At 44.1% G+C, this 140,085-nt stretch overlaps 10 protein-coding genes and 2 long non-coding RNA genes across 21 annotated transcripts; 6 read left to right on the top strand and 6 right to left on the bottom strand.

Annotated features, from left to right (window-relative positions):
- Nucleotides 1-1,115: 1,115 nt before the first annotated feature.
- gnptab (N-acetylglucosamine-1-phosphate transferase subunits alpha and beta) lies at nucleotides 1,116-10,744 on the top strand. The gene is made up of 22 exons (XM_077593463.1): nucleotides 1,116-1,413; nucleotides 1,818-1,903; nucleotides 2,104-2,223; nucleotides 2,301-2,351; nucleotides 2,411-2,613; nucleotides 3,660-3,724; nucleotides 3,805-3,939; nucleotides 5,541-5,702; nucleotides 5,832-6,011; nucleotides 6,078-6,248; nucleotides 6,310-6,433; nucleotides 6,512-6,721; nucleotides 6,791-6,899; nucleotides 6,958-7,660; nucleotides 7,753-7,952; nucleotides 8,022-8,241; nucleotides 8,318-8,431; nucleotides 8,504-8,589; nucleotides 8,667-8,765; nucleotides 8,827-8,994; nucleotides 9,720-9,810; nucleotides 10,063-10,744. The coding sequence occupies exons 1-22, from the start codon at nucleotides 1,252-1,254 to the stop codon at nucleotides 10,132-10,134; spliced, it is 3,531 nt and encodes a 1,176-aa protein (XP_077449589.1). The 5' UTR covers nucleotides 1,116-1,251; the 3' UTR covers nucleotides 10,135-10,744.
- A 118-nt stretch (nucleotides 10,745-10,862) lies between these two features.
- Nucleotides 10,863-20,166, bottom strand: chpt1 (choline phosphotransferase 1). The gene is made up of 8 exons (XM_077593471.1): nucleotides 19,745-20,166; nucleotides 16,482-16,629; nucleotides 16,265-16,406; nucleotides 16,097-16,181; nucleotides 13,215-13,346; nucleotides 12,988-13,146; nucleotides 12,797-12,922; nucleotides 10,863-11,792 (listed from the first exon to the last, which is right to left on the bottom strand). Exons 1-8 carry the CDS (start codon nucleotides 19,982-19,984, stop codon nucleotides 11,676-11,678), a joined length of 1,149 nt encoding a protein of 382 aa, XP_077449597.1. The 5' UTR covers nucleotides 19,985-20,166; the 3' UTR covers nucleotides 10,863-11,675.
- Nucleotides 20,167-22,601: 2,435 nt separating this feature from the next.
- mybpc1 (myosin binding protein C1) lies at nucleotides 22,602-39,627 on the bottom strand. Of its 7 annotated transcripts, none has more exons than XR_013298278.1 (27): nucleotides 39,392-39,627; nucleotides 37,110-37,136; nucleotides 33,940-34,047; nucleotides 33,596-33,744; nucleotides 33,401-33,518; nucleotides 33,266-33,314; nucleotides 32,792-32,848; nucleotides 31,524-31,690; nucleotides 31,326-31,458; nucleotides 30,381-30,505; nucleotides 30,208-30,313; nucleotides 29,959-30,125; nucleotides 29,707-29,872; nucleotides 29,316-29,643; nucleotides 29,070-29,229; nucleotides 27,252-27,356; nucleotides 26,993-27,181; nucleotides 26,383-26,517; nucleotides 26,139-26,306; nucleotides 25,955-26,043; nucleotides 25,696-25,891; nucleotides 25,476-25,615; nucleotides 25,241-25,400; nucleotides 24,989-25,125; nucleotides 24,730-24,916; nucleotides 23,821-24,129; nucleotides 22,602-23,249 (listed from the first exon to the last, which is right to left on the bottom strand). XR_013298278.1 is itself a non-coding variant. In XM_077593468.1 (27 exons), the coding sequence occupies exons 1-26, from the start codon at nucleotides 39,411-39,413 to the stop codon at nucleotides 24,110-24,112; spliced, it is 3,408 nt and encodes a 1,135-aa protein (XP_077449594.1). In that variant the 5' UTR covers nucleotides 39,414-39,627; the 3' UTR covers nucleotides 22,602-23,249; nucleotides 24,091-24,109. The 7 variants fall into 7 exon arrangements, 6 of the variants coding, with proteins under 6 accessions (XP_077449594.1, XP_077449596.1, XP_077449590.1 ...); XM_077593468.1 differs by having other exon boundaries at nucleotides 24,091-24,129; XM_077593470.1 differs by lacking the exon at nucleotides 23,821-24,129 and having other exon boundaries at nucleotides 29,316-29,452; nucleotides 29,537-29,643.
- Nucleotides 39,628-41,546: 1,919 nt separating this feature from the next.
- spi2 (Spi-2 proto-oncogene) lies at nucleotides 41,547-44,047 on the bottom strand. Its single transcript, XM_077593475.1, has 5 exons — nucleotides 43,678-44,047; nucleotides 43,529-43,613; nucleotides 43,388-43,458; nucleotides 42,516-42,615; nucleotides 41,547-42,078 (listed from the first exon to the last, which is right to left on the bottom strand). The coding sequence occupies exons 1-5, from the start codon at nucleotides 43,678-43,680 to the stop codon at nucleotides 41,762-41,764; spliced, it is 576 nt and encodes a 191-aa protein (XP_077449601.1). The 5' UTR covers nucleotides 43,681-44,047; the 3' UTR covers nucleotides 41,547-41,761.
- Nucleotides 44,048-44,059: 12 nt separating this feature from the next.
- On the bottom strand, nucleotides 44,060-45,440 carry spic (Spi-C transcription factor (Spi-1/PU.1 related)). Of its 2 annotated transcripts, none has more exons than XM_077593472.1 (5): nucleotides 45,368-45,440; nucleotides 45,214-45,301; nucleotides 45,018-45,130; nucleotides 44,847-44,952; nucleotides 44,060-44,774 (listed from the first exon to the last, which is right to left on the bottom strand). In XM_077593472.1, exons 1-5 carry the CDS (start codon nucleotides 45,416-45,418, stop codon nucleotides 44,356-44,358), a joined length of 777 nt encoding a protein of 258 aa, XP_077449598.1. In that variant the 5' UTR covers nucleotides 45,419-45,440; the 3' UTR covers nucleotides 44,060-44,355. The 2 variants fall into 2 exon arrangements, with proteins under 2 accessions (XP_077449598.1, XP_077449599.1); XM_077593473.1 differs by having other exon boundaries at nucleotides 44,847-44,949.
- A 920-nt stretch (nucleotides 45,441-46,360) lies between these two features.
- LOC144069085 (uncharacterized) lies at nucleotides 46,361-48,813 on the top strand. Its single transcript, XR_013298382.1, has 4 exons — nucleotides 46,361-46,733; nucleotides 46,806-46,830; nucleotides 47,952-48,512; nucleotides 48,594-48,813. It is a non-coding gene; the product is annotated as an uncharacterized LOC144069085 (long non-coding RNA).
- Nucleotides 47,322-49,529, bottom strand: LOC144069084 (uncharacterized). The gene is made up of 2 exons (XM_077594173.1): nucleotides 49,295-49,529; nucleotides 47,322-48,481 (listed from the first exon to the last, which is right to left on the bottom strand). Exon 2 carries the CDS (start codon nucleotides 48,353-48,355, stop codon nucleotides 47,939-47,941), a length of 417 nt encoding a protein of 138 aa, XP_077450299.1. The 5' UTR covers nucleotides 48,356-48,481; nucleotides 49,295-49,529; the 3' UTR covers nucleotides 47,322-47,938.
- A 255-nt stretch (nucleotides 49,530-49,784) lies between these two features.
- atp6v1e1b (ATPase H+ transporting V1 subunit E1b) lies at nucleotides 49,785-53,904 on the top strand. Its single transcript, XM_077594172.1, has 10 exons — nucleotides 49,785-49,963; nucleotides 50,072-50,133; nucleotides 50,593-50,658; nucleotides 50,736-50,845; nucleotides 50,984-51,050; nucleotides 51,114-51,203; nucleotides 51,299-51,367; nucleotides 51,435-51,529; nucleotides 52,837-52,924; nucleotides 53,512-53,904. The coding sequence occupies exons 2-10, from the start codon at nucleotides 50,101-50,103 to the stop codon at nucleotides 53,572-53,574; spliced, it is 681 nt and encodes a 226-aa protein (XP_077450298.1). The 5' UTR covers nucleotides 49,785-49,963; nucleotides 50,072-50,100; the 3' UTR covers nucleotides 53,575-53,904.
- On the top strand, nucleotides 53,686-57,296 carry ada2b (adenosine deaminase 2b). Its single transcript, XM_077594496.1, has 10 exons — nucleotides 53,686-53,731; nucleotides 54,831-55,154; nucleotides 55,223-55,442; nucleotides 55,510-55,720; nucleotides 55,819-55,946; nucleotides 56,010-56,100; nucleotides 56,168-56,276; nucleotides 56,360-56,517; nucleotides 56,591-56,793; nucleotides 56,859-57,296. Exons 1-10 carry the CDS (start codon nucleotides 53,686-53,688, stop codon nucleotides 56,947-56,949), a joined length of 1,581 nt encoding a protein of 526 aa, XP_077450622.1. The 3' UTR covers nucleotides 56,950-57,296.
- Nucleotides 57,297-61,575: 4,279 nt separating this feature from the next.
- ptn (pleiotrophin) lies at nucleotides 61,576-78,401 on the top strand. The gene is made up of 6 exons (XM_077594266.1): nucleotides 61,576-61,665; nucleotides 61,742-61,868; nucleotides 70,255-70,340; nucleotides 70,413-70,586; nucleotides 71,795-71,956; nucleotides 78,059-78,401. The coding sequence occupies exons 3-6, from the start codon at nucleotides 70,256-70,258 to the stop codon at nucleotides 78,112-78,114; spliced, it is 477 nt and encodes a 158-aa protein (XP_077450392.1). The 5' UTR covers nucleotides 61,576-61,665; nucleotides 61,742-61,868; nucleotide 70,255; the 3' UTR covers nucleotides 78,115-78,401.
- A 2,556-nt stretch (nucleotides 78,402-80,957) lies between these two features.
- Nucleotides 80,958-118,858, bottom strand: chrm2a (cholinergic receptor, muscarinic 2a). Of its 3 annotated transcripts, none has more exons than XM_077594376.1 (4): nucleotides 118,622-118,858; nucleotides 105,478-105,600; nucleotides 105,013-105,061; nucleotides 80,958-84,228 (listed from the first exon to the last, which is right to left on the bottom strand). In XM_077594376.1, the coding sequence occupies exon 4, from the start codon at nucleotides 84,183-84,185 to the stop codon at nucleotides 82,656-82,658; it is 1,530 nt and encodes a 509-aa protein (XP_077450502.1). In that variant the 5' UTR covers nucleotides 84,186-84,228; nucleotides 105,013-105,061; nucleotides 105,478-105,600; nucleotides 118,622-118,858; the 3' UTR covers nucleotides 80,958-82,655. The 3 variants fall into 3 exon arrangements, with proteins under 3 accessions (XP_077450502.1, XP_077450504.1, XP_077450505.1); XM_077594378.1 differs by having other exon boundaries at nucleotides 118,685-118,848; XM_077594379.1 differs by lacking the exon at nucleotides 105,478-105,600.
- On the top strand, nucleotides 93,600-120,331 carry LOC144069199 (uncharacterized). The gene is made up of 4 exons (XR_013298413.1): nucleotides 93,600-93,701; nucleotides 98,066-98,107; nucleotides 108,592-108,648; nucleotides 120,231-120,331. It is a non-coding gene; the product is annotated as an uncharacterized LOC144069199 (long non-coding RNA).
- The last annotated feature ends 19,754 nt before the right edge of the window (nucleotides 120,332-140,085 follow it).

The raw sequence follows: 140,085 nt of genomic DNA, 5'->3' as shown, positions 1-140,085 counted from the left end.
AGGGATAGGGAACCTATGGCTCGGGAGCCACATGTGGCTCTTTTGATGGTTGCATATGGCTCTGAGCTAAAATATGGAAACCGGTGGTGAGAGAGCCGAGTCCCGAATGCACCAATAGGAACGTCGCGTCGGCACTGTGGCATTGACTTTTTTTCATTAGAGTCTTCTGCATCTATTCTCTCATTGATATTCATTGATTAGCAACAGCGTAACAATGTTGTCAAAAAATTCAAAGACTTTGTACTTTAGAAGTGGTAAAATGACTAAAAAACTGGCACATTTTCATGTATTTTGACTTTTAAATTGTGAGTACGGCTCTCAAGGAATAACATTTGAAAATAGTAATTGTTAATGGCTCTCTCTTTCAAAAAGGTTCCCGACCCCTGGTATAGATGTATATTACATTTCCTGATTTTCCCCCTTTTAAAACAATAATTGTAATTTTTAATCATTTTTTCTGTGTTTTTAGTTCAAAAATCATTTTGTAAAATCTAAAAATATATTTTAAAAAAAGCTAAAATAAACATTGTTTTAGATCTATAAAAAAATTAATATTCAGAGCTTTTAATCCAGTTCTTTTAATCCATTTATAAAAAGTATATCTAAGTTTATCTAAAATGGTCCGGCCCACATGAAATCGAGTTGACATTAATGCGGCCCGCGAACCAACCAGAGTCTGACACCCCTGCTCTATACTATGTATATACACTATATAAACTAAGATGTCAAACGTGTCATCTGTGGGCCCAAAGTGGCCCCTAGGGGGTCCGATCCGCCCCGCGGGGTGGGGGGTTGGTTTTGGGTGGGTTTGTGTGAGTGTGCGGGGGGAGTGGGGGGTTATTTTCATGAACATTTTAGTTTGTATGTAGAAGTAACAAGGACTGCCTGTACATTTTTCTGTTAGTTATCCTTTAATAATACAGTTGGGTGTCAAAATTATTCTAATTAAGGATTTATTTTAAGAAACGACCTTTTACAAACTATTTTCACTTGTGAAGTGGGTTCGATAATTGGCCTAATTTAAACGTCAACGTCATACTACTAAACTGCTAATTAACAGTGCGTTCCTCTTTCCCGTCGCTAGAGGGCGATAAACTGGTTAGGAGGTGAAGAAACTACCGCTTTTGTCCCCCAGAAGAAGCATTCACACGTATGGCTGTCATGTGCGCAGGAGGTCAGCTGACAAATCCCTCTTGCTTGTGATGCTCGTTGGGTCCCTTTCGCCACTTTTTACCCGCAAACGTCGAATGAATGCGGCGCTATGCTTGGCCCCGGAGAGCCATGGTAGTCATCAACTCGGTGTTGAAGCTCCTCCAGCGGCAGACGTACACCTGTCTGTCCCACCGCTATGGACTCTACCTCTGCTTCGGAGGCATCGTTCTGATGATCGTCTCTGCTTTTCAATTCGGGGAGGTGAATAACTCACGTTTTATTTGTTTACGTACGGGGAAATACGGTACGGTTATATATGACCACAATCGGCTCTGATTGTTGTCTCGCCCCAGCTGTTGCTCACCGCCTGCGGCCACATTGCAATCACCAGAACAACGATACGAATAGAAACCCCAAGATACGAACTGTCGCGTCTTTGGTGAAGGGTTTCTCGTACCGTTTGCTCCGAGGAGAGTTTCTCCAGAATTATGCATTGAAAAAAAATCACTTATGATATTGCCACTTATTTCCGGGTATGATCATTTGACAGATGTCACTCGTATGCACGAATATAACGAAGCCAACACATAACAGCTTCAAAGAGCAGCATTCTGTCTTCTAATATAAATCTAACCCAAGCAAAAAAATATGTGGGTTCTCTCCAGGTTGTGGTCGAGTGGAGCCGAGACCAGTACCATGTGCTCTTTGACTCCTACAGAGACAATTTGGCTGGCAAATCCTTTCAAAGCAGGTCTGACAGGTTCCTTACTTACATATTTGTATATTACTTATTCATGTTTTTACTGGGAAAACGCACTTTGTGGAGTAGCACCACCAATTTCGTTTTACGCAGCTGTGTATGATGACAATAAAGGCTTTTGATTGTTTTGAGAGCAATTTCATTTCTTGCTTCGCTCCTGACAAGCAAGCTTCCCATTTGTTCTCCTATAGACTCTGCCTGCCCATGCCCATCGATGTGGTCTACACGTGGGTCAACGGCACCGATGTGGCGCTACTGAAGGAGCTGAAGCTGGTGCGAGAGCAACTGGCGGAGGAGCAGAGAGCGCTTCGGTACGCCCACTTGGTGTCTTGACTTTGAGTTGAATCCAGCGAATGTATTCATTTTGGCTTTCCTCCGATCCACGTAGAGAACGTTTGGGAAAAAACGCAAGTGAGACGACCGAAGAGCCAAAAGCCAGGTATCGCTGAATCTGCTTTTATAAAAGTCGACCTTTCCTGACCGCCGTCACTTTGCCAGGGCCAAAGCGGAATGCTTGCTGTCCCATTGTGTGGTAGCGCCAATGCTCGCGTTGGATCCCGCCCTGCCCCCAAACACGACGCTCCAGGAGCTGCCCTCGTTCTCCGCCTCGTTGACTGGCGCCAAAGAGGTGCTGCAGCTCCGTAGGCCCGTCCCTCCAACCACCGCCGCCACTGTGCTGGTCTTTGCTTCTCAGGCTGATGGTAAAGGAAAACATTTAGCGAGAAGCTAACGTTGTCAGTAAACTCTACTTACAAAATGAATTGGTTCCAAAACTAATTTTGTAAGTAGAGCAGTACTTTATATGTAAATACTCTAATTCGTTCCACGGTCCCCACAAAACTACCTCCTACATAAACCCTTACAATTCATCAAAGTGTCCAAATTTTATAGGAAAAGTGTGAAGACACAAAAATGAGAGAACATGACCATACATTTATTTAATAAGCCATTCAAATGAATAAACATGCAAAATCTATTCGTGTTGTATTGCATGTGCACTAGTGTCAGGAAGCTAACATTAGGCAAGCATAAGTTTAAGAAGACAAAGGCGGTCAAAGAAACATGGAGGGTTGTTGTGAGACAGCCAATGAGAGCCCAGTAGAGTGTGGGGAAATTGTCAAGCAAGAGCAGTGCATCTGCGAAAATTCTGCGAAAAGGTTTCGTAACCTAAAAATGTTGTACCTAGAGGCATTCGTAAGTAGCGGTATGACCGTACTCTAAATATGTTGATGTTTATTTTGAGCACTCAATTATACATAAACACAATATCCTTCAAAATCATTATTTACACGTGACAGGGAGTGGGAAATCGCTTACCCCTATCCGTCCAATTTGAAGTACGTACACATAATACAACAAACAAAGACAAAAAAGGTAGCAAAGCAAGCAAAACCGAGTAACTCAAGAACAACCAACCAAACCAGTTCAGAGTTGGCTGATCATAGTCATATATTTTTGCTTATTATTTTTTTAACTAATGCACACCAATGACAACATGCATTACCATTGAGTGATTTATCATTGTACTGTGAGCATACCATATTTTTGTGCAAAGATTTAAATTTGTGGATGTTTTCACAGTGCTTGATATAAATATCCAAATTATCACTCCATATACTGACACACAGAAATGTTTGAAATCTGGGTGTTATAAATTTTCCACCGCGACCATAATGAGGATAAAGTGGTTTAGAAAATGAGATGAGAGATACATTTTCCACAAATGATGCTGATGCTCATCTTCTAGCTGAGAAAGCCTACGTGGACGCCTTCAAGGAAGACCGTCAATTCTCGGTTTCAAGATGCTACCTGGTAATTTTCACTCGCTCCATTTGTTGTTGCTTTTCCAAAAAATTGTGGCAGTTTAAAATTTGCCTACCGCTTTTCCCCAGACGACAGATAGAGAGGCTCCGGGTCTCATCCGCATGCCGATGCTGGCCTACCTCAGCGGCTTCCCGGGGTCCTTTAAGGAGACAGAGCAGCTGAGAGCCAAACTGCCCGCTTTCGTCACTGACAAGATCAAGCAGGTGGGTATTCTTGTTTAAAAAACATGTTTTGATTTTTGGACCAATAGAAACAAAGAACTGTTAGGACGGGCTTTACAAACTAGTGAAACTTGTTGGTCAAACACGACTTTTCACGGTTGAAAAAATAACTAGGAAATCATATTTTCACACCTGTCAGTATTTTATAGGTTTTTGATCATTTCAAATTGTGTACACCGTATAACAACTTTTGTAAGGGGAGAATTATTTTTTTTAAAGTTTTTTTTTTTGTAAAACCGATCTCGTTTTACCCATTTCGGCTCCAATCCGGATCGTCTCAGCCACTGGCAGCAGACGGAAACATCATCGTCGATAGCTAACGTTGTCATGCTTGGAGCTTGATATGCGCGTCAGTCACTTCCGCCCTTTTCACTAAATAAATATAGTGCGTCAAGAAAGCAATGTTCCCAGATAGTCAAGCTGTCAGCGTCATACAGCGTTCTCTACAGAATCTTGAATTTAGTGCATACAAAAGGCGCACCGACTGATTGGGCACTACGTCCACTTTGGGGGAAATTTGAGACTTTTAAGTGGCACCTATGTGAGTAAATATGTGCCGCGTTGCATTTGTATGGTTTATTATGACTTAATAAGGGGTATAGCAAACATTAATAAGGGGAGCAATTGCCCGAGGTTGACAGGTATGTGTTTTATACCAATGATGACAACGAAACAGTAATGAGATGTACGTAATTAAAAAAATAAAAACTTAAATACCCCTTTACAAGCAGCAGGTAGCGCCGTTGCACTCTCAAACACAAATACTCACGTTGCTGTTCCTCTGTTTGCCACAAGATACCGCCGTCCAAAGATGGCCCCTGGCAGTGAACGTTTGCATGCCTTTGACGGTAATAGATGTCTAATTCATTTGAACCAGAAACGCCTGGCAGTGAGTCTATTGCAGCAAATGTGTTCATCGTTATCAGAATTATTTGCGACCTCTGCATGTCAGCTGACTTGTTTGTTCTATTTGGCTGGGTAAATTGGGGTCCGTTTGTTGTTTCCTGGTGGTGTCGGGCCCGTTCTGCGAAAAGGGGGTGCGGTCGAGGCGCGCTGTTGAGAGATGGTCCGTATTTATAGCCGCTCTTGATGAAAGACCGCCGCCACGCTGCGTAGACGTCTTTGTCAGAGCGGGTTTTGTTTGTGTTTAGGTCAAGAGACCGTCAGTTCTTTTGACAATGACTAACAATAAAAGTTGGCTTTGCGTGGCAGCCGCGCCAGCATTATTGGTCCCCCACTGACGACCATATTAGAGAGGCAACTCGATCCGGGTGGCACTGGCGCCGTAAGACCCGAGTAATCCTCACCTAAAGGAGAAAAAGTCACCGAGAAGGTGGCAGCGGGCCAGATCATGTGAGACACTCGATGATGGAGTGAAGCGGCGAGCGAATGCTTTCCTGGGAAGCTTAAAGATGGAGGAAGGGTCGGCCCTTGTGGGATGACATCATAGAATTTTCCAAACTGAATACATTGGCCGGCTATATTTAGCCAAGGGGATCTCGGATGTCACCGTGGCGTCAACGAATGGCGCTGGGTGAGTTTGAAATGAAGCTGTAGCTCATCTCAAATGGTTTGTTCTGCAGTTTGAGTTGTACACGGAGGCCAGTATTGCTTTGCTCCACCTCAAAAGCCTGCAAGACTTCACCGACCTCATGCAAAAGTCAAAGAAGAACCTAACGCTAGAGGGGAAAGAGCTACGCGTTAGCCCCGCCTACCTCTTCTGGGACCTGACTGCCATCTCACAGGTCAATAAGAAAAGATTGGACTGAGGCAAAAGTCTAGTCCTTTGTTAAAGAAAAGTCATTTACGTCAGATAGTATTGTCTTTACCGTCGCATTACAAACGCCCTATCGATGCCCCTCTCTGTCGTCCAGTCCAAGCACGACGAAGACGTCTCGGCCAGTCGCTTCGAGGACAACGAGGAGCTGCGCTACTCTTTGCGCTCAGTGGAGAAACACGCCCCGTGGGTGCGACACGTCTTTGTGGTCACCAACGGGCAGATTCCCTCCTGGCTCAACCTGGACAGTCCTCGCGTTTCAGTCGTCAGCCATCAGGTAACGTCGGGACGCGCCGGAACCACAATGGGCTCCGTTTCCGAAAGGTCTCGCTTTGAACCGCAGGAGCTCTTCTTGAACCGCAGCCACCTCCCTACCTTCAGCTCGCCGGCCATCGAGAGCCACATCCACCGCATCCCGGGGCTCTCGCAGAAGTTCATCTACCTCAACGACGACGTGATGTTCGGCAAAGACGTCTGGCCGGACGACTTTTACAGCCATTCCAAGGGACAGAAGGTGCTTCTATTTAAGTTGTGCGATACCAGAACCGCCAGGTGACCATTCTCCGCTCCGCCAGGTGTATCTCACTTGGCCCGTTCCCAATTGCGCGGAAGGCTGCCCAGGATCTTGGATCAAAGATGGCTATTGCGACAAAGCGTGCAACAACTCAGCCTGTGACTGGGATGGAGGAGACTGCACGGGTAAAGACGGACTTAAGTTTAGGGAAGCGACTTGGACTCCAAAGTCGTTAGTGTTTTTTTCTTATTTTTTTTCTTCAGGAGCCGCCGGTAGCGGCAGATTCCCCGGTGTGATCGGCAGTCCCGGCGGAGGCGGCGGGCCGGGGTGGCAGTTTGCCGGCGGTCAAGGCGGCCTGGCCGGAACCTCCTACTGTAACCAAGGTTGCGCCACCTCCTGGCTGGCGGACAAGTTCTGCGACCAAGCCTGCAACGTGCTCGCTTGCGGCTTTGACGTGGGCGACTGCGGCACAGGTGAATTTCGGGGATATGGACGACTCCTCGAGTACTGGGCAAGTTCTTGACCAATGTTTTGTGCTCCAGACCGCTTTGGGGAGCTGCTGCGGGTCAATCTGCTGCGCAACGTGACTGCCTACAACCTCCCCGTCGGGGAGATTCGACCTTACTTCAGCTTTAAAGGGCTGGCTCAGAGGTAGCTATGCAGAGGAATGGGAAAATCTACAGTAGCGTCACTTGGATCTACTTTACAGGGTCTCGGAGGCTCACGTGGTCGACAACCCGGTGGTGCGCCACACCTCGGTGGCGAACAAATGGAAGACTATCCACCTTCTGCTCCACGCCGGCCACAATGCCACCGTCGTCCATTACAATCTCACCTTCCAAAAAGAGGACGGCGCGGGTTTCACCAAGATATTTACCGTGGCCGTCGACACGCGTCAACTTCCGCAGGTTAATGGTACACAAAAAGGCCAGGGAAAAAGTTCCAGCCAGAAGCTCCCAGCGACCACGGAACCTCCCTTTTTGTTCTCGGATGTGCCGGAGGACAAGAGGGGTCCCAAGATCCGGGAAAAGCCGGCGCACCAACTGGAAGTTGTGGTGGAAGTTCCCGCCATCAACGAATCGCTCTTGCCGGCTCCTTTGCACGGCGCGCTTCAGAAACTGGATGAGAAGCTATTGAGAGGCGATATCACCCTGAAGGGCTACAACCTAACCAAGGCTCAGCTGCTGATCACCAATCGGGAAGAACAGGACCGAGCGCGACTCGTTCCGACCGTGCCGCAGAGGCCAAAAAACACGAAGCTGCTGAGCCAAATTACCAAAATGAAGAGCACCGGAAGCCAAGCGGAGCTTCCCCTCATCGCCGGAGTCGGGAGGAGGCTTCAACACTTTGTTCTCGCTGACAGAGGCTTCTTGCCGTGGGAGAGGAGGAAGTACTTTCAAGACCTTCTCGAGGTGAACTAACTCATCGAGCGATGGGAAGGAAGTCTGGATGCCGTCGGGATCTCAAACCAAAGTGTCTGAGTGGTCTGTTTTTTTTTCAACAGGAAGGAGAACGGCTGCAAAGCAAGCTGACCTACGACGTCGATGGCCGGGCGGCCGGTCGCAAACTGCAAGACACCTTTGCAGACTCGCTACGTCACGTCAACAAGCTGCTCAACCGCCAGTTTGGCTTCGCCTCTCGCAAAGTCCCCGCACACATGCCGCATATGATTGACAGGCTGGTCATGCAGGAGCTGCAGGACACGTAAGTGACGGCAACTGGGCGGAGGGCAGTTCATACTTTGTACCTAAATTGCTTCGTAATTTGTCCAAGATTCCCAGAGGACTTTGACCAGACGTCCAGCCACCGTGTACGTCACCCAGATGACATGCAGTTCGCCTTCTCCTACTTCTACTTCCTGATGAGCACTCAGCAGCAGCTCAGCATCTCGGAGGTGTTCGACGAGGTGGACACTGACTCCTCCGGCGTTCTGTCCGATCGCGAGATACGGACTCTTGCCACGAGACTTCACGAGCTGCCCCTCAGCCTTCAGGTCCTTCTGCTAAAGCAACCTTTATTTGGTATTAGTTTCCTAAAAAACCACTCGTTAATATGCTATTTTCTTCTAGGACCTGACGAGTTTGGAACAGATGTTGATCAACTGCTCCAAGATGCTACCGAGGAACTTGAGCCAGCTCCACCTGGTGAACCCCACCCAGGAGTCGTACTACGACCACAGCATGGTGAAAGCCTTCGTTCAAACACATAAATTCCATCTTTGGCCTCAAAGTAATGTTGGAGATTCTCGTTTCTAGCCACCGGTCACCAAAGGTCTCATCACGCACTGCACGCCTATCACGGAGCGCATTCGCAAAGCCTTTGTGGACCAGAACAAGTACAAGTGAGACGTCTACTACTAGTGACGCTAGCTAGCGTCTTTCGAACACTCCTCTTTTAAAAAGTTGGCCACTTCTGCAGATTTGAGATCAAGGGGGAGGAAGACATAGCGTTCAAAATGGTCCGCACCAACGTCTCCCACGTCGTCGGCCAGTTGGACGACATCAGAAAAAATCCCAGGTGGCGCCCGTCCCCACCATTGGTTTTCGTTTATGGCATTTCCTAACGCCTTCTCCCGCAGGAAGTTCATCTGCTTAAACGACAACATCGACCACGCCCATAAGGACGCCGCCACGGTGAAGGCCGTTTTAAGGGACTTCTACGACTCCATGTTCCCGCTGCCGTCCCAGTTCGAGCTACCCAGAGAATACCGCAACCGCTTCTTGCACTTGGAGGAGCTTCAGGAATGGTGAGTTCAAAGAGTAAAGCCCGAACACAGAGACCCGTGATATACACAAGGCTAGCCGTCCGTCCAATCGTGTTCCTTCAAAAACTGAAGTAAAATAAGCACAGTCAAGTCAGGTTAGGCTATGACAGACTCCCTTATGGCATATTAAAATCAGTTTCATCTTGTAAAAACCCTCAGATAATAATTCTGCATACAAGAATCGGTAGGTGAATTGCACGTCAGGAATATTATCGATCTTTGTCCAAATATGGTTCCCGGGACAAAATGTCCAACACAAAAATAATAGAAACATTTCACCAAGCCAAAATGCGGGGAAGTCAAACGTAAACACCACGGCCGCGAACACGACCTCCCCGTTGAAGGTAAATAATACGTCTCTCGGCGCGGCAGTTGCTAATAATGGCCGCCTCCTAACATCACGAGCGCCGTCACCGCGCAGAGCCAAGTGTTGCCAGCTTGTCACCATGGGGATCCCGAGGGGAGCGGGGTCATGTCCAGACACCCCCGCTTTTTCTTCAGGGTCAGGCCTCACACAGACTTTAAAATTAGACGAGCCTCCTGAGATGGAGTGGTAAGCTGAGCGTTTCAGCACCTCCTTGAGTGTCTTCTGAGTGAACTACTGTCACCACTTGACCTTGCGTCATTCATTCGATCCCTTTTGTTCGTCCACTGACATGTCTGGATGCGTCCTCACCTAACGGAACGGCTCCACCTTCCCATTCTAGGAGAGAATATCGGGACAAGCTGAAGTTCTGGACCCACTGCGTCCTGGTGACACTGGTGACCTTCACCTTCTTGTCTTTCTTCGCCGAACAGGTCAGTGTCTCACGTGTCCTCCTCCGGTGCCAGGAGTGCTGACTCCGCCGAAACAAAAAAAAACCTTGTGACTCTCGGCGCGTTTTCCATCAATTTGCTCGGCCCCAAATTCAAGTGAAAGATCCAATCACTCGATTTGAACAGTTAGGCCAAACTTAATAATGCCGCCGCCAACTGTAACATTTGCTACCTTCATCAAAACACCTTCCGATATCACAGTGCTCTCTTGACGTCCTCCTGTTTTCCCCGCAGTTCATCCACTTGAAGCGCAAGCTTTTCTCCCGACGCAAAACAGCCCAGCAGGTCATGCCCGAGCGAGTTTAAATCGGGAAGTCCTCCACCTCCATCCTGCTCAGTGGAGGTTTCCCACGAGGATTTGTCCTTCCTTCCGTTGACGGACAATGACGGAAAGCCAGAGAAGAAGCCTATGAATGTCGCTTTCTCTCATCTTTCTATGCGCAACACTCCCGAAGACCCGTTCCATCAGTTATTTTCTGGGCCAAACGGACGATTAGATGGGTTTCTGAAGTGTCCTAATAGGGGAAATTTGGGACATTTTTTACTGTGTAGTATGTTTTAATGAAATTGTGGGTGAAGGAGTCATTAATTTAAGTCCTTGTCAGTTTTGTCTACCAATATGGGTTCGAGAAGTGCCTTATTTATTCCTGTAATATTTTTTACACGTGCTTATGTATAACTACCGGTACGTGTGGGTTTAGGAATCGGTCTTAATATTTTTTGGGGTGGACACAGCAGCTTATTCATTCGTCGTCTGCGCACACGTGTCCCCGTGGGACTCTGCAGATTCGTTATGTCTGAAATTCAGACACTTGGGCTCAACCTTTTTTTTTTTTAATTTGTGCTGCGCCACACTGTCGTCACCCTTTTAACTCCTTCACTGCCACTGACAGCCATAGACGTCAAACTGCTTAAACTGCTTGAGCGCCTTTGACGGCGACCAGTCCAATCACCATCAATCGTTGTAAACGTGTTGATTTGACAAAACACTAAAGCCGTTCAAACTGATTTTCTCTCAATTGCCACAGGAAGACTGCATGAAAAATATGATTTATTACAAACTTTCCTCCCTCCCACATATATTTGTTAGTAAAAATTTTCCGTATAGTCGTATTAGTGAACAGTGAAAACCGGTTAGATATTACAATGCATAGTTTGTCACAGAAACAAAGTCAGGTGTGACTTTTTAAGAGTACAACCCGGGAAACGCAACCTTAAGATAGTTGAGCAGTACCACAGAAGTATAGGAAATCCCTTTCATTCTCGTCAACCTGAAAAATAGGCGCAGGAGGAGAAAAAAATTAATTCGAGAGGAATTACAGACAGTTCTGCCGGCACATTCTCAAAAGAAAGGAAGCTTCTGTATACAATTCTCTGTTGAAAACACGTAGAAAATTGGTTTAGATTGATCGCAATTTTTTTAAGGACAACAAAATGAATTAAGGCGACTTCAGTTGAATTGGATACAATCACAACATTCAAAATTAGCCCTTAAGGGAGAAGTCAGAAAGCGGAACAATTCACGGTGAAATCGAAACGCTGTATCCCAAAACCTGCTGACCAAAACACCTCTTGGAAATCACGTATTCTACTCATTTTAACCACCTTGATTGAATTATCAATTTTAAAAAGATCGCTTACTTTTTGGATTAAAAATTCCCATAAAAAACTTTGGTATTTGATGTTTTTGTTTGTCTTTGGTGGAGAGTTTTACATTTTTCTTAGGCAGAGGTGGTCACTTGGCCGAGGCTCGGGGTGCAGGGTCTCATCTCGTCGTCGTCGTCCTCCGCTTTCAGGAGCGGGGAGAGATCCGCGTCTCCCCTAGTCTCCTCCCGCCGGGCAAGTTGTCAGTCGCGATGGGTGGGCTCTGACGGCGCGATGCTAAAGACGCGGATGCGCAGATGGCCGGCGATCTGTTGGCAAACATCTGTGCAGTAGCGTGCCAGGTCCACTACGGACAGCACCTGAAAAGCAGTCAAAGTATCGAAAGTTGATTTCCATTGCTTAGACCAGTGTCGTCTATGGCCAGTGCCAACGATAAATCCATAACTGTCCGCGTGGGTTGTACCTGGAATGCATCTCGTACAAAGTATGTTGTGTATGTTAGTATGTACAATGGCAATAAAGCTTTCAATTCAATAACATTGCAAGATTTGAATCATAATACAAAAATACCTTAACATACAAGTGTCCCAATTTGCGAAAAATTTGAGATACTAGCAAAATTCGAGCAATTTTTTTGCCTTGGTATACAATAACATCTTTGCCTCGGTTATCGCACAAAAATGTTTAAGTTTAATGTAACGTAAGATTAAAACGTGTGTATAGTAATCTAAGTTCATTTCAGTTAAATTTAAAGTTTGTTATGTTACAAACGCGTTGCCGTCAAGACTCTTCTGTCCTTTCTCTCTCTCTCTTGACCGCGTTAAGTCGCTACCGTCTGTCTGTACTGAATGTCACATTTTAGTATTAAAGATCAAAACCACTAGATAGGCATTTGTTACTTTGTGAGTAGGTGGTGAATTAAAACAAATAAAAATATGTTTTTCTATTGTAATATCCTGTTTTTGGTGGGGGGGGGGGGGGGGGGGGGGGGGGGGGGGGTTCAGAGGGTGGGAATGGAATAATTTGTAATTAGTTATTTTCTATGCGAAAAATTGATTTGAGATACGAGTAATTTGACATACGAGCTCACATACCTGTCAACCTCTGCCGATAACTGTCCTTATAAATGATTATTGATTCCCCTTACAAACCCCCAAAAAACCTTACAAACACCGTACGACTCGTACGGTGTTTGTAAGGTTTTTTGGGGGTTTGTAAGGGGAATCAATAATCATTTATAAGGGCAGTTATCGGCAAAGGTTGACAGGTATGAACTCAGTCCGGGTATGCATTAAGCGCTTAAAGTCTACCCACTTGAAACGGAGTGGACGTTTATTGCTATTAACTCGTAATGGGAACTTACCATGGCAATCCAGAGGACTATATGCTCGTCGATAAAGCTGTTAAAGTACTGGTTGAGGAAGAGGAGGCCCGGACCGATGAAGGCCGTGTCCGGGAGGTTGAGCTCGCTCTTTGTCATGTGCGCCACCTGTGCGGAAATCAAACTTAAAAATCTGCCGCTCTCTTTCTGAAGACAAACAACAGGGAGCGTACCACGAGCTTGTTGGAGATCTTGGCGATGACCATGCCGAAGGCGAGCAGGTAGAGGCAGGGGTGGTGCTCAAAGAGCTGGCTGGATGACTTCTTGAAGATGATGAAGGCCAGCGTGAGGATGAGGCCGATGTGCAAACCGGGACTCAGCACGCTGGTGTCCTACGTCGTACCGGTTGCGGATTAGCCAAGCCCGACGCGGCGGAAAATGTCACGCTTGGACGGCTTACTGCCACAGTGGAGCCGTTTTTGCCCACGCCGCCGTTGAGAATGACGTGGAAGTAGTTGTGGCAGGAGTAGAGGGCCCCGCCGATGATGCCGATGATGGGGAAGACGAACAGCTTCAGTCCAAAAACGGGCAACTTGAAAGCAACACAGATGGAAGAAAATGTCATTAGTCATCATTTTTAGAATATCTTTTTTAACAGCCCAATCTCAAAGAAGACGCTTTAAAGGGAGCCCTGAAGCAAATAGCCAAAATCTGTGAGTAATGGACTCAGGAAGAATTACCGGATTTTCTTGCATATTGACCGCCTCCGCGTATGAGCAGCACCCTTGAATTTTTTTAATTTGGCAATTTCTCTCGTTTAGACGCCCCCTGATTTACAATTTTCACCTCCATATTCAGGGTTTTAAAAGGGAGTACACATGTTACTTTGAAGGGAAAATCTTAAGAAAAATCATCGCACGTAGGATTTCTGAGATATTGCATGAATCGAAAGGATCGTATGCTGGATTGTACATTCCGAAAGGATGTTACCTGCACGTGGACAAATTGAAAAAAGAAGTCATGTACAGTACAACCAGGAAGTGTGTCCGAGTCTCTGATAAAAGGTAAGATGGCAGCGCCCTGACCAAGCGATGGCAGGTACAAGTAAGTGAGTTTTTATGTTTTCTTTAATTTAATTCCCAGACGTCAAAACAAATTGTTTAGCGTTTTATCTGTTTATCTTTTCTCTATTTTGAAATAAATGACAGTATCATCCGCATCGTCTTGCTTTATGCCGTATCGTCTGTCACTTTGCAGTAGTTCAAATTTGCCCTCTGTAGAGGATATTTGTAAACCTAAATATCTCCCACAGTGCATCTAATCGCATTAACTCCTTTTGTGCTCTACAGTTTCCCAACCTTTTTTGAGCAACGGCACATTTTTTTTTGCATTGAAAAAAATGTCAAGGGACAGACACCACCATCGGAAAATCTTTTCATTTAAAATGATGTCGCCTATATTAATAATAGTCATTGTCATCAAAGTTTTATCAGTAGGAATCACATATGATTCCAAAATGTAATTTTTTACATTGACCTTATGTCTGCGGACCCAGAATAACTTCCAGTTCGGGTTATGCAAAATTAAATAATGTTTTGAATCGCATAAGTTTGACTTTTCCCAAAATATTACTTAAATCTCCTAATATTACGCAAAAAAAAACGTTCTGCTCACACAGACTTTACGTCGCCAAAAGTTGAAACCAAACAACTTCCAGTTCATGTTAGAGAAAATTATGCAACAAAAGGACTGTTTCACAATTTGAATCTTGTAATAGTATAATCTATAATTTAACGTTCACCATATTTTGATTTTAACCTTGAAATAGTACAGTTTTAATCTCGTTATATTCATATTAATTTTCTCTCTGAATATTACATTGTATCACCAGTGTACTGCGGGACGGGAAACAGTGCTATAGAGCACATTCAAAACTTTTCAATGATACCAAATTTCTTTTGCAGTATTCTAATTACTTCACGTAGATTGCGGAATTTCAAAATAAATGTGATTGGACAACATTTTTTTTTTCCTGGTAGTCAGGAGGATACAAGCCTGTCATCATTTTTTCAGTTATAAATACGGCGTAAAATACAGTTCATAAGTTGCGCTTTCGATACGAGCAACCCGACTAATGAACAATTAGTTCATTAGAGAGAATATAGAAATATAGTACAGACGCTCCCCTACTTACGAACGAGTTAGGTTCCGAGCGATTGTTCATAAGTTGAATTTGTTTGTAAGTTGATTCAGTGCTATATTTTGAATTATAATTTATGTTTAAGGCCTATAGTATAAGTATATTGAAGGTTTATATAAGTGCATTTGTATGTTTAAGGCTTGTATAAGTAACACGCATTGGTTTGTACTAAAAAACATTTAATAAAATGGAGAGAATATGTACAGTACTGTATAGAGAGAGAGATTTATGTATTAGAAACTGGCCGAAAGAAGCGATCTAACGACGATTGCACAGTTTTCTTCTTTTTTTCATCATAAATGATGCGGTAGCACTGTGAGAAATAATGTGCAGGTGAGGAGATTTCATGTAACAGACAGGATAGTTCGTTCCATCCCTTCTAAAAGGGAACTTTTACAACAGTTGCGTTTGGGTTGGGGGCTCTTCATTTATTTTTGGTTGGAGTGTGTACACTCGCCGGCCTTGGAAAGTTCATGCATTCCAACTCATGTTTGTATCCCAGTGTAAATGGGTTGCGAGACCCACACAAACATACACATTCATACGCTTTGGTTACTTGTGCGAGCTCATCTGACGGGGTGCGGTGAGGTGGAGTTGGTGCCGCAGTCGATGTACCCAGAAAAGACCGATGCCTCCGACATATTCTTTTTTTTTTATGTTACTTGTATAGTATGATGTGACACCATTGAACTCAAGAGCCAACTTTTGTCGTTCAGCTATTTGGTCAAAGGACGTGTTGAAAAAGTGTTTTTTGGGGCTGACTTCTCTTTCATGGCGTGTTGACAGTAAATTATTTCACGCAACTTACACAATTTACGCAACTCACGCAACTTCCGCATTGCAACGAAGTGGGCAGAAGAAGGTAGATGCTGGGTGAGCTGAGCGCTCACAGCGCCAGGCGTCGGTTTTAGCGGCGGAAAGAAGTACTACTCGGAAAAAGGCGCAATACAAAATCGAACTTACCAACATTTTTCGACATAAACGCAATTTGCAGACATGTTCGTATGTACCGTTGTTCGTAAGTCGTATGTTCGTAAGTAGGGGAGCGTCTGTATAAGATATATATATAATAAGAAATATTCCGTTCATTTGAAGCGGCAGCAAACTTTCAAATCCAAATCCGGACTCCGAGGTTGAGTTACCGTGGTTTGCCAAAGGCTCACCCCGCCAAAGGCGGACATCAGGTACATGGCCATGATGGCGATCTGCACTTCGGTGACGTCGACCCTGCCAGGGAGAAAAAGAGGCGGATAAGAAGCCAGTGGGCGGGGCGGTCGCACGGCGAGCACCCGAGTGGGGGCGGAGCTCACAATCCAAAACGCAGCGTGCCGGAGACGTAGGTTTGCCAGTGTGCGCAGAAGAACATGAACATCCCGATGAAGCCGCAGAAAAATATCCAGTGAGGGTATCTGCCGATGCCGCAGGAAATGCACGTCCCCACGGCGACAAACACTGCGGGGAGACGAAAACATCTCTGTGAAAACCGTGGGAAGGGGAGGGGGGGACCCCAGAGCGGGTTTGAAGCACCTGTGGAGACGGCATCGCAGCCGTGGTCGAAGAGCTCGCCGAGAGCCGAGCTGCTATTGGTCCTGCGTGCCTGTTTGCCGTCAATGGCGTCCAGAGACTGGTACGCGAACAGGCCCACGGCGCTCAGGACGAAAACCCATGCTGGAGCCTGAAAAAGCCGTTGGATTTTAAAAAAAGCATCAGAGTATCATAAAACTTTTTTTTCGACCCAAGTAGAGCTGGGCGATATGAGAAAAAAAATATCACGATTGTGCAAGAAAGATAAAACTCCCACCTTACACTATGGAAAGTAAAGAATAAAACCTGCATACATATTGACATTTTTATAAATTTACCCTCAAACCAAAAGTTGCTGTCCAATATTGAATAAAATAATCAACTGAAGACATTGGCAAGCAGACTATTTTCAGCCTCACAAAAAGAAAGTAAATTTAGCTCACATATGGCCGTTTACAGGTGACCTCGCTCACTAGTCACCCACTCAAAATTATGCAATTTCACAGATTACATTTTGAGAAAATTGAAATTAAAGTTGCTAAATGGGTACTTTGTCATGGTTACATGTCCCATTTTTGTGGTACCGTAAATCAATCATTAATCAATCATTTCAATTTTCTCCATGTCTAATCTGTGAAATTGCATAATTTTGAGTAGGTGAGTAGTGAGAGGTCACCTTTTAGGATTGCCTGGGAACTATGGAAAAATCTTGATTTACAGTACTACAAAAATGGGAAGTGTTATCATGAACGAAGTATGCATGCAGTAACTTTAATTTCAATTTTTCCTCCAAATTTAATCTGTGAAATTGCATAATTTTGAGTATGTGTACTGCTAGGATTGACACCTTGTCTTGAAATGATGAAAAAATATTTATTTACAGTTACGGTATCATAAAAAAAGCATAATATTGTACTTGTGTTTTTTAATGCAGCTACTTTATTTCATTTTTAAATTATGAGCTATACGGTGCTGTTATTGTGACTGTTTAGAGCAGGGGTCCCCAAACTTTTTCCTGTGAGGGCCACATAACCTTTCCCTTCTCTGATGGGGGGCCGATATACATTACTCCCGATTTCTTCAGTTTGTAACAGAAAAAGTGTGACGATCGTAGGGGAGCTTAATTTTTTTTATTGTTTTCCAGAAAGCCACACATAACCAAATAACACTTTCCAGGTTCCTTACAGAAAAAAAGTCAGGAAACAAATAATAACCCTATTAATGAAATAAATAACTAAATAACCCTCTCTGAGTTCTTCACAGAAAAAAACAGGAAATAAATAACACTATTTATGAAATAAATAATAACTAAATAACTCTCTCTGGGTTCTTCATAGAAAAAAAAAGCCCTGGAACATTAACTTTCTGTTGTGCCATGCACAATCTTAACAGATAAAAGTTCAGCTCAGTTGTCAGTGCAGAATCTCTCTCACGTCAACACTTTGCAGCACAGTGCTTGCTGGTGAATTAGGCAGTGGACTCGTAGCGGGGCGGTGAGACCCCATTTTTTCCAACTCCCAGTTCATGCGTCCCATTAGACCGCGAGTTTCGCCCACCATGCTAGGAGCCCCGTCAGTCGTGATGCTAGCTAGCTTTGACTAGTCCAGGTCCAACTTCTCCATGGTTTGGCACACTTTGTCAAAAATATCCTCTCCCGTTGTAGTCCCTTTGAGACTTTGGAGGGCTGCCAGATCCTCGCATATCTCAAAGTTTGCGCTAACTCCACGAATAAAAATGAGCAGTTGCACTGTGTCTTGCACGTCCGTGCTTTCATCCAGTGCTAATGAAAAAAAGTCAAATTCTTTCGTCTTCTGCTGCAGCTGGGCATATACATTACTCCCGATTTCTTCAACGCGTCTGGTGATTGTACTCGCCGACAGACTTACGGCATTAAATGCATCTTTCTTCTCGGGACACACCTCCTCCGCGACAGCATCCATACATTTCTTAACAAACTCTCCGTCAGTGAAAGGCTTACCGCTGCTTGCTATCAGTTTAGCAACTCGAAAGCTGGCCCGAACGGATGCCTGGTTCAGCTGAGCTTGGCGTACAAATGTATTCTGCTGAGATAGTAGTTCACTTTTTCGCTTTGAGTTTGTCTGCTCGTATTTGGCCTTGCAAGCTATCGTACTTGTCTTTGTGACGGGATTCATAGTGTCGGCGAAGATTGTATTCTTTGAATACCGCCACCGTCTCTTGACAGATGAGACAAACAGCCTTTTCTTTGCATTGAACAAAAAAATAATCGTTTGTCCACTCCAGGTTAAATACCCTGCATTCTGAATCAATTTTTCTCTTACCTAACTTTTTCGCCATTATTCCGTTCTCTCTTTGACAGGGCGGGGCCTAGGTTTTTTTTGGGGCGAGGGGGGCGGGGGGATCAGGATTTGTATTTTTTTTTCCAAATAGGAAATAAATCCGATAGCATCTCTAGTATTGTTCAGAGGGCCGGGCTAAATGTGCTGACGGGCCGTATCCGGCCCGCGGGCCGTAGTTTGGTGACCCCTGGTTTAGAGTATTTTGAGGGTTTAAAAGCGCTACTAACACACGGTAGTGACCACTGCGTCGCCACTCTGGTGTTTTGAATGGAATTGTCGTAAAGCTTGGACTAAGCGGGCAGACTATTTTGAGTGTCCGCTCATTTGACCACGAAAACGCGAACGTCCGCTGGTTTGACCGCAGTCGTTGTAGAGACGAGGTAAAAAAAAAACGAACAACAGTTATATACTCCCAATGAAAATGTTCCTTAATGCAGCCTAATATACTGCCTGCAGTTTAATAAGTGAATAATCAATGCAGATAAGAATGCTGATAGATAAAATGTGGACTTTGGTTGAATTGTAAGCCACAAAGGCAATTGACACAACAAAAGGGCTCAACTAGTCCATTGCGTGTCCATAGGTGCTCGTAGATAAGTCATGACGTCAAATGAGAACCAGCGAGCAAGCGAAGGCTAAAAAAATGTTTAATTTCCGCATCGACAAACAAGGATAACTTTGTGTTCGGCTGTTGGTAAAAATCAAGCACTCGTTGAAGAAGAAAAAAAAACAAAGAATAGGCTCATTACGACACATTGTCCAGGAGTAATAACCTCGTCATCAAACACAAACGGGAGCGCTTTAAAGCTCCCCATACACATCTCGTTGCAAGTGTTTGATGGAAAAAGATAATACAAAAAGATTCCGATCAAAATAAGTTGAAATCGTCAGCCATATGCTAAGCACGTTTCCAAGTGGAAACGTGGTCCAAGGTCGCCCCCAACTCACCTCCTCGGTGGCCGTCGGGCAGTAAAACACGAGCAAAAGTGTGGAGACGATGTTGACGAACAGACCCACGATGGTGAGCGTATTCGGTGCGACCCATGTCGGGATTTGCTGGACGAGCCAGTTCCAATAGATCTGACACGGCGGTTCCAGAAGGGAGCGACCCGAAGCGCTGTACTTGTGCTCGTCCAGCCGCTTGAGTTGCGCGGTGGTCAGGGGTTCCGACCACAGGAAATGACCCATCTTTTCTCCTCCAAATAAACTGTCCCAAATCCCAGTGGGGCTCCCCGGGACAGAGGATTAAATTCGGCTACCTTATCGCGACCAAGGCCGAAACGTAACAGCGCATTTGGCCCGGAAAGAGATTGATTGTGTTTAGGCTATTTCCCAAACGGAACCATTAGCGTGCGATTGTGTTTCCGTCGGAGTTGAGTGAGACACGGGAAGAAGCAGTCACTTCCTGAACGGATCAACTTTATTACTACTATACTACATATACACTTTTCATGAAAAACAAATGCCATTTTGAAAGTTTTTGCCATTAAAAATCTTGACCTTCAGTTCTCCTAAATTATAAATCTTTAAAATCTATTCTATTATCTTAAATTTGGTTTTAGTGTTGGACTAGTCAAGTAATTAAAAACCAGTGGCGGGCCGTGCATTTCACACCTAGGCCTTCAGTAGTGCTAGGTCTGAATCAATCCAACCCTCAATTACTATTTTATGGCTATAAAAACTTTACTGCAGCTACAGCTGCGCACAAAAAACACTGGTGAATTGTAATATAACATAAACAAATTTAAATGAACTTGGATTACGATGCAGACACACTCAAAAATAAGTTTAATCTAACCTTACACTAAACTTAATTCTAATTTTGTTTTACATTTTTATACCTTCTGGCCGGGTTGGCTAGTTGCCCCACCTCCAACCTCACGTTCGCTATCGATGGGCTGTTTGCTGTTGTATTCCCTTCAAAATATTCCAAAAATGATGCACACAAATGTCCTCACAATAGGATAACGCACGACCACTTGCCAACGAGAAGTAGTCTTAAATTAGCGATCGCTCCGCCAACAGGAGCTAACAGGCTAAGGGGGCCAAAAAACACTGAAAAAAATGCAACGCTCCGCCCAGTGCTCGCAGAGACATTACAAAGAGGGAGTTGCGACCAGAGACATTACAAAGAGGGAGTTGCGACCAGAGGCATTACAAAGAGGGAGTTGCGAGCCAGTGCCCCTGATGTTCTTATGAGCAGCCAACAAGAAGTAATATATACTCGTAGCGATCGCTCCGCCATTTACGCTGAGTGACGGAAAAAAACACTGAAAAAAATGCAACGCTCCGCCCACGACAACGCACTCGTAAACGGAACAAACTAATTTAAATAAACTTGGATTAATATATACAGACACACTCAAACATATGTTTAATGTAACTTTACACAAAACTGAATTCTAATTTTGTTTTCTTTTTTTTTTTACCTTCGTTCTGGCCGTGTTAGTTGTTTGCCACGCCTCCACCCTCACGTTCGCTATCAATGGGCTGTTTGCTGTTGTATTCCCTTCAAAATATTCCGAAAATGATGCACACATCTCCTCACAATAGGATAACACACGATTAACATTTGGGCGTGTCCAAGTACTAAATGTGCTCGTCTCTAAACACATTACGCACGAAACGGTTCCTCGGGGGGCACTGAGTGACTCCGCTAAATTACTATTAACTGTTTGGTTTTTAATCGCGAATTGATGTGGCTACGATTCTGACTGGATGCTGATATTTGTTATGAAGTATGCCAAAAATACTGCATTTCTGACTTTGATTTAGACGCACACGTTTGATTTTAAATCAAGCAATCTATTGTCCTTTCAAAGAACAAATTCTATTGACTCTATTAATAGAGTGGGCCTGTTCTTAAAATGACCGACAAGCGACGACGTCTAGCTCCGTTGCCACACAACGCGCATCGGAAATCTAGTCTGTATTCATGATACCTATGGGAATACCAAGCAAACAAAAGAAGGAAGACGATGAAGAATATGTGAATTTCCTTTGTCTTCTTTTTAATAAAAAAATTAATAAAATAATTTTATTTATTGCCTTTTATTTTAAAAACAATCGTCCGGCGACGAAGTGTCCGTCGACGAAATGTCTGGTCACGGCTCGTAGATATCTGTTATACACGAAAGAGATGCGGCAAAAAAGACAGTGCGCTACAATGATAAACAGCCTCTCATGTCTTGGCCACCTGGCTTTCTCGTATCTCAAAAATTTTCTCATATCTAGAGATAATTATTTGCTCGAAATTTTACTCGTATCGCGAAATGCCCGTATGTCAGGGTGCTCGTATGTCGAGGTACCAATGTACTTATTTATTGATTATTTATTTGTTTGTCTGTTGTTACTTGTGCACTGTCTGGTGAAAGCTTTAAATCTCCTTATACTTGTATAATGACAATAAAAGCATTCAATTCAATGGTCTGGAATAAAGGTGAGTTGATGTAAAATAAGGCAAAATGTTAGTGTACTAACACATACTGTTTTATAGCATCAAGAGCACAGAAATCACGACTATTCCACGCCATCTTCAAAACGTGGACATTGAGTTGGGGGGACAAACCACCTCGTGGAGCGGGGTAAGCAAGCCACCATCTTTTCCACATTCAATACGGCGAGACAATATGGGCGTGGTTACGTCTATTGTCGGCGCAGCTGCGTAAATTAAGCACATTTCGAACAGCCTTTCCTATCCCGAGGGACGACTAGCACGAGGTAAATCGTAGAGCAATATCCTGGCCTAAGTACATTTTTATCACGCTACCGGGAGATTTTTTTTAGGAATCAATTGAGTCAGAAACCCCCACAAATCTGTTAGTTTAATGCCAGGTTGAACACAACGTCGACAATTTAAGTTTGGGCCATAATTACAAAGGTAAGGCATGCGCATGTTCACAGAGCTTCAATCCCAGTTCAGGTCACCAATACGAACCCCCAGATGACAATTTTTCACGCAGATTATAAACCACTTTCCCCCTCTCGATAAGATGCTAATGAGTCATCGACACGTACATGTATCCAACAACTTTCTTCAGACAAAGACCAAACAGTTGCTTTTACACCCCAAAAGTGTGCAAACCAAGCATTGCCCCACCAGGAACAGAGTGCTATTTTTAATGTTTTCACACGTAAGCAAAACAGAAACACTGCCGACATGCATCTGAGCTGGCGTAGACATACAAAAAAAAAAAAATTACAAAAAAGACCATCACGCCCGCCCTTTTAACTCTTCGCCCTCGAATCCCTGCATCTGCCTCCCGGTTGCTGGCCTCCGTAGTAGTTGGGTGTAGGTGAGAAAAAAAGGACATCGCTTGTAGCAGCGCGTTTAGAGGCTAAAGCTCAACAAGTCTCTACTTGTCTTGTTCAACAACCTTTGTCTCGGTCATGTACTTGTCAATCAGGTGGAGGGGCACGCCGCGTTGCAAGAGTTCGTAGAAGGTGAACCCTCCTAAGGTTTGGGGGAGGGCGAGAAGAAACACTCATCGTTAAAGGGGTATCTTAAAGGAAGGTGTAGTTTGTCCCGATTCAGTTCTGCTTCGTACTTGGGAACTGGAAGCGATAAAATGGCCAACTGGGGGGTAGCAAAACATTATACAGGGAGAAGATAAAGAATATATGCCTGTAAATATTGCTCTCTCAACATTTGTTGTTCCATTGTGTTTGTCTTCATCAATCGTTGACTCATCAAAAAGTGAGTAGTTTCACCTGATTTATTAAATATTTGACGTAGCGATGACCTTTATGCACTGGATGCTACGTGTTATGCGGGTTCCTTTTAACTTTGAGATCATTTTGCAAGCGACTTCATTAGAATTTTGTTTTCAATATTTCTGTAACAACCATTCCGAACAAAGTAGAACTGAATTGAGACACGCGCTGATGCTTTGCACAAACAGCTGCTTTTTTTTAAAAACAAATATTAATCCAGCAGAGAAGAGTGTTCTTGTATTTAAAGACATTTAAAAACAACAACATTTTTTCGTTTAATTTTACATACAGTTTGCAAGCAATTTACTCACCTCGTGTCATCTGCACACAACACTTAAGAGCGGCAATATGGCAACCAGCGAGAAATACAGAATAGATTTGTAAAGGAGTCCAGCTACGAGGATTCATGCAAATCCCATTACATTAAAATGGCCAAACTTCTTTCCAAGAGAGTGGTACTTCCTGCAAGGGGAAGAGCGGCCATGGTCCCAACCAACAACTCAAAGTTAAGAAGCAGGCTGACGGCGGGATGCATCATGAATGTCATAAGCTTCATATGACAGACCCATATGAAAGCTTACCTTATGTGAGAACAAACATTCATAATTCTTGAGTTTGGACTGGGGGAGAAAGAAGAGAATAGGGGTTAACAAAAATGTTTGCATGGTGTTATAGGTGTGTACCAGGGGGCGTAGCACTGAGTGATTATTGAATTCATTTTATATGAGGAGTTAACAAGTGAAAGTAGCACTAGAGTTGATAAAGAAAATCCATACAAGTGAGGATGAAACTTTTAAAGGTGACATTTTACATGAAATGACTTTAAAACACATGTACGCTACCTGCTGGTGTCCTTATGTGATTGCCTTTCAAATGGTAATGTTGGCAAATGTGTTATGGAAAAAATAGTGTTCTTTATATCCGATTTGGATTAGAAGGAAAAACAATGTGGTCACGTCTGCTTTTTTTTTATCAGATGCATTACGTGAAAATATGTAGACGGCAGGGGGCTTTCAAAATAACTTAAGGGAATGGCTGTCTGAATGTATGGCGATAGGAAACTTTAAAATGGTTAATTGTTCTAAGGACAGATACTTACATGTCCTGACACGCTAGTCCTTTGGATTTTCTTTAACACACATTTCACTATTTGAATTCAAGAGCGATTCGAAGTGGTGCCAGGCAACCGCCACGGCTATCTGCTCTGGGACTACACTTACCTTTGACCTCCAGTTTACACTCCACCTGGGCTTCCCCCAAGTCGTTGATGGCCCTGCAGGTGTACATGCCACCGTCATAAGGGCTGGGTTTCCTGATTTCCAGCGTGCACACGCCCTGGTTGCTGAACATGCGATAGCGCGGGTCGTCGCCAATGATGATCTTGTTTTTCATCCAGGTCACTTTGGCCTGAGGAAAATGGGCTTCCAGTTGAACCCTTGACCCGTGAGTTCTGATGAGCTGTTGGCTCGAAGCGCTTACCTTGGGGTGAGCGCGCACGCTGCAGTTGAGGGTGGTGTTGTAACCAGCGATGCCAAACGTGTTGATGAGCGGCTGTGTGAACTTGGGAGCCTCGTTGAAGTCGTGGTCGTTGTGCTCGATGAGTTTCATCTTCATGTCTGCCAGGGAAAAGGCATGAGGTCATGCGGGATACCCAGTGTTGTCACGTGGAAACCTGTCTATGTGGTCAGAGAAGGCCAGAGAATTTCTCTTAGCGCCGGTTGAAACCAGTACCTTCTTTGACGATCAGGGCGCTTTTCTTGGTTTGGGTGGCCGACTCGCTAAGTCCACACATGTTCTCTGAAAAAACCCTGAAGTAGTACTCATTCCCGACCACCAATTCCGTGATGGCGATGGAGTTGCGATGGTAGTGCTCAATGCACGTGTACCATTCCTATGTTAAGCACAAGAAACGGTACAAACGAGCAAACCGATGGACTTGGCGGCTTTCCTCGATTTCATTACTTACCATTGTCTTCTTGTCTGCCTTTTGAATGGTGTAGCCGGTTATAGCAGCATTGCCGTTATCTCTTGGGGGTGTCCAGGACAGGGAAACATTTTCTCCCCAGACGTCTTCGATGGTTACCATCTGAGGAGGCCCAGGCAGGTCTGACGGAATTGAAATGGGAAAAAGTGGAAGGGAAAAGATTCGGCCTTGAAAGAGTTCCTTATCCGCTTCATTCTCTCACCTATGACCTGTATGTCCATTTCGGCCGAATCCACGTGGCTTTCCACCTGCACATTCATGTGGTACTTCCCAGAGTGGCTACGCTCTGCTTTTCGGATAAAGATGATGCTGTCGCTGTCTGTATTACGGATGCTCACGTGGGCCGGATCTATGGGTTGACCATCCTTCAGCCAGGTGACCTTCGGCCTAGGTTTGCCCTATGTTGGGAGAATTTTGCTCAATGACGCTGAAGAAAATGGAGTGGAATGGCGGTGATTTACCATGAACGGCACCACCAGGTTGACCGCTTCCCCAACTCTTTTGGTGTAAGTCTGCTTCAGGTGACGGGGGACACGGATCTTAGGTGGTTCTTAAGATGTGTATCACATCATTCAAGACATGATCAGTATTTTTAAGGGGCAACTTTCATTTTGCAGTTTTCTTTACCCTGCATTATTTGCTTACCGATAACTTCCTTGACAAGAACAGCGTGCTGAGTTGTTCGGGGAACACTGGCTCCAGCAGCATTGACGGCCTTGACCCGAATGAAGACTTTGCTCTCAGGTGTCAGGCCTTTGATTGTGTACCTGGTCTTGTCTATCAGTTCGGTGTTGGCCGGGATCCACTCCTCAGCTGTCGGTAAAGAAACATTGCATATTTTCTCGTTGGAAAGCCCAGTGAGATGCTTTAGGTGGGCTTTCTTTCTCACATCCTTCAAGGCAGTACTCCACTAAATACCCGTCGAGTCCAGCAGCCCCGATTGTCTCCGGAGGACGCCACTTGATGGTCACGGTGGTGTCGGTTACGTCATCCACCACTAGCATTGTGGGCTCGCTGGTCACAGCTTGGAGGATGCAAATAACGCTCATCAGACTTTTGTTTGTGTGACAGCATACAAAAACAATAGCGGCACATAAACACTTTGAGCAAGGCGCCTCAATGTCTGCAAACCCATGCTCTCTGGACTTAATCTTCTAAACCTATAATCCGCAGATGGTTTGGCAGTCATTATAAAGTCATATTTAATATCTTCTGAATAGCCTGCGTAGCCGACGCAAGTCTTAGCTAAATGTTTTGGATGGTGGTGAAACGGGAGGCAACAGCTGTGGGCCTGAGGTTCCAAGGGCATATCACGCACTTAATAATCAACCTGAACTCAGAGCAAAAAATAAATAAATAAAATGACAACAGCCTCCTAAGCCGCATTACACGCTGATGACAGTATTGTTTTCAAATTAGGTACGTACTCCAGAGTCTGTGCCAGGAAAGTTGATCCATTGCCATGGTAGACATTTTTAGGGATCATTTGAATGACTCACCAAGGGGGGTAAAGGCTTTAGATGGTTCACTAGGCTTGGACACTCCGATTGCGTTGATTGCAAATATCCGCACTTCATAAGGCACACCTTCGATCATCTTCTTGGGCTCATAGGTTGTCTCTTTGATCAGGTCAAAATTAATTCTCATCCATCTTGAACTCTGCTTCTTTTTTCTCTCAATGTAGTAGCCTTTGGAGGACACGGTGCTTAGGTTATTTCGCCAAATAATCAAGCTTGAAGGTTGGGCTTCAAGAATTACCTAAGATTGGTGAACCGCCGTCATATTTGGGTGGCTCCCATGTCATGGAGCACCAATCACCTCCAATCACAGGGACCAAAGGAGCATCTGGAGAATCGGGGATGTCTAGAGATACGGGGGAGAAAGGGAATTGAAATTTGGAAGATTCTGTAAAAGGAATTCAACATATACAGTTGTGGTCAAAAGTTTACATACACTTGTGAAGAACATAATGTCATGGCTCTCTTGAGTTTCCAGTTATTTCTATAACTCAGATTTTTCTCTGATAGAGTGATTGGAACAGATACTTCGTTGTCATAAAAAACATTCATGAAGTTTGATTATTTTATGACTTTATTATGGGTGAACAGAAAAAGTGATCAAATCTGCTGGGTCAAAAATATACATACAGCAACACGAATTAGCAATTTTGGGGACTTAGAAAGTTGTGTCAGTGAAATGAGCTTCATAGCATGGCCTCTTAACTTCTTGTGAGTGATTATGAGTGACTACAGCTGGTGACTTGTCTGAGGCCATTTAAATAGGGCTCATTGGATGCAAACGCCCACAAACGCTACAATGGGAAAGTCAAAGGAGCTCAGCATGGATCTGAAAAATCGAATCCTTGACTTAAACTAGTCAGGAAAGTCACTTGGAGCCATTTCAAAGCAGCTGCAGGTCCGAAGAGCAACAGTGCAAACAATTGTTTTTAGGTAAAAAGTGCATGGCACTGTTTTGTCACTGCCACGATCAGGAAGAAAACGCAAGCTATCACCTGCTGCTGAGAGAAAATTGGTCAGGAGGGTGAAGCTTCAACCGAGAATCACCAAAAATCAGATCTGCCAAGAATTAGAAGCTGCTGGAACACAGGTGTCAGTGTCCACATTCAAGCGTGTTTTGCATCTCCATGGACTGAGAGGCTGCCGTGCAAGAAGGAAGCCCTTGCTCTAAAAGCGGCACCTTAAGGCTCGACTGAAGTTTGCTGCTGATCACATGGACAAAGATAAGACCTTCTGGAGGAAAGTTCTGTGGTCAGACAAAACAAAAATTGCTGTTTGGCCACAATGCCCAGCAATATGTTTGGAGGAGAAAAGGTGAGGCCTTTAACCCCAAGTACACCATGTCTACCGTCAAGCACGGTGGTGGTAGTATTATGCTGTGGGGCTGTTTTGCTACCAATGGAACTGGTGCTTTACAGAGAGTAAATGGGATAATGAAGAAGGAGGATTACCTTCAAATTCTTCAAGATAACCTAAAGTCATCAGCCCGAAGATTGAGTCTTGGGTGCAGTTGGGTGTTCCAACAGGACAATGACCCCAAACACACATCAAAAGTGGTAATGGAATGGCTAAAGAAGGCTAGAATTAAGGTTTTCGAATGGCCTTCCAAAAGTCCTGACTTAAACCCCATTGAGAACTTGTGGACAATGCTGAAGAAACAAGTCCATGTCAGAAAGCCATCAAATTTAACTGAACTGCACCAATTCTGTCAAGAGGAGTGGTCAAAGATTCAACCAGAAGCTTGTGGATGGCTACCAAAAGCGCCTAATTGAAGTGAAAATGGCCAAGGGACATGTTACCAAATATTAGCGCTGCTGTATGTATATTTTTGACCCAGCAGATTTGATCACTTTTTTTCTGTTCACCCATAATAAAGTGATAAAAGAACCAAACTTCATGAATGTTTTTTGTGACAAAGAAGTATCTGTTCCAATGACTCTATCAGAGAAAAATCAGAGTTACAGAAATAACTGGAAACTCAAGAGAGCCATGACATTATGTTCTTCACAAGTGTATGTAAGCGTTTGACCACAACTGTATTTCTTATTTGGTCTCTTACCTACGACCTTCAGTTTGATACTTGCCGAGGCCTCACCAGCCTCATTTTGAAGGACTAGCTTATAATTGCCCGTGTCTTCACGCTCCGTGATTTCGATGGTCAGGGTAGTCTGGTCAACATATGTTTCAGCTCGGACGCGATTTCCGGACTCCAAAATTACCTGCGACAGAAATGCGGGTGACCAAACGGGTTCAAACTTTCCCAAGTACTCTTTACCCAAAGTGCACACAAAAGTTGGACACTGACCCTTTCGCCTTTCATCCACACCACCTTGGGGGCTGGTTCTCCACTTATTGGGATATCCAAGCGCATTTTGTTTCCGGCAACGACTGTCACAGTGTTGTCGACGAAGTTCAAGCCCTCCAAGTGAACCTTTGGTGGATCTAAAGAAAAAGAACATGAAATGCTTAGCCAATTTCCGGGTGTGTGAGATGTGAACTCCCTGTGCCTTATTTGAACGTACGTACCTATGACATGAATCTTGGCAGAAAGGCTATGTGAGTACCCTTCAGGTACAAAAGTGTAATCTCCTGAATCGTGAAGGGAGCTTGTTTCAATTGAAAGCTCGTGAACCCTGAAAAAAACATGATTCAACACTTATGCAGTCTTTTTCACAAGTCTGGCAATTAGCTTATACCTATTTTTGTGTGTGATGCTGATGCGGTCGTTGGGTTGGATCAACTGTCCATTCCTGTACCATCGGCCGGGGACGTTGCCCGGAGATATCTCACACTGCAGCTTTAAGGGCTTGCCCAGCACCACCTTTGTATCCTGCAGGTCCTGATGGATCTTCAGTGGTTTCACTAATTTGCCAAAGGAAGTTCAAGTCATAGATTAAGAACGCAATATTCAGTAAGAACAAATTGAAGAAGCATCGGTGTTTACGTACAGTCAACCTGTACGTGAGCTTCGGACGAGCCACCAGAGGCCATGATGGAATAAGTCCCGGTATCTTCCAGGGAGGCATCATCGATCACAAGATAGTGTTTGTTTCCCTCGCACTTTACTCGATATCTGGATCGAACCCCTGTTGGAATCTCAACACCGTTCTTCATCCTGAGAGAATGATCATTAGGCGTGGTTCAAGAAAAGGACATTTCTACATAATCCTTGTCTGGGTTTTAAACCTCCGCCTTACCATTTGACCGGCGCACCTTCCTCTGAGACCTCACACATCAGTTCGATCCGCTCATTCACCGTGGTTGTCACGGGTTCAATTCCTTTAGCGATCTTCACCGGCAATTCTGCAGTCAGAGAGCGCTCAAGTAAAACGACTGCCAGAGGTCTAGATAAAATGTTTGCATCTGACACCTTTGACAAACAGCTCTGTGGAGCACTTCTCGTCCCCCGCCGCCACAGAATACGCCGAATCATCATTCATGCCGCAGTTGTTGATGACCATGATCCTTTGTGTACCCTTGTGCTCAAATATGTACCTAAACATGAGTGATTTGTTAGCTTGAGAGAACAACTTCGTACCTATTCATTCATTTTCCAAACCACCTTGTACAGTAGAGAAGTGTCTAATCAAGTCTAGACCATACATCATGCATGTTGGATCAGACGACGGTTCCTTCTGCCATACTAGACTATGAAATAGCAGGATAGGCGAATCAACTTACTTCCTTTGACTTAAGGTCAGCGGCAGAGTCAGAGCAGGGCCATAGTGCACGGAGTGTGAACGAAGACATTAGGGCAGACGGGAAGGCGCATCACACGATGACAAACAGACACACACACATACAGACATGGACAGAGAGACATCATGCCTGTGGCGAGTAGTCAACAAAGACAGCAGGAAGTCCTGGTGAGGAAACCAGAACACAGCAATAGCCTCCCAAATGGCTTTAGCTTGGCATGGCCTTGACATTTGGCATGGCTTTGACACTGATTTCAAAAGAGGTTTCTCTGGCAGTGTAGAAGCCATTTAGGATGACACCCTGAAATTGACTCATCTTCTCAAGTGTCAAAAAGCCACGCTCAGTTAAAGACCTGTATGAGAGTTACCACCCTTTCCTGTACAAACGCGTACAAGGAGCAATTAAACACAGCAGTTTATCACTCAAATGTAGCTCTCGAGTCACGTAAACTAACAAGAGCCACACTGAAGTCGAGAAAATGTTGGCAAGACAATATAGACACTATCAACTATATAGACACTTTCCGCAAATGAATGGCATTGTATGAAATGCGCTTCATTTGTGTGTAAATGGCAAACAACATTCAGGATTCACAACTGGTGACGTGCGCACATACTTGGGACTTGGACGGATCTCATGTCCATTTTTGTACCACTTTAGGTCAACCGTGGGATCTGTCAAGTCCACGATCAGGCGGATCTTGCCACCTTTATCCACTTGATACGCAGGATCCAACTTCTTTGCAAAAGCTGTGAAACGGTGCATTTATGTCGGTTGAGTACTGTCTGGAATTTGAAAGGTAAGACTTCCTCACCTTCGCTCTTCTTCTCCTCTTTGGGAATCTTCTTCATTCTGCGCAACAGTCCTCTCAGATCTGTAATACCATACATGAAGGCAATCTTCTCGTACTGATCCGGACGGGCTTTCTTGAGGATCTCCCACACATCCACCTCGGGAGTGTCGTCCTGCTGTTTATGTTCCCTGGCGGTGTTGGATATTGTGTAAGGGCGGGAGTCATCGGATGGTGTTTGCAACATCTCCCGAATAACTCGAACTCCAACGGTAAATTCTGTACGGTACAACTACGTCCATTTCCTCAAGACATGACAAACAACGAGATGGGCTTTATGTGTACAGGAATGTTTGATACGCAAAGTCCATCAATGGCCAAATCCTGAACAACATTAGATGAAAACTGTCATTCTAGTCATTTTTTCTTTTGACTTTTTCCATCTAGCCCATCTCTTTGCGTTGTACGCATTCCATCGATTTCATTCCAGGATGCTTTTGCATGAAATTAGAATCAAGTTGGGTGTCCGATTAGATTGTGAGTTCCTGGTTAGTCAACTCTTTGTGCTTGAGTGTGGTCTGTGTCAGTACAACATCCAGTCAAAACCCGTCTTTCATTGACATTTTTCCAAATGTCTGGCAGTTAGCATGGTAAAAAGAGTCACAGAATATTACGCTCTGTACACCTTTTGTTTATTTCCATTTATTTATGCGGAACGTCGAAATAAACAAGGCTGCGTTTGCCTTTTATTTCCCACTTGAAATAGAATGACAACGTAGCGATAACACTATTTTCCCGCATCATTTCTCCGCGGCTCCCTCTGCGTCTTTAACGATGCGAAACATCGCTCCGGGACCGACTGTGTTTCCATCATTGCCGACTACGAGCGGGGGCCATTCAGAATGCTGCTTCCAAAATGGAGTGTTACCAAACTACAGTACGCCAACACACTTTGTTCGTCCAATTGGGGAGCCCCTGACATGCTGTGGACTCTAGAACATTACGATACTCACCCGCGGTAAGGTCTAATGCTTTTAATTTCTAGGGTTTTCGTTCTACTAACCTTTGATTTCTGAATATGTAGGGGAGAAGAAGAGACAAGCCCAAAATAAATGGATAATTTATATGGCTGTGTCTGCTTAGCTTTAGCTTCTATACGCACTTTTGGTCAACCAAGAGTAGCGTGCTAGACATAGGCTTGCCGTGGCATTATGTGAATCAAAGAAGCACATGAAACCAATACTTTAAAAATAGGGCAACATCCACACAGCTGGCAGGCATATGGTTCTCACCTATGTTTAAGGAGAGCGCTAAAGTCAAGCTCCCCTGCATCTTCTTGGCCGTCAGTGCTGTTGTTAACAAGGAGAGATTAATTTCATGAGAAAACAATGCTAAAAGAGCAACCGAAAGCCAACGCTCAATCAGTGTATTAGCTGGGCGCTAACAAGTGATTGGGGCTTACACAAAAACTTTGGTTTTGAAATGAGGCGATTTGTGTAAGTCCGGCGTACATTGGCATCGCCGCAGAGCGACGATGCAACCACGCCGGGATGCTTTGTATTGCTTTCACATTGTTTAGGGGAGTGATGTCATGTATCAGAGTTGTTGGCCTTTAATTGGGTAAAGGCGCTTTGAGTTGGTGGGGTGATTATCATGATACAACCGCTATCAATCATATCATATTTTGTATGCATTTACAAGATAGTACCTTTTGTGTTGCATACTGAACACACACGTGAAAATACCACCGTGTCTCCTTGCATTACCTCCTTTTAAAAGCGGATCGAATATCAATACTTTGCGATCCCCCAGCTTCTGGAAGACAGGGTTGGGACGTTCACAGTAACACATTCTTTGTTCGCGCGCCTTGCTAGGAAGGCCCTTTTGGCGTGCTTACCGACCTTTCACTTCCAGGTCGAAGGAGCAGCTGTCAAACTTGTCCTTGAGGCTGACTTCGCACCTGTAGTTGCCTGCATAGTTTTCCTTAGCCTTGATGATTTGCATCTCAAACGTATGGACCTGCTCGCATAGATGCACTTGTCTAGCGTCACCTAAGTGCTTGCTTTGTCTGCCGGACCGTCGTGGCCCCGTCTTACCTTGGTATTGCGGTCAAAGGTCTCTTTGAGCTGCAAGTGCTTCCCTGTCTTGCTGGCCAAGTCCATCCATTTTCCCTTAAACCACTTGACGGTGGGTTTGCGCAGTAGGTCTTTGGCCTCCACTTTTGCCACAAAGGTGATATCGCCACCTTAAAAGACAAACGCTATCGGTGACATTGTTTCCCTGATATGCAATTTCCGTTGGCTTCCCGTCCAGGATTCTGGGAAACACCATTTGACGGGATACTTGACTCAAAGTCAACAAATGTGTTTTCAACTTAGCTGAAGATATTGCAAGAATCTTTCACGTTAGCTGTTTTGTTGTCTTCGTCTGTTCGGCTTACCCACGGTCACCGTGCCGCTAACGGGTTTCAGCGTTAGCAGGGTGGAGGTGGGGGTCTCGATGGGCTTGTCCACTTCCTCCGCGGACTGAGACTCACCCAAAGACCACACTGGTTCACATTGAGAACAAATGCACACGGGTGTTATTGTTTTCAAGAGAATAAAACAACCGTTTTTATCCCCATCTGTCCAAAACCTTACAAATTCTACTCAATTTTATCGCTGTTTTTTTTGTACACAGACAGAAAGACGCAGACCTGGACACATTCGCTCCCTTTCAGCAGCAGAGCAGTTGAAGCGACATTGAAAGCATGAGGTAGAAATGCGGGAAAACGAAACTTACTTTCCATGATGTCCAACAAGGATGTCAGAGGAGCTAAATCTGATCGACACTATTCTCGATTCCCTGACGCGCGTGACATGATTAACATGATCTCGTGACTGTCTACCGCTCAATTACCTGAATCCTTTCTCCCCATGGATGTAACAGGGACGCTATCATCTAAATAAAGACAAAGAGAAGCATATTTGCGGGAATAGTACTGTAAAGTCCGCTGCGGCAGGCACACGCCAACCCAAACAAACGTCAAGCGATTAGTTCTTGGCAGGGAGTACTGACAGTGGATTCTATTTGGTGTTTAAAGGGAAATAATCAGAGGGCGACATTTAATCTGGAGTTAACATGTTAATTTGTTAAAAAGGAGACATCCCCACTTCTCTGTTGTACTACCAAAAGTCGTCCAAACACACCAAAAACACGCCTGCCGACGCGTGTTCTACTCTCTAATTTTTAATTGTAGTCATTTAGGGAAAGGCGACCGCATCAGTCAGAAACGTTGTCATGGGACTGAATAGAGGTTCTTACTAGGCAGCTCAATTGACAGTTTCTTGAGTGTATTGGCTTCCTCTGCGAAAAAAGCACAGTCATCACATTATAAGGGGAGGCTCAAAAATACTGCTTTCAACTCCCAATGTCCATCCTAAAAAAAACGCCAGTCCTTCAACGTGACACATCAGTAGAAAAGTGCAAATAAATCGCACCATGTACGGCTACCCGTGGCATCCACAGTATGAATAGGTACATAACATACATGTGGAGTCCCAATGTCGGTGGCATCACTGCCTTTATTGATGCTATGCTGTCATATACACTGTGACTGCATGTCGGAGTTGAGCAGACTATGTATTCCACTGGGAGTCTTAAGTGCAAAGACAGAGGTCATGCTCACATTGGACTTCATCCAAGTAAGATCCCGACCACTTGGGGAAATGTTACTGCGGCTTATCTTAACGCAAGTGCAGACAGCGCAGTCATCATCGCAAATAATGACTGTTTTGGCTACTAACCTCCAGAGGACAGTGGAGCCTGACTAGTCGATGCGGTGGCATCGTCATCTGCAATAAAGGTTTTTGTTGACATATAGCCCCACCTGCTAGCGCAAATTCTTCACTGGTGAGCAGAGCAGGTGATTGTGCACAGACAAGCCCAAAAAAGGCCTGCTAGAACACAAGGACCTTTGACAGTCCTCATTCCTGCAAGCGCCTCAAGCAACGAGTGAATCGTGGATGGTCAAATCGGCGTGGGGCAAAGGGGTGCAACAATGGCCACCCAAAAAGCAGCTTTCGAGTTTAACGGCGTATGCGTTGTGCATCTCTACAAAGAGAGTTTAGGTTCTTCCTGGTCTTGCTGTACATAGGCACCCACTTTGTCTTGGCGATAAAGGTGATGTGTGATCATTTCCTTTTGAGACGTTTAGTAGTCTCATTTCTTGAGATGCACGCTAAACTATATTAAAGTCTGCTAGTACATTTATGCCCTGTTTCTATTCCCTGTTCCTAACCACACCTACCTTTTCACTTCTACCACCCAAATCGTACCCTCCTCCACCCTGGTTCCTCTACAATTTCTAGTTGAATATTGCAAAAATGTCTTAAGAGTGAAAAGCGGCAAGCCACAAGACAAGTGCAAGGCAGAGCAGGATGGTAGGAACCACAGAACACAATCGTACCTCCTCCACAATGAAGCTGCAGACCTCGCAAAGTGTAAATTAAAGATAGAATTCTGGTAATGGCACAGCCCAAACCAACACGTGACGTCAGTGTGTGTGGCAGTAGGTGGATTATGGGTGGAGGGTGGCCAACGTTACCCACCTGGGGGTGGAGAGACCTCCAAGGAAATCGCAGGTTGGAGCGGGGCACACTTACCGTCTGGTGCGAAACTTTCTGAACATAATGTGACAGATATAAAGCGGTCGATGGATTTGGATGAGCACAAAGCTTTTCAAAGCATTTGTCACGCTGCTCTCACACTCGTGTACACAAAAATCCACACATCAATGCATACTGGCGGACGCACAATGATATTTTTGACATTGCATTCTCACAAGACAAACACCAACAATGTCATTTGCTGCTAATGAATATCCATGTGTTGATTGGGATTGTTGATCGTCAAAAGTCGTTAGTTTTGCTGATTGACAATCTACTACCAGTATACTTAAAACAGTAAGTGTAATCACAGTCTTCCATTTGAGCCACTGCTGTATTCATTCTGCAAAAGTCCCGGCGGGGTATTTTTAGGGGGCCTTTCGGACAACTTCTCCCAGCCCGAGCCTCAAGATGCTGCGGCTCCAAGGTCAAATCTCAGCGGCGGCGAAAAGCTAGCCGCTCGTTGCCCACCGCCCACAATCCACTTGCCCCCGCATGGGGCGGCCCAACGCGTCAGCTGAAACAACAGTCAGGGATCAGCTGCCGAGCGACAGGAATGCCAGAGATGCTGACAGCTCGCAGCACGTCCATGTTGTCTTGAAGGATCAACCTGTCTTATGATTTGGGATCTTCTCTCGGGGAGACAGAAAGAAAAGACGCAGAGGGCTCATTGCTCTCCCTCGACACTAAAACCGTGCAGAAAAATGAATGTCGTCAGTGGTCTCGTTCAGCTTTTGCAGGATAATATTCTATTTAAAAGAATAGTCCTTGTTCAGCAGTGGCCAAATGGGTCAAATTGTGATTGTTGGTTACATTTCTGTTCCATTCAAGCTTGGTTGAACAATGGAACATGGAGTTAGACCCTCCAGAGCTATACGTTTACCAAATCAGAGACGAGTCTGGTGTCTGATTTTCATTAAATGGTGCAAGGTGACAAGAGGAGAGAGCTTTGTTAAATACTCACCTTCCGGTTGGCCATTTGGTGTCTCATCTAAAGGGAGAAAAGAAAGGAGACATTCATGACAAAATAGTTCTTGACTTTTGATGTGCTATTTTGTTAACTGATTCGAACTTCGATAAGGAAAACCATGCCTAGGACACAAAAGCTAATCAGGATCCTCAGCATTACATTATTAGTAGGTTATTGGAGCACAGAACCATGGGAGATGGTCGAATCTAGGAAGGGAGTTTAGCAACATTTGCTCCGGTTGGAACAATGAAAAGGAGTCATCTTTAGGTGTTCATTTCTTCGCGTCAAAGCACATTATAAATGTGCACATGCTAGGGGATGTTTATTTGCAACCTGACGCTACAGTCGATGTTTATGGAGTAAAATAAACACCTGCAAAGTGATAACTGCCACAAAATGCATAACCATTGGAGGTTTTTTAAATGGGTGCAGTGCAGATCTCGGGCCAACAAAGGCACACCCAGTACTTGAATGCAGTCAGGAATGAGTTTCTCATTTCCAGCACATTCATTGACGATGTAGGGTGCGGTATGATCGCGTGTGTACACTTTCTCCCATTGCCGTCTCAGATGGTTATCCACGAATTTTGTTATGATTCCATTTCTGCATTCCACCACCTAAAATTAGCCGCGACGCTCACTTCCAAACACTGCGTCGCGGTACTACGGGGTTGCATCATTCCCCCCAGGAGCAGGTGAGCCCTCGCGGCCGCAGAGTTAAAGAGTGCGTAGAAAAGTTTGGTTTTACACCAGAGGTCTCCCGGTTCAGCTGACAAGGTTGCAGGTACTTTCAGCTGTTGCGTAAGCTAGCGCACAGACAGAAAGGGGCTCACCGAGGTTTTGACTGATGCCGACGTCACTCCTAACATGGATTTTTTTTCTCCGACAATGGTCTCACAACCTGTCTTGATTCATGAGGCCGAGTCAATAAAGATTCTACCAAGTGGAGACAATGCTTAAAGCTTGACTTTAAGTGAAACCCAAGAGCAGGAAGTGCCAGGTCAGGACAGTAGTTGAAGGCGTCTGGCTCGGGGTCAAAGGGGTGGCTAGTTCCCTTTTGAGTGATCTATAAAGTAGCTAGGGGTTGTCTGATCTCACGCCTGGCCATTGGGGGGAGGCGGAGGCTTGGCTGTCATTGGAGGGAGATGGCATGGAACAAGGCACAGGGATTTACAGGGCGCTCATTCTGAACTATTCCAGGGACAAGAATCCTGGCCCCAAGAGATACTCTGGCGGCCCATCATGTCCAAAGTGGGAGGGCTGCCGAAAAGAACAGCTGGTCATACTCATTTGAAGAACAATACTTTTCAGCGCACATTTACTGTACCCCTATGGGATGTTCGGCTATTTATGGCTAATGCGTGTCACTGACTGTCTCTGAGGAGATCAGTGGATGTTCACGCTGAGGGAAAGAACAAACAAAGAACCCCTTGTACCAAATTCTCAATTTGGATAAAGCCTTTAATGGCATCTCACGCAAGCCAATGACCCCCCCGGAGCAGTCTTACATTATAAACATAAATATCACATACCAAAGTCCTGCACAAAAAAAAGGCATGTCGTAATGGGCACGAAAATTTGACTCTGCAAAATAAACTATTTATAATTAACTCAACACTTGAGACGCAGCGAGGATTTGTAAAGTTTTTGGTTGCTTAGTCTGCATAGCGTCCATCATATAAAACGTACAGTGTATCATGTCCCAATGGTATTTTGGCAGAAAGACGCCTTAGATGTGGATGGCAGGTTTATTTAAAAAGGGGGACAAAAGCTGTCTCAGCTATCAAAAGGAGGCTACATTTCACATTTCTTCATATAAAATTTCTAAAAAAGTTGATTTACTGTTCAAAGGGATATCTGATGAGCCACAGAGCTGCTAACGGAGAAGGCAACGGTAATACCAGCGCATAATGATAGACGGGCAGGGATTAAAGAGGAATGTTGATGGATGCGATTTTGCCGATGACAGATGTCTGGGCTCCAAAGTTAGGGCGGCGTGATGGCGTGCTTAAATGAGGTGTCCAGTTTAATATGTACTTTGTCATTAATCATCTGCGAGACAACTGCAACTCCTTGTAATAGTGATCCCAAATGTGCAGGACGGTTCCCTCACGAGCATCACCGCTTGGCTCATGCTTCTTTGGCGTTCCACACATGCAATTCTTGCATCCATCATGTGAAACGGCAAGCAAAACGAAACGGCAAGGTCTCTCTTTTGCCCCCGAAAGGCTTGTCGCGAGCTAGAGTTACTCGCGGTCATCCTAGCGGCACCCATACCTTTCTTCTCGGGCTCTGGCATCTTGAGTCAAGTCCTAAAACGAGTGTCGGGCAGTCAAACAAATGGCAACTTCCAGGCCGCGGGGCTCAACGGGAGGGTCGCTGGGACGAGGCGCGGGGAGTCCACCTGCAAGGGTAGAGCCAGACAGCCTTGGCGCACTCGGGCGAGAGTGATGCGAAATGAGGAGGGCGCGGGGATACGTTTTGGAGGTTTCGGCGAGGGGGAGGAGAGGAGAGGAGGAACGGCGACAGATCCAGAAGAGGTCAAGGCTTTCAGGCCTTATATAGATAGGGGGCACGCTCCTCCTCTCCTCTCTTGTGGAAAGTCCAGCTCTATCTGGTCCGCACTGAGCATCACTGTCTCCAACTCATCAGCTGACATGCCACCATTTTGGATTGGAGGAAGGCACCAGCAAGGCAAAATTCACCCACATTTTCAATTTTTGAATCAAAGACTGTGTCCAAAACATTTGACTGACCGAGATTTCCTCCGCCCCCATTACCAGTTAACCATTGGCTCAAGAATCAAAGCAAGAATGCCCGTCCTCTGCATTCGGAGTCATCACTCAAACAAAAATATTTGACTTTCTTAAACGTTCGGGTCACTTTTCCCCGCATGCACCTCAAAGGATCCTTTAGGGTGTTTTTCTAAGGATTACTTTCCACGGTGGATTTAGAGATTATTTATAGCCAAAGGATGGCGTATGTAGGATGGACTCAAAATAAACTACAGTGCCAGGCCGACACGCCCCCCAGCACAAGAGCGGGGTCCTATTTGCGGCAATTGTAATTAATTCAACAGATTACGAAGCGAAATGTTTCTATGGACGCACACGCGAGCCTTGAGGAGCCTCTGTCAGACAAGCTGAAAAACCAAAATCTCTCCACGTGCTCACGTTTTGAACTCAATGAAAGAAAAGTGGATTTACGTACGGTAAAGGGAACATTTGAGATGACACGCTGCACCCCGACGCCGCATGCCAGGTATCAATTTAATCTGGCGGGAATGCTGTCCTCCGACCACACGGAGATGCCTGCGCGCTGGCTCTGTAGACTATACTTAGAATACTGCAGTAAACCTTGACATTTGACATGTGCATCTCACATGAAAAACAAAGAATGACGTCACCCAAAGGGGTTTTCGCACAAAAAAAACATACTCAAGGGGTGTTACATGAAACCAATGTTCATGAGACACTTCCTCACATAACACGAACCGCCGCATCTATTTTTACAAAAACAACAATGACACGACCACATAGAGACAACAGGAGCACCGATTCAAAATTAATCCTCACAAGGGTCGCGGGCGGTGCTAAAGTCTATCCCAGCCGACTATGGACACAGGTAGGATGCAACCCGAATTGGTGGCCAGCCAATCGCAGGGCTCAGGGAGACAAAAGACAACCACTCCCGCTCACACTCATACTGAGGAGCAATTTAGAGTTTTCCATCCTGCCCGTTTTTGGAATGTGGGAGGAAACTGAAGTACCCGGAGAAAACCCACGCAAGCCCAGGGAGAACATGCACACTCCACATAGGAAGATCCAAACCTGGGATTGAACCCTCGATGACAGAACTGTGAGGCACATGCGCTAAGTGCTTGTCGTGCCGCCCTAGTTCAAAAATATGAAACTTTATAGTTCCTTTTTAAGTTTATGGCATGTGGCCTTTCTTGGTAACAGGCGCTCGCCATCTCCACATTGCCCCATTTATAACTAAGGGTGAGTGGGTAGGGGTATGGTTCCAGCATTAAATGCTGGGCTTAAGGAGACGGGTGTCATGTGGGTCCGGGGCTGGAAAGAGCTCAAAAACCACTCGGTATTGTTGGAGATGCACTGAGTGTTCACATCACAAGGGTGGTTTTGCCATGAGGTCACTCAAAGACCAAAGAAGGGAGGGATTTCGCAGCTAGTCAGACTCTAGCGACACCTAGTGGCTCGAGTGACAACATGTTTTATATAGCTTGACATACAAACTGTAGGTGGTTGTGGTATTTTCGGGCTCAGTCATTTCATTCAAAAGCGGTTTTGTCACGTATTGCCGGCTGCGTAGCGAAGTCAAACCCAAGACGTGGGAAGCAAAATAACCATACAAATAATCCAAACTGGGACAAAGATAACCTAATAAAAACTAAACAGGCGAGACGCACATCGAACGAAGAAGCAAAACTTTACTCACAAGAACAGGGGCCACAAAACAATACTCCCACAAAAGATATGCCAAAACACAGGGGTTAATGACAAATAACGAACACCTGGGTCAGACAAAGGAAGGAAAACCAGGAGGGACACAAAAGGCGAAACACTGACAGGGCACACAAGGAACAGACACCCATCCACCAACCCCCCAAAACCTGACAGGTTTAAATTAAAGCTCTCCTCGATGATGCTTGTGCAGCAGCATCAGGGTGCTCTCGCCGAACTGGTACGTCAGCTTTTTCTTGACCTTGACGATCTCGCCCGAGCGGGCGTAGTTCCTCAGGGCCCTGGACATCTTCTGGTACGTCATGGGCCGCTTGTTGCCCTTCCTCTGGCCCCACAGAGCCGCCAGCTGGTCCTTGTTGTGGGCGGAGAAGCGGAAGACGCCCGACGACGAAGACGACGACGGCACCCAGGACACGCAGTGGGCCATGCCGGGGTCTTCCAGCATCTCGAAGAGGAAGTGAAACAGACGCATCTTTCGACCTGGGAAATACAGAAAGTGGTCAGTGTCTTTATGTGCTAGTTTTAATACTTGAAAAGGCCTGTCTAGTATGATTAGCCCAAGGACACACGTCACTAGAACCCATTGTCGCCATTTTGTTTCATTTTCAATCACGATCACAACAATGGAGATGTTTTCCATGGCGTCTACTAACACTTGCCAATGCAAATTGGCAAGAAAGGCAAGAAGAATATCAGTGCGAAAATCAGATGGAATCGAGTTTCACTGTTTCAGTGTACCACACACCCACATTTCAGCCAAAACCGATGACTGTTAGTCATTTCCTCAAAAGCGACAATTCCCAGAAAATGACTGGCGTTCAAACACGATGGCTATCAATTAGATATGTAAACAAAAAAAACAAAAGACAGTTTGTTACGTTTCTTGTTCCCGCGGCCATAACAGAAAGGGAACTTACCGCTGCCCGCCTCCGTGGTTTGCTGTTTGCTTAATTTTCTCGTTGTGACGGAGGCATACGAGGCCTCCCGCGGCGCCGCCAGAGGGCCACATGGGATGAGCTGGCACCCGAGACAAAATCGGGACTTGTGACAGGTTTTCAAGCTGTTTCAATAGCCTACAGCAGGGGTGGGCAAACCGGTCTTCAAGGGTGGGTGCAGATTTGTGTTCCAACCGATCAAGCGCAGACACTTTAACCAATGAGGTTTCTGCAGAAACAAGAAACGCCTGACTGCAATCTACCGATTGCATTTGTAGGACACCAGATTGGTGAAAAGGTGTCCTCTTGAAGGATTGGAACAAAAACCTACAACTTGGAATAGTTTGACCACCCCTGGACTATAACACAGTTTACAGACAATCGTATCGAGGGGCGCATCTAGAAAATAATATTTTTGATGATGGTATAATACATGATTTGTCTTTGGATTGTCATTGGATTCGATTCAAGGACCTTCGCTCGATTACACCATTGGCTCCAATGGACCAAAAGCGATAAAAAATACAAATCGGTTTGGACGTGTCTGCCTATTTTAGTGATGAAAGATCCGATTTTTCCTTAAAAAACAACAACAAAAACTATAATCATTTTGTATTTTGATGATATTGGATTATATGCTGCATAACAAATCAATTAATTCTACAACCTAGTGTCTACATATATAATTAATCGTATATTCACTCATTAGTTGGCTGCCATAGACGTTTGAATTGGGAGGCACTGGCAGCGAATGACCAAACATTCATTCTCCCATTTCAAACAGATTGGACCTCTGCTGGTAATAAACTCATTTAAATAATATAATAGAAAATAAAAAGTAGTATATCACTCACTGCTTCCCCATGAGGTTCCCAGCATTGCTCCCAAGTATCGTCGTCCTCACCGGTTGGATTGTCCTGCACACCTGTGGTGCAACATCACATCAAACAAAAAAAACAACCAAAAAAAGTAGCTCATTACTACGTTTCTCTTACCGGTGTTTTCTGCGTTTTGCCTGTGGTACTCCTCTAGGAATTCCAAAATGACCTCCAAGTCAGACTGAGCCTCCTGGCAAGAATTCTGAAAGAGATTGAACTGTCAGAATTTGGTATTTTACCCTAAAAAGTGTCTGGTCGCTCATTACCATGGCTGCTGTGAAGTTGGTCCCAATAACAGTTCAAATGCACGTCGGGTTGTTGTTCTCCTAGCTCACCCAAAGAGAGTGAGGCTTATGAACTAACAATGGCCTCCACGCGGCGAGAACGCCAGCAGCATCAGCCCCCCAGCACTGACCACATCCTCCCCTCTGGGCCTGATAAGGACGCGTCTGGAGCCCGCCGCCTCCTCTCAGGAAAAACACACTCGCAGTCATATTTTTCCTCACAGGATGTGTCGAGAAACTCGCAACGGCCGAAATCATGCCACTGAAGTCGGTTGCTTTCTTTGACGTTCATTTTTTTTTGCGGCGTTTGAAAATGTCTCAAGAACCCTCGCCTCAAAAAGGACCAGTGCTGACTAAATATTCAGGGGTTTGACAACAAGGCCGTGACAATTCAAACCCTCAAAAGACTAACCGGGTCAGGAAGTTTATTTGAGCAAAATACTTGATCAAGTCAGTCAGGAAAAGGGTAGCTTTGTGAATGACACCTTGATTTATTATGTGACTTGCTAACCTTTCGGAGCTTCAATTAGCTTAGCATGGCGAGTTTCAGATAGAGCGCCTCTGCAGTAAAGTGAAAAAACATTTTGATGCCGTGTATCTTAGAATACATTGCCATTTGGTCAAGGAATAAATTCAACGCCGTCAAGTCCCTGAATTATTTCAACAATTTGCTTCGAAGCTAGCGTGACCATAGTCCCGCGGCGGGCACTGCCCGTACCAGCTCTCCCAGTCGGGGCCGCAATAGTTTTGCGAGGACGGGTCGGCCGGCGTCCCCTGCGACGCCCGACCCGAGCCCAGCCGGTGCAAGACTTCTGGGTTGAACTGGTAGGTGAGTTTACGTCGCACTTTGACGATCTCGCCGGTGTGGCGGTAGTTGCGCAGGGCCCGCGCCATTTTCTGGTAAGTCATAGTCTTGCGGTTGCCCTTGCGCTGACCCCAGGATTTCGCCAGACGTTCTTTATTCTTGGAAACAAAGTGGAAAGTGCCGCTTTGGCTGTCGCTCCACTGGATGGTGTCGCCCATGTCGGGATCGTGGAGAGCCTCGTGGAGGTACTCGTACAGGCGCAGCTTCTTGCGACCTGCGTTGCGGGTCATTTAAGACAAACACGGTCAAGTGGGAGCTCGAGGGGTCGTCACCAATTGCGCCTTACCTCTGTTCCTCTGTGGAGGCACGAGTCGTTGAGACGAGTAAAAGTTAACCGGTTCGCTTTGGATCGAAGAGACTTCAGGCAACAACTGCGACCACATCTGCTGCTGCTAAATAATAGTCCTGGTCATATTTAAAGTCATACGTGTGCGTAAATATATCTTTACAAGCCTACCACGCTGGTGTCGTGCCAGTCGCACACGGGGGCCGGTGCGTCCGGGTGGGGGCCCACCATGTAGTAGGAGATCTGACACTGATGAGCGCCCATAGTGTCGTAGTGCGCGTACTCTGAGGCCGTATAAAATCACTCAAAACTGTTCTTAAGTATAAATACATGGAATATGAAATAGAAATATCCTGCGCTTGGATACCTGAGTCGTAGTAAGGTTGACTGGAATGCTGACGGATGACATCGATTGCATCCTGGAAGTGTTGGTTGATGTCGTTGTCCAAACAGTGCTGCAACGTATCGGTTCCACGCCGTCGTGATCATCATTGCATTTTGGATGAACTACGTTTACTCACCATTTTGTAGGAGTGAGCGTGGCTCTGGGGCGAGGAGGTTTCGGCCCTCATCGGAGGACGCTAACATCGGAACATTTTCCGCTACCTGTCCGCTGGCATAAATAGTCGGAGGAAGCGCAATTTAAATGTTCACGTCACAATGTAATACGGCCATGGTAGACTTCTCTTTTTTTGCGTGTGTTTATTGGCGGGCACAGATAGCATAGATATGCTAATTGCAAGATTAAAAAAAAATCTTTTCTGTGTTTGGAATCTGAGCCTACAAAGGAATCAGATTTTTTGTCTGTGTGTTCTGCCGCTGCACGTTTATTTGCATGTTAAGTTCTGGCACTGCTGCTCTCCCACAGAAAAACCACAGAACAGGTGGAGGGAAAATTACTAATAGTAATATTGCCTTAATCAAAACATAGCATAAATGTTGTTGAGGTCAACTACGTCTCCAAACGATTGATTGATCTAAATCAGGGGTAGGGAACCTATGGCTCGGGAGCCATATGCGGCTCTTTTGATGGGTGTATATGGCTCTCTGCTAACTTGTGTGATAAAATATGGGAACCACTGGTGAGAGACCACCTAAGCCCCGACCGAACGCACCAATGGGAGCGTCACACTGTGGCGCCGACACTATCTCTAGCGCCTTTTTAATTATAATTTTTCTTCATTATACTCTTTTGCATGCATACGCTCATTGATACTCATTGATTAGCAACCGTGAAAAAATATTCTTAAAATAATTCAGAGACTTTTTTTACTTTCAAAGTGGCAAATGATTAATAAATGCACACATATTTTTACTGTTAAATTCTGAGTATGGCTCTCAATGAATAGTTTGAAAATATGAATTGTTTATGGCTCTCTTCGTCAAAAAGGTTCCTGACCCCTGATCTAAATAGTTGATTATTTGGATCATTCCAGGTGTTTATATAAATGTATATTGGATTTAGAAGTCATTTTTTAAAGCAAAAGCCATCAATATTTCTTCGTTTTCTGAACCGTTTTCTGAAACTCCACACAGTGAGGCTGGGATCGAACCCTCGACCCCCGTACTGTGAGGCCGACGCGCTAATCACTCGCCTGCTGGCATAAATCTAAAAATTTAAAACCTCATTTTTTTTCTTTATTGTTCAGTATTTAACCATAGGCGTGCTTCTTATTAGCTTAATGTTTAACGCACATCACCGTGTCAAACAAACAACAGCGTGTGGGCCCTCTTCAAACAAACACTTTCTTTTCGAGAAGTCCATTTAACTCCGGCGCCGCGTTTTAAATATCAACCGACTTATTGCCCAAGTTCCCCTTTTAAGGGCACGCCTGGACCTCATATGACTTTTTTTTTTAAAAGGCGATTATGGGAAAGAGACCGCAGGTGAGTTGCCATGTGCTTAGTGGTTATTGTACTTACTTGCCATGACAATGACGTCTTATTGTGTTTGTTCAGTGTTTGTGCAGGCATGCAAATGGGGGTGAGTGTTTCCTGCCATGGCTGATACCAAAATCAACCGCAAAGTTTTGCTCCAATACATTTCTGGTCGGGAGGGGGACTTTGCGGTCGTTGGGGGGCGCACGGCTCCATAAATAAGGCAACGCAACGTGTCAGATGGCGGCTCAAGCGTGACGCCTTCGTGCAGGTGTTGCGGCCTGGTGCCGTTATCTTTCTGGGAAACTTGTTCGACATTTCATTAGGTATATGGAATTGGTAAGAAATTTATCAGTCCATCTTTATGGGGAATTGAAAGATAATTTTATGGTGTTTTTAAAAAATGTTTTTTTTAAATTCCAGTCCAAACAAAGAAGCGAGCGCATTCCTTCCCGTTCTTCATTCAATCGCTGCTTCGTGACCGCACAGTCCACGCCATTGTTCTATTTTTAAAAAAATATTTATACAGTCATTCTGCGTAAAAATGAAGAAGTGACACAAAGTCAATCTCAGAAAGTGACACACAAGCACTAAAAGTTGGATTGGCTTTTCTTTATGATGAGAAAATAGAAGACCAGGGAAGTGGGATGGATGCTTGACTCATTCACTGACATCCCATGTTTATATGATAAAAGATATGTTACATTAAAAGCACCCATTAACAACAGTAGGATAAATCAATTTTGACTGCGAGGGGTGAATAAACGAGTCTATTGTTGTCTAGGGGAGTTTTGTAAAGTTGCTAAAGTGTCAGATTTTGTTAAATTTGTGGGTGGAAAGAGACAAAAGTGTAAAAAAAACCTTCAATTTTGCAGATTCAAAACATAATTTGTTACCGTCAAAGCCACAAGCTCTGCTGTGAGCTGAGGTAGCATAAGCGCAACAACGGAGGCAGAATCGTGTGTCATTTTGCTGAAATGTGCGGACAAAGGAAAATAGTGGAGGAAAAAGAAAGCGGTACAGTGTTGGAAATCATTCCCCAACTATAATGTGCCTGCTGTCGTGAAATGTTCTTGTGTTCGTTTGGTATCCTTGAAAGGTCGTGAAGAAGTCGGTGTATCCCGTCATGCATTTCAGCAGATATTGGCCAGCGAAGTTTATGGGAAAGTGAATAGGAAGTAGGGAATGATTTCAAACACAGCCCGTTTTTCCTTTCACTTCCTGCAGTAGGCCACGGCGCCGTACGCCATCACGCCCACCACGGCTACCAAAGCGGCGCCTCCGCACAGCAGCACGGGCAACCCCGGTTCGGGCTTTTCCTTGCCGACGGGCGGGGGGTCGAAGGAGGATGGCGGGAGGAGGCTGGGCGTGGCGTACGTGGGCCCCTCGCCGTCTACGGCGGAGGGCGTCGGCGTGGAGGTGGCAGAGGGGGGCTCCAGCCGGAAGACGGGCAGCGGCGGCGTTTGCACTAACTCGCCGTCTGCAGTCTCGGGAACCTGGAGGTCCAAAACGCTGGTCTGAAGCTCCTCGTCCTCTTCTTGCACCACGTCGGAGTTGGACCAGTGGTTTGCCGCCACCCCCTCATCGCTGCCGTCCAGGCTCTTGGTGTCCTCGGGGTCTACGTCGCCCATGGTGGACCAGGACTCTGCCAGCAGGCTCTCGCTCTGCCAGGGTCCTGGGCTCAGGGACCGGGCGGCGGCCACGGTCCCCCCGCCAGACTCGACTGGGACGTTCTTCTCCAGAATGAAGGATGGCGCCTGCGGGGATAACACATAATCACGTTTGGAAGTATGTCAATTGCTTCTGGATGCCAAGCATGTGTTTTAAATGCAGATGTTTATTGGTGTCCTTTTAAAAAATATTTTCCAGCGTGCCTCCGAGTCACGCGAAGGTGACCCTCTTCACCCAGCGTGTCGTGACTCCACTGTGGAAAGTATTTGTCGGCCAGCCGGGCCCAGAATAGAAATGGTTAGCTCTTGCCGTCTCGTTGGAAACGTGTTGCTTTGTGTTTTGCTCTGCATCGTAGCAAAATAAACATGTTTCGGAATCGATCAGGAGCTATCAAATCTCAAGAAGTGACGCCATCTTATTTGTGGAGTTCTGTGAACTATGTCAAAATACATTTATTCAAAGTCACTTTTCCCATCAAAATGAATGGAAAAATCGTTCATCTGGAGTTTGTATTGTGCATTGTAGTATGAAAATTTGGGTCATTTTTGCGTCGCATTAATTTGTATTGCTGGTTAAGTGAGCGCGAGGCCAATTCGGTCCAATTTACATTGGCCGCTCACGTGCACACATTAATCCTTGTTGCTGATCCTTCTTAACTTGCCTTTAATTAGATTCCCATCCTGAACATAGACACATGTCCAATGTACGTACTTTCATCATCCCATATTCCATTGGAAAAAGTGGTTTCAGTCCCAGATTACTGTCTGCCCTTCACTTACATTGACATGACCCTTAGTGACCTTTCTTCCTAGGTTTTCTTCAAATTAATCGCACTTCGCAGGAAGGCCAACAATGAAGGCCGGAAACTTTTCTACGCGCAAAGAGAAAACTGAGCATACCTCTGTGCGTTTGGCGAGCTGCTTGCCAACGAGTATTCCCGGAGAGCGGCGTGAATTAAGAAACAAAGTCACACGAGGCGTGTGACAGGCGGCCAGACATGCACGCTTGATTTCTGCTGCCCAAGTATATCCCACCCAATGCACAGTCTCGCTTGCTCTCTTTCTCGCTCTCCCTCCCTTCCTTCAAAATCCATGATCTCACACTTGGCCTTAGATCTGCCATGGGGGGTTGCAGGTGAGAACAAATGTTTTAAGTTGTTAATCAGACTTTGGCATTGAATGGAAACAATGCAAATTTTGGGTTGCGGACTCGTAGGTCGTCAAAATAGGGTAAATAATTAACTTTAAAATGTACTTTGTGTGATTTTGATCATTTCCTACTAAAGCGTGTGCCATTTTAGAGTTTTAATGTATGCCTATTTAATTTAACAACATCCCAGGGGGTGTTTGATTTAACTATGTATTTATAATACGTATTGTTGTTTTGTAGCCAATTTTACGACGGGATTTGAACGTCGCTTTCCACTTCCTGTCTGATTGGCTTGGAAAAAAAGGAAGTAAACATCACGTGACCGGGGCTGTCAGCTGACATTGTGCTGCACCATAGACCGCTCTACGAGTCACGATCGCCGGGATTAACTCATTCGTCGTCATCTGGACATTTTACGGGTGAATATAAATATTGATTTGGATGTCTCGCTATTCCAAAGCGACAGTTGTGTTGAAATGTGGCGTTTTGTTGAGGTTTGATTACCGGTTTTTGTGATTGAATGGCAGGCCCGACGTAAAACGCAGCAGGAGTCACAATGGCGCTCAGCGATGCCGACGTTCAGAAACAGGTAACATTTTTTGCCCCCTTAGAAATATGAAAAACAATAACGCTTGTAAAGACCGACACTGTTATTAATCGTGTTTCTTCGTATATTTATCAAAAATGTCCACACTGCTCAATGACATTGAGATAGTTGCTGGAGGTTAATGCTAAACTGAATGGGGGAATAATAACATATTGTTATTTGACAATATTTTATTTAAAATATTGGACTGTTGAAATGGCAAGTGCATTGTTGAATGATATTGCCCACTGATCACATGACAATCACATGACAAGGGCCGCATATGAAACTGGTGTATCAACCAAAGGGAAAATACATTTTTAATCTCCACACAATCCTCCGACTGATGTCATAATAATCATGTTTGATCGCTTCCAGCCTTTAAAGTTGAAATAGGAAGGACGTCTAAAGCCGTCAAAAGTAGGTGATGAATTAGAAATGAACAAATCCTCTCCTCCACAGATCAAGCACATGATGGCCTTCATTGAGCAGGAGGCCAACGAGAAGGCGGAGGAGATTGACGCTAAAGTACGAGTATCCGTCAGTGGCCACCAGGGGGCATTATATTACAAATAGTTACCCTTGTTTCCCCCCCTTTCCTCCAGGCTGAGGAGGAGTTCAACATCGAGAAGGGTCGCCTAGTGCAGACGCAGCGTTTGAAGATCATGGAGTACTACGAGAAGAAGGAGAAGCAGATCGAGCAGCAGAAGAAAATGTGCGTGGCGACACCCCCGTGATCGGGTTTCCTTGTCGCGTGCGACACAATGGCCTCCCGTGTGACCCGTCGGCCACAACAACGGCCAATTTGAGCGCTAATGTGAGACGGCGTGTTTGTCATTTGTCCGCTTAACAGCCAAATGTCCAACCTGATGAACCAGGCCCGCCTCAAGGTCCTCAAAGCGCGCGACGACATGATCTCCGTAAGTCACGCGCTCGGCCTTCGAACACGGAATGACCTCTCAATTGGATGCTTTGGCTTTCAGGAAATGCTTAACGAAGCCCGGCAACGACTGACTAACGTGGCGCGAGAGCCGCAAAGGTATTCGGCGCTGATCGACGGCTTGATCCTCCAGGTCGGCTACCGCTTTTCAAGCTTCCATCACCGTAACCACGAATGATCGTGACGACAATGGCAATCGCGGAAATGACGCCAGTGTTATTTCCTCAGGGTTTCTATCAACTGCTGGAGCCCAAAGTGACCATTCGGTGTCGTAAGCAAGACTTGCAGTTGGTCCAGGTGAGTCTGTCCACACGCTTTGTCTTTCCAAGGAACCGTTTGATCATCATCACTTTTTCACTCTTAGGCGTCCATCCAGAGGACCATTCCCGTGTACAAGGCGGCCGTGAAAAACAACCTGGAGGTCCGCATCGATCAGGACAACTTCCTGTCGCCCGACATGTACGAACTGTTGAGTCTACAGTAATCCCTCAATTATCGCGAATTCACTACTTTGCGATTTTTTTAATGCTGTTAATTATTTTTAAAACATATACAGTGGTACCTCGAGATACGAGCTAAATCCGTTCCGGAACTGAGCTCGTATGACGAGATTCTCGTAACTCGAGCGGACGTTTTCCATTGAAATGAATGGAAAACAAATTAATTCGTTCCAGCCCTCTGAAAAAAACACCAAAAACAGGATATTGGATTGGAAAAAATGTTTTATTTCTTCTAATTCGCCATCTATTAACAAAGTAACACATAACTAGTGGTTTAATAGTAATAAAATGTGTTTAATCTAACAAAAATTGGGCAGATTTCGCCGACGGGAGACAGAGACGTTTGGGGGCGTGGGGGGGGGTGGTTCGTTTTTTTTCCACGACAACGCACTCGTAAACGGAACAAACAAATTTAAATAAACTTGGATTAATATATACAGACACTCAAACATATGTTTAATGTAACTTTACACAAAACTGAATTCTAATTTTGTTGTAATCTTTTGTTACCTTCGTTTTTCGGGTTGGCGGTTTGTCACGCCTCCGCCCTCACGTTCGCTATCGATGGACTGTTTACTGTTGTATTGCCTTCAAAATATTCCCAAAATGATGCACACAAATGTCCTCACAATAGGATAAAGCACGGCCACTTGCCAACGAGAAATAGTCTTTAAGGAACGATCGCGGTACCTTTCCTAAGAAAGAATAACAGGAAATGACATAGCTGAGCTTCCCACGTATTGATTGTGGGTAATGAAGTTTTATTCTGAGAAAGGTATGGGTGTTGTTTGCAGGAGTATACTTCATTACCCAGAAAGCCTTCTTTTTGCATGCGCGTTGTGCATTTCCTGGTCCGAGGAGGAACTCGTTTGAATTATTCGTTCCGTGCTCGTAAATATTGTTATACACGAAAGATATGCAAAAAAGACCTGGCTTGGTCGCATCACGAAATTTTGACCGCATAACGGGCGAATTATTCGATCGAAATTTCCCCCGTAAGACGAGCATTTTGTATGACGAGCGGTCGTATGACGAGGTACCACTGTATTACATATATTATTATTTTTTAAAGTTCATAAAAATGTGAAAATCCATGCTGAAACTCATAAGCGGAAGCCACTCTTGCTATTAGGACTCAGCACTGAAGAAGAAAAAAAAAGTTATAGGGGTGCCCTTAATTTGCAATTTTTCGATTACCGCGGCTATGTCTGGTCTACATTAACCACGATATTTTTTGTCATGTTTCACAACTAAATGATCGGACAGCTCCGGAGGTATCGAACTCTACAATGGCGACGGCAAGATTAAAGTGGCCAACACTCTGGAAAGCAGATTGGACCTCCTGGCTCAGCAGGTAAAAATGGTGTGAGGTTGTGAAATTAATGCATAAAATTGGTCCTGATCCAATTACAAAAGGTGCAGAGTGACATTTCCCAGCAAATGACATTAACGCAAAACATAAAGCAGCTTTCCCCAAATGCCCTTCTGTCTTTAAGACTGCACCAGGAGGGGCACTAAACAGTCTCCGTAAGCCTCCAATAACATTTATCACGGATAGTTTAATTGACTTTGCAGTTGTACAATTGGCCTTTCACATGACCTCAACTTGGCTAATAAAACGCCCATAAATACAAATAAATAACACTCGTGACGTCATTTAAATTCACATTGTGACTCACAAACAAAAATCATGTGTTGCTAAATAAGCCCCAAAATATGAAAAATAAATTAAACTGCCAAACGTAATTTTATTTTGCTGTACATTCTGTTAGGAATAAACAAGAATAACTAACTCTTTGCATTTCAACTCAAACAATTGCATCCCTCCAACCCCTTATTTTTTGTCACATGATCATGTGATATTGATCATTTCCATCGCCGCTCCCAAACAATCCATCTTTTGTGCTTATTTGCGCCCTTAATTGGCCTTTTTTTCCGCAGATGATGCCCGACATCCGAGTGGCCCTTTTCGGCGCCAACCCCAACCGCAAGTTCATGGACTGAGAAGCCCCGCCCCCTCCCTTTCCGAATCCTTTCCATTCTCTATTGTTTCAGGTCACGTTCCTGCGTAAAAAAGAGGGACCTTTGTCACCGTTATTAATATTGTTGTCGTGTATGTGTGACACGTCGCCGACGTTTGCGCCTGAAGAGCGCCACCTACGTGAAAAGTAACTTACTGGATTGTGACCAAGTAAGCCGAGCTGTTTGAACAGTTCATTTATGACTCTGCCAGAGTGGATGTGCTGTCTGTATATGAGTTTTCCAGACTAAGTTATGTGTGTTTGAACATGTCATGTGCAGTCCAATATAATAAAATCTCTGAATGGTGGTACACATCATGCGTCCCTTTAAAGCGCACACTTTGGTTAGGTTAGGTTTTTCTTCCCTTCCAGGTGACGTCAATGTCTTGCCATGTGTGCTTCAGTCCTCTTTATCCATGTTATGTCCATTTCTGACACTAGCTTTGTTCCCACACATGCAAACACGTGTGCGCTCATCCCGCCACGCTGTCCATTCATGCCGGGCTAGTTACTTAATCACATGCTATTTGTCAGAGGGAAATGCCTCAATTATCCCATCGCAGCCGGGTTTTGCTGACATGTTCAACAGGAACGGACGCAGTTGAACTGGAGACGGCCGAAAGAACGCACGCTTTCGTGTGAGTATGCTTAAGATATTATTTTAAAGTTCCAGTTTGCGCGTTGGTGAATCTCGTCTTTAAATTCAGAAGGAATATTTCAATTGGATATTTATTGATCTAAATTATATTTATTCGATTTCCAATTTTATGCTTTGGTTTTTAAGACGTTCACTTTTGGACCAGGACTATACTTAGTATTTAGGTTTTATTTGTTGTGGTAGTTAGTCCAATTTATGTTAAAAGGGGCCATTGATGTAGGGATTGGAGAATCTATCATCGTCAAAATAGTTGATTTTGCCAATAAAATGAGTATGCAAAACAATTTTTGGGGGGGAAACTCCAAATACAACTTTGAAAATGCAAGCCGTTGCTTTGTGGCATCTGCTTTTAACATTACATTACGGCCTATGTCCGATTATTATTATTATTATTACAAATAAGGTGGTCAGGGTAACTATCACCTAATATCCAAAAACTTCAGCACTGTTGTACACTTGCACTGTAAATGTAATTTATTATTTAATTTAATTAAAACCACAATGTCTCCCAATTTCATGAAAGTCAAAGAACAACAAAATAACCACTTTATGACTCTGTTGTTTTTTTCTATTGCTTGCAGGAGGTGAACAGCGCCACCCAGTGTCACCTCAGGGAATGGCTGCCTTCCTGCTTCATGGGGTGGTAACCTTGCTGTGGTTGGCGGCTGCCACGGGGGTCCCCGACCCCAACCGGCGGGACCGTCTGATGCTCCAAGAGGCATCCAGGCAAACGGGCGGCGGCCTGGCCCTCACGCCGGCTGAGCGGCGGCTGGACGCCCGGCTACGCCGGATGAAGGAGCGCGAGATGGACGCCGAGCCTTTCCCGTCTGCCGTCCACTTCTTCAAGGCCAAGGACCTCATACGCCGCAGCCCCATTTTCAAACTGTTGCAGGACATGCCCAAAGGTGATGCGCGTGGCGCGATGGAACGTCCCCCACGCGGCTACTCGCGTGACGCCCGCGCTGCCCCGCAGGCGGCGCCCTGCACGTTCACAGCTCGTCGCTGGCGAGCGCCGAGTGGCTGGTGAAGAACGCCACGTACCGGCCCGACTGCTACGTCTGCTACACGTGGGACGAATCGGTGCGCTTCGTCTTCTCTCTGCGGCGACCGTACCCGCGCTGGGACTGCTTCTACTGGCAGCTGGTCAGCGTGCTCCGGGCCAAGGCGGGCGACCCCAACGCTTTTGACGTCAGGTACCTCCGCCCGCGTCTCGAGGTTTCGCGACTGCCCCGACGACCGCGGCGCCTGTTTTTTTTTTAGCCTGATGAAGCATCTCACGCTGGTCACCGACGACCCGGACGGCGAGTACCCAGACCAGGACGCCGTGTGGGACAAGTTTGAGAGGGCCTTTATCGCCGCGGCGGGCTTGATTAGCCACGCCCCCGTTCTGAGGGATTACCTTCTGCAGGGTTTGAGCGAGCTGCACCAAGACAACGTCATGTATCTGGAATTGCGCAGCGGCTTGGCCAGGGTTCGTTTTTTTTCTAGATATACTCATTATCGATAGACTTGTATCGTATCGTGAGGTACCCAAAGGTTGCGACCTCTCCTCATGACCTATCATTTCAGACGTACGAATTGGACGGCACCATCCACGACAAGATTTGGACGCTCAGGACCTTTCGAGAGGTCACCGAGAAGTTTGTCGCCGATCATCCGGACTTCCTGGGCGCTCGCGTTATTGTCGCCGTACACAGGCACGTACGCGCCCGGGAGGCTTGTTGTCGTTTGGCAAACTTAGACTAAAAGGAACGTTCCAGGGCGCTGAGCGCGTCTGAGGTGACGGCGGCCGTCCAGGAAGCCTCGGCGCTGCGGAAGGACTTCCCCGACGTAGTGGCAGGATTCGACCTGGTGCCAATTGACGTCTTTTACGCCATTGTTGGGACCCCCCATGACGATCTGATGTCTTGTTTTGCAGGTGGGCAGGGAGGACAGCGGCAGGCCGCTTTGGTATTTCCGGGACGCGCTCTCGCTGCCCGCCCGGCGGAACGTCGACCTGCCCTTCTTTTTTCACGCGGGAGAAACCGGTAGGTTGGAAAGGGACTTGAAACTACGGCGGACACAATTTGACTCGCTACTGTCCTAATTTTCTCATTGTTGACCCCGGTAGACAAAGAGGGCACAGAGACGGATCAGAACATTTTAGACGCGCTACTGTTCAACACCAGCCGAATCGGGCACGGCTATGCGCTGGCGCGCCACCCCCTGGCCAAAGAGATCTCCAGGCTGGGGCAGGTGGCGGTGGAGGTCTGCCCTATCTCCAACCAGGTCGCCTTCTTAAAATGTAGTCTGATTTCCTCCTTCTGGATTTCAATTTGCATCCCGGCATCCAAATGTTCAGGTTCTGAAGCTGGTTTCAGATCTGCGTAACCACCCCGCGGCGGCCTTGATGTCAGAGGGCCACCCTTTGGTGATCAGTTCAGATGACCCGTCCATGTTCGGCAGCACGGGCCTGTCCTACGACTTCTACCAGGCCTTCGTGGGCATCGGCGGCCTGAGGGCCAACGTGGGAACCCTCAAGGAGCTGGCGCTCAACTCCATCAGGTGACTTATTTCATCCTATCGGCTCGACTCGGCGTCCACTAAAGTCGCCTTACTTGTGGCTGTAGGTTCAGTTCGCTCCCACCCGACCTCAAAGACGCGGCGCAAGTCTTGTGGCAGAAGAAATGGGACTCGTTTGTTTCCGCTCACTCTTCATAGTCCTTCGGAACCGCTTGGACACTTGATGGGACATTTTGTCGTTGCCCCGACAATAAAAATGGCAGCTTTTCTGCCTAGCGTGTGAAAACCACACCAAGATAGAGATGAAAATTTCGTGTGTGACCACTAGTGGGCGCCAGAAAGGCATGAGTATTTCTGATTTAGGGGAGGACGACAACATTTGCAGGATGGACGTTCAAACGTCGGTAAATATGCTTTATGTCTTTGAAAAAGGAAATGACATTAAAAACAATTGTGCCAGTTTCAATTCATCCCTATATCTGCTAGTATTTTGCAATATTTGATTGACGAAGAATGGAAGGCTTTAAATGAAACCACTATCTAAATCAGGGGTCGGAAACCTTTTTGACGAAGAGAGCCATAAACAATTAATATTTTCAAATTTTATTCCTTGAGAGCCATACTCAGAATTTAAAAGTAAAATATGTGCATTTTTTTAGTCATTTCACAACTTTTTAAGTAAAAAGTCTCTGAATTCTTATGATATTTTTTTTACGCTGTTGCTAATCAATGAATATCAATGAGTATGCATACAGAAGAGTCTAATGAAGAAAAATTACGATTAAAAAGGTGCTATTGGTACGTTCGGGACACAGCTCTCTCACCAGCGGTTCCTGTATTTTTACCTCACAGATTAGCGGAGAGCCATATGCACCCATCAAAAAGAGCCACATATGGCTCGGGAGCCTTAGGTGCCCTACCACTGATCTAAATCGATCGACTGCTAACGTCTTTTTCTGCATTTAAATAGTGTCTTATCGACTGTTGACGTCTGCGTATCAGTCACTGCCAACCGCTGGTACTTGGACACACACACACACACACACACACACACACACACACACACACACACACACACACGCAAGCACACACGTATTTTCCGTGGCAGAGTTTAAAGAAGCCGAGCATGACTGAAGAGTGGCCGCAACACAGCTGCTACACTCCTAGATCATTTCCTCTCCTTTCTCTTTCCTTTCCTTCCTTTTTATTCTCATCTGCTGCTATCAACAAAATGGCAATTTTTCCACACGCATATTTTCGTAGTCATTGCCAGCAGTTTCTGCGCCTTTTGTTTGCGATAGACGCTCAATTCATTAGGACTGAAATGGCTAGATTGGACATCTATCGCCGTCAATGGCAGTAAACGAAGAAGGCGGTTTCCATACTTTTCCCTCCTTTTTGGGTGCCTCCTTCTAGCGTTTAACGAGATGCTCTTCAGAGCGAAGCGGCGCTAGCGTTATTAAAAGTTGACGAGGCTCACCCACACGGAAGCTGTCATTGCTTTTCTTCTGGGTCTTTGTCTCCTCTTGTTCACTAGAGGAGCACGTCGACTCTTGAAAAGAAGCTATAAAACGCTCCTCTTATCTGCCAGCCTGCAATCGGCGCACGCTGCGGGCCTCGTCCTCCTCCTTCTTCTCCTTGTTCTTCTTTCGCGAGCCTTGAAAAGAAGTCAGCGCATCAAAATCATTAAAAGCCTGGCATTTAAACGCCGACCTGTCGTCCGGTGACACAAATGTCAACTTCATAAAGTCCGGGTAGCTGGAATCAGACGATATGTGAACATTCAAATACCGCCTGCGATGGAATGGAAACGCTTTGGGTGAGCTTTCGTAATGCGCCAGACAAGGTACGCACGCAGCAGACTTTCAAACAGACTTTCTTGTTGACGTTAAATGCACATTTAAGCTTTCCTGTCTATTAGTCAAATAAATAAATAAAACACCAAGTTTGACTGGTGTGTTCACAGACAATCTGAATCCACATAACTGCCACTTTTACCAAGGTAAAAAATTCAATTCAATTTACCGTATTTTCACGACTATAAGGCGCACTTAAGTCTTAAATTTTCTCCAAAATAGACAGGGCGCCTTATAATCCAGTATGCTTTATGTATGGAAAAAAAAAAGTGTCATTCATTGAGGGTGCGCCTTATAATGCAGTGCGCCTTATAGTCGTGAAAATACGGTACTACCAGGAATAGCTTTTCTTAGTTAACAGCTAGCATAGCATGTTCTTCTGTAATGACACCAAGCATTGAACCCATCGTAGCGCCTAACGATCTTTGCTAATTGGAACAAATCAAGGGATACATTTGCAACACGAAATACAGGAGGTGATTACATTTTGTGGTCCTGAGGTCAAAGGTTAGCAAAGGAAATTCACAATAAATGGATAAAGTATGAAGCTATTTATCATGTCATTTATATTTTGATAACTGAGTAACTCTCACTGGCTTCAGGCGATTTAAATCTACCAAATATGGCGATGCTTTGAATTTGGCTGCTTAGGTGGGATGCTGCTCTCTCACAAGGCCCATCTAGGCTCAGATATTTTTTTTATTTTGTAGGTCCCTCATTCCTAAAGTCCAATCATTGGCATAATACCATGACAAGAAGATGGCAAAAATGTCGTCGTGTTCAGCGCATACTCCACTTCCTGGTTGAAGCCCGCCATCTCTGCCGACGTCCAGAGGGGCCTCGCTGGCTCACTAGCCCGTGCAGGTGAGACGGCCATTAAGAGGCGTGAGAGTGCTCCAACGGGGAGTGATAATAGCACAGCTCAGTGCGATGCGCGTCATTTGTTTGATAAACGAGCCGAGAAGCGCAGTGTGGTCGTTTAAAAGGCTCAAGAGGGAGGTTGGACACTCTCCTCCTTTTTTTCCCCACGCTGACACGCCTACTTGCGGTTCGATCGACCTTTATCCGCGCAATGTATAGTCGAGGGAATCACTTTTTTTGGTTCAGAATCTGCAGGCGAATGGGACGGCCATTTTGACAGATGGTGTGAAAAATAAATCGGCCGGTATTGATAAGCGCCAATCGATTGTTTACGAGTCGTCTGAGTGATGACCTCGGAAGGGGGAGGGGGGTCGGTGGGTGGGATGGGCATGGGGGCTCTAATTTTGGAATATTACTATTTTGAACACAAAGTAAAACCAAATCAACAACCTTTTTATGTACTTGCCTTAATTAAAATGAAGTCAATGGCTGCCATTGACGTCTAATACACAACGTCAAAACTCATTTCGTTGTGGGTAAAGAGAAATTTCATTTAAAAAAAAAAAAATCTCAATATGATCTAATTTTCTAATTATTTTCAAATAGGTTGCTTTTTTCAATTGTTAACTCTTGCAAAGAAACCAAAAACAAGAAGCCAATCAGCTATTACTTATGTTTTGGTTTTAGCAAGCTAACACTAGAGAGGTGTCATTGAATGGGATTTGAGCTCGCTACTTAACTTTTAAAATAATTGAACGTTTGACAACGTGCAAAATGCAAAATTTATTTAGAACATGCCGCTCCGTTTTGAAATTAATCGTCATGGTAACTAAAAATGGCGAGACAATAAGACAAAAACTTTCAACATTTTCATTTTTGTTCTGGCGATTCAAGCAGCTGACGCCAATTGCAATTAGTCTGCGTGATAAGGATCTGTATGTAGCATTCCACACGTCTCATATTCAACTCATTAATAATCCATCCCATCTATTTGCGACCTCGGAATACCATTCTCCTCCTCCCGCGAGGTCTCTTCCAGCGCAGGATACGCTTCACGAGTGGCCTGATATCATTTCCCTCCATTTGATTAAAGATGAAATGATGAAAAAAGATTGCCGTGATCCGGAGCCGTGCTGACAGGGAACGCGCGCTCCATTTTTCACGGTGAAATCCGAAAGCACTTTCCAACTAAGTTTGTTGTCGGAGGGAGCGCGTCAAGCAAACGCTGTGGATTCGCCGATGACTAGACGAAAAAAAATGGCGGGCGTGTAATAAAAAAACCCAACGATAGCAGTACAATAGACATTGATTATTGTTTTGCTCCCCGGACCACAAAAGCGAACTTAATGCCACTGAAAGATAAAGCATCCACAGCCAGTTTAAGTGAATTGGACATGTCACTTCTTTTGTTATTTTAGGATGCTTCCAGTAAATTTTGGAACATTTCCCATTAGTTTTTGAGGGAATTTCCTGTCTACTTTCTGGGTGCCGGTCACTTTTTGTTCTGATTGCCTTTGGCTGTGGGACGCATGGGAGCAGGCAACAAAATATAGTGCTGGAGCACAAAACTTTTGGCTTTAGAGAAAAAATAACAGAAAAACTTTACAAACTTAAAACTGGGTAAAAAGAAGCGAACTTAAGGGGGAATGGTAAATACGCACACTGACGAGACAATTGCAAACACCTGGGTCTCACCAGGGGAGGAGCACCGGAAAAACACAGCAGGTGGAACACATTCCTAATCACGCGGACAGCCCACACAAGGAAACTCGAACAAAATGTGACACTTTTAACCACTTCCTGATGGTTTTAGGACATTTTAAGCTTCCTTGTCAACAGTTGCTTCGGTACGTAGAGTAGTAATGGTCTGCCAAAATATAACAAAGCGTCCAAAAATGTCCCCGCGCACACGAGGACAATCGACGGGATCAATTATGTCACGGTCCAAAACGTCAACTCCAATCGAGTGTGAGGACCACATGTTGAACCCGAACGGCGTCAATATCCCATCGATTTACGCGGTGGGACTAAATTTTCCGAGGATCGATGGCGTGTTTTATATAACTTCCTGTTTGTTAAACTTTTGTTTCTTCTCTCTTGGTCACGCATGCAGACAGGTCTCGCCCTCCATCTCCCATCTCCTTCCAGGCGGGATATCCCCGGAGTGACCTTGGGGGTAATGAGTTTCTGAACACGAGTGAGTAAAGCTTGCAGCCCCCCACCCCCAACCATCTTTGACCCACCCCTAACACACACACACATACTATGCTCAGCCCACAAGGAGACAGAAGGCGTAGTGCGAGGCAGGGAGGCCAAAGCGGGACAGAGGATTCCCATGAAAAGAGCTTAGAGGACACCACCATTTTCTCCCGACATACAACGAGCGCACCTGGGGATCAAGTAAGTGCATCTCGGGTTCGAAAAGTTTGTGTTGAAACTTGGGGAAAGTTTGCCCACAACTTGCTTGCTTTATCATGTAGAACAGAAGAAAAAACAGTTCTCCGGTCAATCTTTTAGTACTCATGAAAAGGTACCAAAGCTCAGCGTTGGTATTATTACCGGTTTTTGAGGTGATATTAAGACCGTAAAGGTACAAATTAGCGGTATGATGAGGATCTTAGGGGACACCACCATCTGAAAATCTTTTCATTTAAAACTATATTGCCTATATTAACAATAGTCATTCTCGTCAAAGTTTTATCGGCAGGAATCACATAAACCTCCAAAATGATTCCAAAATCAAATTTATCACACTGACCTAATGTCACCAAAAGACCCTGAACAACTTCTAGGTGGTGCAAAAATAAATAATGTATTGTTTTTAATCGCATAATTTTATGACTTTTCTCCAAATATTACTTAAATCTCCAAAGATTAGATTAGATTAGATTGGATAACTTTATTCATCCCGTATTCGGGAAATTTCAATGTCACAGTAGCAAGTGGGTGAGAATACAGACACAGAAAAAGACATTTTAGACATAAATAAATAGGGAATAAATAAATAAATAAGCGTGTTGCAATAAAAAAATGTGCTCACATACTTTACATCGACAAAAGTTGATGCCCTAGAAACCAAACAACGAGGAAAAATAAGCAACAAAATGACTGTTTCACAATTTGAATCTTCTAATTTAACGTTCATCATATTTTGATTTTAACCTTGAAATTGTTCATTTTTAATCTTGTTATATTCCTATTCGTTTTTCTCTCTGAATGTTACATTGTATGACTTCTTGCAATTTCCCACGGCACACCTGACCATTGTTCACGGTTGGGTAACACTTCTCTAGGTGAATGGTACTGGCATGAAATGTTTTGGGTCTGATCCTACGCTGTGATTCTGTGACAGTTTAGATGTGAGATGGCGTCTGCGTGAAAGGCAATTTCCGAAATTTAGGATTTTGGGATCAAGATAATAATCCCAAGGTGGGGCAGTATCGACTAAAGGAAAAAGTAAGGGAGAACTTGAGGGTAAAATTCGATTTTTTTTCCTCACAGTAACAGTTTCACCTGAAGATATTTGCAAAGTGATGTGCGACTATATATTTTCCCCTGCCTGCGTGCCATTTGACGCGGCCCACTTTTTTCCCAGGATTCCTCCATTTGGGTCAGGCCTGAGCGGAATGACAAACCCCTCGGCGGCCGTATTGTATCGGCGCCGTCGGTCCGCCGTTGCCATGGCGCTCCTCGGCAAACATTCCGCCATCTTATATGCATTCTTGGCGTGGACAAAAGACGACCCCCTCCGTGCCTCCCCCCTCAAAATGAGGTGTCAACACACGGCGGTGGTCGAAATAAAAGAGGCTGATGAGCAGGGGAAGTTTTTGGAGGAAGTTCTCAACAGAATACGTGGAAATGGGGGCTGGGGGGTCTCATACACAAGGCTGCCAGCCATTCCTCGTTCTGCTTTTAAGGAGACCTTTAGGACCGGACCATGTGACGCCGCCTATAGAATACAAAGGGGTTTCATCTTCCTCCTCCTCCTGCGTCTTTGAGGAGCGCTTCACCGCAGAGTAGCAATAAGGCCACTCTGGGGGTGTCCCTGCAAAGGGGGGCAGGGGTGTGTGAAAGGCTCTATACGAGTGGAAAGAAGGGGATGCTCACAGTGAGTGGTGCATTCGCTGACCCCCTCCACCTCAGTGACTATTCACAGGAAGAGAATGAACCTCCGTGGGGGTTGGGGGGGCAGAGGAGGAGCGGCGAATAGAAAGCAGGAAAATGAGGGCGAAAGACGCAAGGAGGGGGAGCGTTTGCCCAAAATGCCCAAAGACATCCCGCTATCTCCCCATCCTGAGGAAGTTTTCTCTTTGTACTCCCATTTCGTGTCAGTGGCTTTAACACACGAGGGTTAGAGTTAGGGTTAGATCGCTTCCGCTTTCCCCACGTTTGTCCGAAGAACCTCCGATCAATACCATCTCTTTCATCTGGGAGTCACGAGACCCTAAGACGAGTGGATTCAGAGCCGAAACCACGCACATCTTTGCCAACCGTGAACAACGTCGTGCTCTTATCGATGGCGAGCGTCGCCACGGAACGCGGCCCGCCTTTTTTTCCCCCCGATCCGTTCGCTAATGGCGCTCTTCGTCTTCTAACTGCGAAGCTTTCGTGTCGATGCCTGCCGATCCGAGTCGGTCCCGGCGAGTTTTTAGCACGGGAGATGCATTGGGGAACCTTTCTCAGCGTGAACGAAGGCAACCGGAACATTGCTTACGAGCATTAGTATTCCGTCCGTGGCGCACGCTGCGAGACAGCCGGTCTTTGCAAACAAACAACCAGCAGAGAACTGGAGGAGGTTGGGGAGTTTTGTTTTCTTTGCCATGTTACGGGTTCATATTCCCGCTCAAACCCCCAGAACGGCGCCTTGACCCATCTCTCTGGAATCCCCTGAGGTTCCAGGTGCAACCAGTTTGAAAGGGGACACCGTCAGATTTTGAACTTGACCCCTTTTCGAGGTAAACCACTTTTCACAGAGCCGCAAGTTTGGTCATTCGCTGCCAGACTCCCAGTCCAAAGGAATTAACCATCTCCCCGCAAGAAAGATATTTACTCAATCGGCACTCGATCCTTGACGGATCAGGGATGCCCAATCCCCGCCGCGTCCTACGCTCAATTCCGAATAAATAACCGCCGATGCTGTCGGGAAATAAGACTGTCACGGCTTTCCCCGAGCCGAGCAGATTGAGTGTCCCATGCTTCCGTAAGCTAGCTCTGATACACGGAAGGTCGAGGCGATGGGGGTATATTCCGCCGGCACGTTGTTGTTTGTCACATTTTAGCAGGGTATCGAAGCGGACGTGTAATTCGGAATTTGTACGCGGGAAGAACAACACGGGCGAGAGCCTCTTGCATTGCAGTGGGTGGCGATTGAGGCTTATTGGGGACGTAAAATGTTCTTATGGAGCAGAAACCCATCCGTTTTTGTTTAAAATAGTCATTTTTGTGGCAAAATTAAGGTTTAGAAAATTTGAGTTTGATTTATTTAACAAGGGATAGCACATAATAATTTAGTCCCTTGTGAAGGTTGAGGGTAAGCGATAACACACGCACACACACACACACACACACACACACATACATCGCAATTTTGTTTTTCTAACAGCCACACTTTAACATGATTGGCCAAGAGGTTCAGAGGCGGGAGTTCACGTATGCTAATTGCTATTGAGTTCCAGGTATGTCAGGCATGCTTTTTTTGAAGGGAATTACAGTCACCTCTAGAGCCAGCCGTTTTTAGTGTTTTGGAATTTTTACCCCCGAGTTGACACGCTATGGGCATGTCCATCATGAGGGGCACGCAAAAATGTTTCAGGCCCCTACCGGTGAAATCTAAGAGGGGGCTCTCCATTTTGGCAGCAAGTACTTTTTTGGAGCCAAGACCGGTATTTTGGCCAACCTCTGTTCGGAAATGCTTCCAGTGAAGCGCCGTCGATGTTTGAGGCTCATTCCTCACTTTGGCCGTGAACTCTTTGGCTTCGATTATCCTGGGCAATAACTCTCTCAACCACCGGAGGCCAGTGCGGCGATGATAAGGTCATCTTCTCAATATGTGACAGGAAAAAAAAGAGAAATCCATCGGAGCGGAGGGTCACCGAGGAGGCGCGTACAGCACTCGCCGGGCGAGTGCGACTAACAACGTGCGGGTGTGTGCGCCTCTGGCAGGCGACCGGCGAGGCCTTTGGCTGCTTTTGTTCGAGGCAGAGAAATGATAAAACGACTTTCAAAATTAACGCCCAAGGTTACTGATGGCCGGTACCGTGACCATCGATCAAAAAGGTCATCGGCTGTCAGCGGCAACAATGCCGGACCGCCTCGGCTTTCAAAATAAAGTCAAGTATTATGGGACAGAAAAACAAAAAGACAACAGTGCTGGTAGGCTGACTGGACTATATTTTCACCTGCGAATAATGATTGAAAATAGTAGTTTAAAACATTTTAAAGTAGTCTGTAAGTAATAATTAATGTTTGAACAAAAAAGGTAATAGTGTCGTTTGTCATGGGGTCAAAGGTCACAGATGTAATAAACAGAATATTGCAATCCTTTGCGCTAATTTGAATATTTAAATAGAATTTGCAGGGTAGGTGATATGACGAGACATTTTCATACTTAAAGGGGATTCCCACTCTACTGAAGAAGGAGATGCTTTGAATTTGGCTGCTTAGGCAGAACGATGATTTCTCGGGGTGCACCTAGATTTATTTCTTTTTATTGAACTTTGACTGACTCGGAAGGCTGTTGATTTAATTTGCGCGATCTGGCGGCGCGTTTCTTTGCGTCGACTGCCCTGCCGTCTATTCAAATTAATTAGGTCCGTTTGAGTTTTGCGCTGCTTCTGCTGCCGGTGATGTCAATATTTTTTCCTCTTTTGTATGATGTGCGAGGTGATGGCGTGGGTTGAACATTCAGCACTGTCAGGTTTGGCATCCGTGAGGGAAATGATGTCAGCGTGGGCGGTGAAATCCACGCAAGCTCAACACCAGACTGAAGGAATTGGTTATAATTAGGCAGGATTTGTTTGTTTATTTAACACAAGTGACGACGATAGACCAGTCCAATTTATTTGAACTGGATTCCATTTGCAGTTCAAATAAATTGAAATAGTTTAGTAAAAGTACTCAAGAGATGCAGTGAAAGATTCGATTAACCCGCCTGAGAAAAGAAAGAAAACGGGGCTATCTTTCGTTTGCTCTTTCCGTAAGATAGCATCAAAACGCATTCTGAATCGGAAACTGTCAAAACGGTACGTTCAAGTGCTTACAACACTGACGTCCTTGTTTGGCATTCTAGGCAGATTTACCTTGATACTTGAATCCCCAGTCTGTTGTTTACCGTGACCGGACGTTTGGTCGCCGGACGTTTGGTCGCCCGGACGTTTGGTCGCCCGGGTGAATATAATTTTGAGAGCTGGTTTCAACAGTAGATATTTAGATCTTAAACTCTCTCTCTCATGAATATAATTTTGAGAGCTGGTTTCAACATGTCAAATGTCCAGCGACCAAACGTCCGGGCGACCAAACGTCCGGGCGACCAAACGTCCGGGCGACCAAACGTCCGGGCGACCAAACGTCCGGGCGACCAAACGTCCGGGCGACCAAACGTCCGGGCGACCAAACGTCCGGGCGACCAAACGTCAGGGCGACCAAACGTCCGGGCGACCAAACGTCCGGGCGACCAAACGTCCGGGCGACCAAACGTCCGGGCGACCAAACGTCCGGCCGACCAAACGTCCGGCCGACCAAACGTCCGGGCGACCAAACGTCCGGGCGACCAAACGTCCGGGCGACCAAACGTCCGGGCGACCAAACGTCCGGGCGACCAAACGTCCGGGCGACCAAACGTCCGGGCGACCAAACGTCCGGGCGACCAAACGTCCGGGCGACCAAACGTCCGGGCGACCAAACGTCCGGGCGACCAAACGTCCGGGCGACCAAACGTCCGGGCGACCAAACGTCCGGGCGACCAAACGTCCCGGCGACCAAACGTCCGGGCGACCAAACGTCCGGGCGACCAAACGTCCGGGCGACCAAACGTCCGGGCGACCAAACGTCCGGGCGACCAAACGTCCGGGCGACCAAACGTCCGGGCGACCAAACGTCCGGGCGACCAAACGTCCGGGCGACCAAACGTCCGGGCGACCAAACGTCCGGGCGACCAAACGTCCGGGCGACCAAACGTCCGGGCGACCAAACGTCCGGGCGACCAAACGTCCGGGCGACCAAACGTCCGGGCGACCAAACGTCCGGGCGACCAAACGTCCGGGCGACCAAACGTCCGGGCGACCAAACGTCCGGGCGACCAAACGTCCGGCGACCAAACGTCCGGGCGACCAAACGTCCGGGCGACCAAACGTCCGGGCGACCAAACGTCCGGGCGACCAAACGTCCGGGCGACCAAACGTCCGGCGACCAAACGTCCGAGTGCCGTTGTTTACACCCCAAATCACTTGAGTGGCGTCCGTTCACAAAGGCTTCCAAAGAAATCCTGTTAAATATGCAGCCACGGGAGATGTGTCTCCATGTCTCTTTGAGTGACTTTGTCCAAGGACGCCGGAGAGTTTATTGGCTGGGATCAAACGTGGAGACGGGCGGGATCAGTGGCGACTGCCACTTTGCCGTGCGCCCGTCATCTTGGATGCGTGATGGCCTTGGATCCCCACCAAGTGTGCTCCATAACAAAAAGCAAAACAAAACAAATGAGCACCTGTTATACCGTAGCGTGTGTCAGAAGTCTGCCTTTGGTGGGAAAAAAAGGTTATGGCACAAAAAATGTACAAAGTCATTTTTACTAAGGTCACTTGAGGTTTTAGACCTCTCACTTGACCATCTATAGAAGAAAGATGATTCTTTTACAACCCTTTGAATATCTTGAAGTGTCATTTCAACTCAAATCTTTTTAAGTTTTGGCTAGTTTTTATATGGAGTAAATGCATACTATAGTTTACTAAAATCCTTTCAAAAAAACTTTTTGGACAAATATTGCTGCGTGATAAAAATGCATTTTCTCAAGATTTATTCATTACAAATCTTGTATTTCATTAGATTTCATTTTTTTAATCACGTCCCACCCCAGATAGAATTACAAATAGGTGTGTATTAATGGGTACAATAAACATTTTGATAACAAAATGTTCTTACTCGTGTGTTTGCGTTAGACCCATCGATCCGTAGTCCCGATATACCGATCAATAGGACAAATGAAGGCGTCCCTACTGAGGACACCACGTGACTCCCTAGAGTGGGCTTGATGTTATCGATCTTGCAATGACTCGTTGGCTAAACGTGGAGGCTAACAACAATAGCCTCCCATTGGTTAGTAACGCAGAACTCAATCTCGACCATAGTCTGTCCGTTGCCCGTCGGTAACAGTCCTTTCCTAATTCCATCGCAATGAAATCTCCCGAATAGTTCCCCCGGCCCAGGCGCACAATGGTCCTCCAAAAGTTTCGAGTTCCCAGAGGACAAAGGCGGGACAAACACTTAATGGAAGTCATCCGAATCCCGCCGTCCAAAGCCCGAGACGCCGTCTTATCTTCAAAAGCAGTAGGATCCCTTTTTAGTGGCAAGATGATTTTTTTTCATCCTTTTATTGCTTTTTGCAAAGTCACAGCGGCCATTGGGATGAGTCTGGCGTGTTTTGCCACGAGTGTCGAATCAATGGAGGGGCAGCCGCCAGCCTCATTAGGGTCGTGTTCCAGCAACCTGATTATAACTTTGCCTTCAAAGTGTGTTAAAAGTTAAATGCAAGTTCAGCACGGACTTATGTTGTATTCAAAGTGGCACCGGGGTGTTATTCTCTCCGCCGCTGATATGTGTCGCCTGTGCCAGCGTTCTTTAGGCGGGGAAAAAATGGAGAAAAACGAACAGGCAGACAGACGTCAAAACGCTTGGGATTAGCATCTCATCATTATGGACGTCGATGGTTTCCATTGAGGGTGATAGACAGCCAATCTTATTGAATTATGTATGGATGGCAGCGATCATTTAAGACCCTCACTTTTACAAACATTTTTTATTTAGCAGAACGGGCGCCCTTTAAGGGTGAAAATATCTCTTCTCATATCTAATGTATAATTTTGTATTAAATAGGCTAATCCACTGTCGCGTTATCAGCCAATTTTTTTCCTGACCTCTGTGACCTTTGACCTCACACCACCTCTTCTATTTTGTATTGGAAACAACCAATCATTTGGTCTCCTCATATTTTACCGAAAACTAAAGCAGACTCCCGCCTAAGCAGCCATATTCAAAGCATCGACGTATTTAGGGAAGCTTCCTTTAAATTTGCAAATGTTTCTTCTCATAATTTCTTCCGCACAAAATTGTGGTAAATAAACTAATCCATGATCACGTTATCATGACCTTTAACCTGAACTGAACACATTTGGAATAACGCCGTTTATTTCTGCAGTTTTTGACAGAATGTGTTCAGAATCAGACAAACAACTGATTTTTTTTCACTCTTATGAATGAAGCATTTAATCATGAAGTACAATTAACGTGGGTTTTATACACTAGTATAATCAAGAAATCGAAAAACCCTTAAAAAAACAGCATTCCCTTCCAATTTTCCTCTGTAAAGGCAATTCTTTCCCCCTCCACATTGATCTTGACAGGTCATTTATTGCTCCTGTCAAGTTTAGCTGACAACCCCCCACAAAACGTGAGATTTCTTTGACGTCAAAGTCTCTTATGGTTGCCCCCAGATGTCAAGTAGCCAAAGGCGAGCACTCGATAAAGTTGTTCAGCACTTTCTTTGTTTGTCTTTGTGCGGGTGTGTTATGTTCAGGATGCAGTGGAGTGCACGAGCCGCCGTGATGGCCCTGCTGGTGCTCACCGCAATGGCGGCCGAAGGAGGAAAGCCCGACAAACAAGGTGCCGCCGTACGTCGAGAACGTGGGTGGATTGACTGTACGGAAAATAATGTTTTTTGCTGCGCCCTGGCAGGCAAGAGGGAGCGCAAGTCGGACTGCGGCGAGTGGCAGTGGAGCGTCTGCGTGGCCAACGAGGGCGACTGCGGACTGGGCACCCGCGAGGGCACGCGCACCGGCACCGACTGCAAGCAGACCATCAAGACGCAGCGTTGCAAGATTCCCTGCAACTGGAAGAAGAAATTTGGAGGTCAATAGACGCCGAACTGTTCATAAAACCCGCCTTTTTATTAATATAGCGCGTCAGCAAGCAATGTACCCAGACGGTCAAGCTGTCAGCGTCATACAGCGACAAATACAGAATCCTGAATTTAGTGCATACTGATTGGGCACCGCGTCCATTTTGGTAAAAATTTTAGACTTTTAAGTGCGCCCTATGTGAGTAAATATGTGCCGCGTTGTATTTGTACTTTTTTATCGCTTTATAAGGGGAATTACTATCATTAATAAGGGGAGCAATTGGCCGAGGTTGGGTTAGGTGCTGTGTTTTGTCCCAATAATATGATTCGATTTGATGCAAGACGATAAATGAATGCGTACATGAATGCGTCAAATTTCAGCTGCGGCTGTCAGTATCAATCAAATCAAATCAAAAGCCTTTATTGTCATTATACACGGCTGCGTATAACGAAATTGGTGGTGCTACTCCACAAAGTGCGGTTTTTCCCAGTAAAAACATAAATAAGTGTAATTTAAAAAGTCACGTCCGGGCAAGGTAATTCTAAAATATTGCACAATCATTGTTATTGCACACGGGATGGTACGATGTCATCCCCTTTTTATCGTAGGTCATCTGGCGTCCAGTAAGTGTGACACTGGCTCACGTTAAGGTCGTTGTGGGCTTTCTTGCCAGATTCCCAAGTTGCTTCTTTCAGACACCAAAAAGCCTTTTTCAAGTGCTCAGGATGTCCCCGTGGGCTTCTTACAACAATCACCCAATTCCTCCCCCGACCGCCACGGCCTCCTTCTCCCCTTTGATGAGCACCCTGGGAATTTGTCGACGATGACAAGAGGGTCTTTCATAAGCGCCACTTCACCGTCTTCCTCCCTCGCCCCTTCACAAAATGACGGAGAGAGAGCTATGAGCACGTGCAAAAAAGGATGTACGGCAGCCATTTCCCGCGGCGAATTGCGCCCGTAGCCGGCTGGGGTGAACGGAAGGCGTCTTCCGTCTTATATCAAAGCGAAAGCACACATGGGCTAGTTATCCGAGCCGCCGAGATCGTATCGGAATGTTATTTCCAGGACCGTGCGGCGGCTGGGCGGGGGTGCGTTTGATTGGGCTCATCTGTCAGCGAATGCCATCGCACAGGCCCGCCGCCATCTGTTCCCGTTAGCGGACGTCTTTAGGAGCGTCTCGACGGTCGTCACCGACTGAGATGTCGCTTTCTCTGGCAGGGGAGTGCAAGTACGACTTCCAGGCGTGGGGCGAGTGTGACCCGACCACGGGCAAGAAGAACAGAACGGGCGTGCTGAAGAGGGCGCTCATGGACGCCACCTGTGCCCCCACAGTCACGGCCAGTAAGCCCTGTGGGAAAATTCCCAAGGCCAAGCTGCAAGGTCAGTGCGTTAATGGGATGCAATATGCTTAAATACACGACAGTGACCGGACGTTTCGTCGAAAGACGTTTGGTCCCCGGACGTTTGGTCGCCGGGTTGGCTCGCTGTCAAATGATGAGAGAGAGAGAGACAGAGTTTACTGTTGAAAGCGAGCAACCAGGTAATCTCTCGCTCTCAAAATTATAATCATGAGAGAGAGAGTCCGTTCTACCAAACGTCCGATCGACCAAACGTCCGATCGACCAAACGTCCGGGGACCAAACATCCGGGGACCAAACATCTGGGGACCAAACATCCGGGGACCAAACGTCTTTCGACGAAACGTCCGAGTGCCAAATACGACATACATTTGACTCTATATTGTAAGCAGTGTGACAAACTATCACTCACCTGGAATCTCTTTAGCTCTTGAAAAATTGACTTATCTATTATTCATTATTGGTTCTTAAAGTACGGGACCAATGATACGCAGCTTCGCTTTAGTGATACGTTAAAGATTGTTCCAACGAACTACAGTGCAAGTATAATTCATGAGTGTTCAAGCAGCCTACAAGACGCTTCTTTTTGCACAATTCAGTTGTTTTCAAATTCAACTAATTCAATTTAAATATTAGGCACCAATAGCTGTCTGTCAGTCCATGAGTACTTTAGCCTGTTTTGGTTCTACAATCTAAACGCTAACAGCGACAGTTCATTTCAACCGGATAGCGTGGCCTTGAGCCCGACGCTATTGAAATTCCCGCAGTGAAAAAGTGATGCGGGGTCTAAGTTTGTTGCCAGGATGTCAAGGGCGGAAGCTCTTCGCCAAGCACCTCGGATATTTGCAACTTATCCTCCCCACTGGCATTTCGGGGAAGAGACTTGCAGCATGACAGCGTTCCTCCAGTGTTTTGGGAGTATGCTGACAAGCCCCCCGCACCCCCAACTGTCGCCCCCTCTCCTCACCATTGCAAATTCTGCACTGGAGATCCTGACTGTCTTGACGTGCCGTTTTTATTACGGCAATTAGACTGTTTTTCAAATAGACTACAATAACACGGTAGCCTTAAATAAATAAAGGTGTCAGCGCTGGCCTCAGTGAAGAGCGAGTAGTTTTCTCGTACCTAAGTCCTGCTTGGAAGACGGCGTATGAATTATGGATGGACACGTTCGCGCCTGGCGCAGACACAGTAAGACTGTCTATTGCGCTGTCTGCGAAAAGAAGCCAACCCAAGCAGGCAAACATTCTCCCGCGTAATGCATGCCGATGAGCGGCCGCTTCCACGGATTGCAATTGTGACACAATTATGATGAAATTTCAATCTGTACAGTGTGTTAACAACGTTTCAGTGCGATGGACGGGGAAAGACGTCCAATCCATTTTGATGGGGCTATTCGACCGTTGCCAATTTGGATTGCTCGTCCATCACTGGTATTAATGGGTGTTTTTATTGTACTTTTTTCTTCTTCTACTAACTATTATATGTCAGGGTTATAATAGTGACAGATTTTCTTGTGATGTATAGTCTTCTTTCTAAGCTTTTATTTTCCTTTGTTAGTTTTATTGGCGTTCTTGTTCGTTTTTGTCGGTTATACGTTGGGTCATTTGTCAGATTGGAAAACTAATTACACAAAATGGAGGAGTCAATGTCCTCCTTTCTTGCAGAGGTTTCAAAATTAGTTTGATTTGCATCCCAAAAAGTTAACTTTACTAACATACTTGCCACCATTGACCATTTTTCACTGGGACTAGTCAAAATGGATTGGACGTCTAGCGCCGTCAGTGGCACTGAAAGATGAGCATCCACAGCTTGTTTAAGTGATTTGGACATCTACCATTGTTTCGTGACACTACTTTTTTTCCGCTTCAATTTTAGGGTACTCACAGATCACGCACTTGATTACGCAACTCAAAAACTTTTGTTTTTGCCACTCCCTTTTTCGAAAAAAATGAAAGAATTTAATTAATTTAATTAATCAGGCAGAACAACCCCCGCGGGCCGGATCGGACCCCCTAGCGGCCCACTTCTTGTCCACGGGCCGCATGTTTGAGACCCTGCTTCTGTGAATTCTGATGCGAAATAAATAACAAAATTGCCCATTGCTAAAATTTACAATGTGCTGCAATGTAGTAATACAATTCCTTCATAATACAGAGTACAATGTCACGCTTACAATTTGGAATTATTACAGTACAATCCAATACGATTCCGATGTAATGGTAGCATGCAATTCAAATACAATAGCGTGCCATCATCTCTGAAAATATGTTTTTCGTCTCGCTGGTCCTTCTCACGACAACTCTGAATAGACTTAAATTGTCCGTCGCGTTCCGAGACGTGATTGCGCCTGTCGAATCTCTCAGCCCGCCTGGCTTCAGTTCGGTATATCCACCTACGGGCTTGACGTTGGCGTTAAAGGCGAGGTGAGGAGGTTAACTCGCTATTCAAACGCAATCACACTCTTGGCATTCCACGCCCACCTACTGCGGGAAGAATCAAATCCTTACGGCAGAATGTCAAACAGCACGTGGAATATTTGATTGCCAAACGGCAGGCCGGCCAGGAGTGAGTCGCGGCCTTTTGTTAGCTTTGCAAACAAGGACGTAATTGACCTGGAAAAAGCATGCGGTGGCCACTGCCAAGTTGATGCTCGTCAACGGCCCGCCTTATCGCGCCTGGCGTGGCTGCGGGGGCGACACCGGGACGAGAGGTCTGAAGGGGATGAACTGGATTTGCCGAAAGAGGAAGAATGAAAATAGGCATAATTGTTGGGTGCGAAATCCAAACCAGATTAATTTCTATCACGTGCTACTATTAAGATCGGGGATTTTTGTCATTCTAATGATGTGCAAGAAATAATAACATAGTATATAAGTGGTAGTAGGGACAAAAAATTGTCAATTTTGTTAGCGTGCCAATTTTAGTTTGACTCAGAATTCATTTCGATCACAACAAGAACAAGAAAAAACATTTGCAGGTGAAATGTTTGTGTATATCGCTGCATCTCTTAACAATACCCTCATAATTCAGCGTCTTCCACGCTTTCGATTTGAATCATAAATTGCTATTTAAAAGAAGTATCCTTTTATTTTTTTTCCTAGAGCTTGCGAGCAGCCTCGCCACATTTGGTTTTTTAGGATTTGGTATTTTCATTTGTGACAAAATTGAATCCGTAAATCCCCCGTGTTTATTTCAGACACGGAGTCAAAAATACCTCTGACTCAATGGATTTAGAAAAAAAACCCCTCTTTTTGTGGACTTTGCCATTAACTTTATAGTCATGTTGATTTGTTAAATTAGAGGCAATGGCGTCCTCTTGTCGCAGTGCATATCGTTTGTCGTAATGCGGCGCAAACAGCAGGCGGCGGCGCTCCCGCATCCAATTCAATTCCCTTTAATGACCGCTCAGCTAAGCCGGAGGAATTCGATTAGCTCAAATGTGATTGGGAGAACACAACAAGCTGCAAGGACGCAGAAACACACTTGAGGCATTCAATGAAAAGAGGGTCTGCTTTCCTTTTTAACACTTGTACCAACATCTCATGTTCATATTGGAATTTTCACGCACACTTTACTCATTTAGCTACCGTTGACAGTGATCGACCAATCGGATCTGCTTTAAAAATGAATTGTTTCTATGTATATAAACCACAGAGTGTCACGTTTTGGGTGGATGTGTGCATGTTTTCCTTGTGTCTGCTGTCCGGGTGATTGTTGTGTACAATTCACCTCTTGTGTCCCTCTGGGCTCCCCTTCCCTTATGTGGCCAGGTGTGTGTGATTGGTAATCGGCCTTTGTGTGTGTATTTAAACCCGTGTGCCTGACATGTCTAGGGTGGGAGTCTCCCCCAGTTTAGTCGCTATTTTGTTTCCAGTGTTTATTATTTTTGTGATTTTATGATTATTTTATACACCCGCATTTTCCTGCTCCTTTTTGTTTCCCGCATCCTGGGTTCTGTCTCGCTACACACCCGAGGCAAATCATGACACAACAATATTCCCCCTTTTGTAACAGCTAATATTTCATCATTTAACTCTATGGCTGCCAGCATCTCCTAGTCAGATTGGACACTAAAACTTGCTAAAATGTTAGCTTTCAATGCTAAACATCCCAGTTAAAATGAATGTCACGACATGAATTGGCAGTGGATTGGTCGCATAGGGCCTCTAGAGGTTTTCCCGTTCTGCCAAACACGAACAGGTTTATTATGTTGCGAAGTACACACGAGTCTGCGTGATTTGAGCGCAAATGGTCTGTCTGCTGTTTCATTTTGGGTAGCAAACAACATTTGCAGTGATGGCCGTCTATCCATCTCTCTACTCTGCTTATTACAACCACTGAAAGCTTTGTTTATTAGAGGCTGGCTTTCTGCTTTTTGCTGGCGTACCTTTTCAATCTGCATTTTTCTTTCCTTTCGCAGGGGAAGCAAATGTTACATTCCCCAGGGCACCCATGTGCCAGAGCCGCTTTTTTTTGCAGCCTGTAGAAAAATCCCAAACAATGCATTTGTTTGCTCATACTTACAATGCCGCAGAGAGCATTTGGGATAGAAAAATACAGTAAGTTCAGTTTCGCCATCAAGAAAATGGACTTGCACTAAAAATGAATTGTTTTTCCATTGACCGCACAGTGAATCCACTTAAAAAATCATCCGTAAATAACCATTTGTAGCCAATAATACCCGTTATGCCACGTTTCAGGAACGTGCAGACATAAGAGACCAACAAGAATGAAAATGCGACATGTGCTGTACTGTACTGTGCGCCAAAATGTCAAGCTAATATTGAGAATACTGCAGAAAAACTAATAGATCTATTCAAAAGACTGAAAAGTTAAACTGCTATTGGGTGAAAAATAAATAAATTATTTGTATAGAATACCACTAATATAAGAAAAACAAAAAATGCCAATTGTATGAACACTAAAGCAAAATTACAATCACTGACCAAAATTTGGACAAAATCAGTTTAAAAAAAGCCCCTTCCCAAAGGCCAAAATACTAGTCAATCCCACCAAAATGGGAAACGAAGCATGGAATACTAAAACTTTTTGTGCATGTACTTGTGATTGAGTGAAACACCTTCTGAAAAAGAAATTTTACAAAAAAAAAACCTCAGCAGCCAAAAACCAAACCCCAAAACACCAAGAAAACCAACGGGTGTTAATTCTGCGTTAACGCCCATGTTGGTCACTATGCCCATAAAGATGAGCTTTATTTTCCATCCATGGACTCCCATAATCCCCGGCAGTCCCGTCCCCGCTCCATTCGTGGAATAGAAAATGTGGCGTCCCGGTGGAGGTTAAACATTTGTGTTTTTGTTTGCTTATTTTCTTCGCCTAAGCCCTCTGATCCGTCTGCCGGAGGCCCATCGTATCTCTTCCATCCCCTGCGCAGCCTCCGCCCCCATCCCGTTTCCCCTGGTAACCCTCTCTGTCTCGGGTGGGTTGGGGGGGATCGGACGGCTTATCTCCCAACTGGCAGACTCGGAAAATCACATCTCAACCTAAGATTGCTGCTTCTGCCGCACTGTCACCCAGCCTTCCGTGTGTGTGTGTGTGAGGCCATTTCTGCTTGCCTTCATTAGAACGGATGCACACACAGCTGCCACTCAAACACCCTTTGAGTGTATACATTTGGAGACAGCGCTTTGAAGAAGGCATTTTAGTGCCATTTGCAGGGGTGACTTCAAAAATCAAGTCTGCCTGGAGATTTTGTCTGACTGCTTTTATATTGCAAACGCTTACGTTAGACGGATGAACGATGCTAAATTGCAAATGCTTTACGGTTTTGTCATTTCGTGTGGGTGGAAAAGTTGGACGCCTCGTCAATAATTCTCTGTTCCGAGCCAGGGGATTTGAAATTTCAGCCCCCGAAGCTGGTTTCACTCAACGACATGAAACTCGGTAGGCACGTCTATCGCGAGTACACCCACAAAAAAGTCTCAAGAAGCCATGTCTGGAAACACATTGGTAGTTTGTCATGTTGGTTTGAAATAGTTATTTTAAAGGTCATTCCCAGAGCTTTGCTTGTATGTCGATCATGAAATGTTGAGTAACAATGTCCAAAAGGACACGGGACGTGACTGTTATTGTTCAAATATTGCTTTCCTCCTTCCTTTAGATGCTAAGAAACAGAAGAAAGAAGGCAAGAAGCGAGAGCGTGGCCAAATGGACTGATAAGAAGGAGGAAATGGAAGACACAGGGAAGGAGGACAACGTCAACTATGTCCCGTAGGCTTTAGCGGGAGAACGTAGTAGTGTTTATAATTAGTGTTATCTAGAAATATAGACTCAATCACTTAATCAGCACCAATCCACTGGAATGTGTTATCCTTTTGCTGCTTTTTATTTTCATTACCTCAATTTATCCATTTTGTTTAATCCTATTAATTTGTGTTAACATCTACCCAACAAAAAACCCCTTCTTCATTTTCCCAGAATGCAAAATAAAGAAATAAAAGTTTTTTTTTTTTTTACATTTTTATTTCCAGCCTGAAAGAATATGGCACACTTTTTAAACACTAAGATGCATGAAAAATCAACCATGTTTTTACTTTACAAGGGGCGAATAGAGCAAAGGGGGGAAAGGGGCGCATTCGGGTAGTTATGAAACACATGTATATACATATTCAATCCTTACATATAGGTCATATAGATATATGTTTGTATTTACAAAGCAAACTTTGTTTTTTTCTACAAGTCACACACTTAAACATCTAAAAAAGCTGGTGGCGTGGCCAAACGTTATATTTTTTTGTGTCTACTTCTACCTGCTCAACATTGCAAATCATGCCCACAGAAATATTATTCAAATAAAAAACAACAACAAATAAACGCACAATTTCTGTACACTTTACAACGGACACTTTGTACACTGAGTCTTTGGAAGCCATTTTGCAATCTCACTTCACACGCACGCCAAAATGTGGCGGCGTTTTCGTTCAAAAGGAGCTGAAGTTCAGAGCTAAAACACTCATTCAAGTACACAAAGAGCAATTTATATTTTAGCATTCATGTCTAAGGCACTTTGAAATTGCTCCGTACAATCTGGCGATATTCTCCGTTAATCGCCCGTGCCGCAAAAAAAAAAAGTAATAACATTTTGCGTCACCCCGCCATTTTCCTCCACGTGGGAGGGATTGTAGCCCTTTGACAAAAGCCGTGTGAAGAGGAGCCCGATTAGCTCTGACGGCACGACGAATACGACAATGGCGACGATGTGGAATCAGGGCGGGATGTATTCATTTCATTTTAAACAGAGGTTTTGTATTTCAGAATAATTTTAAAATCAATTTTTACCAATCCTCAGTATCAAAGGCATCATAAATAGTATATATATTTTTCCATTTCATTTTTTTAAAAATAAATGAACTCATTGCCAGCCATTGACGGTGACAGACGTTCAATCAATTTGAACTGGGAAGAATAACTAAACGAACCATCTGGTTCAAATGGATAGTCTACTACTATTTTAAAGACTTTTATTTACTTTTAAAAGTGTCATATGCTTGTCATCGGCACTGGAAGAGTTAGAATTATTCATTTCATCAGGTGAAAAGTCAACAGATTTCATACTGTAAATGTTAATGAATTCGTTCATGATTTTTATTTTGGTGGAATATTCAAAACAAATAAAGCATGGACTATTTTACAATTGGTCTTCCACGCCACAAGGGGGTGCAATTTACTAAGAAAGCTGGGCTTTACAATTAGGTTCACAGAAGGAGTAAACAGCCTCATGTCCAGAACAATATTTGTCCTTGAAGATGCTGATAAAAGATAAATTAATCTTATGGTGAATAAACTAATGTTTTATAGTCAATACCTTGACGTATTAGTCACGTTTTTGTGATTGTGTGCATTTCTGTTGTGAGGCAAACTGTCACGTTCAACTTTCCATTGCTGACATAAATAAACTCCAGGTGCATAGAAAAACAAATCACACACCTGGATCAGTGGAGTAACAAAACTATTTTATAAATCTCTTTTATGCGAATTTTTTTTTTTAAACCACTGCTATTTTTTCAAAGTGAGAATTTCTGATGTTGTTGACGAAGGCTTCATTGAGCTATTTCTTGTCCCGTTTCTACCAGTTTCTTTCTGTGATTTTCAACACTTTTCGACCACACAATGTGAAAACGCTTTGCTCCAAGAAGACATAAAGACGAATACAAAGACAAATCTACCCCTCTGGTAATTGTAATAATTTTACTCCTGTCATCACTAGCATGAATTATTCAAATTTGCTGGGGATATCCAACAGTCTAGCTGTAATTATTAATTTTAGGATTCTCCCCTCATCTCAAATCCTTCCCCTAGACCACCTGTGTCAAAGTGGCGGCCCGGGGGCCAAATCTGGCCCGCCGCATCATTTTGTGTGGCCCGGGAAAGTAAATCGCGAGTGCCGACTTTCTGTTTTAGGATCAAATTAAAATGAAGAGTATAGATGTATATTAAATTTCCAGATTTTCCCCCTTTTAAATCAATAATTGCAATTTCTCCATTGCTTTTTTCTGTGTTTTTAGTTCAAAAATCATTTTGCAAAATCTAAAAATATATTTTAAAAAAGCTAAAATAAACATTGTTTTAGATCTATAAAAAACTGAATATTCAGGGCTTTTAATCCGGTTCTTTTAATCCGTTTATGAAAAAAAAATCTAAATATTATATCTAAAATGGTCCGGTCCACGTGAAATCAAGTTGACGTTAAAGCGGCCCGCGAACCAACCCGAGTCTGACACCCCTGCCCTAGACCCTTTAAGATCATTGTATAAAAAAGGAAATGCATATTATATTTATTAATTGTCACTTTTTTACCCCATTTTCTCAATTTCTCCATTGCTTTGGTAGCAGCATAAATTGGGAAAATGTTTCAATCACTACTTGGTAAATCCGTGGATACAAGCCCCCCACCCCCCACCCCGCCTGCCCAACAAAAACACCCCCCCAAAACCCAAACAAAAACAAAACAAAACACTCATCTGACCTTCTGGATAAGTGAAATAATATTGCTCTTTGAATAGGTTAATCACATTTCATTTACTAGCGCATAATCAGAAAATATGTGCTGTCCAAAAGTACATGCCGCCTACTCCGCAATTAAGTGCTGTCCTTCATGAATGAAACTATTGAAGTGGAGAAAACATAAAATGAGGCACTTATTTCAGCTGATGAGCATGCGGACGTCGGCTCAAGTTGAGTGTCCAATGGGCCAGCTTTGATTGTAAAATGCTAATGTGTATGTTAATGTGCTCATTTCACATCATTGAACACACTCAGCCCGGCGGCCAGTGTGTGTCCAAGAAAAACTTTTGGTGTGAAGGTATATCCGCATACTAATGCTAGTGTTAATGTATTACAGTATTACACGAAAGATGAGAAAGTAGCCCTTTTTAAATCACGAGCCGGCGTGGCTGTGTTCTGAAGTCAACTCCACACTTGGAGCCCAATACCAACACAACATACACATAGATCCATCCACACAATCCAAAACAAATATTATCAAGCTCTGAGCTCCAGCTACCTATTAGATATCGCCGACATTCCTAACGTGACAGTGCGCAAAAAAAAAAGTTATTGTCAGCTAAAAGGTCCTATTGGGCAGAAGGCAAGGATAAACAATCCATTTGTTTTGTTTAATTTGGAAGGACTCTTAGGAAAAAAAATACTAAAAGTGACCGGGCAAAAAGTGAGTGGGTTTTAACAGTGGGTCCAGTTTTAATATTTGGGCTGACCAAAACATCCGTGGAGAAGATTCCAAGTGAAGACAAAGTATGGAGCTGCTTTGTACAGTTATCTACAAATAAGTGTTGTCACTGAACCTAAAACACGTTTGGTTTCTAAATCCAGGCAGCCCTGTTCTCCCATTGTGGATCTCTAATGGCCACGCGTGTCCTGCTACGACTGTTATTTGAGTACTTTTTGTAAACAAGAGGCACCAGAGTACTTGGACATGGCAGAACATAAGTAATCAATCATCCGATTTATTCCCCTAAAAGATATATGTAGGAACTAATTAGTGGGATTGTCTTGAACTGATTTTGCAAAAGATAACCCGCTAAATCCTGCTGTCCATTTTAATATTGGAAGAAAACTGCTATAGAAATGTAAAGCTCAAGCGATCGTTGTCTTTTTATTCATTTTCCGTACCGTTTATCCTTACGACTGTGGGCAGTTGGCGGAGGACGCCCTGAATTTGTCACCAGCCAATCGCAGGGCACCTTGAGCCGGACAACCAATTGGCCTAAGGACAATTTCGAGTGTTCCACCATCTTAACATGCATGTTTTGGTGAGGTGGTAGGAAACTGGAGTACCCAATGAAAACCCACTCAAACATGCAAATTTCACACCGGAAAGTTGGAACCCACCGGACATTGAAGCCTTGATTTCAGAAGTGTAAGATGGACGTGCGACCCACTCATCTGCCGTGCCACCATTGTTGTCTATGTAAATAGGCTGTTTATCATGGATGCCCAGATTTGTAAGTCAAACAGTAGCGGTCAACAAAAGGCTTGGCCTGTGGCCAAAAAATGGTTATATGTTTGAGGATGCAGTCACTGTGACCAATGGTTTGTTTCCTACTGGTGCCATCTGGGATCGCTTGAGCTTTTGGCACCCAGAAGTCCATTTTTGTTTCACTTTGTGGAGAAATGCCCGATTGAGAGAAACGGAAATGGTAGGCCGGACGGTCATTGGGACAAAACATCTAAACCACCGTCTACCTAGCTGAACGACTGTTTTTGTATTGGCAGAGCAGCAGGTGCTTGAATGTCTTTTTGAAGGTGACGTTACACAGGGCGTAGCAGGCGGGGTTAATGGTGCTGTTGATGTAGCACAGCCAGTAGCCTAGCGTCCACACCGTGTTGGGGATGCAGCTGGAGCAGAAAGTGTTGATCAGCACCATCACGTTGTAAGGTGTCCACGTGGCTACAAAGGCCACCAGGATGGCCATGATGGTGCGGGTCACCTTCTTTTCACGCGACGGGGCCGCCTTCTTCTTTTTGTTGGGCGGCTGCTTGGTCATCTTCACGATCTTGCGGGCCACGTGGTTCTGTCGCTCCGAGGCGGGCACGATCTCCACCGTGGCGTTGGACGGAGTGTAGCAGTCCCCTTTGGGGGATTTGGCCTTGATCTTGATGCAGGTCAACTTGGAGACGCCTGCCTTGGTACGCTGGCGGGGGAGCGGACGCTCGGCGGCCGAGTTGGCGGCGGGCTTAGAGGAGGGCGTTTCCTCTTCTTTTACGTTAGACGCGGCCGCGCTGCCTGAGGAGGAGTCGTTGGAGCTCTCCTTCTCCTCGCCGGCAGCGCAGATCTCCCTGGCCGGGTCGTCGCCCTCGGTTTCGCCTTCGGCCGTGGTGGAGGAAGGCGCCTTGCCGTTCTGCATCCTGCTCTCGTGCCGGTTGGCGCCGTCCTGGTGGCTGCCGTCCTGGTGGCTGCCGTCCTCCGCGTTCTGGCTCTGGGAGGCCGCTCTGTTCTCGGCCGGGATGTTGTTGTTGTTTGGTTTGTTGCCCCTGCGCTTGGCAGGTGACAACGGCTCGGCGTTACCTCCCGACGGCTTGCGATTATCTTTCTTGACGCGGCTCTTGCTCGCTCTGGAGATCTGCCAGTAGAGCTGAATCATAATGACGACGGGCAAGTAAAAGGCGGCGATGGCGGTCCCAAAAGTGACGGCTGCGTTTGAGAAGAACTGAATGTAGCACTCCCTTTCTGGCACTGTCCGCCCGCCCACGATGAATTGCCAAAAGAGGATCGCCGGCGCCCACAGGATGAAGGACAGGACCCAGGCGGCGGCAATCATCATGCCCGCCATCTTGGTCGTCCTTTTGACAGGGTAGCTGAGGGGCTTGGTCACGCAGAAGTACCTGTCGAAGCTAATGATGAGCAAATTCATGACCGAAGCGTTGCTGACCACGTAGTCCAGTGCCAACCACAAGTCGCAAACCACCGGTCCCAGAGGCCAGTACCCAATGACGATGTAGACCGTGTACAAGTTCATGGAGCAGAGTCCGATAATGAGGTCGGCGCACGCCAAGCTGAAGAGGAAATAGTTGTTGACGGTCTGCAGGTTCCTGTTGACCTTGATGGAGAGCATGACCAGGATGTTGCCGATGACGGTGACCAGGCTGAGCGAGCCGGCCACCAGCACGATGAAGACCACCTCCACCGTTTTGTAGGAGCTCTCGCGCTCCTCTACGTCGGTGTCGTTGCCCTCCGAGGCGTTCCAGTAGGTGAAATTCAGCGCATCCATGGCACGGGCTCCCTTTCGCTGACGCCTCCTACTCACGTGGAACCTGCGGAGGAGCACAAAAGAGAATAATTTGGGATGAAAAAGATTTTTCCAACTTTCCTTTGAAATGAAAAGGGCTGTAAGTGCTGTCACGTTAGCGTATTAATATTCTCCTGAACCGACATGTCTTCTAAACATCTGTTTGATGTCCTCGGGGGGAACAATTGTCGAGGCAGCGCTTTCTATTGTTATGTCGCGTTATTAAATTGTGCTGCCGAGGCGCCTACAAATCTCTGAAATGTGTTCACAAATATGACATTTAGGTTACCGTATTTTCTCGCAAATACGCCGTATTTGTTGCGAAAAAATGATGACTGAATCGAGGGTATGGGTTATATACGCACAATATAGACCATAAGGCAAGACAATGCGGCTGATACGGTAATTTATTGCAAAATAGCGACATAACAGATACAAGATAGAGATAAAGATACAACGCTTAACAAAATTGATTTTTGAAAAAAAACGTATCTTCCATAAAACGTGAAAAAACTCACTTGTACCTGCCATTGCTCGCTCAGGGCGCCGCCATCTTACCTAGGGATGACAAACGAGACCGCTACGGACACACTTGCTGGTTGTACTGCTTACTTGACTTCCTTTTTGAATATGTCTACGTGCGGGCAACACCCTTTCGGAATGTGCTATCCAGCAGACGATCCTTTCGATTCATACAATATCTCAGATATACCACGTGCGATGATTTTTCTTAAGATTTTCCCTTCAAAGTAACACATTTGTACTCTCTATTAAAAACCATGAATGTGGAGGTGAAAATTGTGAATCAGGGGGCGGCTTATACGTGAGGAATTGTAAAATTCAACGATTTTAAGGCAATTTTAAGGGTTCGGCTTATTGGCTAATATGTGAGAAAATACAGTATATAAAATGAGTCGCTCTTCTCTGGGTGAAAGACTGAGTTGGAACAGCATCTAACGTGTGTGTCATCCCCATGATTGACACATTTCATGCTGTCACATGAAACTGTCTTCACTGGCTGAATTTTCCAAAATATGCTTGGGCTTTTTACCCAAATCCTCTGGCCCTAATTAGCGCAATGAGTGACGTAAGTAGTTACGCCGCATTCGATTGCGCCGTCGAGAACGTTGGTTTATCTGCCGTGCCAGAAATCCCCTATGGTTCCATTGGGGCATGGCGCTAAGCTGGCATAATCCCCATAAAATGTTTAACACTAGCGATTTACGCTGGAGAAGCGCAACAATACAAACGGGACACACTTGTTTCCCGCCCAGTGGATTAGCACGGCAGTCCCGCGGGTGTTTGCTCTTTGTCCTCTACCTAAGCTGCGATGCACCTGAGAGCTCGGACACTCGTGCTAAAGTCCAAACAAATCCATCTGCCACCGCGGTGGACGCTTCCCAAACTCGCTTTGGCGGGCTGCAACATCTCCACAGGTCCCCCAGGTGCTTGAATGGAAGCCCTTTTTTTCCCCCGTCCACATGCTGAGCGAGAGCTTGCCTGGGGAAATCCGGTGTGATTTATCTTAGCCTAGCCATCAATCATCAGGGTCCCCTGCCGTTCGTCCGCCCCCACCTCATCGGGACGCTGATGCCGATGATCGCAGCCTTTGACTGATGAACACAAGGCCGGTGCCAACTTCTTTTCAGGCCGACATACATCACGCAGATTCCTAAATGGCTTCTTTTGTGTCAGGTTTTAGCCCGTTGGTCGCCGGCAGTGAATAAATTAGCTTTCCGTATTGTTCCTTGTTCCGATCTGCAGTTTGCTCAGCAGAGCCGAAAATTGCTTGTGCCCTTTGGGGAGTACAAAAAAAGGTCCGTGTGCTACCTTTTACTCCTCACTCCCATTTTCTGTTCTTCGCACAGGTGAGCAGATACAACGTCGGCCTCTCCTTTTTAATTTGATGCCGCTTTTCCGGGTCAGCGCTCGTTGCCACAGGTGCCACTTAATGCCCACGTCGAGCACATCTTGTGATTTGTGTTTTAAGAGTAGCCAACTTGGATGTTGCGTCTACTTCGCTTCACATTTGCCGAGGCTAAGTAAATCGCGGGGAAATATGCGCCCCGCCATCCCTAGAGTTTGCATTTCCATCATTGGCAGCGCTCGGCATCATTTATTTGCCATTTTCAGACAAGCATGACCAGAATGCTAACGCTATGATTGTGGCTGCACAGCTGGGACGGGGAGAAGATTGGTCAGGTCGATGCATTCCAGATGTCTCCTCCCAAAAATCACCCGCGTAAGAAAGTGGAAAAAGGAATAGGTTTAAAATGAATTGACATAGATTGGTTGCTGCAAGTCATCTATTAAACGTAAAGACAGCAAGCTTTCAGACTCCTGCAACAGATGTGATTACCACATCGTCAGTACTCAGCCAATGTATACAGCTAAAATCCTGATTAGTGCTTGAGGGATGCTTCAACTAAACAATATTTTATTCCAGCATATTACTCATTTGTCATTCCCCGTATTTACAAAATAACCCCCTCCCCCAAAAAGGCTAAAGTTTTAGATACTTGACCCTTAATCATTACCCCTATCAACATTTCAGGAAAAAAGCCACACCGAGATGACATAGTTTCCAGTAATTACCTTCAGTTTTTTTAAGTGGTCCAGAAGGCAAAAATATATTTAGTGTACTGCTTTAATAGCCATTCCATTCCGTTATCTTGTTACTGGAGCTGTAACCACAGAAGTTGACTTTTCAGTTCGGTGTCACTTCTGTAAACCATTACCTTGGGGCATTATAGGTCAGCGTACTGTAATGGATTTTTACTTTAAACAAAAGGAAAATCACATAGTCGACGTATAAAGCCTCTTCTCCTCTTGAGGTTTATTTTTTTATTTTTAGCCCTTACACTTTGCATTTACATACCGCCACCTTTTCAGTACTTTACGGTATCCACTTTCTTGTATAATAAGCCTCAGTGGAAAAAAAAATTGAACTCCCACAATGGATTCATTTCTAGACTGGCTTCAGACCAGTGTTCAAACCTAACAAGTGTGATTAATCATGTTTCGCACTTGTAGAATTGTGTACTTTCTATCAGAGCCAGGGTTATCTCCAAGGACGGCGGTTGTTGCATTACAGATCTGCGAATATCTAATTTCAAGAACCCCAGATTGCCAAAGCGTTTCTTGTCAGAGGTGTCAAACATATCTCCTGTAAGCAGGACATAAGTGGGGAATCAAATCCTGACAGGTGTTGTATTATCCCGCCACTAATCTCTTGGCAGAGAGGCGAGTTCGGGAAAGTTGCCTAAGTGGATGCTGTCACAACGCGGCTTGACTTGACGGGCCGTCGGTCAAGGATTAACATTCCGACGGTTTTATTTCCGGCGCCGCGGCCGGGCACATTGGCGCAAACGCCGATGGCCACACGTGATTGACGGCGGCACGCCGTGTTTGCGTCTGACACTCTGTCGCCGTCCGCTGCCTGTTAGGCGACGAGCAAAGGTGCGCTCCGCCTGGCCTCTTCTCATCTTCAGAGCCCGCCGCAGTTAAGACGCCACGCTGTAAATAGCACAAACTGTCCAAGGGCAACGTTTGCTTTGCTTCTTTATCGCATTGCTGTGAATCACAGGAGGACGTGTGGGGGATGGCAGGCCAAACGCAGAAACAATGAAGTGGAACAAATCCAACAGGCACCCACTTTATTTCGTCTCTCCGTCACCCGTTCTACCGCGCCTGCCTTTTCTCTGTTGTCGCTATCAGCCGCTATCTTAATGAGCGCCAGCTTTCCATGGAGTGCGCGTACCAGCCAGCCGCAGTGATGCGCAGGGCATTCAAGGCACAAATGGAAGAACCCAGCAGCGCCGTTAGAAATATTTTGATCGACACCTCGCAGGCTGAGGACCGTGGCATTTTTACCAAAATAAATAGCAAAGCGGTAGGACTTAAACGTGAATGCTACGGAACAATCTTCTGCCCATTAGAACTTGTTTGTACTGGGATTTGACACACAATGGAGTCAATTTAAAATCTCGTACTTGCTAATAGCACGAGGCCTAGTTACGGTTAGTTTTGATAGATTCGAATCTGAGAGGTTTTAAACAAGATACATTTACCACATCACAGATTGTGACCTTAGTACTTGTTTGCCAAGGCTGCATGGTTATCATTCTTTTGAAAATTTCCACCCGGTACAAACGGTAAGGACTTAAACGTGAATGCTACAGAACAATCTTCTGCCCGTTGGATCTTGTTTGTATTTGACACACAATGAAGTCAATTTAAAAACTCGTAGTTGCTATTAGCATGAAGCCTAGTTCCGTTTAGTTTTGATTGCCTCGAATCTGAGGAGTTTTGAATGGGATATAATTACCGCAGATTGTGACCTTAGTATTTGTTTGCCAAGGCAACATGGTTAGCAGTCTTTCGAAAATTTCCACCCGGTACAGACTTTAGCTGAAACCCCAGAAGCAGCACAACGGGGCAGAGCCTCTTCATCGTCGGCTTTCTAGATAACAAGCCAGCTCATTGCAATGCAATCGAGCCGGAAAGGCAGGTGAACTCCCAGAGGCGGTGTGCTATCTAGCAAGGACGCGCACTAACAGCTTTCCTGGGAAATGATCGTAACGGGCGGCAACAATAGGAGGACGCATTATGCGGCTGCCTTATGATGGCATTCCCAGCCTAGGAGAGGCTCCATTTCCTCAGAGTTCACTGGAGCAGAAACAAAGCCTGGACGAGCCAGGAGATGACAACAATCAAACCGAGCGTGTTGTCCGGGGAATGAACGTATGGACCTAATATGTTCCTTGCTCCCTCGTCTTTGAAACAACCAAAGAAAGGTAGTCACGCCAGTTAGCTAAGTACTGTAGGGTTTTTTTTGCAACATTTTGGCAAGCGTTGATGCTCAGCTTAAGTTTCCAAGCAAACGTCCTTCAGCCATGTCGTAAATAACTCCTTGCGTACGCTCGGGCCGACTCGCAACACCAAAAGAGGAGACGTCTCACGAGCCACTATAATCTGTTGGAAAAAGTTTGTGTTATTTGTAGCCTGAGGGTCGCTATTAAAAGCTGCACTGTCTCCCTGATATCTGATCAACTTTAATAAGACACTAAAGCTCCCCGTTGAGGTGGAATGGAAGCAAATTGCTGCAGGTGAGGCAGCTGAACCCATTTTCTCTGGATAAGCTATTATCTTTCAATGTAGGCTTACGTGCTAATTAAAGGCAAATCGGAGAAGGATTTTTGCTTAGATTTTTACGGCGAGATTTAAATTACTCATGCAAGACGGCCCATCTTCTTCTTGCCCTTTTTTTTGTTTTCAAACGCTGACAGATTTTTCTGTGGCGCTCAAAGGGCGTCTTTGCCATTGATGGAGGTCTGAGCGACACTGTCATTTTTCACAGATGGTGCGACGCGATCGCAATAGCAAAAGCATTGACAGAGGGCATCGTTTTTATGACTCTAAGATTCTTGGGACACTGCAGGATGTACGCTGGTGATTTCCTCAGACAGTTTGAGAATTGGACTTTTTTGACTGGGGGGAGTCATTAACTTTGATCACATGGTCACAGCCTGTTTCTTCCATGTTTGTTTTGCATGACAGTGACCAAATATTTTTATTTCAGTTGATATTGACAGCCTTTTGGTATGTATATATTCGGTAATACCTCCCCACTTTTCGTATCGACTATCATAACCATGAAATGGGGGGGTAATGCCAGAATTGGAGATTTTCACCAGCCGTTAGAGGGCAATGCCTACCTTCGGAAGTTAAATAATAGGGTTTTAAACATTTAATTATTAAATAGACACCATAAAAACACTGTCCCTACATCGCGACTATTCACCCATCACGGAAGGTCTCCCAACCAGTTGCCCACAATAAACGAGGGGTTACTGTACTTTTTATTTATTTTTTACATGTAGTGCCCACCTGTCAGCTAAGAATGAGTTTCTCTCTTTAAGTTGAAAGAGCTTAAAGCTAGATGCACGAATCAAAACACTGACCTTGGGGTCGTCTTTTGGCTCACTGCACACACAATGAGACATTATCCAGACGGTGTACCGTCAAGTGGAAAGAAGCCCAAAAAGATAAAAAAAATAAAAATGGCCTGACTCCCAAGGGGTGGTCTCTCCTTAGCAAATATACAGCCGCATTCTCTGGAGGGAATACAAAGCCCTTGGGCACGGACAACAACACACTGGAGGTTGTTGATATGCGGGAAGAATGCCTAGTGCTCTGTCTAAATATTTATGTTGTATCTCAGCAGGCATCTGTTTAAGACCGTTCCCCCCAGTGGCCAGGTACCCTTGAGACAAGGGTCCGTGGATAGTGGGAGGGAAGGAACGATGCTAGGAAATGAATGCAAATCTGTAATTATATCTCAGTGGCTGAAGATCGCCATCGCTTTCATTTCCTGCTTCTCTTGCATCCCAGTGTGACATGGTGCAGTTGTCTGGCGACCAGTCCTTGCACCCTTGGACTTTGGCACTAGTATACTTCAGCTTTTTCAACCGGACCACTATTGAATCACTGTTTCTGCTGATGAATCTTCAGTCTGTTTAATAAAAGCCGCACTCTTGTGCTAGCAAACCTTTCTGCACAATCAAGCCAATACCTAAAAATAAGCCTTTGGAATGATTACGGTGGACCCTGGGGGGAAAAAAACAGCGGCTGCGTAATTACGACGTATTCACCCGCCGTCTGAATCGCGCGCCCTCCGGTTTCGGCTTGACAGCTTTATTCTTCGAGATGGGAAAAATGCCGTACCGCCAACTCTGCCTCGTTCGGGGCGACTAATTAGCGTCCACCCAAGCAACGAGGGTGCATCCGCGTCAACGTCAATAAAACGTCTGTGGCCATTTGCATCATAGCCCAAAGAAACTGGCTGTCGTTTTTGATTTCCCTAATTGGAGAATTTGGACATTCTCCCCGAAGACAAATCCATGGAAAAGGCTAACGTTTGACCCAATTTTCCACCGAGGTCATTTCCGTCATTAACTAAAAATCCTACTATATGTGATTTTAAAGACGAGCCCAGGACGCGCTTGTGTTTTTCCCCCAAGTGAAAAACTGTCAACAGGACTTAACATGGTGCCTTTTGCTTCTTAATTTATGTCAACTTGATGGCCGTTGGGAAGAAAATGAATCATTGAGTTCATCAAGTTGTAACGACACAGAAAGGCCTGCTACGTAATTTCAATTGAAGCAGCATATTATTATTGTCTGAACCAGTCTGTATTGATAAGGCACAAAAATACTTGAATATATTTATAAGCCGTATTAGTTGTTTTTCGGAGTGAATGAATTCCGCCGTATTTCCCGGACTGCTCTTTTATGACACCTCTCAGATTTTTATATATCCACCCTCACTCTGCAACTTTTTGACTGGTTCGACTTGTGCCCTGGAGGGAGCTTTTCGCCCAAGTAATATTGAATATTTATCAGTGTTGTTGCCCCAAGATTCGCTGGAATCTTTTTATTTTTTTACGTCACCTAATCTCAGAGTGCATCTGCAATCACAGGCAGGCTCGACTCAAGTAGCAACGAACCGCCGGCAACTTCTTTGTCCCCGTTCGCCAAAGGTCAAGATGTAGCAATGTCAAGGATTTTTGTAAGCTTCGCTTTGATCGCACCCTAATCTGGACCGGACCGGCCCAGCCTTGACGTCATGTGTCGTGGGCGCCCGCGGCAAGAAATTCAAAGCTGCCCTGACGGTACCCCGTTTGGAATAAAAGAACACTGTCGAATTTTCTCTGGGGGAGTGATTGAAGTGATCTGGAGCGACGTGGTGGAGGTGGCCGGCGGAGACCATGTTTGCAGGGTTCTTATCTTTGATTGCCAGTGTTCTTGGTAAACAAGGGCCACCAGGATGCACTGGGAGAGTTTATTTACCGCAGAGCACGGGCACATAAACAACGTCAAGTTATACGGCGACAAAGCAAATAGCACACGTCGACTCGCTTAAAGTGATCCATGTGCTCCTACAGATGAAAGTACTACGGCCTTGAGTTCATTTCTACTGCTGAAATACACTACCTTTCATTGGTCATTTTAAAATGGGAGGCGTTCAGACGACGATTCTTCCTCCGCGCAAACTGCCCTGGCAAATTAAAAGCACGAAAATCGTATTTTATTGTTATTTTATTTGCATAAATCTGAACATCCAAAGGTGCAGAACGACAAATGGAACCTTTAAATCTCCATTGTTTTTCCTTCATGTCTTGTTTATACACAAGTACTAAAATCGCAACAGCTGTTTGTCAGAAGGTTTTTACTTTGTTTTTTTGGTTTTTTTTCTATAGCTAAATTTGACCTGATTCATTTTTGGACTCTACCATCTAATTTTAGAATCTAACCTTCACCATTTCTATGGCGGTTTTCTTTCCATTCATTTGAAATGTCAGCACTCTATATTGCAACTGCTTTTCAGAGCCTTTTCATTTATTTATTTTTGGTCAACTCAATTGAGCTAGTAGTCAACATTGTCAAGCAAAAACACTAATCTAACGTTAGACTTCTGTGACAGCAAACAAAAAAAATGTCAAAATACTCTTCTGAGGTTGAGGAAAAGCAATCTTCTTTTTTTTTTGCTTTGGTTTTCTTGATTTTGAGTTGTTTGCTTTTTCTTCTTTTTCAAGCTCTCTCTGGTGATTGTTTCATTCCCCCCGCGGAGCTCGACTAAATGAGGTGTAGTAGAATTCAGCTCAGACACCAGCCCAGAGAATGGGATAGAAATTGATTGTAAAACGACAGCACACGCGACTTCATCTTTTGTGGGTCACTCAGCGTGTTGCCATAGAAACGCAAATGCGTCTGGTGTTTGTGGAGCACAGCATCCGTGAGAACTCAAATCCTCACGTGTCGGCTTTCATTAGGAACTTATTGGCTGCCATAGACTGCAAGGGATGTCCAATTTAGATCTCATTTGCTGCCAAACTAATTTAAATTTACTGCAGGAGGATGAAAAAAAAGCCTCATAATTGGACATCAATCCTGGAACGTCATTGGCACTGACCAATTGCTAGCCTCTCCTAATTCGAATAGAGTGGATGTTTATTCCTGTTAATAGCAGTGAATGGAAAAGGCCAATACAGTAGTATTTTGGTGGAAGTTTTTAAAGTTTTAAGAATATATGTAAGAGAAAGTTTTTATGCGTTGCTGCCGTTTTGTATGAGATTAAGAAAAACGTCAATCAAAAGCGAAGAAATACATTCCCATTGAAATTGTACCCTGCCATTGGTTAGGATCTTCCCATCGCCACACCAGGGGCACCAACCATAGTTTGTCCTATCAGCCGCGAGCAGCACTCCCTCAGTTCTGGCTGTGCTCTTTCAAAAGGGTTTAAAAAGATCATAAACCTCTTAAGAACGAATGACATTTGAGTAGCAACATGGCCGCCTGTGCACAATGCCGCCTTTCAGATTAGGACATTCCATATGAGGTCGCCGCCCTTTATCGGCGCTATAAATGATCCCAGGGAGCATTAGCATCATTAGTGAGGGGGCGTCGGCTTTGTTGTGCGAGGTGCGCTCCTTTCAGGTGAGTCTATTGATCACTTTCAGGCTGCACACGTAGGCGTTTGCATTCTTCGCGCCTCTTGCGTAACCATCGCCGCCGCCGCCACCGCCTTCTCCCCCCTTTTTTCTTTTTTAGCAACAACATCCTGCGCGGGTGTGAAAAAGAGTCTGCTAACGATTAGCGTTAGCTCAGCCAAAATATAGCTGAACAGCGCAAAAAAATGTTCACTTATTTGGTCGTCAATATTCAGGGCGATTGCGAGTGATAGACGATCAATTCGATTTGGGTGAGAAATGGCTCCTTGGCAAAATGGACTGAACGTGTATCACTGTCAATGGCAGATAAGGAATACTGTATTTATTTTTGTCCTAGTCACGCCATCAATGTCAAAGTCATTTGTTGACAAAAAGCCGCCGATCGAGTTCATCGCTTGAGCCTGGCTGAAATCAAAACAAGTGAGATGCCGTTACCGATTGGCAGAATTGGATAAACTGCTGGAGTTTGTCGCAGGACAAAACTGAGGTGCCGTAAATCCAATCTTTTCCCAGCATGAATGCAAATCGTATTCTTGGTCATTCCCAAATCTACGATCCGAATCACCTGGCGCAACCATTTTCCAATGCCATTCATTCTCAGCGATTAAATGATCAGGCGTGCATATTTTTTGCGATTTAACGCGAGTTTGAAAAATGGATTTGATCAAAGCGTCCGGCCTCCCCGGAGCTCCTGATTTCATTTCTTCAGACTATTGCATAACGCGCTATTTTATAAAGCATAGACGGACAGATTAGATCATCGGAATCCACATTCGCATTCTGCTTATGAATGTTTGATTCCTGGCAGCTCTTTCTTTTTGTTCACCGAGCCTGACGATTTCAAGATAAAATGCATCAATCTTGAAAACAACATTCGTCTGTAAAACTTTGTAATGACTGTATATAGTTTTTGTGGTCGTGTAATCATCCCCAAGAACAAATGAACTCCGAGCCATTATTTGACATTCCTCTTGGGAAGATTGATCCACTGGAATGATTTTCTTGACGGGGACGAAGGAGACTCGAGTCAATGGCGACACTTACATAAGCAGTTGATTGTGGCGTTCTCAAGTTTCCATTGTTGAGGCTTTTCTGCAGCGTCCAAGTGAGTTTCCACCTTTGCTAATGGAATTTCCCAGCGAGGGCTGCTCAAATCAAGGCCGCCCGCCCGCCATTGATCCGACCTCGCTTGCATCTCGGTGACCCAGATCCATCAAGCGGCATGGCCTCGCATGTAATGACAATGCGACGGCCAGCGACCGCTCGCTATCGACTCGTAACAAGTGCCACGCTCCTGCGATGCATCTCTTTATATCCCCTCGCTCTCCCGGAACTCATTTGCTGCAATGTGGGTGACTGAGAGGTATTTTTCCCTACCCAAACAAGCCGGTTATTCCATGGAAATAGTTCAAGGCAAACCGTTAAATGATTAAAACTTACGTTCCTAGCGCAGTAGAGATATCAAACACAACTGCCAATAGAGATGACCTGCAGCAAAACGAGTGCCAAAATCGCAAAATGAACGTCATGAGTCGAAGCCAGTTATCAACACTGATGACCAATCTTGGGTTAGTACTTTATCGTTAGTGAACCACGTCCCAAAAATCACATATTCATGTATCAATGATAAATCAAATTAACATTTTGGAATGTCAGGTGAACGAATGCCACATTTTCACCGTCATCCAGTTTGAAGACGTTCTCGGTAAACACGAGAGCGTCAATTAAATTGGTCTGCGTTCTAGGATGAGTTTTCGTAGCAACTCCACGACGTCATGTAATATGTCGCCTGTCACAAGCGTGTGCCATTATCTGGGGTTTTCACCCCGGCTCTCATTCCTGCCTCCGTCGTCGTCGTAGTCTCAGGCTCACGCCATTAATTCTCATCACACGTCACAGATGTTGACATTTCATTTACTTCGCTCTGCCGGGAATCACCTCAAATCAATGGAAGGCAGCCGGGAGACATGCTAAATCTTTCTAACAGGCATTCCTATAGGGTAAAAGCATTGTGAGCATTGTGTCCTGTTAAGATCAATTCCAAATGACTAGCCTTCCCCTCATGAAAATGTAAAAAAAAAAATCCCTCACACTTGATGAGCCTCTGAATTATTCGACCAAGCGTGTCCGAAAGCGTGGACATTTATTTCCTCATAGAATGACGTAAAGTGCTTATTCTGCAATTCATAATGGGGACGACATGCCATTTGTATTCTGGGTGAATGTTTTCTTGGCTCTTAGATCAACTATTGATCATCGGATTGCAAATGTTTCACGGTAAAACCACCACAAGCTTGGAATTTTGCAATTTTAAAATGTAGATGTAGTTCAGGAATTGTCTGGCCAAGAGTTCAGACTTCCCTCGTATCGTCTGAGATAGGACCCAGCGCACACTTTACCCCTGTGAGCCAAATCAGTAAAAAGAATGGATGTTTGGATGATGAGTTCTGAGGACTGTAATCCCTCAAGGACTCAATGGGATTGGAATTAGCTACCCAGCAACATTTGATTAACGATGTCAGACAAAAGGACAACGTTCAGAGCAACGTCATCCATCAAACACTCCATAGATTCGGATGCAACTACCAACAAGAAGATTCGCAAGGGATTCTTCTGAAATTTTCGACCATAACCGAAGATTTCTCTTTTCCAAAAAGGAATTGTTTCACTCCAACTTCCAGTATTTTGCAAAATGTCTACTTTTAGCCTGGACCTGATGGGGGACACAGAAGGTTATTAAAGCCAGAACAGAAATGTGCCCCTTCCGTACGTCTGAAATGAACCTTATCTCCACGGAAGGTGGCCCATCCATCAGCGATTCCTCGCAGCTTATCGCCCTGCCCGAGTCCAATCGTGCAATGATGATGTCAGGCATTCATCAAGCGCTGACACCTCACATTCAAGACCAAAGACGCATGCCCTTTCCCGCCGACGACAATCTAACCTGCGCATCTTCAGCGCTATAGCGTCCCACGCGCCCCGCTGACTGTTCTTCGCCGTAGTTAGAATTTTACATTGTGGTATCGACGCAGCCAATCGAAAGCCTCGCAGGAGAGCGTCCTTATAAATCGAACATCTCGGATGTCTCGGTAGACTGTCCGCATCGATCTGTTGCCGCCGGGGAGATGGCGCTGTGCGGGTCTCTTATTTTTTGGGGAGGATTCCTGTGGTGCATGCTAAAATCCTTTTGGAGGACTTTGCCTTTTTCAGATGGATGAGCATGTGGCTGCCAAAGTGCGGGAAGCCAGCTGTGACGCTGGAACGCAACCCATCATTCCCTCTTGTATTGTCAGACAGGACATGTTTTTTTCTTTCTGGGCTCAACTCAATTTCCCCGGACAAAAAAAAACACCACATGAAATGTGCAAAGGCTTTATAAAAATTTTGGAGTCAAGACTGAGGAAGAAGGACATAAAATGGACGTCAGATCCAAAGTGGGAGGGATAGCATTGATGAATTGAAAGTATCGCCTTCACTGGCAGCTTCGGGAATAAAATAATTCATGTTATGACAATGAAAAGCCATTTGCACAGGAAATCAAATACCCCCTAAACGTCTGCGGGCGTTCACTTTGGGACGCTCGCCATCTCGATAATGACGTTTTTCATGCACAGCCAGTGGCGCCGACACGTATGCAAATTGTCAGTGTCCGTCGGCGAATCCTTTTTTTCCTTCGCCACGGAAGATTATAGCCAGTGCAGTTGTGGCTTTTAGGGCTCTAATGATGATGGCGTTGATGAACGGTAATGACGCGAGAGAGCGGGACCCATCGTGTTCACTCGCCAGGCCTTCGTCGCCACCCTTTATACTGCCGCAGACCGGCACAATGCCCCCGTAATTCGCACCGTAGCACCCCTAATCTTCCTTCTTGTGCTATATCCCTGCTATGTAATTATATTAGCGAGCCACCTTAGCTTCTTTGTTAGTATTCAGACAGCTTCAGGCTCGTTTTCTCTGGGCAGATAATTGCTGTTTTTCTATCTGGATAATTGCAAATGAAATGGATCTACATCAACTGCCATGCCGTGTCAAATATTTTGTAGAATATTGTACACAAAAATGTTCATTGGAAGAAAAAAAACTAAACACAATGCATCACTTTTTTTTTAAAGGACCAATATAGTAATGCATGTAAAACATGCTCTAGATTGGATTTTTATTTAAATTCTTTCTTAAAAAAAGGGATTTTGTGGATTTTGTGTCGGCAACTAGTCAATATAATATATTAATTACCCAGTTTTTCCTCAATTTCACTCGTGTTACTTTAACGTATGTTCTTGGTTTCTGATAAAATGAAAAAATGCCCTCCCAAAAGTGCGATTTATATGTATTTTTTTTCCCTGTTCATAGTGCATTCTTTGGCTGGTGCTACCCAAAAGTCCCAAAATTACGGTAAGCCCTTTTTATCCCATTAAGCTAAATATTTAATAACATAATCATTTGCTGTCATTTAAATGTATTTTATTAAAAGGAAAGTCCAAAATCACTAACAACACAATCAAAAAATGTTTCAAAAGCCAAAGACTTCTATTAGTATATAACCTTTAGAATTTAAAATATTAGTAGTTGTAATAAACTATTGTAAAATGAAGCAAATCCATTTGAATTAAGAACCAACGTGTCAAACATTAAATTAAACTTAAACACAGAAAAACAAGGTAAAAGTAAAAAGTTGGTCTTTTTTTATGCTATATTTTATCTTTTGACTAGCAGCCACTTTTGCTAAAGAGTAATGGGCAGGCATTCCCTGAGCTCGCTCATTTCCAACATGGTCTAGGATAAATTCTACACATGTTTCCCAGTTGTTTTGTGGCACGGCCACGCCAAATATCAATAGACAATGTGGATTTATACCGGGCAAAAATTGCATTAATCAGCGAGTCCCAATAATGCTCGGCGGGGCTCCCCCGTCTTTCCCCGTGTCTTCATATGGCCGCCCAATCTATACGACATGCATAATTCACGCTGCCGCCATAAATAGATTTATCATCACGCACTAAACGAACGCCGCCGTGTGAATAAACGTTGAAAGGACACCATCCATCTCCCGGCCGACACACAAGTGGCTTCAGTGGTCTCCATGAATAATGTAGACGGAGTGAACGAGTGAGACCAAGCTTCGGTGCATCACATGTTGCTATCAAAAATATATTTGGAGGTGCCGACACTCCTGGCGGGCAACTCTTAACGCCTGATCAATGGCCTGCTTCCATTAACGACTGTTTACTAGCTCATTATTTTGCCGAAAGCCAAGAAGGACACGGCTGTAATTGGCGATTGCCAAGACAGCGCCACCTGTTGTGACGCCAAGGGCGAAGGTCAAGAGTGTCCCTCTATAATTGTCAAAGGCGTGATCGGAGGACGGACGCCGGGGTGGGCGGACTCCATCTGTTGACATTTTGCGCTTAATTAACAGCGTCGACGGTCACAGGTGCCTAATCCACCTCCGCCAGATCCGCCGATGATTAAAATATATTAGCATGTTGGAGAATTTGTTGGCGCAGTGTTCAACATGCATGTATTCACATAAATCCGCCTTCTGTGCCGCCTGCATTCTAATTAGGGGACATCAATGGATGCAACAAATAGAACAGCACAGGTACAAAGTTGCAATTAAGAGTCGTGGCTTGGCACTGGGTTTTCGCCACAATTAGGTACAGAGAGAATTTGGACAGAAATGGTGGCATTGCTATAAAAACGCCACATTTCTTACCGAAACGGACAAACTACAGTAATACCTTGACATACGAGGCCACCAGACGAGATACAGACGCTCCCCTACTTACGAACATACGACTTACGAACAACGGTACATACGAACATGTCTGCAAATTGCGTTTATGTCGAAAAATGTTCGTAAGTTGGATTTTGGATTTTTTTCCGAGTAGTGCTTCTTTCCGCCGCTAATACCGACGCCTGGCGCTGTGACGGCTCAGCTCACCCAGCATCTACCTTCTTCTGTCCAATTCGTTGCAATGCGGAAGTGCGTGAATGTATCTCCAGTGTGCAAAGAACCTTTTTCATTTGTATCATTAAATATCTCGTGCATCCATTATTGAATATGGTTGGTAAAAAGCGAAAGGCTTCTATTGAGGGAGTTGCAAGGAAGAGGCAAGCCATTTAATTTGAAACGAGTGGCAATAATAACGAAGCTTCATGCGCGTGAGAGTGGTGAGCGTTGCACGGGCATACAACATGACCGTCAGTACCATTTATAAACAGAAAGATCGAGCAGCAGGACCCAAATATTGAACGTTGCACAAAGTTTGCAAATCAATTGAATGATGCCATACAGTGCTACCGCATCATTTATGATGAAAAAAAGAAGAAAACTGTGCAATCGTCGTTAGATCGCTTCTTTCGGCCAGTTTCTAATACATTAATATCTCTCTCTCTCTCTATACAGTACTATACATATTCTCTCCATTTTATTAAATGTTTTTTTCAGTACAAACCAATGCGTGTTACTTATACAAGCCTTAAACATATAAATGCACTTATATAAACCTTCAATATACTTATATAGGGCTTAAACATAAATTATAATACAAAATATAGCACTGAATCAACTTACAAACAAATTCAACTTATGAACAATCGCTCGGAACCTAATTCGTTCGTAAGTAGGGGAGCGTCTGTATTTCAGATACGAGGAAAATTCTGAGCACATTTTTTCCCTGAGATACGATTTTTTAATCTGGATAAAGGAGAAACCGATAGCGGAATCTACGAGTACTTGAAAGTAAAGCAAGCAGCTGAGAAAGGGGATACTCCGACGCCAGCCGAAACTATCAACGCGTGTCGTGGCTGGTTCGATAACTTTAAAAAACGAACTGGTAATACTCTCATTTGTGCGGCACGGGGAAGCAACTAGTTCCGACTCGAAAGCCGCGGCGGAATTCATTAATCAGCCTCGGTTATAGCACAATAAGGTTACATCCATTTTTAAGTCTGTGTATAGTAAGCGAAGTTCATTTAAGTTCAAGTTTGTGTGACGTAGTGTCACAAAAGTGTAGCGAACCGAATGTACAATATTGTACACAATAATGTCACATTTTATTGCCGATCATAACCACTAGATAGTTGCTTGTTACTTTGTGAGCGTAGAATTAGAACAATTAAAAACCTGTTTCCATTGTAATATCCTATTTTTTGTTTTTTTTCCAGAGGGTGGGAACAAATTAATTAGTATTTAGTTATTTTATATGGGAAAAGTTGATTTGAGATACGAGTAAATTGACCAACGAGCTCGGTCCCGGAACGGTATCTCAAGGTATTACTGTATACAATTTCCACTGCTAAATTAGCTAAAGGACACATTGAAGAAGTTATCAGTCACTCCAAATTGGCCTTTCAACTTGGGTCACGCAAACTCAGTCGGCCATCGATTTATGACCACACAATTACTGTACCTATCTTATTGCCCCCGTGTTCAACTTGTCTATGTCAAACACACAAAAGCGCACTTTCCATTTTCTCTCTATCTCAACATTTTCCCTCTCGTGGCGCGTAGGAGTCGTGCACTCTCCATGAGTGTATCTTGATTAGCTCTCGCCTGTGCAATTTCCTGCCAGTTTATTGTGACGGATTCACAAAAATATCAATAGACGGAGACGGACGCTGGAAAGTGGCTTTCATTAACAAGCAAACACTTTCTGTTCTTGTCGCTCACTCAAGGGCAAAGTCGCCGACTGGTTCTCAAGTGCACGTTAGCTCTCTGTCTCGGCAGTGAATGGAATGTAAAAAAGTTTCTCTCAATCACCGTAATATTGTCATGTAAAGAAAACAAATCAGAACACTGTCTTTGAGACAAATAACCGCAATTACACCACTTGATAAAATGCTGTCACCTGAACAAATGACATCAATTCAAAAGCTATCAAGTAAACAAAAAAAGTTCAAAATGCTGCCGCGAGAAAAAAAAGCCCAGACGACGTCACTTCAAAAAGGCTGTTATTTCCACGAACGGCCTTGAGTAAAAGCGACATCGAATAAAAACTAGTAACATCCCCAATATTGCATCAAAACGGGCCAAACTAAGCAAACCAGAGTGAAACATCGCCACGTAAACGGTTCCAAAGGCCGTCACTGGCTGGGTCCATTACGACGTTGTGATTTGTTTCGACCTCGTGATCGTCTGGCTTTGGCAGGAGGCAATTGCGCCTGATCTACGATCACGTGAAGACAATCCGTGACGTTTACACGCCAGCGCTGCTTTCTTGACGATGTCCTGCCGCTAAAGGCGGATCGTCCCTCAGCGCGTGGCGTTGAAAAATAGCCATCTTATTGCGGCCGCTCGTGATGGATGTCCATTGGCGGAAATCAATCGCTCGCGTTCGGCAGACGCGCGCTCTCCCTGTTCGGGTGATAGGGATATCATGTCAGAGTGGACCTTCTCAATCTTGTCACTTTAAACACAATCAATAACGCTTCCCCCCACTGAGCGAACCTCCTCTACTCCGCAGGCCGCAATCGATAACCTAGTGACCGGCGGAGCTCCGGAGCACAAAGCCAGGTGGCATCAAACACTCAGGAAGATAGTGTGTTTTTGTTGTTGCTCTCGGAAGGAGACATTACAGGTGCCCTGAAAACGTCACCTGGCGAGAACAAAAAGATCACTTTAGCTAAACCGAAGCCCCGAAAAATGAATCCCAGTAAACATAATGACTCGAGCATCTGCGTTACACTGTCCGTTTTTCATGGCCGATCTTCTTAAAATGAGCTTTTTTTTGCTGCCTCTTGAAATTTCCATTGTGTTGTTCACCGTCAGTCAACCCACATGCAAATACAGACGCTCCCCTACTTACGAACATTCAACTTACGAACAACGGTACATACGAACATGTCTGCAAATTGCGTTTAAGTCCAAAAATGTTCGCAAGTCCAATTTTGTATTTCGCGCCTTTTTCAGAGGTGTACTTCTTTCCGCCGCTAATACCGACGCCTGGCGCTGTGAGAGCTCAGCTCACCCAGCATCTACCTTCTTCTTCGTTGCAATGCGGAAGTGCGTGAATGTATCTCCAGTGTGCAAAGAACCTTTTTCATTTGTATCATTAAATATCTCATGCATCCAATATTGAATATGGTTGGTAAAAAGCTAAAGGCTTCTATTGAGGGAGTTGCAAGGAAGAGGCAAGCCATTTCATTTGAAACGAGTGGCAATAATAACGAAGCTTGATGCGCGTGAGAGTGGTGAGCGTTGCACATATAACAACTTGAATCGTTCGAGCGTCAGTACCATTTATAAACAGAAAGATCGAGCAGCAGGACCCAAATATTGAACGTTGCACAAAGTTTGCAAATCAATTGAATGATGCCATACAGTGCTACCGCATCATTTATGATGAAAAAAAGAAGAAAACTGTGCAATCGTCATTAGGTCGCTTCTTTTGGCCAGTTTCTAATACATAAATCTCTCTCTCTCTACAGTACTGTACATATTCTCTCCATTTTATTAAATGTTTTTTTTTCAGTACAAACCAATGCGTGTTACTTATACAAGCCTTAAACATACAAATGCACTTATTAAAACCTTCAATATACTTATATCGGCCTTAAACATAAATTATAATACAAAATATAGCACTGAATCAACTTACAAACAAATTCAACTTATGAACAATCGCTCGGAACCAATTGCGTTCGTAAGTAGGGGAGCGTCTGTACTTGATTATCGGTTACACCATGTGGAGCTTTTTGGCCATATCAAACCTACAATTGTTCGACGACACAAATGAGTCCGTGCGCCCTCAAAAATTCAACAAGCACATATCTGCATGCCTGAAGGGAGGAGGTGCGCATCTTAACGATGGCTTTAATTGCCTGGAGAATGTCGCTCGCTCATGCATATTTGACACTTTTAGCCGGGCGCTCGCACCGCGTCTCGCAGCTAATGGATGCCGTTTGGCTCCGCGCCGCATACGGATCAGCCACCCCTCCCCTCCCTCCCGGTTCTTCGCCTCAGCGTAATGGCAACTGAGAGCCCTCGACGCGGGTTTCGGGGCATCGAACAACGGGCCACAAATGTGTGCAATAGTGCCCGATAACCAGGCGACAAGTGGCTTCCAAGTGCGGACTTTGGGTCCTCATCTGGCCATTATGACACTAATTCATGCGTTCAATGACATTTTAAAAACGTTTCAAGGCAAAGGGGGGCAAGGACACTCCACGAGGGCAACTATGTTGACCATATTTGGTCATTTGGAGGTAACCAGAGCTGTTAAATACTACGAATCTTACGTAGTTTACGACGCCAGTTTATACCAAACTACAAAATACTCATTTTGTATGAAAACTACGGAAAAAAACAAGCAATGTTTTGTTTTCAGCAATCTTTAACAATAGAAATGGCTGAATGTTAAGATCAACCATATGTATACATCTACATCTATGTCAGCTAATAAATAAAAAATTAATAAATAAATTAGCGTGTTGCTGAAATGTGTGAGTATGTATGTATATATATATATATATATATATATATATATATATATATACACACACATACATATTCACACATTTCAGCAACACGCTTATTTATTAACTTATTTATTACCTATTTATTTATGTCTAAAATGTCTTTTCCTGTCTGTATTCTCACCCTCTTGCTACTGTGACAGTGAAATTTCCCGAATACGGGATGAATAAAGTTATCTAATCTAATCTAATCTAATTTACATGAAAAAAAAATTGAATGTTGAAAGTACCTTTTTGGCTGGCCGTTTTAACTTACTATGGCAATTCATTTTGAAAGGCAACGTTGTATTCTCAATAAGTTTTGCATTTATTGCAATTATTTTGAAAGTAAGGTGTTTACTTTTTCAACGACATGTGCAGTTATTTCGAGACGTGTGTTAGCTATGTCCAGAAAACCAAGATGTCAGTAATAGTTGATTTGCTGTTTGTATTTATTATTTCGTTGCAAGAACTAACTATTGAAAAAGGGAAACTATTTGGAAAGCAATAGATTAGACAATATTAAGCTTAATTTTTTTGTACACGTCGCTGGTAAATGCCACTAAGAAACGGTCCCAAAATCTGAAAATTCTCTTTACCCACTACGAAATATGATTTTTGATGTTCGCCAGCTCTGGGTAACTCCTCCATCCCAAACAATCAGAAAATAAAGTGTTTATTATGTTTTCTCTTTATGACAACTATGGAGCTATGACGCAGTTTCTCTTTTCAGTTTTCTCTTCTGTGACCTTTTTTTTGGATTTAACATCACCTGATACAAATACGCTTGGTACAATAACCACTCATTTAAAATCAAAAGGTTAGAATTTTGACGTCTTTACCTGAGACGATTTCTTTCCTCTCAGCGATTAACCTCTCACTCCTGCGGCTCTATAAAAAGAGAAAAGAAAAATTCATCGAGAGGCTCAAGGATTTTACAAGGCAGCCGTGCGTGCTGTAATAATACTACTACTAATACAGTGAGACCAAGAGAGACGACATCAAGCAGGAGAACAACAAAGTATTGATGGAGAATTCATTTGTGCTATTGGATGCTACTTGCTAGGCTGAGTGGGCGACTGTACTATGTCAATTGAACATTAAATTAGATTCAACAAGGGCTGAAGAATTGCTTTAAACAATTCCGGAAACATTACTTGACTCATTGCCTAACATTGACACTGTCCGACGTCCAATTCATTTTGATTGGGAGGGTCGGCGGCGATCGTCCCTGTCAAATTGGATTGAACGTCCGTCTACGTCAATGGCAGCGAAAGAGTTGAAGGGCGGCCCTCGATTGGACTTACAGGTCCAGCAGGGCTGTTTCTGCATCCTGGAGGGTGTGATCAGGCGGGACTTGAATTGAAAAGGGCCAATAGGGAAGCAGGGGGCGGGTCTTCCTCCAGCTTCGCGGTGATTCGCCATGGTTACTGCGCGGGAGGAGGGGAAATTTGAAATGTTAGCAAGGACAGACCGAAGATGCATTTTAGAAATATCTCTGATAATTGGCACGTGTTATCCTGCTTGTAATTTGAATTGACCTTTAGCAAGTTAATACTACAAACTCTGACAGTAAAACGTTTCTTTGCAATTTTGAATATTAAAGTTTTAAAAAAAGAAATTAGATTACGTGCATATGTATATGTATATACAGTTGTGGTCAAAAGTTTACATACACACATAATACCACGTTCATAAAGTGGAGCTTTTTAAATAAAATTAGCCAAGGTTTTTGAGACAAAAAAATACATACAGTGGTACCTCGACATACGATCTTAATCCGTTCCGGGACTGAGATCGTATGTCGAGCTTTTCGTAACTCGAGCGAACGTTTCCCATTGAAATTAATTAAAAACAAATTAATTCGTTCCAACCCTCTGAAAAAACACCAAAAACAGGATATTGGATTGGAAAAAATGTTTTATTCGCCATCTATTAACAAAGTAACACAACTAGTGGTTTAATAGTAATAAAATGTGTTTAATAGAAGTAAAATTAGACGCATTTTGCGGAGGGTAGAGACAGCGACATACACGGAGACGGGGGTGTTCGGGGGGACTTTATCCGCAACGCACTCGTAAATGAACAAACAAATTTAAATTAACTTGGATTAATATATACAGACACACTCAGACATACGTTTATTGTAACTTTACACAAAACTGAATTCTAATTTTGTTTTCATCTTTTTTTACCTTTGTTCTGGCCCGGTTAGTTGTTTGCCACGCCTCCACCCTCACGTTCACTATCGATGGGCTGTTTGCTGTTGTATTCCCTTCAAAATATTCCGAAAATGATGCACAAAAATGTCCTCACAATAGGATAACACACGACCACTTGCAAACGTGAAATAGTCTTGAATTAGCAATCGCTCCGCCAACGGGAGCTAACATGCTAAGGGGGGGAACAGGAAATGCAACCTCCTACCTACGTATTGATTGTGGGTAATGAAGTTTTATTCTGAGAAAGGGTGCCATTGGCAATCAGTGTTGTGTGCACGAGAATACTTCATTACCCAGAAAGCCCTCTTTTTGCCCACGCATGCGCGTTGTGCGTTTCCTGGTCCATGTGGAGGCGAAAGAAACCGTTCAGTGCTCGTAGATATCTGTTATACACGAAAGAGATGCGGCAAAAAAAGACAGTGCGCTACAATGAGAAACAACCTCTCATGTCATGGCCACCTGGCTTGGTCGCATCTCAAAATTTTGATCGTATCGCGGGCGAATTATTCGATCGAAATTTTCGTCGTACCACGAGCTGACGAAAATTTCGATCGAATAATTCGCCCGCAATACGATAAAAATTTCGAGATGCGACCAATCCAGGTGGCCATGACATGAGAGGCTGTTTATCATTGTAGCGCAGGCTGTTTATCATTGTATATACACTTATTTATATTTATATATATATATATATATATATATATATATATATATATATATATATATATATATATATATATATATACACACACATACATATATACATATGTAAATATGTGTATATATATGTATTTTTTTGTCTCAAAAACCTTGGCTAATTCTATTTAAAAAGCTATTTTATGAACGTGGTATTACTCACTTTTCCTTGGAAGTTAAAATCTTACAACACTTGCTCCTTATGCACAAGTTTTATTGCCATTTTTTTTCAACCTGGTAGTTTGTAAAAGGCAAGTTTTCAATCATTTTAGGAATGAACAAGCCAGAGTATAAATTAAAACAATCACGAAGATAAGGAAATGTTGTGTTTTTGTCTGTCAAGGAGATGAACCCCCTTGATAAAGGAAGGCCTTTGGCATTGTTTTGACTCATCACACAGCTCAAACGATATCTTTTTGTTTTGAAAAGAAACAGCTGCGGCAGAAGAAAAACCCATGCAAGCCATTCCAGGAGACTTATGCGTGGGGGAGGAAATGTGTCTAATGATCATTGGTTTTGCTGCTCTCGTTCGTTTATGAAATTCTCTCATGATTGCCATTCAATCTTAAGAACAGTGTAGAACATCCCGATAATGACGTCCGTTAGGGTTGTAAAACAATGTTGATGCTGACCCAGACCACTGTTATCTTGGCTCTATCACCCTCTATTACTAGGATTACTACTCACTCCTTTGGGGGAGCTTGACAAATGGGAAAGGGGGAGCCTTGTTTGACAGTAAATCTCTGATGAATGCCGCTTCTTCTTTCTGATGAAAATATCGTAGAAAGAGCCGTGGAATGAATATCATGGGCAGAAAAATGGTGTTCGATTTTTTTAAATTTTTTTAAATGCTGATTAAAAACTAAAAGTGGGGCAGGCGTTCTTATTTTCAGCTCATCATTTAGTTTTGCGGTGGAACAGCTGCGATCAGGCACCTTGGAGGTACACGCATACGTAATTAGACTCTGCCAAGCTGCCAACAAATTCACCGCTGATTGTGTGACGAGCAGTACAGCTTATCCAACATGTTTTTTTGTTCATTTTTTATATTTATTCATGAAGAAATTCAGGAAGCTTTGTTGTTCAGGGTAAGTTTGGCACTCACAAGAGGTGGCTGGAAGGCTAATTAGTATTCATCATTTTACCAGTCACATGACTTTGGTGTTATTTCAACACATGCTATTTTTCTTACACCTGAGACAATATACATAAACCAGAGAGAGAGGTGATAAGAATGAAAAATAACATGTAAAAATGTGAAATAGCACCAACTTAACCGTTTTAAGGCGTCTGATGTTTTATCACTTAATTTAATTTGGATTAATTTCATTACACGCCGTTGCACTTTTAGATAATTATTTTAACATTTGTTGAAAGGTGTATTGGAAATATAAAGTTTAATTAAATTGACTTTGAGGTTTTATCAACAGTTTTTTTTTTATGTACAGAGAATTTTGACATTTTACTAATTTAATTTCCCTCATCTTTTTTGCTTATCTTTAGTCACCAACCTCCAAGACACATTTTCAAAAGTGGGAAGCAGGCCAAACCTCCCTCAAGGTAATCCAATCACATTTCAACCCTGTCAGTTGTATTAAAGCCTCACTTTCAGACTAGTGAAGTTCAGTCTTGAAGGTTTTTGGGAACCGACCATAAAAAGTACTTTTTTTTTGTTTTGTTTTTGCGCCGCCTGGTTGGGAATCTTCTCAAATCGTGACTCACCTTCTGTTTTTGCCGTTCTTAATTGCCGCAAACCTCCTGCAAAGCATGTGATTATTTTCCTCAATTAATCTCTACTATGATTCCACTTCAGTGGCAGGGTGTGCATTTAGTATCCGGGACTAAATCAACTCCTTAATACCACGACTATCACCATAATTACAACATAAAAACGCAAAATAACGGCGCACGATGGTGCCACCTACAACTTCGTTAGTACGTCAAAATTCTTTTTGACAAGCAGGACCAAAACCTCTGACAAACCAAGCAATAAGAGTACGTATTTACACTGAAAATAGGAAACCTCGTTGCTAGTTAAGTTGAAGCGCCATAAGCCAGTGCTAACGATTGTCAAGGCTGAATTCTGATTGGACCAATAAAAAATCTGCGGTGAAATGAACATAATATACTGTTGAAAGCAGTGGCGGTCCGTGAATTTCCTAGTGACGCCTTCAGCTATCGGAATCAATCCAACCCTCAAAAACTATTTTATGGCTATAAAACCTCTACCTCTACAGCTGCGACACATAAAAAATCATCAATAATAACCTCATACAATTGAAATATTATTTAGGAATATAGCCATATTTTACTCACCAAAAATCCTTTTTAACTGTACACAATATCCTTTCCTCCTTTTCTATCGCCATCGAAGCTAATGCTAATGTCGAGCCTGTCCTGTCATATTTCTGGCATACGTTTTTATTCGATTTAGTGCTGAAAATGTTCGTTCCCGGTTGTGACAGGCTTGCTTGCTTTGGAGTTGTCCGACCGTTCTTAATGATGTCCAGCTTTTTTTTCTTGAAAAGTCCGTCTTGAAAATGGCTTTGACAGTAAATCTGCAAACAAATCCATTTCTTCTCCTCCTTCAGCCATTGCGGGTTGACAAAACCGCTATTAAATCAACACAACAATATATTTGCTTGTGCAGCTCGCTCCAGATACAGTTTGGTAGCTCTGGCTAGTCCACTCTATCACTAGCCAATCATAGTTGGTGAAAGCGATGACGTATCCCTACGCCTGCGAGAAGGCAATGACGTATCCCTACGCCTGCGAGAAGGCCTTGGTGTCACCAAATCGAATTCTGATTGGTTAAAGCAACAGTCTTATCGACGCTTGTTTAATGCAGCAGAGCCTGCAGAACTGATTGTGAAGGCTTTGAGGCAGATTTCTGACCCTGGCAACAAATAATGGCTGAAATGTGATTGGTTAAATGCTTTAATATGAAAACACACATCTGGAAGCAGTGCAACCAGGGGGAAAAGCAATGAAAGGAAGCTAACAGACAATTTGGAATTATTTAATAAGTATTCATGGACAAAATATAATTAACATCAGTCTGTGATTCAGATATTTCTTAGGCCAGCAGAGAAGGCCTTGAAGGCCCCGACGGCACACCACTGGTTGAAAATAATCAACAGTGATCTCCTCCAATGAATGTAATTTCCAGTCATTTACTTGTATTTCTTGTGTTTTCGGACCCCCTCGAAAATGAGATGGTTAATCTCAATGGGCTATCCTTAATAAAATTCAAATTCAAATTCATTAAGCAGAGTGCTAGCATAACTAAAGCGTGTTCCGTCGTTGCGTCATGCTAACTGATGTGTTTTATTTTTAAACACTCCCACGGGAACGGCTTCCTACGTGTGAGGAAGCCATTTTAACAAATAATTCGTGACGATAAGTAGGCCTTGGCGGAGGCAAATCATGTGTTTAATCATTAAGGAATGTTTTTTTTCCTATTTATGTTATCCATCTGATAGTGATGTTCTGTTAATCCACCCAGGAAACACACGTGTCGTTATTCTTGCATCGCTCCACGCAAATGTTGACACTAACGTTTTATTATCCCGCGTTAATCCAGTGTTGGGATTACAGCATTCCATCTTCTTGAGCCGTTTATGGGAAAAAATGTCCTGCCAATTAGTCTTGAAGTTGGCGGCAAGGGAGGAAGAAGACAAAGCGAAACATTTGCATCCACGCTATGAGATCGGAATTCTTCATTTTTGCCAATACGCAAAGATAACTTTTTATTAAAGTGTGACCTTTTATCCTGATCAGATTTTTTTTCAACCAAAATCCTGATAATCCTACTCTAAAATATCTCATTTTGGGGGGAACATGTGATGTAATAGCGTTTAACAGATTTCTCCGGAATAGTGTAGCTCGGAATAAATTGGCTGAGTGTAGGGATTGATGTTTAATGGATATAAAATGTCAGCTTTTTATGATGAGTTGAAATCATTAAAACTTTTAATGTAACATATAACCTGTACAACTCAATTGTAGTTTTGGCTAATACTTGCATCGCTAGCATCCTAGTGCATGCTTTCAATCCAATGGTAGGACAAGGTCGTCTGGCTTTCCTACAATTTTACACATTATTCCCGTGCCATCGATTGCGGGGGCCAACGATGCTCAGGCAGAAGGGGGTCTCATCCCCCAGTCACCTATAATTGGAAACTGTTAGCCGGGCAGGATGGGCCGGGATTACCAAGCAGTTTGACGGCTGGATGCCAAATGAGACTGAAGCGAAAGCACCAATATCGACTTGCGCGGGGGTCAAGCGAGTCGTCTTAATTGCTTCGGCGGATAGCAAAGCTCCTGTCAGACTTTGTCAATCACAAACGCGACAACGGTGGAATTTTAAGAGCTTCTTTATTGGCTCGTAATGAGGCCCGCAATTAGTGCTTCATTAGTGGCGCAAAGGTCAACCTGTTTCACTCCAACCCAGCAGAAAAGTTCCAGCAGATGTGGGTCCTTCCCGGTCTTAAACACAAACGGGGAGGTGAAGATTGGTGCGGGTATTGGAATTTGCCACCCTTCCTCTCCACAATCACATTCTTTCATTCGCCTGCTTTTGTCAATGGCAGCCAATGAGTTAATAATTAATCATAAAATATCCTGTAAATGGCCCAAAATCAGCAGGAAGCGAAAAACGAACAGGAAGCATCCTTCATAGTCCCTAAAAAATCAATAGGAAATCCCAAATTTCTTGGAAGTTATCTGTAAGCACCCTAAAATGGAAAAAAAACAACGAGGGATGCCTAATGAACTCAATGAAAGATGTCCAATTTACTTAAACTGGCTGTGGATTCTCATCTTTCTCCCAGTTAAAATGGATTGGATGTCTCGCGCCATCGATGGGGGCAAGAAAGTTAACTTTTTGGGCCAAACTAGTCCTGGCCACTTGAGCTCTAGTTGGCATGAAGGAGGCCCGCAAACCAAGCTGAGCTTGACACTCATGGCGTAGTCAATAGTTGCTCCACTCATGACTATCGTCGACCACTCTTCGACCAATGTAGTGGTTGCTTCATGAAGATATGTTGAATATCCAATGATTACATGCTAATTTGTCCCAGGGACAAAACGGCAATGGGCCGCATATCGTGCCTGGCCACCCTGAGCAAAACTACTGCTTTCGAGGAATCTCATTACTTTTGCTTTGCATTGAAAAGCGACATGTCCAGAGGGATCCTATCTTTAAATTATTGCACGGCTTGTTGGAATTGGACTTCCGTCGTCTGGGTCATTTATTTCCAAAACACTCCTGCGCGAGGTCGATATTTGCAGGTGCTCCGTCGCAAGTGGCAAATGCAAAACAGCGCAGGAAACGTATGGCCCGTCACCTCGATTACTCAGGGACGTAGAAAAGTGATCCGCGTCGAGCTAGCGACCCCTCCGTGTCTGGGTAAACGGCCATAATGGCTATGGCCGGCGCTTTGTCAGGTATCGCATTTGCACAATTCATCCAATGAGAACCCGGTCCCGTTCCGTTCTCTCTAGAGTTAACTGTAAATTACGGTGTCACTTTTTTTACGGGTGCTCCTCGAGAGAGCCACTCGTCCAATTATCTGCTGGCCTCTGATTTATTTGGTCACTTCTTTTATCCTTTGGTGCTCCAGCCGCGCTGGCATTTTTCATTCGGCCTGGGCTCCTACTTCATCATTCGGCTTATCCCGCCTACCCCACATCACCGTAATGATGTGCCTGGCCACTCGCCTCTGTAATTGAGGCTTAGAAGTTAATGTCTACTTGAATGCAAAAGTAGTGAAAATACAAGGCACCTTTTTGGCACCATTTCACATTTTTTTACAGTGGCTTTGGACAAACAATTTATACGAGTAGTCGTGAAAGGCTCCTTTTCGTTCCGTCTGCTTGTCACAGCATTGACGAGGCCTCCTGACCCGCCCGTTCTTGCCTGACAGGATGGGCCAGGCAGCATCCAAGAGGAGGTGGAGCGCACTTAGCTGCATTCACATCCAAAAGACTCTGTAGCGTTTCCTCCGTTTGACCCCCTCAGTCACGGTCGGCCACTTCCAGCCGCTTGCACGATGCTTTCTGTCTGCCACCATCACTTTTTTCATCAGCTGTCTAGTCTAAATTATGTTCCCGGTGAAAACACGGTTGTCACGCCCATTCCCGAAGCTTCGGAACTTCTCGGCTCTGTTGCCCGTGCTATGCTAAGAAGGCAACAGCATTTTGAACCATCACTCAATGTTAGACAGCTCCAACTCTGTTATCTTCGGGGCAACCAAGCATGTCCAATGGCTGCCGTAATTCCGCCGTGTGTCTCTCTTGGACGCCACTGCCCTCGTCCCGGTCGGGAATTCCTGGCGGAAAGGGCGCCCTCTCTCTGCCCCCTGTCAACTGCGAATGTTAGGACATCACGAAGCCCGTCATAACCCGTCGAGTTGTTTTGAGATGAAGGCGGATCTGTTTTACAGGTGAAGCTTTGCTGCCCGCCGGATGATTTGTGAACGCTATCATGCCATGAAATCACTCTGGAAATTGAAGACAGGAACGTAAATGTTGCCGGAATGCGTATCTGCCGAGATCTTCAAGGGACGATCCACAAAATGTGACACTGCTCTCAGCGTAGAGCAGCAAACGAGCCCGGGGAGTCGTGTTCTCTTCTTGTCAAGCCTCAACAGTGGATTAGAGCCATGCGCAGGGTGCGTTGTGAGAAATAGGAAAAAATATATTCCCATCGTGACTTGGAGAAAAGCTAAGTGCGATACGCTAGCCTCTGCTAGGCTTGTGGCGTTTTGTGAAAGAATCGGTAATACGATTTGGATTTTGTGTGGTTTTATAGTCTTTTGTAGATCTCATCCCATTTTGGCTGCCAGAACATTCATCAATTTCATGATTACGGTCACCATTTGGAATCAGCTCATGAGTTGTATGACCGCTACGTCATGACTTCCGATACTTGACAGTACTCCGACAACTCTCAAGTTATGCACAAAGAAGGAACCCGGGCACCAAGCTAATTTACATGATCATCTGAAATTCTCTTCCGTGGATTTTGGTGACCTTCACCATCAGTGTAGAGAGGTTAAGGTTTGGAAATGTAAAGTGAAGTTGCTCCCATCTTCTTTGCAAATTGGCTGTCGCTTGACTTTCCCTTTTGCCCTCGTATTCAGCCATCCACGTCTTTAATGTAAATGTACTGTGTGATGTAGGTCATTTAGTTCATTCCCAAGCGATCCGCTCCTTTTTCCCCTGAGGTCAGGCCTTATTGTGTTATTATTATTAAAAGCGCTTCCTTAACCTTGCGGGTGCAGGCGGGGAAGCAAACGCCCTTTGGAGCTTTTCGTGCTGCGTAATATGTGAGCGCTTGTTGAATGTAATTTTCACGCATGTGGGGAGACGCTGCATTTAAAAGCCGCAGGAATTGCCGCTTCCCGTGGAACTGCTGCTCTCCAGGGTTCGGTATCGCTCTCAACTTGCACCTTGAAGAGGGATCTGAATGCGGAAAGCCTCTGTTTGACAGCGGGATGCTATCACGTATATCGTCTGGGGTTGCTGGAACAAAAAGGGGCAATGGGTGGGTTTCATAAATACGGCTGTTTGTCTGAGTCTGCAGATAAGTGTTTAAAGAGAGGGTCTATGTGGTTAAGAATTCATCCAAAAGGTTGTTTGGGTTTGGCCGTCTCTGGACTGTGTCGAGAGTCCCGTTCCCGCCCCGTCACAAATTCCACAACAGCCGGAATGACCCAGATGTTGTCCATTTGCCACCTCAATGCTGGCATTTCTTCAAAATGTCAAGTTGTTCACCTGGAAGGACTTCCACGGCCTGTCACCCAGTAGACAGTTGCGCCCGAGGATAGGACGTGAGACACTCGTGCCTCTGTTTATCTTGTCCAGGAATCGGGCTGCTTCCTGTGGCTTCGAAGGCGCCTTCAAAACAGGACACCATCGCGGCGAGACATCTCGTATTTTACAGTCATCATCTGGACGCCGTCCCACGTTCGGGTTTATAGATACAAAAGTAGACACGGTTAATAAATCCAAGGCGCCCGAGCATGTAAAAAGGAAAGCACAAGTTTACAGTGCTACAGAAACAGGACATAAAAAGCTCCCCTACCAAAAACTCCATTAAATTCCAATGACGGTCAATGGATGCACTTCAATATGACTCAAGTATACAAAAATATAAATACATGCAGCTTTATGTTCCTGCCAGTGGGGAGGAGCTTGTGAATTTCTTCAAGGTTTGTAATCGATCACACTGGACATAGTGGACATGACACCCATCAGTCTGCTAGTATATTCAGTCAATTGTTTTCTGTACCACTGATCCTCACAAGGCTCACGTAGGGTGCAAGAGCCTATTCCGGCCAACGATCGGCAGCAGGTGGGCGACACCCAGAATTGGTGTCAAGCAGAACAGAGGAGACAGACAACCATTTACGCGCACACTCGTACCTCGCGACAAGTTTGAGTCTTCAGCCAAGCCTAGCATGGATGTTTTTGGAACGTGGGCCAAAACTGGAGTAGCCAGAGAAAACCCACATGCAAACCACTCACCGAAATCCACATGGGATTGAACCCTCTACGTAGAGGTGGACGAGCTAACCACTCGCCCACCGGACTGCAGTCTATTCTGTGTTTCATAATTTGGATCAATCAGACACAATGGGCAAATGAAAATGGCCTTTTTGACACAAAATGGCAGATTTCTTACCCTTTTCTGACTCTTATTCCACTCACTGAAATGTGATTATCATAAAGACTACACTTGTATTCGTGCTCATTCTATTTCACCCCACCTCTAGCCACCAGTTTTTTTTCAGATTGTCTGGCGAATTTACAGCATTTGCCTCAAAATCTCAATTTAGACCTGCATAAATGGCACAAAAAACAACCACTTAAAACCACCATGGCTTGCCGTGACCAGCATTCCTTTTTGTATACCTAATCATGATAGCATATTTGAATGTGAAACTGAAGAAATAATTAAGAGGCATGTTTGCGAGATGAACAACTAGGCTGGAGAAGACCCGAAGCTTTTTTTCCCCCTCACACAATTCCCTGTCGAATTCCACTCAGTTCGCCTGCTGCTGCAGCTTCTTTTTATAACAACGCTACTCTCACTGCGACTGTGAAAATGTTTTCAATTCTAGAAATGACACAATTCCAGTTGTTTCCACATTTAGTCCTACGATGTTTTGTGCTAATGTTATTGGGATTAATTGGAATTCGTGATGGCGAAATGTTCGTATTTTTGTACTTTCATGGGGAAAAGCGCATCATCTTGTGTATTGCATCATATTTTCTTTTTACCCTGAATACTCTGACAAATGCCGCATTGATCTGTGGGTTTTGTGTGTGTGTGTGTGTGTGTGTTAGAAACACAATTACCAAATGATGTTTGTTCGCTGGAGATAATGAACCTGCTTTCCATTCGTCCCACCGTCGCTCCACCAATCAATGGCCGCTTTAGTGCTATTTCATATTGTGAGTCTCCACAATCACTCAGCATCTTGATAAGGAGCTAAAAGGACCTCGGCGGCCATTTGTCGGTGCAGAAGAGAAGCTATCAACGCGGCCTTTTTTGTCACTTGAGCACCGCTTGCTTCAACACCAAAGAACACGTGAAAAAAGGAGATGCTTAAATCTGACGTTACAAGAAAAAAGTAGAACGAGCCGATCCAACCATCTTCCTCAATTCAAAACCAATTGTATGTAGAATTATAACTATTATAAAACTTTAGCGACAAATTTTGTTTGTGAATAATTTCGCTCAAATCATCGGAAACCTGTTGAATCGTATAGAATTTGCGGTTAACTTGGGTCAGAATTTCCAAAACCACTGCACAAATTCCAAAGTTGGAGTTGGCGCTGTCAGTCCTTAAATGAAAGATGTTCGCTAAAGATAAAAAGCATCCCATATCCTCTGAATGAAAAACCATAGCATAAATAAAATCTTTAAAAAAAACGCCATGAATGATCACCATAAGCATAGTTCATAAATAGATGAGGGGGTAGAAAGTGTCTGGAGGCGTGATTAAAAGTCCCCTGTTTAATAAAACACACACACGTGGCGCGTGACTGATTGCTAATCGCGTCTCCTTGTAGCTGTCTGCTCGGATAGAGCGTGCACCGTCACCCCGATGCGAGACGGATGTACTTGATAGTCAATTGACGCCATTTGCAATCATTCATACGCAATGCGCGTGTATGTCGTACTAAAAGGGGAGGCATTTAATCACGACGGAAGACTAGGGGGGGTCGACTTTTAAGCGTGTCTGTCCTGTATCAGGATGTCGGGGACGTGCTGGAAAAACAACAAAAAGACACCATTAGCAATCAGTCGTGTGTGTGTTTTATTAAAGGGGAGACCTTTAATCACACCTGAGGACACTTCCTGTTGACCGCCCTCCCCTCTACATTGTGATTGCAACGTGATTTATGTTCCCTGAGGGAAGCCTTCTCCCCTGCTCTCCTGCTGTGAAATGCATATTCTATCGAAATGTAATCGGCCGACAAACATAGATTTGGCTAGAAGCAAATAATTCGTTTAAAGCTTTTCACAATAGCTCAATTTTTGTATCGCTCTCAATGGCAGCCAATGACTAAAATGGAAGAAAAAGAAAAAACGTACTGTTTATCAAGAAAAAGTATAGTATCAGCTATTCGTTGCAGATGATAAAGAATATATGAGAATATAAGTTTGTTTATTTTCATATCTCTCCACTTGTTGATAATCACTATTTCCCATTACGTACTGGGAAAGCTAGTAGACTAGTGGTTAAGAAATAGTTTCCTGTTGTGAAGCACTTATATATCATGCTAGCAACCGCTTAAAGCAAAGAAATATCTATCTAAAAACAAAATTCAAGCTGGCTCACTCGTATTCCAAGCCACCCCGTAGAGGTTCATTATTCAATTGTATCAAAAACAAAATTCAACTTGGCTCACTCGTATTTCAAGGCAGGCTCACTCGTATTTCAAGGCAGGTTCACTATTCGATTGATTCTTCAATCTACATGTAAGTGACATTCCCAAAATTGAAAAGCTTCAAAGTTACCCTTTCTTTGCAATTCCACCAAAAAGCTTATCAAGACCAAGATTGGTATGATGAATCATTATCTCCCAATTTGCTACCTTTTAAATCCACACCAAAAAAATCCCCCAAACCTTCTGTTACAAAGCACCAAGGAGCCAATTCAAAACAAGTGAGCAATCCCACTGAACGTATCCTTTTGCGCATGCAAAACCCTCTCGGCGCGCACCTTTTTGTCTCTGCGCTTTTACGCACACGGGGTGCGCACCAGCACCCGCGTTTGCCGCTTAAATGCCTCAGCTTCAACCCCAAAAGACTGCCGATGGTTGTTTTTTGTTTTTGTTCGTTGAACAAAAACAAAAAACTTGGATTTAGGATGCAATTTTTGTTGCAATTCATTGTGGAATTCGAATCTTTAAAACTGTTCATTGCCGTGCGTGCATCAAATGGCAAAAAGCACATTGGAAATAATCATCATCGCAAACAGTCCAAATGGAAGTCTTGAGGGTTCGAACTCCTTACCGAGATGTGGTGCGGTCACGCAGCTCCACTTAAGGCCGTGGTTCGAAAAGGTTGTCGTCTCACCTGCCGTCGTGTCTCCGTCACGGTGCTGCTGGTGCGTCGCTTCTTTTGGCAGAGCGTTTCTCCTCCTGCGGTGCTGCTGCTCGTGCGGCTTCGCTTCATTGCGCCGCGCAGCCCGCGTGCTTGTGGAGGCGAGCGGTGCCTTGGCTGCGCACAAGGAACTGGGGGAGGCGCGTCAGCCGCGCACAAGGAACTGGGGGAGGCGCGTCAGCTTGGTGGGTGGGTGGGATGCTTGAGTGTTTGAAAGGAAAGACAGTGTGAGAGAGAGAGGGGGAGATAGAGAGAGAAAGGGAGAGTGAGAGGGGGGGGGGGGTAAAAGTGTGTGTGGGGGGGCTTGTCTTCATTTGACATTTATGCGAACAACGAACGGTGTGTGTGTCAATTGTATTCAAGCATTTCATCCCCCTTGACAGAGATTGGAAGATGAATGTTGTCCAATTCAAATTGACTGGGAGGACAAGGCGGGGCACATTTATTTGGGTAGCACAATTCAGCAAGCGGTGATCCAAAGTGCTTTACGGCACATAAAAGTCAGCAAAAAGACAAATGATACGCAATAATGACATGCGTTCATTTTGAGGGTGGCGGAGGGTGTGGTTTTTATCCCAGCCAATTATGGACACCTTGAATCAGGGGCCGGCCAATCGCAGGGCGCGAGGGGACATAGGGAAACCGTCAAGTGTCTCGCTCATACCTAGGGGCAATTTTGAGCCAGTCTACGTGGGGGTAAATCGGAGTACCTGGGGAAATGATGATCATCTCTCTGAGAAGATTCAGGCACATTCGTTTATTATTTAATTAGTGCATTTAATGAGACGAAGGGGCTGGAGTCATGTGGGGACACTGAAATGGTGGGTTGTGTGTCATCTGAAGAGGTATGTCGTATAATCTGAGCTAAAGGAAGGATACAGATGTTAAACCAAGTGGTACAAGAATGGACCCTTAAGGAACCCCTAATGTGAATTCAATCCAAATATAATTATAGCTTGTGTTTGGTTGACAATCCGGGCTAAAAATCCACACTCACTCTTCATGAAAAACAATCTGCATCATTCATATCAAAGAAAAAAAATCTCCACATGAAATCATATCCTGTTAATGTGATAAAATTTGCGATATTTATGGAGGCTAAGGTGCTGTCATTTTTCAAACCATGCAGGTAATCCCATTTAAAGAACGATATGTGTGTGTAAAGATATTAGGACAGCAGTCCTGTCCTCTTTATGACCAAATTTGAGTGCGTGCATTCGTATTCAGCATTTCCATCCAATCAGGTTTCGGGCGACCGTGGGTGGTCCCCCCCTGTGCGTGAGAGACAAGATGGAGGAAGTTTGCACTAAACTGTTTACCACAGATTGGATGCATTGGCTGCATCTAATCCAAAATGAAAACAATCCGAAAAAAGCTTTCTTCGCTTGCTACGTGCGTGCAAATAATCTCTGATTCCGAACTTTATTAACAACATCGCTAGACATAAACTGTGTGTAAAAATACTTGAGTTTAGACAGAGTATGGTAACTGTGATTTGTTTTTATTTACCTTTCTGCAGCGCTTCAGCAAAAGCAAAGAAGTTGCCGATGTTTTTTCTTATTTGCCGGGCGATTCGTCTTCTTATTTGGGCTAATGGCGACTGGACCACTTCAGCAATACCCCGATTGGATCTGAATGCCGGTATTTATTCTATTTCTTTTACTCTTTCAGCAATTTAATAATCATGGTAATTTTACGAAAATGAACTTCAATTCGTTAGTATTTCAAGCCACCACTCACATTGGACAGCCCTTGCCGTGAATAGTTGTGGAGAAATAACTAGGAAAATATGATAAAGGTATTCTAAGGCATATATTCTTTATCTTCAGTATGGATTGTAATAGTTTTGTATTTGATCTTTTTTCTAATAATAGCTGTCGGGTACAGGATTAAAAAAACAGGATCATAAAACACAAATATAACTGTTTAATGATTGTATTGAAAAGTAAAAAGGAGCCAGAGAGGAAATTTAATATTTAATAATCGTACAATCACACAAACACATTCTGTTCGGGTTAAGAAAAAGCCTCTTACAGTAGTAATAGATCATAATACAGAAAATATTTTTTCATTTTGAAGAACTGTTCCTTTAATGTTTAAATTAGTTTGGGGGAAACATTGCAGTTTCAGTATTAGTGTTCTCTTTTAATGATTATTTTTTAATCAATTTCAGTACGGAAAATGTTCCCTCATTCCCGTTTTCCTCATTTGTTTATTTTCATTAACATCATTACCTTGTCAAACAAAAGTCACACAAATTCAATATGTCTCAAAGCAACGTTGTATATTCTACACCTATTATTAATATTATTAATCCGCTCATCCAATAATAAATCCAAACTAATCCAATGAATTGAGCATAAGAGGGGCGGGGCACCCCACCAAATATAATGAACATTTGATATGTATCTTTCAGGTAGGTGTGCTGTGGGTTAATTGCCATTCTTTTTGACTGTTTCCATGTCACCAAATGAGTTGATTAGCATTTCCCTTTACTTTACTGGAGTGCCTTAATTGCGGGTAATTAAGTGGAGTGATGGCATTAGCCGATACGGCGGTACAAAGCATCAAAACGAGGTGCGCAGCATACATGAATACGTCTTTAACGCCGACACGTCCCCGCGGCTCTTATCTTGTTTTGTTATTCAGATGCGCGGGCATCAAAACACTCGGCGCTAGCAGCTGCTAGCCACGGCTAGTGCCCACGTCCTGTTCTTTTATTCAGGCCGGAAGATAGTAGTCCGTCCTTTTCGCGCCCCGCCGAAGAGAAGGCGCGCGTTCGGCAGTCTTTTATTGGGGGCAGATGTTTTGATATCAAAGCACAATAAGAGGCAATTTGACCTTCGGCCACCTGGCACCCCAAAGGGGCATACGCCAATTAAAAAGACAAATCTATGCAAAGCCAGCTGCTTTTGTGGGGGAAATGGAAAAGCGAGCAAATACCCCCAATTTGAATGTCTGTTTTTTGAAAGCCACAAAGCAAGGAAATGCTGACGAGTTGTTTGGGTCAGACAAAATCATTCCTTTGACAACTTTCTAAAGCCGTCAGAATGGAAAATTGCAGCAAAACCGTATGTAGCAATCTTTTGTGTGTATGTGTGTGTGTATCTGGGTAAACATTGCTCGGATATTTAAAAAAAATCTTATTTCTAATGGCTTACCACAAACTTTTACACAAAGAGAAAATAATGCTATCAAACTACTCTCAATGCAGACCACAATTTTAATTTAATCCCCTTAAAATGTCCACATTTTTCAAAGCGATTGACGTGTCGTGAAAACAGATTTTGGACCGAGCCAAGACATTTTTTTTTTCTGCTCCAGGATAAGTAAATACAGACGCTCCCCTACTTACGAACGCAATTGGTTCCGAGCGATTGTTCATAAGTTGAATTTGTTTGTAAGTTGATTCAGTGCTATATTTTGTATTATAATTTATGTTTAAGGCCGATATAAGTATATTGAAGGTTTATATAAGTGCATTTGTATGTTTAAGGCTTGTGTAAGTAACACGCATTGGTTTGTACTGAAAAAAAAAAAAATTAATAAAATGGAGAGAATATGTACGGTACTGTAGAGAGAGAGATTTATGTATTAGAAACTGGCCAAAAGAAGCGACCTAATGACGATTGCACAGTTTTCTTCTTTTTTTCATCATAAATGATGCGATAGCACTGTCTGGCATCATTCAATTGATTTGCAAACTTTGTGCAACGTTCAATATTTGGGTCCTGCTGCTCGATCTTTCTGTTTATAAATGGTACTGACGGTCGAACGATTCAATGACCGTGAAACGCTCACCACTCTCACGCGCATCAAGCTTCGTTATTATTGCCACTCGCTTCAAATGAAATGGCTTGCCTCTTCCTTGCAACTCCCTCAATAGAAGCCTTTAGCTTTTTACCAACCATATTCAATATTGGATGCATGAGATATTTAATGATACAAAAGAAAAAGGTTCTTTGCACACTGGAGATGCATTCAAGCACTTCCGCATTGCAACGATGAAGAAGAAGGTAGATGCTGGGTGAGCTGAGCTCTCACGGCGCCAGGCGTCGGTATTAGCGGCGGAAAGAAGTACTACTCCGAAAAAGGCGCGAAATACAAAATTGGACTTGCGAACATTTTTGGACTTAAACGCAATTTGCAGACATGTTCGTATGTACCGTTGTTCGTAAGTTGAATGTTCGTAAGTAGGGGAGCGTCTGTACTACGATAAATGTTACGACGTTAGCTAAAAAAGCCAACACTGTGCTATTCACTTTGGCGAACAAACTAAGATAATTATGACCACTGGCTAATTGTTGACTTTTGCTCTTTGTGGTGTTTTCCCCCAAAACCAGGCTATCGTCTCACATTTTACGACCTCAGACAAAGCCACCAATGCGCTCAGTGGCAGTCGAATTGACAAATGACGCCCGGCGTGCTGGCGTTAAATCGCCGCCCAGGAATGAGAAACTAAGCAAGACCCTGCGGTGGGGTGAACTGGCTGGAATCCCCTTTTTATTTCCTGCTAATTACTCAGTAAATTTGAGCAGGGAAATGATTCAGCGCAATCAATTAGAAAATCGGGGAGAGACGGTCAAGCTCTTCGTGTCGTATTTATTGCTCTGTGTTAATTTTATCGGTTGAGGTTATTACAACAGAGAGTTTAATCGTCCCGCAAGATGAGCACAAACAGAGTGATTTACGACAGGCCAGATAATCACTGGCTTCTCCTGAAAACAACTTTCATGGATCCTGGATTTATTGTAAATGGGGAAAACTGGAGCTAAAATACCAGACTTTAGCAAAAGAAAAAAATGTGCTTTAATACATCTGCAGTTTTTAGTAGTGACCATCATAAAGGGCCAAGAGAAAATGATAGGCAATTGTGCAAATTTAGACAATGCAAAGTGATAGTGAACTTTCATTAAAATCTACCAGAAACTTGAAATCACCGCAGGAAGTGTTGACCTCCCTTGAACAGACGGAGGAAGGACGCAAGACTGACAAACACCCCCAATAGGGAATTTGCCCCCCTACCATATGGCAAAGTGCCATCATGCCAAGGTGTTGGCTGGTCAACAATTTAAAAGTCAAAGTAATAGAAGTTCACAGGCAGAACTTAAATCGTAAAACTTTAGTCAATCAAGTTTGGAATTGTTTGCAAAGAAACTACATACCTGTCAACGTATACGTTTTTTGATCATTTCAAATGGTGTACGCCGTATAACAACAGCCATCTCCCTACGTTCATCGGTCCGCTGTTTTGTTTAGCTAATACCGACCAATGAAAACACTTCACTAACGTACACTCACGTGTCCAGTGATAGCCGACGAGTTGGTTTTGTATTGACCGTGAGACTTTTTTTACGGGGTGCTATTGGATTGCAACGTAAGCGTGCCTTTACGACCTTTCTATGCGTCGATATAAGCGGCGCCACACGAGGCTTTTATGGAGATCGTTGCGGTGCACCGTTTGCGCGACGTTAAGGTGAGAGGGAAAGTGCGTCAAAAGCGTATCAGGAGACAACAGCCGCCGCCAATTAACTCGCTCGGAAAGTTACGACGTTCTCCGGAGTGCTCGCGCCTGGCCGGCCTCGACCTTTTGACCGCTCATCCATAAATTACAGTCCATTAAGTGGCAAACCAAAGTCAGACCTTCATTAGAAGTGCTTGAAATATTCATCATTTCCTTCACAATTAACGCTAACGTTCTCCTGGCGGCACTTTGAAAAGACATGTTTAGACACTCGCTCAAGCAGAAAGCGCTAGTCATTAGCCGGCGATGCGCTACGCTCGACTTACTGGAAAGTTAACGCAAAGTTGGAGTAGCTCTCTCAGTCTTTGTCACGGTTCAACGCAAATGTTTTGGATGGGATCCATCAGGTAGGGCGTAAACAACTGTCGCAGATGGGCGAACTTTATTGACAGATGAAGACTTTAAGACTTTGCGGTTGCAAGGTGGTGGCCGCGCCATTTTCTAAGTCACTTGGACATCTACAACATGACAAGGTCCTTTTTAAATTGACTAAGTTAAAAAGAGGCCACTTGATTAAACTTCTATTATCTCCAATGCATACCTGTCAACTTATACGTTTGTCCCATATTTTATACGTTTTTTGATCATTCACTGTATAACAACTCAGGAAGAAAATGTTTAAAAAAAACTGTACGTAAAACCGATCTCATTTTACCCATTTCGGCTCTAATCCGGATTGTGTCGGTCACTGGTAGCAGACGAAAACGTTATCGTCGATTGCTAATGTTGTCATGCTTTGAGGATGGTATGCGCACGCGCGTCAGTCACTTCCACCCTTTACACTGTGTAAATATAGTGCGTCAGCAAGCAATGTACCCAGACGGTCATCTACAGAATCTTGAATTTAGTGCATACAAAACACTGGTTGGGCACCCCGTTCACTTTGGGGAAAATGTCAGACTTTTAAGTGCGCCCTATGTGAGTAAATATGTACCGCGTTGCACTTGTATGCTTTATTATCACTCAAGGGGAATCGCAATGATTAATGCCAACGGCACTGAAAGAGTAAACATTCCCAGACGTTAGATCCATTTGACATTCAATGATCATGTTCATTATCATACATTATCCCGCAGAATGAATGATTTAAGACTGCTTACACTTTCTTGGTCCTGATTGGTATATGGTTGAGTTCCCAAACTGCAAAAGTAACGTTTTTCTATAGATCCTAATTAATAGAAAATGTGACTTTGATGCGGCAAGCCTACAATGAATTCTTTTCTCTCCCAAGAAAGACAGAATGATGCAAATAATCACATGTTTCAGTCCATCAGCTCAGTGCGTTTCATCACTCATCCACCATCCAAGGTTACGCAAAGTGACTCCACTTGATTGCTTTTGTCTTGTTTTCCCCCTCGCTTCATCTCGCTGCGCCGATGATAATAAAAAGCTGACGATACCAAGAGACCATGCTTGCCGCGTTTTGCCTGATTAAAATTTCTCTTGTCATTCGCCAGCAATCATTCAATCCGCCGATTCTCAAATTTGTTATGTAAAAGAATCACAAGGAGACCTAACTGCGGAATCTCGTAGTTTTTTTTATGATTGATTTTGATTTATGTTATGTAGATTAGCGCCTCGTGTGAAATTGAACATGCCACGGCGGTGTTGCCTCAATTAATCAAAACTCGTAGGCAACCCAAAAAAGCAATAATAAGCAACATTATGTTCTCTACTGTTAGTTAACTTCAGATTTATTCTTTTGTAATAAATCCGTAGTGAGCTTTGTTTGCCAGTTAGACCGGGCTGAAGCAGCAAAATAAATAACAAAGAAAAAAACCAAACACTTTTCTAGCTCGAGCGAAGCTAATCAACCTCCTTGTTTGATGTACTGCGTGTCGCCATACACACGTAGCGTTAAGGAATATCAGCTTTTTCGGTGTTGGTTGCGCACCATTAAGCCAACTTCGACACGGCGCGACTTGATTCAATTACTCTCGACGGGGCAAATATTTTCACATTATCATATCACACATTCCCTGCAGTGCTGAGTCTGTCATGCAAAAGAAGGAAAAGGGGAAGTGGGCTTTCATGATAGCACGTGAATGCGTTTGACTGCAAGCGCCGCTCACTTGGCGGATGATAAAACACGGCTCGAGCATGCGTGCATCGCATCAAAAAGTAGATGCATATTTCAATGGCCTACTTTGATTGGACCGTTTTTTTTTTAAATTAAATATGCGCCCCGATGGATGACCGATGCATTCAAAGGCTATCATTCACTGCCAGCCCCTACTAGTTAGAATAGTTTCGATAATGATAATGGAAAATATTTTTGGGGCTCAAAATATTCCTTCATTCATTTTCCCAACCGCTTATCCTCACATCCGTGAGGGTGCTGGAGCCAATTAAGCACCCCTGAATTGGTGTCCAGCAAATTGCTCAAGAAATAATGATGTATTTAACCTTGAAGCAAGCGTGAGAAGCACAATGTTACGGAAATCTATCAAAAAATGTGCATAAAACAAACAGGTATAATTAATAACTTGTCATCTTATTTTAATTTTAACCCGTTGTTTAAGACATTTATAAAATACATATCCTCCCCACTGCATTTTGCGATAGAGAAATTGATAGATATACAAACACAGAATTAGGTTTAGCTGAATTATTTACGTGTTTATTCGTGCCTGTTAACAGTTAGCGCGTAGCTCAGAAGCCAATCTTTGAAGCTATCGACTTTTTGTCACGCCCTCCGAATCCTACAGAATTCCATTAAACGGGCAAACAAGCGTCAAGGGACAGCTCATAACGCAAACACATCTAACACGCCAAGTGCACGTTACAATTTCTCAGCATGTACACCATACTCGGAATTTAAACCTAAAAATATATGAAAATGTGGGCTTTTTTAGTCATTCCACCACTTTTAAAGTAGAAAGTCACTGAAATCTTTTGACAACATTGTTACACTGTTGCTAATCAATCACTATTAATGAGACTGCATGCAGAAGAGTTTAGTTTTAAAAAAATATGATTAAAGTCGTGCTAGAGGTAGTGTTAATGCCACAGATTAGCGGTTTAGAGGCGAGGCTAAAGAAAAGGTGGCGAATCCAACACGAGAGGCACCGAGGGGCGAATGATGGGCGGCCAAAGAAAAGCAGTAATGGAATTGTCGGGGGCTCACATCATTGATTTAATGCGGGCATCGCATTGCTTTCTGTTGGCTCTGCTCACACATTATGGGTCAGGGAAACAAGCAGACAGCGATATTAAACACAAGAGCACGCTGAATTGATATCATTGGCAAAACACATTACCTGTATTTGTTTTCCCAGTGTAATTGCATTAAAGCAGTGCGCAAGTTTCAAAGCGGAATGAAATTAAAATGTGATTATTAAAAATGTTGTGCTTTTTGGGGGGGAGACTACCTACATGGGACTCCTTAAGTCAAACGTAATGGTGCGATGGTGCAATAACATGTCTCCAATGCGTTTCTTAACACCCAAAGTGTTTTTTTTAATGTTAGAAAAATGAAAGCGGTGTCCCACCAGGGTGTCTGTTGAATTGTGTGAACAATGGAAATCTGGTTGAATACGGACTTTTTTTTTATTCAAATGAGTCCAAAATCTTCCAAATTCTGAACCAACGATGTAACGTTGAAATCATAGAATTAAACATTTTGCCCACATTCCCAAAAATAAAGTTTGCTGGCCAAGTCTCTAAAAACACTAAAAAAAGAGTGTAATTCAACGTTTTTGGTTGCACCAACACTGTATTAAATTTCACATATAGCTAACGTTGTTACTAGGTTCAACTTTTTGACCCGCACATGATATGTTTAGAGCAATCTGATTCATTATGGCTCCCAAATAACCTCATCAATTGTAATCTGTCTGGAATCGCTTTGTTAATCTCCTGTGCGCTTTCAAAAGTTAAGTCTGGAAGTTGAACTTTATTCGCAAGTTTCAAACTAACGATAAGAGGGCTCCGGAAGCACCGTTATGTCGGATTCGGTAAAGGTAGGTGCGTGCGACTTGTGATTAACAGCAGCATGGGCAGCGCTTTATCAGAACATACTAGGAGAACACGTCGTTTCAGGAGGAGCCTCTTTGCTGTTGGATGCCGATGCTGGCTCTCCAGATAAGAACATGATGTAGAATAGGAGTGGGGGCGCTGTGCCCCAAGTAGAAGCCATGATTGACACCATTTTAGAGGAGAACCAAAGATAAGGCCTGTGCGCGCGAACACATTTAACAGCATGCCCTGTTTTATCGCTAGTAATATGACAAACCAAGCACGTGTTCTGGAAAACAATTGAAAAGAAAAGTCTGGTGACAACCTTTTAGCATATTTGGGTTGAGCCAACCTCACGAAATACTGCAGGTGTGCCTCGAAAAAGCTCACAAAACGAGTGAAAATGGAGCGACGCGCCAAGTCGGCCACATCCATTGATCACGGTGTGGCTCAAAATTAATTCCCCCGCGTCTGGGCATGAATGGCGTCATTGTACACCAGCGTGGGTGGCCATATTGCAATGAGAAGTGCGCCGGATGAAAGCGAGAAGGTGCTTAAAAGCGCTGTATGAAAGCACTCCCCGCAGCAGGCCAGAGTTCCTCGCTTCACATCCTTCTCGGTGGACACATTTGCCCACCAAACAACGTCTGACCTTTCGCTATTGCTGCCAACCCACCAAATGCAAATGGATTGGACGTCCATCACCGTCAATAGCACTAAAACACAATAATGGTTATTCGGTAAAACTCCCTCTTTTCTCGCATTGTTGAATACTAGCACCATCTTTTACCTTTCATATTCGCCGGTGACATTTTAATCTGTGTTGTGCTATGTTTTTACAGCTTTTTTATCCTTTATTTTTACAGCTTTTTTATCCTTTATTTTTACATTTTATTCTTTTTTTTACATCTGTGTATATATGTATGTATTTATATATATAAATACATACATACACAGATGTAAAAAAAATAAAACAATAAAAATCAGCAACACACTTATTTATGTATTTATATATATATATATATATATATATATATATATATGTATTTATATATATATATATATATATATATATATATATATATATATATAATTATATGTTTATTTATTTATTAAGTTATTTATTCCCTATTTATTTACCGTAATTACTCGAATATAACACGCAGGTTTTTGCAAAATAATTAATTCCAATAGTTGGGGGTGCGTGTTATAATCAAAAACAATTTTTTTTTTTTTATTTATTTATTTATTTTTTTTTTTTATTTTTATTTTTTTTGTGTCTTGTTACATGGCCCTTAGCCTGGTGCTTTTTCTTGCCAAATAAATTGAATTGAAATTGAATTGAATAAAATAAATTACAAATTTTCGATCGAAAAAAGCATTGTCAAACTCACTTTGACGCACGGATTTTACGTCATCTCGTAGAGCCGACGCACGGATTTTACGTCATCTCGTGAAGCCGAGACCACCACTGCCCCCTCTAGCCTCGTACCCGTCTCAGTTCACCCTCTCTCAGTTCAGTGTTATAATCAATAACTAAAATAAATTACAAATTTTCGATCGAAAAAAGCATTGTCAAACTCACTTTGACGCACGGATTTTACGTCATCTCGTAAAGCCAATCGGATGATGTGTTGTGGGAGGAAGAGGAAGTGGATGAAGGAAGCGTGGACGTTGATAGGATTCTCAACGAAGAGATGTATGAGAGGACAGACAAAGAGAGAGAGGAACTTTTCATTTGAAGGATTCTAATGAATAAATTTGTTTGAACAAAACAATCGTGAAACGAAGAAAAAAAGGTAAGATTTCTGATTTTCGTCAGCGGGAAATTTTAGGTGCGCACTATATTCGAGTACTGCGTTTTTCCAGATTTTTTTGGCCCAAAGTTATACCTGCGTGTTATTTTCGAGTGCGCGTTATATTCGAGTAATTACGGTATGTCTAAAATGTATTTTCCTGTGTCTGTATTCTCACCCTCTTGTTACTGTGACAATTAAATTCCCCGAATACGGGATGAATAAAGTTATCTCATCTAATCTAATCTACCAATCTACATCGCTAGCTGCTAATGTTGCTAATCATTCGCTGAAAATATTTCATTTATTTTCCCTGCTGCCCTGTTGCAAAGGTCATGGGGGTGCTGAAGCCTATCCCAGCCAACAGTGAGCAGTAGACAGGGGACACACCCCTGAATGGGTTGCCAGCCAATTGCAAGGCACCTGATAATGATAGGTTAGCTAAAGTGATCAGCTTTCAGGCATCTGTATTAACGTATAATGACAGCGCCCAATGCTTCATACTTTATTTTCTGTATTATATACTCCATTGTGATGTAGGTTTTTTTTCCTCCCTATTGTATTTTTTGTGACCTAATGTAAATGCCTAATGTGAAAGATGGCAAGGAGCAACAGAAGTGGTTGTAGAAGCTTGGGGGGAACCAATTGTGCCGTGTCACACCGCATTATGGAAGCAATATATCCTAGCCGATAAAGAACCAAGACCCCCTCCCCTCAAGCTCTCACAGACACCCCCTAAAAAACCCTTTCAGTCCCTGTGGAAACCCACGCAAGAACGCTAACCCTCAGAAGTGCGAATTCGGCACATTTTATCGCGTCGGCCTGTCGTCCCAAACTCATCCTGGAGATTTTTGTTTGATTGCTTCCGAACTTGTGCCAGAAAGGGTCTGCAAAATTGTCAGTTTTTTTTTTAGTTGGTGTGGGAGAAACATGATGGTAAACCTTGATGATTCACCTTAAAACACAAAATTCTGGATGTCTAGATGCGCGTGTCAGTGCTTTGTCAATCCAAACTTTTCTCTCTTTTTGAAGCTTGCGGTTTGTGTGTGCGAAGCCGACATGCAAACACACACAAGCACAGAGGCAACCTGGAAAATAAGACAACTTGCAGCTTTTTGGCATATTAAAAGTAGCGTGCGCCGGGCGTACACTGTTTATCCTTCTAATCTCAGGGCTCTTTTGATGGATTCTTGCACTTTTTCAATTATAAAAAACAACAACATTCCTGGCACAGAGAGCTGGCGTTCAAAGACAAACTGCCCAATTTTCTTCCAGTATGGAAAGTTTTTTTTGCTCACCTAAGACCGAGCGAGAACTCATTAAATGATTATGTGCGCATTGTTTGGCATCTGAATAATTCATTTTTGCCTGATTGCCGCGTTTGAGGGTTTCATTGTGGGGCGCTACACGGAATAAGGGTGTGCGCTGGTCTCACTTGTCCATAGGTAAGAGTTGATAATTTTTCTTCTTATTAATATTATTCCCACTCTTCGCCAGTTAGCATTAGCTCTGTCTCACCGTTGCCACTCATCACCCGCTCTGCATCTTTGGACTGTGACGGACGGGCGGTGGTTGCTTAGCAACACCATTGGGAAGCCATTCCGTTTCATCTGTCCCGGCAACAAAAAGAAAATTAAAGCTTTTGAAATATTTGGAATCAAATGTTTTAGAAACTCATTTTTCTCTTGGCTGAGGAGAGACTGATGCCGCAGGCTATTCCCAAACAAGCTTGCTACTTTGCTATTGAACTGAAATTCTCCATGAAAATTCTCAATTACTCTTCTAAGCAAATTGTCATCAAATGTTATCACTCAGACAACAGAAATGACTCCCAAATATACCCACGCACAAGCCGAGTGGCTGACCTTGTAAAGCCTCATTAATTGAGTTTTTGTTCACTTGTTTTTTCAATTGTAATTCTAAGGCCTGAATTGGGGTTTTATGACGAGTCGTCAAACTTAACATCCATGGTTTACCCACACAAATGACCAAGACTTAATTTTTTTGCCGATAAGCATTGTCCATCAGCCTAGTGGACACGTGATAAATTTAGGAGCAATTGGACCAAATTTTGAGCAAGAGTACATAAAAATGGCAAAAATAAGTCTAAGTGTATTCGCACTATCATTGTTTGGTTCATTTAAGATTTTTAGTATGGACGAGTAAGGCTTACTTCCATATTTTATCGGGTTACCGTTCTGTAGAGCTTGACTGTCTGGGTACATTACTTGCTGACACGTTATATTTATATAGTGAAAAGGCGGACCTGTGAAAGGAATGCGCGTGCGCATATCAGGCTTAAAGCATGAAAATATTAGCAGTCGACGATGACTTTTTCGTCTGAAACCAGTGACCGAGACGATCCGGATTAAAATGAGATCGGTTTTACAAAAAAACGTACAAAATGATCAAAAAATGGATAAAATACGGGAAAAGCGTATAAGTTGACAGGTATGAAACCGTCTCACTCAGGCTGTGCTTGCAGGGGTATTCCAATGACAAAGATATACCCATACCTGTCAACCTCTGCCGATAACTGCCCTTATAAATGATTATGATTCCCCTTACAAACCCCCAAAAAACCTTACAAACACCGTACGACTCGTACGGTGTTTGTAAGGTTTTTGGGGGGTTTGTAAGGGGAATCATAATCATTTATAAGGGCAGTTATCGGCAGAGGTTGACAGGTATGAATACCAGTCCGAATTTGCTGTTGTGAACTCCCACGAAAGAAATTTTAGAGACATACTTGTTGCTCTAGTCACGTTAGAGCAAATTAATTTTGCTTCGCACTTACTCGGCACGTTCCCGAATGATACGGCCTATTTTCGGTCGGCCTCGTGTTGAGACTTTAAGTTGACTTTTCCATCATCTACTTTTTACGTCATCTTGAGCTCACTTTTTATCAAACACGAGACATGCGGGAATGCTGCTACCGTTTTAAAATCAACCACAATGGCGGAGGAAATTCCCCCGAACCTTTTAACGGCTGCTCAAATTTTCTTCCTCTTCGGGCTAATCTACAAAGCCTCCCCTGCTGCCTTAGTCGACCTTAAACTGTGGAGCAAAGCGAGGCTCACCTTTCTTGAGCTCCCCGCTGAGTCAGCTAGCGGCACCCAAAGCGAGGATGGCATAAGAAAACAACAATAATCAAATGTGGGCGCTTCCGGATGTCGATGAGATGAATTAGCCACGCCACGGCTAGCTGCGTATTCCCCCTGGCCGATTTTTGCGCTGGCCTGATTAAACCGCCGCAGTTTTTAACGATGCTTCACTCGCTAACGCATAGAAAGAAGCATTGTTTACGCCGTGGACTCTTTGACAGATTTTCCCAATGCTAGTAGGGACCGTTGGGACTTATTAGCGGTCACAAGGCACACCGCAGTCAAACTTTTGAATTCGGATTGTGAGAAATGTTACCTTTTGGCTTGGGGGAGAACTTTTAATTATTCTCTTGACTCCAACGGGACTTTTTTTTTCCACTTGTCTAATTTCCTGTTTGGACCAGTAGAGAGCAAAAGGAGACATTTTGACTTTGATCAGCGCCAACTTTTTAGTCCTCTGTCGGTTTTCCTCTCGTAAAGTCCGCGACGTCCATTAAATCCGGCTTTCTGCAAACATTTCCCAAATAGCCCTCGCAGGGACCTTTTGGGACAACAAAAATCATAAGAATGACCACAGCAAGTTTTTTTTGTCCTCTTTTTTTTATTGCTGTTCCTGGCAGGACGTGGATGTTGTGTAGCTAGTAAATACAATATTAGTTCTGGATGAGGGCCTTTTTTGGGGAATGGAACTGTCATATCATTTCTATTCAAAGGATCCCTGAAGTTGGTTTAAATGCCCGCTTGAAGTTGAGGAGAATATTCCAGCTTGCGCTATGTTGCCCTTCACTTGTTTCCTATGGTTTCTTCTGCCTCTATGTCAACACTTTTCCATCCGCCAGACTTCCTTCGGCCATCTTTCATTGCTTCCTACTTTGCAATGTCCACATTCTGGGCCAAATGAGCCTTTGGCCCCGCGGCGGTGTCTCCGCTTGGCGGAGTAGGAATCTCGGCAAACTTGTTTTCAGCATGCCGCGGCAGCAGAAGTCGACAGGCGTCCGCGCTTCCCTACTTGATTATTCATGTGAGGACAGAAAAAGAAAAGTCTTTATTGTGAAATAGACAAGAGTCAAAGTACAATTATTATATTTTTTACCATGCAGGAGAAAGAAGGATTTTAAGATCAAGCTTCAAATCTATTTTTACTTTATACTCAAATGTGTCCAAGACAGATTCCTTTCGATTTAGTCCAATTATTACCAATCCAAAGCATACTAAAACATATGAGTCCAAGTTTTTCATCATTTTTCTTACTTTATATCTTATTCGAACAAAAGGTCCAATTAAGAATACCTACAGTTGTGGTCAAAAGTTTGCATACACTTGTGAAGAACATAATGTCATGGCTCTCTTGAGTTTCCAGTTATTTCTACAACTCAGATTTTTCTCTGATAAATGTCACAAAAAAACATTCATGAAGTTTGGTTCTTTTATGACTTTATTATGGGTGAACAGAAAAAGTGATCAAATATGCTGGGTCAAAAATATACATACAGCAACACGAATTAGCAATTTTGGTGACTTAGAAAGTTGTGTCAGTGAAATGAGCGTCATAGCATGGCCTCTTAACTTCTTGCGAGTGATTATGAGTGACTACAGGTGGTGACTTCTCTGAGGCCATTTAAATAGGGCTCATTGGATGCAAACGCCCACAAACGCTGCAATGGGAAAGTCAAAGGAGCTCAGCATGGATCTGAAAAAGCGAATCCTTGACTTGAACAAGTCAGGAAAATCACTTGGAGCCATTTCAAAGCAGCTGCAGGTCCCAAGAGCAACAGTGCAAACAATTGTTTTCAACCGAGAATCACCAAAAAGCAGATCTGCCAAGAATTAGAAGCTGCTGGAACAAAGGTGTCAGTGTCCACAGTCAAGCATGTTTTGCATCTCCATGGAATGAGAGGCTGCCGTGCAAGAAGGAAGCGCTTGCTCCAAAAGCGGCACCTTAAGGCTCGACTGAAGTTTGCTGCTGATCACATGGACAAAGATAAGACCTTCTGGATGAAAGTTCTGTGGTGAGACGAGACAAAAATCGAGCTGTTTGGCCACAATGCCCAGCAATATGTTTGGAGGAGAAAAGGTGAGGCCTTTAACCCTAAGTACCCCATTCCTACCATCAAGCACGGTGGTGGTAGTATTATGCTGTGGGGCTGTTTCGCTGCCAATGGAACTGGTGCTTTACAGAGAGTAAATGGGATAATGAAGAAGAAGGATTACCTTCAAATTCTTCAAGATAACCTAAAGTCATCAGCCCGAAGATTGGGTCTTGGGCGCAGTTGGGTGTTCCAACAGAACAATGACCCCAAACACATCAAAAGTGGTAATGGAATGGCTAAATCAGGCTAGAATTAAGGTTTTCGAATGGCCTTCCCAAAGTCCTGACTTAACCCCCATTGAGAACTTGTGGACAATGCTGAAGAAACAAGTCCATGTCAGAAAGCCATCAAATTTAACTGAACTGCACCAATTCTGTCAAGAGGAGTGGTCAAAGATTCAACTAGAAAGTTGCCAGAAGCTTGTGGATGGCTACCAAAAGCGCTTAATTGAAGTGAAAATGGCCAAGGGACATGTCACCAAATATTAGCGCTGCTGTATGTATATTTTTGACCCAGCAGATTTGATCACTTTTTTTCTGTTCACCCATAATAAAGTCATAAAAGAACCAAACTTCCTGAATGTTTTTTCTGACAAAGAAGTATCTGTTCCAATCACTTTATCAGAGAAAAATCAGAGTTGTAGAAATAACTGGAAACTCAAGAGAGCCATGACATTATGTTCTTGACAAGTGTATGTAAACTTTTGACCACAACTGTATGTGTACATTCATTTGATTCAAGAGTGAATCCATTTGGCTGTAACACCAAGAATCTATGGAAAATACAAATTATGTTTGCAAAGGCTGTTGGAAAAAGTGAAATTACTAATAATTCAGCCGACGTGTATTTTAAACTTAGATTTTAGAGTATTGTGTACGATCAAGATTTATGATTATTGCTCTTTACTGAATGTAGACTCTGTATTTATTTTCTGTGTGTTTCTACACACCTCCAGAGAATATTTCATGTAAGAAGGAGCAAAACAAAATATGTTAAATAGAATTGTTCAGAGAATAATTGAGTATTTTTTTACTTTGATGGCACCAGGAATAACTCCACAAGCTCAGAGCTGATCCGAATGTCTAAGTCTGCCTTCCATCCAATCATCACACCAGATAAACCCAGCGGACGCGCTAACCTCCCTGCATAGTCAATTTTTGGGGTTGTCCTCGTAATTGGATGAGGAGGCGTGAATGAGACGGTCGTCTCAGGCAAGGCTAAAAACAGAACGGCTCCCCAAAGGAGGCGGCAACAGCTGGATGCAGGATGAGAATTACGACGGCAGCTTCTCGTCATAAGGTTGCATGCAGATGGGCAGGAAATACACATGGAGGAGGGGAAGGGATTTTGGGGGAAGATCCGCTAAATCGGTGGTCTTCTATGGATTTCATCTCGCAATTGTACCTATCTCCCCCGTTTAGCCTCCGCTCGCAGAATAATCACCATCTTTACCTCACAGCGTTTTTATTGGATTAGCCCTTGAATGTACACTTTGCTCTGGTCCTTAGCGGGTTACGATGTCCACGTCATAGTGAATTTCAAAATCCTCCCAGACGGTAATTGCCTGAACCTCGCCCGCGAGGATTCAAAAGCTGTCATTTCCCCCTTCTAATTTGGCACAGGAAGTCGGTCTCGGGCGGCATTAACTTGCACTTAAGCTAATGCGACCTTCGCCGAGTCCAGATAGGCTTTAACATCTGTCCCAGGTGACGACAGTGACGAGGGATAGAGTGAAACATTGCTTATGCTTGGCAGGGAGTAACCGGTACACAGTCAATTGGTCGCCGGTCTTTTGGTCGCCGATCTTTTGGTCGCCGATCTTTTGGTCGCCGGTCTTTTGGTCGCCCTAAATACAAACTGTGAATTACTATTTAGTCAAACTTAATGCCCTAGTAATTATTAGGCTAAAAAAAGCTCAAAATTTCCCAGACTTTTATTGTTTTTTGTTGGAGAACTTGTTAAGACCCTGACTGACGTCCCTTCCTAAGGGGACAACTCATGTACATACAAACTCTTATACACTCACACGTCGGCTCAGTGAAACTGCTCAGGGCCATTGTTGGCTTTTATTGATGCGTAGACCGTGTTGTTTTACCTTGTTTTGTCGCCGGTCTTTTGGTCGTCGGTCTTTTGATCGCCGGTCTTTTGGTCGCCCGTTGTCGCGGTCGGGGCGACCAAAAGACCGCGGCCAAAAGACCGGCGACCAATCGACCGCACACGGAGTAACCACCCTTGCTTGTCCCCCTGTTAATGACCGTTTCCAGTTAGTTATGAGAGGCTTCTATGAGTGAGATTCAGGGGGAGAGATAAAGGAACATCACAGTGATTTATCCACCTCAAACTTCAGCACCCTGCAGCCCACAACCTCCGTCAACCCCCCTCCGAGCTGCCCATTTGTTTTTACGCTACTTGTCCTCGGTGGAAGAAACGTCAGGAAACATTAGTCCGAGGTTTCCATTAACCCGAATCCTTCGAGTCCTTCTGGCAGAAACACGGCATACCCCAGCGATTTGCTTTGAATGGTATGACTGACTCGAGTTTTGGCAGTTGCAGAGTCACTGGAGACATGGCACTCTCTGGCGTGCCGGTTCTATCCAGTTGGTGACTTAGGTGAGCTGACACTTTGGAGAAAATGTAGACTGAAATGTTTTACGCTTGTGAACTATGTCACAGACAATCAGACAATCCAGATCTTTTAACTCGGTATCTGTTGAATGACTTAAGCTACTGGACTAACTTGTGTGGTTTGTTGTCAAGTCTCTAGGGAGAAATGCAAACCCAAACCAAAAAGAGTCCAATGAAATTTGGTCTGGACCACAAAGGCAAACTATGGACTTTTCTGCTGTAAATACACCCTTAGTTTTTCATATCCACTATGTGAAAGATGCACCTTTTTTTGCATGGTTTCTGCCATTAACAGTCACTTAAACCAACTTTATCAGCATCCTTAATATGGAGCTTGTTGTGTGTTTGGGTGGCTTCTCGGCGTTCCTTCCTCTCGCCATATGCTCGATGCCACTCGCCACCATCCTACAGGAGCCACCTCTGCTTCTGCGATGCGTGCGGAGGACGCTCGCAGTCGCCCCGGGGTCTGGGCTGACACAAAAACCCAAATAAGGGAGAAATTCTGTCTCAACAGCTTCCAGCGGTGGTGCATTCGTGGGCCCGGGTTGTCTTGAAAGTTTAGAACCTCGAGAGCTTGAGGCGTGAAAAGAGTTGCCAAGCATTGATATTATTTCCGAGAGGAGTGTTAATGGCGCTCTGCTGTCGCCGCGTGGGTGCCGTTGCACGTGCAAAAGCAGGTGTGAATGCACGAAGCGGACGATGAGGGGATCGCCACAGTCGAAAAATGACGTGGTTGCTTAGAAAATATAAATTGGCTTCATTGTTCGGCGCAGGCGGCCCGGTGGTTGAGTGGTGAGCGCTTCGGCCTCACAGTTCTGGGGCGCAGGGTTTGATTCCAGGTGGGTCCTCTTTGTGTGGCGTTTGCATGTTTTCTCTGGGCTTGCGTGAGTTTTCTCCGGGTCATCCGCTTTCCTCCAAAATCCCAAAAAGGCTGCTTGAACACACTAAATTACCCCCTAAATTGTGATGAGTGATTGTTTGTTTGTGTCCTTGTGCCTTGCGATTGGCTGCTCAGTTTAGTTTTTTTACATGTATTCAAAAATTATATTTATTATCACGTGACCCTTGCAACTAACCTATATGGTGTAAAAATATGGTTTTCACCATAGGAAAATTGTTGCCATTGTTGCTTTTAAGTCACTTTACATAACCGAGAAGGTAGAATTAAACATTTTAAAGAACAAACCCGCCTTCTCTCTTTTGGAAGAAAAAAAAAGAGCTGTGAAAAAAAAATTCTTGCTGAAAACCAAGTTTCTTAAAGTTACAAAAAAAAGTCATTTTCAAGCAACGTCCAATGCCAAAAAAAATAATCCTTTTCACACCACTAAAAGTGTTTCAGTCCTAAACGTCCGCCCACCACGCAAAGAATAACAAACAGGCGCGCCGACTGCCCATCAACTGGACCGACAGTCGATATTCTCGGCCATTAAAGCATCGCCGTTGACAGGGCGCTGTCCCGCCACTTTCCCGCGCCGCCTAACGAGCCCTTGCAAACGGCCGCCGGTGACAGGGAGAAACCATGGCCAATTTTGTGCAAAAACACACGTGCCCTCCAGGCAGCGGCTGTTCTGGCAGTTGTCAGTTATCTGGGGTGTGTATTGGATGCTCCCGGGCAAACTGGAACGGTGCGGGTACGCGCTGGGAATCAATTGTCATGTCGGACCATTAAGCTGATCTCCCGACGTATGGTTTGTGTTGTGTTATGAATCATGCCTTTTGTGTACTGCCCACTCAAGCTGCCGTAATGTTGCGCTGTGCAAACATGTCGTGAATAGGACCTAGATCTTATGGAAGACCCTGCAAAGCATCTCACACAGTCAGATATGTTCTGTTTTTATTTTTCATATTTACAAGTTCTAAGTTCCAACTCCCATTATGACCCCCGTGACTACTTTTTAATGCCACTTTTTTATTTTTGTTATGTACTACTACCACACGCAATGCAGACTCAAACATGTTTGAGGCTATTGCCCTGGCCAATGAGAATGATACATGTCCAATTTATTGAAACTGGGAGGACTGACTGTGACTGGTTGAGCGCCCAATCCATTCATTAATTCGGCCCTCCCTGTCACGATGGATTGGACGTCTAGTGCTGTCGTTGGGAGCCAATGAGTTCAAAAGTTGACAAAGTTTGGTTGTTCCACAGGGAAGCTATTAATTTGGAGAAATTAGCTTTTCATCAGCAGAGATATTGCTTTTGTCTGGTGTGGTATCAGGAGCCAGGGGCATGCTGGGATATTAATGGCGGCATCCCGGGCAGCCATTTTGAGCACGT

Source organism: Stigmatopora argus, chromosome 23 (genome assembly GCF_051989625.1).
Source record: "Stigmatopora argus isolate UIUO_Sarg chromosome 23, RoL_Sarg_1.0, whole genome shotgun sequence".
In the NCBI taxonomy this organism is placed as follows: Eukaryota; Metazoa; Chordata; class Actinopteri; order Syngnathiformes; family Syngnathidae; genus Stigmatopora; species Stigmatopora argus.
This window is presented reverse-complemented; position numbering and strand designations above follow the sequence as displayed.

Bases quoted from the DNA above. Each gene is read 5' to 3' on its own strand.
- chrm2a (XM_077594376.1), bottom strand. From the start codon at position 84,185: ATGGATGCGCTGAATTTCACCTACTGGAACGCCTCGGAGGGCAACGAC.
- ada2b (XM_077594496.1), top strand. From the start codon at position 53,686: ATGTGTGACACGTCGCCGACGTTTGCGCCTGAAGAGCGCCACCTAC. The intron at 53,732-54,830 runs GTGAAAAGTAAC...TATTGCTTGCAG, and splicing joins GCCTGAAGAGCGCCACCTAC to GAGGTGAACAGCGCCACCCA. The intron at 56,518-56,590 runs GTCGCCTTCTTA...CCAAATGTTCAG, and splicing joins TCTGCCCTATCTCCAACCAG to GTTCTGAAGCTGGTTTCAGA.
- atp6v1e1b (XM_077594172.1), top strand. From the start codon at position 50,101: ATGGCGCTCAGCGATGCCGACGTTCAGAAACAG. The intron at 50,659-50,735 runs GTACGAGTATCC...CCTTTCCTCCAG, and splicing joins CGGAGGAGATTGACGCTAAA to GCTGAGGAGGAGTTCAACAT. The intron at 51,204-51,298 runs GTCGGCTACCGC...TTATTTCCTCAG, and splicing joins TCGACGGCTTGATCCTCCAG to GGTTTCTATCAACTGCTGGA.
- LOC144069084 (XM_077594173.1), bottom strand. From the start codon at position 48,355: ATGGGCGACGTAGACCCCGAGGACACCAAGAGCCTGGACGGCAGCGAT.
- ptn (XM_077594266.1), top strand. From the start codon at position 70,256: ATGCAGTGGAGTGCACGAGCCGCCGTGATGGCCCTGCTGGTGCTCACC. The intron at 70,341-70,412 runs GTGCCGCCGTAC...GCGCCCTGGCAG, and splicing joins AGGAAAGCCCGACAAACAAG to GCAAGAGGGAGCGCAAGTCG. The intron at 71,957-78,058 runs GTCAGTGCGTTA...TCCTTCCTTTAG, and splicing joins TCCCAAGGCCAAGCTGCAAG to ATGCTAAGAAACAGAAGAAA.
- mybpc1 (XM_077593464.1), bottom strand. From the start codon at position 39,413: ATGCCAGAGCCCGAGAAGAAAG. The intron at 30,126-30,207 runs GTAAGGCGGAGG...TCATTCTCTCAG, and splicing joins GAAGGTGCGCCGGTCAAATG to GATGAAGAACGGTGTTGAGA. The intron at 25,892-25,954 runs GTAAATCACCGC...CTCCCAACATAG, and splicing joins ACCTGGTGGTGCCGTTCATG to GGCAAACCTAGGCCGAAGGT.
- chpt1 (XM_077593471.1), bottom strand. From the start codon at position 19,984: ATGGGTCATTTCCTGTGGTCGGAACCCCTGACCACCGCGCAACTCAAG. The intron at 16,182-16,264 runs GTGAGCTCCGCC...TCTCCCTGGCAG, and splicing joins GGCACGCTGCGTTTTGGATT to GGTCGACGTCACCGAAGTGC. The intron at 12,923-12,987 runs GTACGCTCCCTG...ATTTCCGCACAG, and splicing joins AGATCTCCAACAAGCTCGTG to GTGGCGCACATGACAAAGAG.
- spic (XM_077593472.1), bottom strand. From the start codon at position 45,418: ATGAGGGCCGAAACCTCCTCGCCCCAGAGCCACGCTCACTCCTACAAA. The intron at 45,131-45,213 runs GTATCCAAGCGC...ATACGGCCTCAG, and splicing joins TCAACCTTACTACGACTCAG to AGTACGCGCACTACGACACT. The intron at 44,775-44,846 runs GTAAGGCGCAAT...CCCGCAACGCAG, and splicing joins GCCTCCACAGAGGAACAGAG to GTCGCAAGAAGCTGCGCCTG.
- gnptab (XM_077593463.1), top strand. From the start codon at position 1,252: ATGCGGCGCTATGCTTGGCCCCGGAGAGCCATGGTAGTCATCAACTCG. The intron at 2,614-3,659 runs GTAAAGGAAAAC...CTCATCTTCTAG, and splicing joins CTTTGCTTCTCAGGCTGATG to CTGAGAAAGCCTACGTGGAC. The intron at 6,249-6,309 runs GTGCTTCTATTT...CCGCTCCGCCAG, and splicing joins GCCATTCCAAGGGACAGAAG to GTGTATCTCACTTGGCCCGT.
- spi2 (XM_077593475.1), bottom strand. The intron at 43,459-43,528 runs GTAAGAGAAACG...GTTGCACCACAG, and splicing joins GCAAAACGCAGAAAACACCG to GTGTGCAGGACAATCCAACC. The intron at 42,079-42,515 runs GTAAGTTCCCTT...TGTATTTCCCAG, and splicing joins AACCACGGAGGCGGGCAGCG to GTCGAAAGATGCGTCTGTTT.